Genomic DNA, 136,099 nt, shown 5'->3' with positions numbered 1-136,099 from the left:
AATCCACAAACCAAAACATTGTTCCCAGCAAGCATGTCAGCGTTGAAACAACGTTGAAAACAAGGTCTCAAAAGATGATGCGGAAACCTTAACAAAGTAATCAATTTTGCAAAGATATATAATATTTTAAAGAGACGTTGATTAAACCTTGTTGGGTAATGTTGAAAAAACGCTTATAAAAGATGTTACAAAAATGTTGCAACTAAACGATAAATAAACCTTATTTAAAAAGCGTTGCATAAGCGTCGCAACTTAACGTTGAAAAAACGTTACTTAATAAGTGTTTGTTACTTTACTTTAACGTTACTTTAATAAATAATTAAACGTTGTTAAAGCAGTCAATTTTGCACGGATTTGTAAGGTTGGTAGTAAAACGTCGATTTAACGTGACTCAAAGACGCCGAGTAAAGGTTGAACTATAACGTTGAATCAACGCTTAAATGCGCTGTAGAAAACATCGCAAAATATTTTTAAACGTATTTAAATGTGACTAAAATATATATTGATTTGGCAAATAAAACTAAATTGAATGTTGAACTCTGTACTTGCAATATTTCCAAAATCGATTTTTAATGCAAATAGTAATATACAATGATAAATATAAAGAAGCTTAAAATATATAATTTACAGATATATATAAAAGTATAAATATATATATATATATATATATATATATATATATATATATATATATATATATATATATGTATGTATGTTTATATACATATATTAATATATATATATATATATATATATATATATATATATATATATATATATATATATATATATATATATATTTATATATATATGTATATATATATATATATATATATATATATATATATATATATATATATATATATATTTATATATATATATTTATATATATTTTATATTTATAAATATTTATATAAATATATATATGTATGATATATATATATATATATATATATATATATATATATATATTCATAAGTTTACCCATATTTAAATGCATAAATACATATTATTAAAATAAATAAAAATATATATCAATAAATATATATGATGAAGAAAAAATGTTAGAATTTAATATACAATACCAACTCTATAACTATGACTTGATACTTTTCCTGATAAAATTTTAAGGTCTTTTAAAAAATGGAAATAAAGTGTTCAAAGTTTTTCAAATAAATTAAAAAGTTTAGTCTGTTAACAGATTAAATTTAGTCTGATTTATTTTAAAAAGTTGAGCGTTTTATTAAAATGTTCAGATTAAAATAAATAAAACATCGACAAAAATAACCTAAATAAATCGAATTTACCCTGAGATTTATGTATATTATATATAATTTATTGCAACTAGTTTAAAACTAAAAGTTTTAAATTAGTTGCAATAAAAATAGGTTATAAAATATAACTTAAATAAAATATTTTTCATACCATCTCCATGCATTCTATTAAGTTTTACTTGCCTTTCCTTTATGGTAAATTATTTTTACAATGGCTATTTAATGAGACAATAATTGTCAATGTGCCACTTTCTCAACGTTGTCAAAGCAACGTTTTATTAACTTTGGCAAAGTTACACTTTTTCAACGTTTTTTAATAACCACATTTTCAACGTTGGTATATGAAACGTTGAATAAACGTTGTTTTATAAATAGCTTAAATACGTTGAAAAAACACCTTTTGTCTAACATTGATAAACCATAAACTTTGCGAAGTTTTCACAGTGACTTTTGTGAACTTTTATTTAACGTTGAATATTTTGAGAATACGTTGAAATTCATACGCTTTATCAAAGTTGAAAATGTAACTTTTAAAAAGCAGTTTATTTTTAACACGGGTAAAGCATAAACTTTAAAATATTTTTAGAGTGGCTTTTTGCGTAAGTTGATTCCACGTTGAATAAACGTTTTATTTTGAAAAGCTAAATTACGTTACCATTTCATATTATTCGACGTTTCAGTTTAACGCGATTTGGTATGCAAAAACAAACATTGAATCAACATTGAAAGCACGTTGTTTTTGCAACTGTAACGCTTTTTCTACGTTACGACCGGTTTTCAACGTTAGTTCATTGCTGACATGTTTTCTGGGTTAGTTTGATTGAAAATTTACCTGACTTAATTGACGGCCTCCATTCGTGCTTAAAGTTTATTAGCAAGATTAGACATAATAAGATTAAGAAAAGAAATAAATAACTTTCATTTATAAATGAAATCTTTCATTTATAAATGAAATATGTCTTTAATGAAATATGTTTTTCATTTATAAATGAAATATGGCTACGTGGTCTTTCAAATTGGGACTTCAATCAATCAATGAATTAATTAAACATTGTATAAACAAAACGTCCAGTCAAATTGAACCTTAGTAGCAAAAAAATTGATAAATAATAATATTACCTTTGACCTTAAATTTATATATTAACTTAAATAACTTTGTGTGCAATTATACTTAATAAATGAATCTTATGAACCTCAATTCATAATAATATCTTTAATTAATTTCTTAAATAATAATTATGAAACAAATACTTTAAAACAACAATAAAATGCAATTATAACATCAACAACTAAAATAAGGAATAACTATTTGTAGTTTACGATCGACAAATAATCCAAAAATAAATTTAGTTTTAATTAAATTCTAACGTATATCTTTAAACAAAATTCTCATCAACAAATAATAAACTCACTTAGCTGAATAATTGTTCACAGCTCTTTCTTTATATATCACTCCATTAGTTTTGTCTTTTAGCCTCTACCGTGGACTTCATATTCTTTCCGTATTCGTGGACTCCATGTTGTTTTACAAAAGAGTCGTATAGTAAAACAAGTTCAATTTTATATAATTAATAAGTATATACAAATATGAGATAAACACATAGAAGATATTGTTGATCTCAGCTAGTAGTAGAAGAGTTGCTCGAGTCCGTTATTGTTTGATAGGTTTCTCCAAGAGAGTGAGGCTTCAATAAACACGCTATTTATACATATTCCGAAGTCTCAAAACAGGTGGAGTTTTAAGCGATGGGAAAATTGGGGTTGTTTTATAATAACATATAGCATAAATTATTCTTGGACTTGGAATATTCTTATTCTTAACTTAAAACTCATTATTTAAACAGCTTTATTAGTTTAGGGATGGTCTCTTCACCAATATTGGCTTCATTGCCATCATCACTCTCAATTGTTCTCTCTACAAAATAATCTTTACCATAAAATCTTCTATAACGCTTTTCAAATATAAAACCTCATTAACTTCTTTCCTTCTGACCTTTTCATCTTCCTCGGCTAAATTCCACTATAAATGTTTTTACCAGGAACAAAATTGTAATAATCAATGGATAATGTTACATTAAGAATTGAATACTACATAAGTTTAAGGGGTGCAGCCCGCCATATTTATTTCAAGTAATCATAATAACTGTGTAATATGCCGAACTCGAATATTACATCATCCTTCAATAATTTTTTTTTTATGAAGATGTGTATATATATATATATATATATATATATATATATCTATATATATATATATATATATATCATAATCAAATAAGGTCCTTATAATATATAAAGTCCTTCAATTAGGCAGGCCTATTTTTAGTTCTTGACAATCTTTACACGTCAAGTTGCTTGAACTTGACGTGTAAAGAACTTGTCACTTCTATTATTTCATTGTTTGCTGTTGCCTCATTCGATGTAAGAGGTGTGATAATTGCCGGTGATTCGTATGATAAATTATGTTTTTCATGCTGATATACAAGTGTTTCGTATTGTGTTGATATATTCTTCCGTACTTATCTACTACGTTGTATGATCTGGGTAATGTTAGTTTTTCTTTAAATGTCACTTTCTTCCGTGTTCCATCTTTTTTCGTACGGGTAGTGTTGTTTTCTACAAAGTTAGGGAGTTCAAATGAGTTCCAATCATAGTATTGTTTTTGACAATTTCTAGACTTGGTGATCTGGCTATAGGCATTTAAAGGAATTGCTGATATAAGTAAGTCATGGCAGACAGGTAACGTTGTTCGCGTTTCTTTGTTTATAAATATTTGGGATAGAGAGTATGGGGTAACCCTAAGCTTAGTCTTCTAGAATACCTTAACATGCCTTTCACAGGTCCATACCTGTGAAAGGCATGTTAAGGTATTCTAGAAGACTAAGCTCAGGGTTACCCCATTTTTTTTGTATTTTTTTCATAATTTTCACGCCCATTTCGCTGAGATCATTTGATTGGGTGTAGTTAGGGCTTAATGAAGTGAAGTTGAGCCCATATTTTTTTAAGAAGTTAAGGAACTCTACACTGTTGTAGGGGTTGTAATCAGCATTGAGATTTGAAGGTATTTCGTGACGAGTAAAAATGATTTTCATGAATTTGATTACAGAGAATGCCGTTTTGTCAGGAATAACTCTGTTCTCTATAAATTTAGAAAAGTATTCTATAACAATTACATAGGTCTTTCCATGCAACTCATGGAAATCAGTTTATCAATGTCACTTGTAAGTCCTGGCCAGTAAACAGTGTTTCTAGCTCTAGCTTTCGTCTTTTCAGTTCCAAGGTGTGGTAAGTGAAGTTGTCTTTATATAAGGGGTCTCATAGCAGTTGGTATGACTATTTAATTCTATTTTAAAATTATTTCCTCTGCTATGTGTAAGTTGTTTCTGATTGTCCAATATTTCTTTTCTTCACAGCGAAGCATTTGTCGGTTTTGGGGTCAACCATGAGTTATGTAGTTTATTTTATGATAGAGCACAGGATCAAGTTTAGTACCGCGCTGCAATGGCTTTAGTCTATCTGGTGATATTGGCACATTTTAAATAAATTGTGGACCATAATGCTGCAGTCCTCATTTAGGCTATTACCATTACTCAAAAATGTTGAGGTAGGCACGTGATAAAGTATCAGCAATGTGTAGATCTTTTCCTGGAATATATTTTACAGCAACTTAATATTTTTGGAGTCTTATCAGAAGTCTTTGTATGCAGGGTGGTGCTTCTGACAGCAACATTTGCAAGATATATTAATGAGATTTGTGACACTTTCTATTTAGACCTGTCGCCCATAGGTAAATTGATTGAAACGTTCTCAAGAAAAAACTGTTGCGAAAAGTTCTTCCTCTTTCTGGGCATATCACTGTTTTGCTATGATTAGGCTACGAGAAGTATAGCTGATTGGCCTTCTTACATAATACAGGCTTCTAACCTATGTGAAAATGCTTCTATCTGAATTTGGATATGTTTTGATGTGTCGAAGTTTGAGAGTTCAGGACCGGATAGAAGAACCTTTTTAATTTTTTCCATAGCAATGGTATGTTCATGGTTCCATGACTAGTGTATATTTTTTAAGCAGCTGGCGGACAGGAGCTAATTCACATGTTTGGGATTTGTTGTCGCAGATAGTTGTCCATTTCCTAGAGCCATTGAAAATCTGCTTGACATGCAGGCAACAGGTATACAGGTATGGTTTTAGTTTTTTTCAGGATCAACTCTTATGCCTTCATGGCTGATTATTTTGCTAAGATACTTGACCTCAGATACTCGTTTTAGAATTTGTTAGAAAATTGTATCATGCTCTGCATCTGTTTTAGATAATCAAATTATCACGGATAGCTAGAAAATTAGGGGTATCACCGCATTAATTAAATCATCACGGATAGCAAGAACATTAGGGATATTCAAGTTCGATCATCTCTTGTGCAGCATCCGATGCGCATGATATGTTGAATGGCGTGCGGTTGAATTTGTATTGGACATAAAGAGTGTTAAGTGTGTATAGCTTTCAGGAAGGTTCATCTAGTTTTATATGCTAATAGCAATTAGCCATGTCTATGACAGTGAAAACTTTGCTGTCGTAAAGTTTGATAAAAATTTCTTCTGTAGATGGAGTGGTCTTGCATTGTATTAAAACAGATTTGCTTAGTTCTTTCGGATCAATACATAATCTTTAGGACACATCCTTTTTTTCTATGATGACCATTGAGTGTACCCAAGATGTTGGTTTAGAACTTTTTAAGATTTAAGTTTAAGTAGGACAGTCATTGGTACTTTCCTTGGTGCGTGAATGACTGGAACTGCATTTTTAGCAACTGCGATATTATTGTTTCCTTTAACTAAGCCAAGGTCAATAAAAGCGTCACCATAATGTTTTAAAATGTAAATTTATCAATTTTAACATCGTTAATTTTTAGTATTTCAAGTGGTTTGCAGACCTTAGACCAAGAAGTAGTTTTAACAGAAAGATTGGCATACTTGTAAAATGTTATTCTTTTTAACAGTCACAACAGTACTGAACTCAGTGACTTCGCCAGTTTTTTAAAGTTTACTTTTCATAACTAGATTTATTTTCATATAGATGTTTGAAACTTAGTACTTCTTACCTGGCTCACCATTAATGATATAGTGCTCCTTCACCAAAGTTAAACTCTGATATTTCCTTATAAAGCTTATTTTTTTGACTTCGAATAGAATTTTATTTCTGTGCTTTTGCTTGCAATGTTTCTGTAGAAATATGACGTTATTAACTTCTTTTTATTTTTTTTTTATAGTGCTATTGTTTAAATTTATTGTTTTCTCTTTACAGAAACTAACATTGTTTATGATATATATTATGATCTGGAGCAATATCTAACTTTTATTTATGATAATTTTTATTTCTTATTAACACAAATAGAACCGATTTTTTTTTTTTTTTGTGAGTGTTTTGTTTCTTTCTGTTTTTTGTATATGCTACTTTCCTATGCAGCCTATGGATTTTTATGGAAACACTAGTATTACAAATATAAAAAATTGTTGTTAGTGGTTAAAATCGTAATTCACTTATATTGTGTCGTTTGAAGTTGTTAATGTATGCATAAAAAGGTAGGATTTTGCTCATCTTTTTCTATTCTACAATATTTTCTTAATAAACTTACCTTGCCAGTTCCCAGGATGCAATGTAATTATTGAAAGTCCTAGCAAAGTAATTGTAATTGCACCATTCAATAGCCAGCACTTCACCATCCTCCATACGTGATTAACATTCATTTAGCCTTCTCAGAGCACAAGTCATCAAAAATGGATTGTTTCAAAATCGGTAAGAGTATCGCATCAGAGAAAAAAGATGACAGCACAGTTGTTTCAGTACTGTAAAGACATCATCGAAAATCAACTCCTGAGAGAAAATCTTAAGATAATTAACAAAAGCGATGAGGCATTTCTAAATGCAATGAAAAAACTGGCTGTTTTCCCAGTGGCCATTAGCGTCAAAAGAGCAGAACTACTTCAATTCTGCTCTTCTGACGTTATTGAGACAGGGACACAACAAAAATATTTTGTCATTCTATGCAAAAATGAAGGGCGTTGCAGCTACTTTCAACTATGCTGTAAAATGCCGCAGCCACCAACAATTTACAAATGTTATGTAAAACATTGTTGTTGCTAGACTATAAGGCATTGACATCTGTAAAGATGTGCTTGGATGGGTCTTTCTTAACGCATCCTTAAGATACCATGGGTTTTATAGAGGGTTAGGAAATGCCACGAAATGCACTAAACTGTAGTTCAACAACACCAAGTGTATCAACTTACAGGATACAAAACAACAGCAATAAGCATGGTATTAAAGAGACCAATATTACAGCCAAATGTGATTGCTCAAAATATTATAGTTTATTTAGAGTATCATCTAGAGGATGGTACACAAAACCCCAAAAGCTGTCTAAATTTTTAAAAAAGCTTAGATTTCTCTTTTTTGAAAACAATAGAATCATAAATGGTATAAAATTAAATGCAACAAAAGATGCTGAGGTAAGCCGAATTGTGTTAATTTTGAGTTCAATTGAGCATTCAAGTTGAAAAAAAAAGTCACAATTGATGACCAATATGAAGCAACGTTGTACAGAAATGAACCATTACATATTTAGCCATAATAAATATACCACCGCTCAATTGCTTTTTCACTCTACAATTCAGCTACTTATGACTACCTATTAATCAGATTACAAAGCATTTGGTATCCCATTCTCTTCCATTATACCGAAACATTTACAAGTTAATACAGATATTAGTGTTTATGGTCTACGAAAGGGTTTGACAGTACAGATTTAAATATAAAGAGAGATACCTGCGAAATATAGCATGTCAGCTGCCAAAAAACCAAACTTTGTATCAAAGGTGCAGTTCTATTACGTCTTGAATGATAACGACGTAGTGGCAACACATTTAAATATGCGTTGATGGTTTTTTTTTTTTTAATTATTCATAACTCCAAAGCCGAGAAGGCTACCACAGTCAAGGAGGCTACTTTCTCATGCTAAAATCCGCTTTCAACTATTTAACTCCGAAACACAAACCTCGACAAACAAAACCGCTGCGGGGAAAAACAAGTTGATGGTTTATGTAAGTCCAGATGTAATCGGATTTTACTTATTTAAAGAAGTAATGACACAATCTCTGAAGACTTGCCAGAGACAGTGCCCTCTATAAAGCTGTTAACCTAGGCACCCAGACTAAAGAGAGCAAAACAAGTAGTGATATTATACCATACATGTGGCACACATGTATGGTATTATATCACTATCTTTTGTGACACATAATACCATTATGTGTCACAAAAGAAGTCTCCCAGAGGATGCGCCCACCAAACTTTAATATGATTTCTCTCCAAACAAAAAATGAATAAAAAGTATGGCTTCTTAAAGTACCCTCTGCCTCAATATGCAACACATGTCCACACCAAGTTTTACCTGATATGGAGGAGTCTCCAATTCGTTTTTTAATCCACAACAATGTCAAACCAGTTGCAGCACTTACTCCAGCTACCATACTAATTTATTGGCAAAGTCAGGTAGATCAATTCCTAGGAGTTATGAAATCCTAGGAGTTATTAAAAAGGTACATCAAGTAGAACCTACAATATGGTGTCACAGAGTGGTCATCACACGTAAACATGATTGTGGGCCTCTTTGCACTGTCAATCTACCTCCATTGAACAAATACTCCTACAGAAAAACTCCTGCAATGAAATTGCTATTCCAAGTAGCTTGTATTGTCCCAAGAAAGTCATCGAAAATTTTAACCGATGCATGGAATTGTTATCATAGCATTTCGATACGGATTGAAGAAAAGCATTTTACCAATTTTATTACGCCTTTTGAACAAGTTTCTTTAGGTTTTGTATCCAGCGGGGATGGCTACACCAGACGTTTTAACAAAATTTTAGCAGATTTTAGCGACAAACTAAAATGTGTAGATCACAACCTCCACTACAATAACAAACTAGTCAAACATTAGTGGCAGACAATTGAATTCCTTGAGCTTGTTGGTAAAGCTGGAATCATTTTAAACCAACAAAAAATTCCAACTTGCTAAAAGTATAGTGGATTTTGCAGGTTTTAGAATATCTGAAACTGAAGTTTAACCACTGCCTTAATATAATGATAATAGATCATTTCCTACACCATCTGATCTTGTATCTGCTTAGTGATCCAAATATCACATTACAACTAACTGGGAAAATATGGTGATCTTTTCTTTTGACACTTCATTCAATGTGTCAAAAGAAAAGATCATCAACGCAATTAAAGATGGGGTTCAAATATTTTACATAACAATGAAGGCCTTTTTAAGATGCGACTGATTGAAATTTAGGATAGTGTATTACCGAAGCCAAAAATATCGTGAATGTAAATGGGACTCCCCAGATTGCTGTATAGACAGATGAAAGATAACTTAATAAATTGTAGGGTCCAGATTTTTTAGGCTCTTGATTCATATAGCCTGGAGCAGACTGAATATTTCACATAAGGATTGATAACCTTTTGTAATAAATGACCATTAACAGATTGCTAAACTTTTAGGAGAGAGGACCCTTGATGAAATTGCTTACACAACTTTTCTTAAAAACAGGAAACCTTGCTATAAAAATTTATTATTCAACATTACCTAGAAAAAGCAAATCTGGCAGTGAATGCTACTTCTTATTACCCTGCAAAAAACATGAAGAAATCCGTTAATTCAGCTACCTGCAATCAAAGTACCGATTTCAACAACATGGAATCACAAGTAATAGCCTCAATACAAAACAACATAGATAAAATGATTGCAGTGATATCGAAAAGTGTCAGAGCAAAGAAAGAAAAAGATACTCATTTTAAAGCATTAGTATTAATTATAGAAAGCGGTTTCCCACAAGAAAAGAAGAACTTCATGTCAATTCTTTTACCGTTATAGGAATACCGCAAGGACATGATATATGTCTTTGCGGTATTTAGTTTCAGAAACAACAGTCAGAGGTCAAACTACTGTGTTTTGGCCAAGTATCACTTACAGCATACAAGGTAAGTGCAATATTTGTTGCAACTGTAATTGAAACGCATCTTCTAATGCACTATTACCACCCATCTAACCTCATATCCCTGTGACGTCATTTGAACGCATGCTTGCTGACTATTTTGAGTTCAGTGGCTGAAATTCATTGTAGTATAAATATAATACTATAAATAACATTCATTCAGATTCTTTTTTAATTAGTTTCTAAAACATAATGATTACTAAATAAACAATATATTAATAATAAATGAAAAATAAATAATAAACTAAATCGTTGAAGATAGGTATTTAGTAGTAATTTGTATGATAGAAGTATTTGTCAAAAAGTGTGCTGCATTTTTGTCTCAGATGACAAAGAAAATTTTATTTATAAGAAAAATAGCTTTTAATATAAATAAGTAATAAATATATCTCAATGTTTAATGAATAATTAATTTGTAAAATTTTATTTATTTTTCATTTTTGTAAACTTTGACAAAACTATATATATTACCTCTCACATATTTAAGAAAGTAGTCGCACCCGTTTAAGCAGTTTTATCGTTAGATTTTTCTCAGAATTTGAAATTTTTTCTTTATAATCAAAACTGAATCATTCCTAATTGAATATGAATAAATAAAAGTCAGGTAGCTTAGCACTTGATTTCTTTATTTCTTCAGATACTTGATGACTTTTTCAATTCCTTGAAAAGAGCAGCTTGTTTTTAACTCAAAAAAAAACGGTTATCTAGCTTTCACAGACATGAGGGGATGGAGTTTCCCAAAAGCATATGAATGTGTACAAGGGAAGGGGAAGGGGGTAAAAAGCAATACATATGCAGTTTAACTATCTCTTGTTGTCTGAAATTTGATTTCCTCCTCTTTTTTTTTTACAAAAACATAGAAATTCATGAGTTTAAACAATCAATATTATATTATGGAACATAGATATGTCAAATATACGAAAATGAAATATTATTATCTTTACCTATTAAATTTTAATTATAATTTTAAATTTGAATTGATGATTTGAGTAAATGCTTAAAAAGCTTTTTATGTTCTGCTCGCCTTAAAAAACTTGTTATTCTCATCTGTAGTTTTTAAGAAAAACCGATTTTCAATATCTACTGGTTTCTTGTGGTCTTTTTGATAAATATTAAATAGTTGATTTACCTCATCTATAAAACCTGATGAATCTATTTTATATTTTTGTTTTTTATTCTTTTCGTCGTGGTATACAAATTTCCAAAAAATAAAATAAAAAAACTTTTACCTAAATATCACGAAAAGAACTATTATTTGCATATCTTTTGATTAAAGTTCAACCTGCCATTGAAAAATCGATTTTTAACTACGCAAACCGGTTTTTATTTTTGGTCATCATTGAAATTTATTTAAATTCAAATAAGTATTTTAATTAGTATATACTTTTTATAAATAAAAAATCTTTGAGACAGTTATTAAGATGCACATACATTGACTAAAGAGTATATACTCATTGAAATATTTAACTGAATTTAAATAAATTTCTATGATGACGACAATAAAAACCGGTTTGCGTAGTTAAAAATTATTTTTTCAATGGCGGGGTGAAATTTTTTCAAAAGATATGCAAATAATAGTTCATTTAGCAGTTTTTAGGTAAAAATTCATCAAACTACAGGAATATGAGGTCGAAAACAAGACATAACCCTAATATATGTATATATATATACATATATATATATATGTATATATATATATATATATATATATATATATATATATATATATATATATATATATATATATATATATATATATATATATGTATATATATATATATATATATATATATATATATATATATCTTTGTGTATGTGAATGTGAATACATTACATATATATATATATATATATATATATATATATATAATATATATATATATATATATATATATATATATATGTGTATGTGTCTTTGTGTATGTGAATGTGAATACATTACATATATATATATATATATATATATATATATATATATATATATATATATATATATATATATATATATATATATATATATATATATATATATTTGTAATTTACTTATAAGACATGATATAGATAATTATACTTACATAAGTATAATTATTCTTACCATAACTCTGAGTGTAAACTTTAGTCCCGATTAGCTCCTTGTTTAAATTTCTTAACGAAATATTTGCCTTGGTCTTAAGATGGAAGTTCTAAAAATTTCTTTGCATTAAGTTAAAAATTTGTATTTAAGATCTTTAGCATACATATTAAAGTATATATTTTGCCTGAAAAGTTGAAATAAATTATTTCCTAATATTTCTCTATAATATTGAGCCTATAATACTAACAACACTTTACTATTTTTTTTTTTTTTGAACAACTTTTTTAACCAATTTAAACTGAAACCATTGCATTAATTATGAAATGCCCTCCATATTTTTAATGTGATAACCTTTCTGTCTATATTTTCCTTGTGATAACCTATTAGATTGGCTAATAGTCAATCTAAAAGGTTAAGTGGTTTTTTTGTTTGTTTTTTTATTTCTTGTTTTTTTTTAATCTCTGTTTATTTTATTGTCCTTGTTCTTTTTTGAGTTGTATATTGTTTACAAGGTCGCTTTTTTTTAACCTGGTTATGTAAAAGTGAGCTTCTTAGTTGATATTATAATTTTTAAGAAGCATTTTATGACATTTACCCGCTAATATATTGTTGTTGTTGTTCTTGTTGACTATTATTTGTAATTAAATTAGATCTTAATATCTGACTATAGAAAAAAAAAATTAGCATTATCAAAGGTTCAATTATAGGTAGTATATCTTTCTTTAAGTTAAATAAATAAAATAATATGTTTTAACTTTCTAGATAAAACGTAAAATTTATTAGTATTATTAATGTATAAGTTAGTAGTATTTAGTAGTATAATATGTATTAAAATTATATACCTATTAAATATTTATCTAACTTATATACATCTAAATTATTTACACAATTTATTGTAGATAACTTATATACATATTATATTATAAACATGTCAACTAATCGTACTTGATGACTAGTAGAATCTAATAATTAATAATAAATTGTTAATTATACTTCTCAGATACGGCTAGTTGACTATAACAAATATGAATAATATTCATGTTTATATATAGGTACACAAATGTTTTACATGAAGAAGTTACACTTGTTTAATGCATTGTTGTGTTAAAATACTTTATAACAGTTTTAGATGAAATATATTATATTATCATACTTGAATATAGTTATGCATTATGCATTGTCAGATATACAATACGGATGGCTGCTAAGTTTTACATTATGCATTGTCAGATATACAATACGGATGGCATCTTTAGCAACAACCGAATCAACGCAACAAGCAAAACAACAACGACACTGAAAAAATTTGTTTTCAAAAAACAACTTTATATTGTACCAAGGAAGGTGTAAGTTTCAAGCAACAGTTGTTTTCAAGTTAGTGCAACACAGAAAAAATGGTTTCCGTTTAATCCAATACAGATTCATATGCTTCTGATAAAAACAGTATATCATTCAGAGATTGATTACAAATCTGGCATGAAATATGTTTATCTGGAATAAATAAAAAATTGTAACAAATACTTGGTCATCTTTATGAGGGAAAACTAGACAATTTATTTGAATTGCAAATTGCTCTGAATATAAGTGGGCTATATATTTATTGGAAACCGTTTCGTGTTTTAACTACTTAAAGCGGCGTTTTATGAATCATTCCAGAGTATTAATTATTATTATGCTTATTAATTTTAGTTTGTATAAGCTTTTGTGGATGTCTATTTTGGCGGTATGTGTATAAAACTGTATTTATATAGAATTGTCAGTTGATAACAGTTTAAGTTTTTATAAATTGTACATTTAAACTATTGATAAATAAAACTAGCTTGTTTATCAAACTCATAAAGAACTTTTGTTTTTTAATAAAAAATTTATTTTTTTAATAATAAAATTTTTAATAAAAAAAAAGAGTACTTTTTATGAAGTATTGTAAATTGTGCTATTTTAAAAAAGATAAGTGCATAGTTTTATGTTTTTAGTATTTTAAAAGCTTTACTTTTTCCACCAAAACAACACGTATTTATTTTTCATGCTGTTGATGTTATTTTGTTAGCATACTTAACTAGTAATAATAAATGACTATATATATATATATATATATATATATATATATATATATATATATATATATATATATATATATATATATGTTATAAAAATTGACTCGTAATAATAAATGAACTTTTTCATTTCAAGAAGTATTATTTTTTACTATGAATTTTTGTTAATTGTAATTAGCTTAGCCATTTTTGTGCTTTATGGTAGAAATGCAATAGTTAAACCATAGCCTCTCAAATAAGCTTAATATGGTATAATTCAGTTGTAAAATATGGTCAAGACATTGCGAAGTTAATGGATAAATAGGTTTCCAATAGGAGAACTATAGAACAAAGTACCATTGGAATTCATTTGATGCCTACGTTACCTCGGACAACTAGAACTATTTTTGTATGGTCATGATGGAAATGACATCATGGTCATTTTACTCAGCTATTGCTTGTTACAAACAACATAAACATTATAGATCATCTTGATGGATAAACTGGTTACAAGTACACATATAACAACGTGCAAAATAAGGTTTTGGGTATATAAGCTACTCTAACATTACAAGAAAAGTTAAAAGCCTTCTGAGAATGCAAGTTTTTTTCCAATATTGCTGATAAAGGTACTGACGTTAGCTATAAAGAACCGCTATAGTTTTGTCTTCGAACGGTAGATAAAGGTTTAAACCCTTTTGTAGACTTTATAGGATTTTACCTCTTAATTAAAATCGATATTACTTGTTGTTAAAGATATTCTCATTAGAATAAACTTTAGTTTCAATAATTGCAGGGCTTAAACCTATATATGTTAACTATAACCTAATTATAATAGTTATGGAAGAAATCTGAAATATCAGCTCAAATTTTTGCCAAACATTCAAAAGCTGTTGCTATACACTGTCAAGTGCATTCTCCTAGTTTATCTGTGGAATTGCTGACTACGAAATGTGATACTTTGTAAGATACCTTAAGTGCTGTTGAAGAAATATGCGTGCTGGTAAAGTTTTCGCCGAAACGAGAACATTTGCTTGGAAACATAAAAGAGAACATCAAAATTAGAATGGTTCAGAACAAGGCTGTAAACTATTCAAAATGCTGAATAAATTCTACAAGAAGATAGACCGTTCAAGAAGAATGTTTTAAGAGAGTCATCGATAAATATGAAATACTCTTGCAACTTCGGAACGCACGTGTGTAATTAAAACTTGATCACTAGACTAAGGCAAGAATTGCTGGTTAAAAGAACCAGATGAAATCCCTTTACTAATTTTTTGGCATCAATCTTTTGTATAAGCTTTATGTCATCACTGATAACTTGTCAAAATCTCTTTAATTGACAAAGTTGAAGGCAACCAGTAGAAAACATCTGCAGACTTGGTGATTGATACAACAAAAAATATGAGATATGGTGACAACTTCCATTTGTTTGTTGCGGTGGTTAAGAAAACAACAAATTTTATCAGATTATTTAAAAATTCTAACTTGCCGAGGAAGCGAAAAAAGTAAAATTATTCCATTTTTCAATACGCCATTGGTTACAAAAAATAAACATAAGCCGGCCTTGGCGTCAAGTGCCGCTAAGAATTATTATATATTTGTATTTTAAATATTGTAATGAAATGCATTTTTAAAATGTAAAATGTATATATATATATATATATATATATATATATATATATATATATATATATATATATATATATATATATATATATATATATATATATATATATATATATATATATGTATATATATGTATATATATATATACATATATATGTATATATATATACATATATATATATATATATATATATATATATATATATATATATATATATAATATATATATATATTCATATTCAAATAAAAAAAAGGCCCTGTGATATATTTAATTTATTTTTCACATTTTATTCTTAAAAATTTTTCTTTTAGTTACATTTTTGCCTTGGAGCTAAAAACGTTGGTTTTGTTTTTATTTTCATGAATTAGATTGTATTTGTTTTATGTCCACACTTGTTAAACGTTACAATGTTAATTAGGCATACCGTATTACTTGGCAATCTATTTAATGTATTTCAATTTAAGTCTTTATTATTACTTATAATTAAAGGTTTGTTATACGTTTTTGTCGTAACCTAGTATATTTTTTTTTTATACTTTAAGGAAATACAAAACAAAAGTTTAAAATGTTTTTCTAAGAAAATAATTTAACAGCTAATCAAGAACATGTTTGTTCACAGGAAAACTATGGGTCAATTAAATCCATAGTTTTCATGTCAACAAACATGTTTTTGATTAGAAAACTATGAATCAATTAGAGCACAATCAATCAATAAGTTATATGACAAATTACAACATGGTTTAAACTGCTCATGAATCTGTGCATGAATACAAAGTTGAGCATTTCGTTTAACTTATTTATTGATCAGCATAAATTGATAAGTATTTTCTATAAAATCAAAGATATTTATACAAACAGTTGTAAGTTCTACAAATCGGAGTATGATCGGATTTATTTACATTGCATGAAGTGAAAAAATTAAGTATTATTAAGTGTAAGAAAAGTAAATTTTATGCTGGGATAAAGACGCTGAAATCGTATGTTAAGTACAGCTGGTAAGGTAGTAAAATCAATTCATCTTGAGCTTTGTACAGTCATAGAATAAAAATGATGCAACTAACAATAATATTGCTGAAACTAATAATACTGATAAAACACACTTACATAAATACGTTTAAAAAAGTTTTTTAAAAATTCATTTAATTTTTTTTTATTTTTTTAATTTATAACTAATTTTAACAGTTTATTACTTAATTTTAATAGTACGTTGAATAAATTGTTAATTTCTTTATCTATTTAAATATTTAATTATTTTTTAATAAATCAAGAAAAAAATTAAAAAATAAAATAATGTAAAAAGTTTTAAATTTTATCTTAATATAGTATGTTGAAAAAGTAAAGTTATAAATTTATGTTCATTTAGACATTTGTTGGATGCACCTTCATTATTGCTTGTATGGCTGCATTATTACCATGCTCAGCATTGCCTCAAAATAGGTAAACTTTTGACCATACATTTTATATTTTAAATTGCATTTCGAATTATATTTAGCTAATTAAAAAAAAAATTAATTAGCTTTTAATTTAAAAAGTAGTTCGACAATATTTTTGTGAAAATTTGTTCATTTTTTTAATATTTTTTATTTTTAACAAAGTTATCAAACAGAAAGAATGATCATCAGTGTCAGTGTTTAAGTATGATAATTCAAAACATTTTAGTTAGTTCACTGTTTTATTAATTTTTGTTTTTTATAGTTTTTACATACTGGTCGGTGAGTAAGTTGATAAGGAAGGTTTCTAATAACTTTTAGAACTTTTTTTGTCTTAATTTAGTCTACGTAAAACTTCTATACCAACATTTCGTGTAATTTAATCTAAAGAACTCAGAGCGTCAAATAAATTTGTTGTACATGACCTGTTTTTAACAAACCCATGCTGATGATTAGTTTAATACAATATTTATGAAGATATTTTTCTAATTTTTTTTTTAGTATCTCTTAAAGTATTTTAAAAGTAACACAAACAAGTGATATAGGTTTATAATATCCAGAATCAGTCTTTTCACCTTTTTTATATAGTGCAGTTATAGTTGTTGAATTAAGTTAATGCGGTAGATGACATTTTCGATGAATTGATGTAACTTTACGTTTTGATCAAGTTTTGTCTTTCAAAAAAATCATCATAATAAATATCTGAAGGTGTTAAATTAAAGATGGTATCATTGATTCTTGTTTTAAAAAATGTAGTACTTTTTATTTTCTTTGACAAAAACATTTTGAAAATTTGCTTTCATTATATCAGCAATTATTTTTTGGATCTTGAATTATTTCACCACATGGTAGTTGCAAAGCCTTTATAGAGTCTTTTGCTTATTGTTGTGAATTCATATATTTGTATAAAATGTTTGGGTTTTTTTCAGATTTATCCACAACTATTATTTCATACTTTTGTCTTGCTATGGAATTTTCAATTGAAGCTCTTTTTGATAATTGTTTATACTGGCTGCTAAGATTTAAATTTTTTCATTTACTCAAACAATAACTGTACCTTAAATTCAGTTTATCTCTAATGATTGAGGTTAAGCATTTTTAGGCCAAAGTTTCTTTGATGATTTATGTACGATGTATTTATAAGTTACATGCTTCTTCAGTAAAAATAATTAACTCATTATTTTTGTTTGGAAACACTGAAGCCAGTCACTTGTAAGAAAATATTTAATTCTATTATAATTAGTTTTTCTTTACAAAAATCTCTTTTCTACTGTATTTATAATTATTGCTTTATTTTTAGGAATAAAATCAAAACATAATATTTAATATGAATAAATATAATATTACTTATCATTAGCAATTTGGATATCGGCCCAAACACGCTCTATTCGACTGAATGTAAATGCATTATCATTAAGTTTATATAAATTAATTTTGTTGTCAAAATAAATACATTTACCTCCACCTCTATGACCATTATATCTATCTTTTTTATATAAACAATAACCACTCAAATTGCAGAGAGAAGTAAGTTTGAACCATGTTTCAGTAATGCTATTTATTTTTGGACGATAAGCTGCAACTACTAGTTTAAATTTGTCAAATTTGTTGTCAAGAGATGTGGCATTGAGGTAGATGCAACTTATGTAACGACTATAGAATATTAAATAAAATCTATAAAACTGCTATAACTAAATGTATGGTTAAGTTAATTGAACTCATTTCTAGCAATCGAAATAAAAATGGAGTTATTGATAATGATGATCGTGTTTACGATGAAGCTAAAGTTATAGTTGTCAATGTACCTTCAGCCTTATTGCCACTCCAAAAATTAAATACTCTGATGAATATAACTTTAAAATAAAAGCTTCAAATAGAAATTAAAAAATTAACTAGTATTCTGGAAAAAGATACCAAAAAGAAATACAGGTAAGATGTTGCAAGTATTGTTAAGAAATAAATATTTTGTTTGTGAAGAGAAAATATTCGTAGCTATTATTTAAAAATTTTATACAATCTTCTCTTGACCGTTTGCATAAAAAGTTTTTTATCGCCATAAAAACAAGATCACAGTTAAGTGACAGGAATAGAGATAATTTATGCTTCTTGCAAGCATAATTTCGAAATTACAATGAAACTTTTACGTTATACAAAGAATATATATAAGACAGACAGGAGCTCAAAGAAGATACGGATGACTGGTGTCACCACAATCTTTTCATAGAGCCCCTTTACAATAACATTTAAAGCCCACATGGCTTTAGTAAATTTACAATAAAACATTTTTTCTGAAAAATACTACGTGAAGAATAAAACTCAATAACATAATTTACAATAACATTTAATAACATTTAAAGCCCACAAGCCTTTAGTAAATTTACAATAAAATATTTTTTCTGAAAAATACTAGGTGAAGAATAAAAACTCATATATACATCCTCATATATACACATACACATACACAAACACATATGCAAACATACTTACACACACATATATAAACATACACGCATAAATATCAGAAGTTAAGGAGATGCAATTTCATTTGTCGTTTAAAAGAGGAAGTGCTTTTTAAATCTTTTATATTGTTATTTTTTAACTGATTCCATAATGACGGACCTTGGTTAATAATTGAGAATTTTGATACTTGCGATTTTACTCTGCTCAATTGATAGTTATGGTTGCTATTTGATCGAAGATTGTATTTTTGTGAAAACGTCAATGTAAAAATATCAGAAAATACTTTTGTCAGCAGGTTATTCTTATATTTATACATAAATATTAATATTTGAAGCGAATTAAGTTTTGATATATTTAACACATTCATGTATTTCATTACAGGGGAAGGGTTTTCTAATCTTTTTAAATAGTTAACCGCTTTACATGCGTGGTTTTGTAGCCTCTGTAATCTTATTAATTTAGTTTTTATTACTTATACATTTTTATTATATATGTGTTTATTTTCAGTATATTGTTATTACTTGTATATTTTTAGTAGTGTAAACTAAAAATATTAAAATATGTTTTCAGTTTAAAAATATTTTAAACTCTTTAACACAATTCTGAATTTCAGCAATTCCGTTATTTGATCTTTTTTTTACTAAATTACTGGTAATTAAGAAGATCACTAGTTATGCAATGTATATATACATACATATATATATATATATATATATATATATATATATATATATATATATATATATATATATATATATATATATATATATATATTTATATATATATATTGCATAATTAGATATCTTTTTAATTACCGGTAATTTGGTAAAAACAGTTCAAGTAACGATATTCAAACTAAGAAGCCAAACAATCAACCTATAGCAAATTCTACTAAAAATGAATTAAACGAACGTAAAAAGAAAGCTAAAATACCCTTACTTTTGGAAGTACAGAATACTATAAAGTGTCTTAAGACATAAAATGGCTGAAAATAAAGCGGAAATGTTTATCGTCCGAAAATAAATAGCATTACTGAAACATGGTTCAAACTTACTTCTCTCTGCAATTTGAGTGGTTATTGTTTATATAAAAAAGATAGATATAATGGTCATAGAGGTGGAGGTAAATGTATTTATTTTGACAACAAAATTAATTTATATAAACTTAATGATAATGCATTTACATTCAGTCGAATAGAGCGTGTTTGGGCCGATATCCAAATTGCTAATGATAAGTAATATTATATTTATTCATATTAAATATTATGTTTTGATTTTATTCCTAAAAATAAAGCAATAATTATAAATACAGTAGAAAAGAGATTTTTATAAAGAAAAACAAAATATAATAGAATTAAATATTTTCTTACAAGTGACTGGCTTCAGTGTTTCCATATCAAAAATAATGAGTTAATTATTTGTACTGAAGAAGCATGTAACTTATAAATACATCGTTCATAAATCATCAAAGAAACTATGGCTTAAAAATGCTTAACCTCAATCATTAGAGATAAACAGAATTTAAGATACAGTTATTGTTTGAGTAAATGAAAAAATTTAAATCTTTGCAGCCAGTATAAACAATTATCAAAAAGAGCTTCAATTGAAAATTCCATAGCAAGACAAAAGTAAATTCAACTTTTTGTAAATTTCATCATTTTGTTGGTGATTAGCAAAAATATTTTAACAATATTGTAAAACTTTACTATCAGCGGACCAATACTTGGTTGCCTTATATTTGCCTTATCTAGAACAAGGATACTTTTTGTTGTTCGAAAAATAATTTTGTTCTAAGTTGTTTTTTCTTATCTCCTAAACTTGCTGAGAAATAAAAATTAACTCCTGTGCACTAAACATAACTGATTATTAGCGCTATTTAACTTTCCCAATTTTTTCATTAAATTTACTTCATCTGTTTTAATTGAAACCAGATTGTCTAACGAAATACCAAATGTTTTATGTTTTTTCTCTAAAAAAGCAATACATTTCTCTGCTGCCATTGACCCGTGGCATCTAGCAAAACCGAGATTCCAAAATTTGTCAAATCCATGAACATTTATATTTTTATAAAAACGATTTTTCATAGAAGTTCAGTTATTTAATGTGATAATAAACCTTTCACCTTGATTAGTTCGCGTTTTAAGTTTGGCTAAGTTGCTTAAGGGTATATTGGTGTAACCCTTAGTACTCTAAACATATAAGATATTTAAAGTTTAATAAGTGGTATATCATCTTTGGCCGTTAATTGCACGACATGTGCATCAAAAGAATTATCATTTGATATTTTTGATGAACTACTAAAGTTCGCAGATATTTTTATGTTCATTGGCGTAGACCTCGTTTTATTTGATTCGTCTGCGTTATCACTCTTCAAAAGGTTAGTTTTGTGCTGTGTTCGAAAGTGTGCTGGCATACCATACTTACTGCCGCCAGAAGTTTGAAATTTTTTAAATATTTCATGCATTGACCTGCACTTCCATATGGTATCCGTATAATATAATTCTATGGTGAATTTTTATTGGTGACTGAAAATTATAAATACATGAATGTGAAAAACGATAAGGAAGTATCAGATACTAATTTCCAATATTAGACAAAAAGAAATCATAACTTTAGAATTAACGTCATGTTGAATTAAATTAATGTTATTCTCAATACTTTTATCGTTTATTACTAAAAAGAGAACAATATTGTCATATATAAATATATTACCATGAGATATACTAAATATTACACTTAAGAAATTTACCGGTTCTTAAAATACAACTTGCTTTTTTTTGTATCTCTTTCTCGAGTCAGCAAATTTTCCCAATGGAAAATTACTTTTGTTTCAATTACTTTTGTTTCAATCATTAATAGTTTTCAGAAAGAATTATACAAATAGCTAATCATAACCCAATAGAGTTATACCTATCCTAAACAATGTACATAGAAAATTAATTGTTTACCGATCATTATATTTTACTTTTTTTGTATTTTGTGAAGTGTCTACGATTTATTATAGTATTTTTTTAATAAATTTACTGGCAGGTACCTAAATATCAATTTTATTTACCGGTAACTAAATTATGCATTTTTTACTTTAACATACAGTGGTGGCTCAAAAAATTAGAGCCACCTCGAAATTTAGACAATATTTGAGTTTCGACTGTGAAATTAATTAAAATGCATACGGATGTCCAGTTTTTGTCATTTCGCATTGTTAATTACTTTGTTTTGAACATACTTTTACAATGACAACACTATTGAGCGGTTTAGAGTGAAGTTAGTTGCATTATTGCAGAAGATGTCACATTTTAGCACGTGTTGTACTGGGCGATAGTTGTGTTTCTGGCGGTTTTTATTGTTGATTTTTTATTTTTACACCAAAATTTGTTTATTTTACTATTCAACACTGATTATATATTCTATTTACAAGTAAGTTATCATTATTTTACAACTTTTTTATCATATTTAGGTAAATTTTGCTATTTTTTAAAATAATTGGTGTTTTTAAGATATGGGCAAAGAGAAAGATATTTCTCCCACAAAACTAGGGCTTATTCAAGGATATTTGTCGAGTGGAAATCATTCCAACTGGCAAATTGCCAAGTGTGTGAATGTTTCCAGAGCAACAGTCGATAGGATTAAAAGAAAACTGGACAATAATCAATCACTAAAATTGAATAAAAGAAAAAATTGTGGACGAAATCGAATTACAACGCCTCGCACCGAAAGAAAAATAAGGGATATTGTGATAGAAAATAAAAGAAAATCGAAAAAAGTGCTTAAGGAAATCATAAACAATGAAGGTATAACAATATCCCTTGCAACACTTCGGAGAAGAATGGCGGAGCAGGGGTTTAATGCCTGTAGACCAGCCAAAAAAACAAGGCTCACCCAGGCAATGAAGGATAAACGTCTCCAATGGGCTAAAAATCATCGCCATTTTACCACTGATGATTGGGAAAGAGTAAGTACTCAGTTTCTCTTCATAAACACATTAAAATTTAAACGAATACCATATTAAAAAAAAAGAATATAAGTATTTCATCAAAAATATTAACCCAATTTTGAAAACTTTAGGTTTGCTTCTTAGATGAATCCACATTGGAAATTCTAATGGATAAAACTAATTTCGTCCGAAGAAGGACAGGTGAAATGTTCAATGAAGATTGTCTTGTGGAGAGGGTGAAGCACCCGATAAAAATTATGGTCTGGTCAGTCATTAGTAGCCAGAAAAAAAAACAATGCGGCAGGACCAGTACATTCAAGTCTTGAAGGAAAGAATGATTCCTCAAGCGATGGAGTGGTATCCGAATGGGAACTTTACCTTCCAGCACGACTCTGCTCCATGCCATAAGGCAAAAACTGTAACAAAGTTTTTAGAGGCTGAAAAAGTAATTGCTGCAAAAGGTGGCCACTCTAAGTATTAGTGATTTTGTGTACAATATTTTGTATATCTTATTTATTTTTCCTAAATATACGTTACACTTCTATATTTTTGTCATTTACTATTATTTATATCCTATATTCCCAAAATAAATAGTTGTAAATTTAACTCATTACAAAATATAGGGAAAATCAGCTTCAGAAAATGAAAATTTGTAAAAATGTTGGGTGGCTCTAATTTTTTGAGCCACCAATAGTTTAATGTACACTTTGACATTTTAAAATAATGTGGCCTTGTATTTTTAATGCGCTGAACATTGTATCCATTTAATAACAACCTTATTTTTATAGTTTTTCTCATAACATTATGAATTTATATTTGGATGGTTAAGCGCCAAACCAACCTATCCAACAAAGTTGAAAAAATTAGTTTATATTAAAAAATGATTTATATAGTGTTTCTTTGCAAACACCAAAATACTATAGTTAAAATTTTTAAGTGCACTGAACTGCAATTACTTTTATTTTTTTTGGTTTGTGTGGCTTTTGTTAAAGACTTTTAAACTTTGCGTTAAATTATCTCATTTCAACATATTCGTTGTATAGGCTGGTTTGGCGCTAAGTGGCGGATCCAGCATTTTTTATCTTTGAGATAGCTAATTTCCAGACATGGAGCTAACTCCAAACATTTATATGTTTATACTTATGTCAAATAATGAGGGTTTGCAAAAAATTGCGATGATTGGAGGCTGGGAAATTATGACCATATAAAGTTTAAATCCCCCTCAATTTGATGGGGTTGTAATTTTTAAATGGTCATAATTTTTGAACGCTGAGAGATAATACTATGAAACTTAAAAATTATCGATGAATATAAGTCTAGTTGAGAATAGTACATAAAATATTTTGTCAACTTGTTGCTCTCACGTTTGGGGCAGGTGTAGCAAATATTTTGGGGCTTTTTTGTTCCCAGCCTCCAATCATCGCAACTTTTTGCAAACTCTCATTTTTTGACATAAGTATAAACATATAAATGTTTGGAGTTGGCTCCATGTTTAGAAGTTATCTATCTCAAAGATCAAAAAATGCTAGATCCGCCCTTGATATATATATATATAATGTTCGTCAAATAAATACCGCAAAGGTATTCATTTGACGAACGTTCTAAGTTTTGAATTTTAATTAATGCTTTTGAATTTTTAATAAAATTTTCATTGCAAATAGAATTTAATTGAACCGAATTGAAGATACCAGTGAAAATGTTTAGTTATGTTTAACTATATTTGGTCCAAAGGTATTTTGTTTTCGAGCATTTAAAGTTTGGAATTTTTAATGAAGTATTGAAAGTTTTGCTATTATATGCACTTGCATGCAATTCTAAACAAAATCCTAGTTTAAGCGAAGTTTTTTGCCAAAAGAACCCTAAAAAACAGTACGAGGTGGCGAATGATCTGACTTGACCAGGGTTCGATTAAAGGCTTTAGCCGTACCCTGGTAGTAAAGCGGTTGGTTTTATAGTAGATTGAAAAAGAAAGTAAAGAAAGAATTATTCACCTCTCGAAACTTAGGTCGGCATTGCCGACCTAATTGCCGACCTAATTGCCGATCTCAAAAGTGGCAAGACAGGCAACTCAGGCCCCCTTAAGACTACCTCTCCTCTATCTTTGTTATCGAGATTTGTGAAAAAGCATACAAAGAATAAATACTATTTATTATTATATTAAATTATTTTTTATATTATTAAAAGAGTAAATACTATGGATATTATTTCAGGTTTTTGTAAGAATTTTTTATTGAACTTTGTTAGTATTTATTTAAAAGATTTTACAGGACCTTAGAAAACAGTTTGTTAAAACAAAAGTTCAAGTTAGCTTTAAAACAAAAGTTCAAGTTTAACTGTATATTTTTATTGAACTTTTAAATTTATATAACAATATTTTTCTTTTTTAGTTTAGAGCAGTAAAACTTTAATTTTATGCAAGTATATTTTGCCTTAGTTATTTCATTTAATTTAAACATTAAAAGTTAGAATTTTCGTTACAAAACAAAAACTTCGCCTGAAAATATCAACTGTCAGCTTGTTCATATTTTTGTCTGAAACTGTATCCGTAAAGGTCGAATCACTATTTGAGGCTCTTTTTGTAGCATTGGAGCAAAAATATATTTATATATACACAATAATACAGAAATCATGAAAAACTTAAATTGCCAAGTTATGACAAATTTATGGCAAAGAATGGAAAAGAATTTAGGGCAAATTATGGCAAAGAAACTTAAATTGGCAAATTATGATAAAATTATGGCAAAGAATGACATCAAATTAAAATCGGACAATGAAATTAGAGTCTTCAGATAAATGAAGCCTGTTGCATTAAAATTCAGAAAAGGAAGAGGTTATATGTCCTATTACTCCTCAAAAAAACTGAAGATCTTTTTTTGATAATATACATTCAAAAAATATGATCATATAAAATTTGATGACTTATAAAATCGCCTCAATTTGAGGTTCAACTCGCCTCAATTTGAGGTTCAAACTTTGTATAGTCATAACAAAACTAAAAATTAATGTATAAAATTTAAAATTTTTCTATAAATAAAAAATTTAATTAAGAATAGTAAAAAAAAGATTTAAAAAAAGATTAACTTGTTGCTCTTTTGATTGGGACATTTTTGTCGAAAATTTTAGGGATATATTATATATAATAATATAAGGTTATACTTCCTGTATTAATATAACCTTATATTATTAACTTATATGTTTTTTTTTTGTCTTCGGTTTCAACAAGGCTGCAAGAAACCACTCTTAGAAAAGGAAGTTACTGGATGAGAAAAGAATGAAGATTATAGTGCAAGATAACGATTGAAAGAGATGAAGATAACAATTGAAAGAGATGAAGATAACTATTGAAAGAGATGAAGATTATAGTGCAAGATAACGATTGACGGACGACTTAAATGATTGCAAATTATATGAATTAGGAGAGTAAGATGATGGAAACGAATTCCAAAGAACTGATGTTTGAGTAAAAAAACTAGACAAATACGAGTTTTTGGAGCACTTAGGAACAGTCACAAAAAAAGGATGAGACTTAGTTGAATGACGAGCAATACAAGAATGATTTTTACTAGATGGCACAAGAGACGCTTGCTCTTTAGAGCAGTCCCCATTATAGTATTTGTAGTAAAGAGAAAGAGAAGCAACATTACGAGGATATGATAATGGTTGGAGGTTGGCTGCAAGAGCAGGTCTAACTATGCTTACAATGCGTTTGTACACCTCATTAGAAGATACGCTCTAGATATGGCAACAGTATTCAATACAAGGACGGATTTGAGATTTATAGAGAAAAAGAATAGAATCCGGATAAAGAAGGTGTCGAGCACGATAAAGAGATGCAACCTTAGTAGATGCTAATTTTGCAATGGATTCGATGTATGGTTTTCAAGAAATATTGGAAGTAAGAGTTAATCCTAGAAGATGAACTCGTCGAGTACATCACCGTTCATAAATATAGGAAGATCTAAATTATTGCGGTAACAATTGGCAAATTATTGCGGTAACAAATTGGCAGAAATAAATTGGGCTTTATCTGAATTAAAGTTCACTAGCCACTGTGAGCCCCATTCTTTGGCAGAAGTAAGATCCTTTTCAAGCTCAAATGCCGTCCCCAAGTAGTCAGAGAGTGTTGACTTCTTATCAAGACAAGAATAAATGGTAGTATTATCTGCGAACAATGCTACCACATAGATGGGAAAATATCTGGAAGATCGTTAATGTGAGTTAAAAAGTGTATAGGGCCAAAGATAGAACCTTGAGAAACTCTTCTAAAGTTACAGGATATGAAGAAGAGCGCTGTCCATCGAGGACAACTTTTATACTATGATTTATAATGAAGGATTCAATAATCTTAAAGATGTTACCTGATACACCATAAGAAGAAAGCTTATGGAAAAGACTAGCATGCCAAACTTTATCAAATGCTTTAGAAATTTCAAAAGCGACAGCCTTAACCTCTTCACATTTATCTGATGCACCATAAAACCTATTGGTTATTACTGTTAGCAAATCAGCTGTAGAACGAGAAGATCGAAATCCATATTGATGATCAGAAAGTAAGTTATTCGATTCAAGATGAGAGATTAAGTGTTTGTTAATTAAAGATTCAAAAACCTTGCTTATTATTGAAAGAAGACTAATGGGACGGTAGTTAGACAAGTCAGATTGCTCTCCAGAATTTTTGAAAATAAGGATAACAGATTCTGTTTTTCAGCATGCTAGAAAACTATATTCTGATAAGCACTTGTTAAATAGTTTTGAAAGGGTAGACGACAGTTGCGGAGAACACTTCTGGAAGACTACAACAGGTATGTTTTCCGGACCACAAGCTTTAAAAGATTCTAAGTAGGAAATCACTTTAGATACAGAATCTGGAGTAATACGAATGTCAAGCAATGAATTAACCTGCTTTTCGACAATACCAGGTAGAACGCAACTAGTGGAATCAAGAGATGATACTGATGAAAAGTTTTTAGCAAACAATTCAGCTTTGTCTTTAGGTTAGATGACAAAATCAGAACCGCACAAGAGAGGTTGAATAACAGATTTGCTCTTATAATTGATGTAAAAGATTCTCCAGAAATCAGAAGAGCCTAATTTTTGAAATGAAATACAAGATTTCAGGACCTGAGAATAGTGGGCTTTGGCTTTAATGTATACAGTTACGTTAATATAAACATAACCTTCTTACAATGGTTTCTAGCAATTTTAAACAGACGTTTGTTTTCTGGAGAATTATTTTGCTGATAGATATGGTTGTAATGATACCGATTGGAAATTGCAGCAGGACAATATGAGGTAAATTAAGGAGAAGCGTGAGGCTTGACTTGGAATTGTCGAGAGGGAATAAAAGATTCCATGTCAACCTGAATCCAAGAAATTTTGTGAGAAGCACATTTATCAGCCGGACGGCGAAATATTTTTACCAGAGGGCCATCACGAAGAAAATCTCAGAAGGAATCCCAGTCAGTTTTAAGATAGTTGTAACAGATACAATAATATATAGGGGATTCTGATGATGAAGAAGAATAAGATAATAGTTTTAGAGAGAATTAACGTAATCAGAAGCGCCTATGGGTGAATATGGAGAAACTGAGTACTGACTAAGATCAGTAACTAGACATAAGTCGAGTAGAGAAGGTAAATGATTCGGGTTGTCTGGAAAACGAGTTGGAAAGTTGACTATTTGATTTGGAGATTGAAAAAGGCAAAAGCTGTGGGCCTTAATGCCTGCAGAGTCACTGACACTAGAGCAAAGTCATTCAGTATGATGAGCATAAAAGTCACCAACAACCTTAATATTAGCTGATGGACAAAGATAGGGACTTGGTCAATATGATTAGAAATAACATCAAAAAGAGTACAGTCTTGAGATAAAGGAGAGCGAGATAGAACTAATAGAAAGTCAATATAGTGAAGTGGTACTAAACAAAAGCACATAAAAGAATAGTCGGTGGATTCAAACCTAGTTTTCCAACAAATTTTTACGAATGTAAATACCTAGTAGGGTACGTCAGTAAATCATACTTGTAAAATTTTGGATATAGAAGCGTGCGCAATACTTTTTTTTATGTATTAGGATATTAGAAGTGACGTGAAAAACTTTTTTTTTTTCTCAAAAAGTTTATTTAGCGGGTGCGTAGGGCGTTTGAAAATTATAAGTTTTACGAAAACTCATCAAAATGACACTTTTTTGTTTTTTTAAAAAGCTTATGCGAATGCAATCATAAAAAAACAATTAGACGTAATATAGAGATAAAAATAAAACATAACCTATGGTGCTACTGTATTTAAGGCCATAGAAACACGGTAGACGTAAAAAAAATTGTTTACCATTAAGGATTTTACAATAAATGTGATAAATGGTAGATTGCGTATTAATTTAATTATGTAATATGATATTGGAATAACTTTTTTCCTCTTTAAAAGTTTGTCTTGTGTGAGCGCAGAGCTTTTAAAAAATGTCAATTTTAATAAAATAACTCTAAAAAAGTTATAAAAAAAATGTTATTTGTTATTTTCAATGTACATAATGTAAATCATATATAAAATGAGGAGAGTCATAAAACATGATTATTAAAGTTTGTGGGCTTGGGGCTAATACCCCCCTCTCCATTATTATTAAAAACCATAAAAATTAGTCAACAACAGGAAATGGTGTATAATTTTTTATATGTTATAAAGTTAGTTCTACAGCTAATTTGTAGGGTAATTACTAAGATAATAGTTTCCTTAACGATTCGCTTTTAAAGATGTTTTATTTATTTATGATTACGTTGACATCCTAAATATTGTAATAAAGAAAATAAAGAAATGATGTAATTAATAAATTTGTAACATATATATAAAGATAGACTTAACTTCAAAAAGCTGCCAATACTTTTTTAGTACAAAATTAGCGATAAATTGCTACTCGAACTCAAACAGAATTAAAATGTCCTAAATTCCATGAGCTAATGGGTAATGGGCTCGAACTTTGTTTATCGGAGCTGCCTACTCTGAGAGATAGTTTACAATATAGAATTTTATTGCGTGAAAGATCAGTAACACAATTGAGTACAAGATGTTTGTGTATACAAATATTTATTAAAATAAAAAGTTTTCAACGGGAATGTAGAATTTGGATGTCAGCAAATTCTACAATCCCGTTGATCTCAGAAAAATATGCAGTGGATAAACTTGCTCTTAAACGGAACATTGCAAAAGACAAAAATGAAAGCTACTTCAAAAAGAAATATGTATACAGACAAACTTGATAAGTTATTTGACTTGACAAAATGTGAGTGCAAAATCTTATGCTGTAATGAAAGTGGATGCGGTGGTTGTCCTTTCAAAGTCCATGTGACTTGTATATGTCCAAAAGAAGCAAAGATTTCTTTGAAATAACTATTTTTCTTACAAGCTCAAAGAAATGAAATAAAAAAAGTACTTTACAAATACGATTAGTTAATGTATCAGAGACATATCGGTTAACAAGAAATTTGGATAGAAAAGAATCAGACTCTAAAATACCAGTTAAAAATAGTGAGGATATAGGTAAATGCTAAGTATCACAAATATTTTTTTCAATTTTTGTTGTAACTTGAATCAAATAATATAATATAACTGTTTCATTAAAATTGATTAACATAATTTGAGCATTTATTTTCTTCTTTAGCTGTAGAATTTCAAACAACAATAGACAATTCGGACATTGGCAACGAAAATGCAAATAATTTAGAAAAAGATTACTTCAGTTTGAAAAAACATTACTTAGATATTAACAGGGTTTTTTAAGCAGTTATTAGGCATAGAGTATCTAACATAGCTGCAGCAGTCATAGCTACTGCTGCTTTAGCTAATGCAAGAGATGCAAATTTTTTTTTCACAACAAAATAAAAAGAGGTAAGAATAAGTTAATGAAAGAAAACCGAGGTAGAGCTGAAAAAGCAACAATGAAAGATAATATTCATCTTCTTTTTTTTTTTTTGATGGACGAAAAGATTTGACAAAGTACATGAAAGGAGTAAATGATGGAAAATTACATTCATTGGAAAAAACATTATTGGGCCTCAATCGCATGCAAAATTGTTGAATTTTGCGAATAGAATGTTTACTTTGGTACTCAGAAATCTTAGTTTCAGTAGAAGAAACATATAATCTTTTACTTCTGATGGAGTTCATTGTTGGAGTTTATGCGCAACTTTGGTTTAAAATCAAAGTAAAATGGAAGTTGACCGAATGGTCTAACCAATTACTTAAGCAATTAAACCAAATACTCAAGCAATTAAAACTTTGCCATCAAAGACTTAAAGTTAAAGACATTGTAATGCCCTATGTTTTATCACCTTCATGTAATGCTCATAGTAAAAATGTTCTTCAAGCATTGTTTTGTAGTCTAGAAAAAACAGAAAGAGAATTTGCAGTTGAAACTGTTTTAAAATTAAGAGGAGATTCAGAATACGGAAACACTAATGTAAAAAGTAGAAAACATCATATACATAATGAAAATGCTGATTTACTTTTTAATTTAATTAATTGGAGTTTAGGCGTACCTTTACTTACATGTTTATTGTCAACTTTTAAAAATATAATGATCACCCGATGTATGTTCCTTGTTTTCCTGTTCATGGGCAAGCAATTTAAAGATGCATACAAGAAGTCACAAGACCTTCTCAATCGGTATTTGGAAAAGATAGAAGAGATCGGTTCATCATAGCAACATTAGCACATCGAGAAATCATGCCCGTGAACCAATAAAAAAATGATTTATTTAAATTAATTTTGGCTACATAAATTTTTAAAGTTGTTTTCTTTTGCTTTGGGATATTTTTATGATCATAGTAATCGAATTTAACGTTAAATATATTTTTTCTCTTTTATGACATTTTCTAAGGATCAATAAATTTTTAACCCTTCAGAAATTTCTGAACTTCAGTTTATGAATTATTGTAGGAACTATATTGTTGATTTATAAAGCAAGTTTTCGACTTCTTTTAATATCCTACAGCATACACGGTATACTTACGTATACGTTTTTGTATGACCTTATGAAGAGTAGCACCCAAAATTATGTTGTATTTTAATGTCTATATTATGTCTAATTGGTTTTTGATAATTGAATCCCCATAGGACTAAAAAAAAAAGGAAAAAAGGTGCCAATTTGATGAGTTTTTAGTAAAACTTTTAAACAAAAAACTATTCACGTTTCTTCCAATATCCTATTACATAGTTAAATTATTAGGCGCTCTACCATTTCTAACTTTTATAAATATTTTTTTCTTGTAAAATCCATAATGGTAAACTTATCTTACGTCTACCTTGTTTCTATGGCCTAAGTACAGTAGCACCATAGGTTATGTTTGTTTTTTATGTCTATATTATGTCTAATTATTTTTTGATGATTGCGTTTCCCATAAGCTTTTTAAAAAAACAGAAAAGTGCCATTTTGATGAGTTTTTAGTAAAACTTATAATTTTCAAACGCCCTACGCCCCCACTAAAAAAACTTTTTGAGAAAAAAAAAAGTTATTCACGTCTCTTTTAATATCCTAATACATAAAAAAATATTGCGCGCTCTCCCATATCCAAAATTTTAAAGTATGTCCCACCCTAATGCCCAGGCCAAGCATGTGGTTAATGGAATCTTTACGAATAAAAGGAACATAACCATCAACACTGAGATCACAGGATGAGACAGCCGAACTCAAATTAGTCTCACAAAAAGCAAATAGGTCTGGTGAATTTTGCAAAACTCAACAGGGAAAAAGTTGCTTCACGAAGACCACGAATGTTAGGGAATTATAGAACTTGGTGATGACGATTGTTTTTTGTGTTTTAGAGTTTTTGGCATTTTAGTCATTTTTAAATTTCTTAAATAACTTGACTCAAAGCATAGATAGTACTCAGTACGTGATGTTATAGCCCAGGTAATTGCCTTTTTACTATTAATAAATCCTAAGCCGTAACAAAGGGCTACAAATATGGCCTCGACAATGTACACCAAAAGTATGAACAGAGACATCATCCATGCGCAACATGGATGGTGTCCCTGTTCCCTGATTACACTTAGTTCTCTAATATTTTGCAGCTGTTGATGGAATCAGCTTCTCTGAGAGCTACTTCAGAGTTTGGGAAACCTGACTACCAGCCGGCCTCAGAACCATAAAACTGAGTATTAAAGCTATACTCTCATTAGGAGATAATAGAATGGTCTAGTCATAAAATAGAGACACAAGCAAAACCAATGCAATGAGTCAAAAAAATCCAGCATTCAACATCTTAAACTGGAAACAATGTATTATAAATTCATCTGCGCCAGCCTAATAAATGAAGAAGGAGTGTGAGGCTGATCAACAGATAAAATCTGTTTTACCCTTAAGTCTTTGCCTAGAAGGCCTTCTACAAGACAGTAGCCGGATGCGTTTAACATCTGTCCAAGATGAGTATTTTTATTGAGACACCATCTCTAGCCTTTACTCAACCAAGAGCCCCAAGGCAGGGGGTGTTTTAGGTCGTAGTCGGTTTCTCCTACCCTTTGCCTAAAAAGCGTATTCTACAAGGCAAAAGGACATGAAGCAGGTTGTACTAGGTTACATGTTACCAGAAGCAGGATAACCTGACCTGACGTAACCAGTGATAGCGTAAAAAAATTTAACTAGGAAGTTCAGGCCTTCTCCCTCACTAATGTCACTTAATGGGCTAGAGCTGACGTTGAACCTTCGATCTCTATATTCTGAGCCAGAACTCTAACCACTGCGCCATGGCTGCATTTCCAAATACAAACTACGCTTTAAACAATCAAAACGATCTCATTAGAACTTTAAACCAAAGTTTGCTTTAAAATTAAAAATGAGAGAACTGGGAGTTACGAGAAACGTTAACTTCAAAAGTAATAAAACAAATTACCCAAAACAAAAGTATAAATTTAAAGGTGGAATGCAAGAAGTGAACTTGAGTGAAGTTCACTTGAACTTTGAAATCTGACTTGGTCAACTCGATGCATCTAAGGCATAGAACAAACAAACTCGTAAAAGCCGATAATTTAAACAAATCCGATTGATTGATTGATCCGGTTGCAAACCGAACTACTTTTTATTTATTAGTATCTAATTTATGTAAACAAAGAATTCGTAAATGTTGGCAAAATATTAAGCGTCTGTTAATTCTGCAGGAGATACATCCATATAACAATAAAGATACCTTGAAGTGTTGTTTTTTTTTGACATAATTAATGAACCTAATTACAAATTAATACAATTGTGTTGGTATATTTATTAAAAAAATGCTACTTTTAAAAGCAGTTTGAATGAATTATATAATATATATTTCATTATGCGCTGTGCTAACAACAAAAAGTATTTATTATACATTATTGAAGCCATAATAGCTATTTGTATCGACTTAGTGTTCAAAGATATAGTTGTTTTTATAACAATGAATTAAAAGTAACAAATGTGACTTATGTTACTTTTAAATTATTGTTATAAAAATAAAAGAAACGAAATCTTAATTAAAGTTTACTACTGATATAAAAACGATATGCATTCTAAATGGAATAAATTAATTTTTTAAGATGGCTGAATAAGTCCCGAGTATTTCAAAAAATGATACTAAATATTAAAAAAAGTTTTTTGAATGGAGCTAAAAGTTATGATTATTTATGCAAAAGCGACTTTTGTAGAAAAATCAACACTATAATAGTTTATCTGAACCTAACGTGACATTATTGTTAAACATACTCATTTAGGTGTGGTATTGAAAATAATAACTTCAATTTTCATAAAAAAATAGTTTTTCATGGATAATTTTCTCAAATAATGTCTGATTATAAATGTCAAGTTACATTCATTGAAAACAAACACCAATACGTGCTTTGTTGAAAAAATCAAATCCATAGAACTATCTATAGCCAAGCCCCAAGGTTTTTATGTTGTAACTATAAATGTTGTAAATATAAACTGCATCTTTTCTAAATAAAACTACGCTCGACAATTCGATATTGTCGCATAACTTTTACCAGATTATAATAGTGGTTAAAATAATCTTTGCATACATCCAAAATATATCATACTTTTTGATAAAAAAAACTTACATATAATTTAATTAAAAAAACTTATATCTTTTTTTTGGAAAAACGTGTACCATGCCTCAGTTGCATTGAGAAGTTACTCTTCAAAAAAAAAAAGCTTAAGCAAATGCGTAAACAAAACTTGAAAACTTTAAGATCTCGTGTGAGAAAGTCAAACTTGAAAAACTTAAATGGGGTTGATTTGAAGACGAAATCGGAAAAAAAACTTTTAGCTACCAATAGCGGCAGAGTATATGTGAAGCGAAAACCTTTTGAATAAAGCAAATTAACTATATATTTTGAATATTATATCTTATATCTATACTTTGAAATATTATTTTACAAAAATATATTAAAAGGTTTTATATAAGCACAACTTTTACTTGTATATATATACTTTTTAATTAAAACTTGGTAATTTAATAAAAACTCTGGGTTTAATTGAACATGCTCGTGTTACCTTTTATTTAATCCAAGGCTCTAACTATGACGTAACAGCTGCTTAACATTCAAATGGTGTATATGCTATGCCGTTATCAGAAAAGTATAAATGTTGAACACGTAGTGTTTGTTACTTATTTTTCTTGTTGTTTTTATTTGAAGTAAGGTCTTCTGAAATTACCAGATTACTTGATGTACCAGAAAAGTCAAATATATAACAAAAGAAACATGATATTAAAGAGAAAATTAAAAAAAAATCTTATTTAACACAATTTTAACAAAGTTTTAATTAACACAATTTTAAGGCTTATTTTATTAGAGCATTACTATGTTTTTGAATGTTATTTTTATTTCACAAGATAATACTTTTGTTTTTCAGATTGATTTCTTTATTTACTCTATCGATAAAAAAGATTTTCTTTGTTTATACTTTTCGGTTTTTTATGTTTTTATTCTTTGATAATTTAAATATTTAGAAAAAGAATTTAGAGCAGCCGTAGCGCCGTACCTTTCATCGTATGCATAAAAATCAATTTGTAGTTTTATTTGTAGAGGGATAATGCAAACATATCTTTTTTTAAAATTCCAAAACAACATTACACTGTTGCACTTGTGCAGATAAAATAGGACGTTGTCCCATTTAACATTGACGTGCTGATGAACTTCTAAAACCTGTTTAACGGTTAAGTTGGTAAAAAGGTTGTGATCCTTGAACACATCTAGCCCATTGAACACAAGCAGGTAAAATTTCTTTTGAAGGACTTTTAATTACCTTGCAGTTCAAAGAAAAAAACCCTTTTCGTTTTTGATTTAGTTATGCATTATATCCCACAAGACTAGTATAAAATATGTTCCATCTATTGTTCGAATATATCCAAAAAATCTTCTAAGTTCGTAAAATATAAAAAAATATAAAAATACTGTTTACATATAAATAAAACTTCAACTTTAATAAAAAGAAGCATATATATATAAAACTTTAAGTTTCAAGTTTGCTTTTTGCATTCCACCCTTAAACTCTAATTACTCATGTTTTTGAGCAGTGGAAAGAAATAAGATATCGAGCGTAAGTTTTAAATGCGGTGCATTAGAAAGGGAGTTTATCTAAGGCTTATTATTTACTAGAAATTCTTTCTTATTCTTACCTTTGCACAGTGGGCTAGAATTGTCTAAAAATAACAAAAATGTTTATAAGTTAAATATAGACGTATCATACATGTTTATAAAGGCTTTTCAGACCAAGGATGTCATTTTTGGGCCTCATTTTAATTTTGGAATGGTCATGACCACACAAGGCATATTCGATCTTGTCAAGTGATCGATGTTTTTCAATTAGATGGGCATATTTTATGTTTAAATATAGGTAAGTGTGGTCAGGGAATTTGAAAATAGGCATATTTGGTCTTCGGAGTAGATATTAGGATGCGTCATTTTTGAACAATTTTTTCGAAATAAAAATTTTGAAACCCATTTTTAAGGTTTCCGCATTTAAAACTTGCGCCACAAAACCCCCGCGTTTTTAACCAAAATGTGGGGACCTTAAACGTTGAAATAAAACACCAATTTTTTTCTATGAACTCTTAAAGGCCTAAGTATTAAATTAAATTTGGTTGGGAATTTTACATTAAAAAATATATACAAATTCAGACCAAAAAAAATGGTTTAAAAAGCACTAACTTAGTATAATTTTTAAGTGTATTTAAAAAGAATGACGCTTGAGACCTGTAGTTTTCTGGCAGATATGTAACATTAAGCCAAGATGTTTTCTTTTCTTTACTCAAAAGGAACCTGCCTCTTACAAAATTATAATCACAATTTATACTAAATCATATACCTCAAATATTACCATTACAACCCACATAAACATACTTACAATTTCACATTAACCATATAAACACATTAGCATTACCAATAACCAACATTAACAATTATCAAATATAAACGCACTTTAATTACAAACAACTTGACGTCACGGAATACTGTAACATTTAACTTCATATAATTACTAAACCGAATATCACTCACGTCTGCCGCAATCAAAAACAACTTTTAACTTTCGAACTATTTATTCTAAAAAAATTTGGAAAGAAAAAAAACGAAACCGTGCTATACTTTTACTCAGGCTAAAAATATTTTTTTATTTTTATTTTAAACTGCTATTTATAACTTTTATTTTATTTCATGACAAGCACATCAGGTTTGCAAAATAATATATAGCTTTTTTATTTTTACTGAATTTTAATTTTGTTTATATTATTTTTTTAACTTGACTCTTTTCTCTCTGCCTCTGATATGAGGCTACATAAGAAAGTTTTCAAGCAATTAGGAAAAAATTCAATAAAAATTATGTTTTAGAAAACTACCAAATGCTCTAGTTGAAAAATGGGCAACCTTTACAAAAAAAAATAATAATAAAAAAGGAAACGCATCAGAATTAGGGTTTCTCAAACGGGATCCCGGGGATAAAAAAGGCAACGGGATTTCCCGGGATATCACTGTTATATCCCGGAACAAAATTTTTTTATTTTACATATGATAACTGTTTGAACTAATTCGACCAAAAATAAGAAAAATATTATTGCATTTAGTTACATTTTTATGTGTTCATACCTTATATTAAAACCAAGCACAACAAGAAATGTTATTGAAACTATCTTAAACTATCTAACTCAAGAAATCCATGGCAATTTGCAATGCGATGTTTTTTTTTTTCTCGTTATTATAAAATATAAAAAAGATTTCTTGCGACGAAAACAGTAAGTTTGATTTTTAAACTTCTAAATTATTGAAAAGTTAAACTTTTTCTGTATTGAAATATTTAATAATTTTTGTATTTATATTTAAGTAAGATAACATTCATATGTAAGAAATATTTATAACTTTACCTTTAGTTGTTTTACGATTCAATTTAGTTATACCATTGTAAATGGATTGAAAGCATGGCAGTATTTTTGTAAAGAAAAATCTGGCGAATCTGCAATTTGCAAAATGTGCAATGTAAAGATAATGTGCAAAGGATTTTCGACAAGTGGGCTCCTTCGTCATTTAAAAAACGTACTTAAAGATTTGGATTTAAATATGAAGCGTCAACATGAAGATACTGGTTCGGAAATTAAAATTGTGCAAAAGAAAATCACATTGTTTGTTAAACAGCAGACTATCGAGGAAATTGTGTCAAAGCTAGCAACGATGGATGGCTTCTCAATAAATGCCATAACAAAAAGTGAATTTATTAGAAAACCATTGTTTGAAAAAGGCATGTTATTACCAAAAAATCCATCCCATACCATAAGTATGTTTAAAAAACAATATGATTTAGCTTTTTTTTTTTCAATATAGGGTCGCGATTTTTTTTATCGTTAGACGAATATACGTCTTTAAAAAATCGACGCTATTTAAATGTAAATTTACACTTATTAACAAAGTTTTGGAGCCTGGGATTGACTCCAATAGATTGATCACTTCCTGCAGAAAAAATTGTCGATCTTGTTGAAAATAAACTGTCAGATTTCAATTTATCAAAATATTTTGCTGAAGAGTCTGACTTTTTTTCAAAAAGTCAGACTCTTCAGCAAAATATATTGAATCGCAGTTGCAAGATTCCGATGAAAATTTGAGTGATTACGATGAGTTTGATGATGTCTTTGACTGTGATGATGAGTCATACAGCTCAACAGGCGTTACGTTTATTGATGATTTACAAAATAGTGTAAATATAGCCTTAACAACTCAGAAGGTTCGAAAAGTGGTTCGAATGTTCCGCAAATTATCTCTTAAAAATGACGTTTTACAAATCTACGTAAAATCTATATTTCCTAAAGAACTGAAGCTGATATTAGATGTCAAAACAAGGTGGAATAGTTTTGTTGCAATGCTAGAAAGATTCCTTAAAGTAAAGAAATGTATACTAAAAGCAATGATCGATTTAAAAGAAGTTCTGAATATCTCCAAAGATGAATATGCGATTATGAACGCCAAAACAATTTGTCTGCAACCGATAAAAGTTGAAATAAAAAGACTTGGCACAGTTAATGCTGCTTTACTTGACTCAAAAGGTGTTTTGATATTCATCTTGGATGATTTAGCGGAGAAAAAAAATTCATCGCTAATAAATTTATGGAAAAAATTCGTTCACGACTAAGTGGCAAATCAATTTATTGCTTATGTTTTTTAAAACAATATTTTATTTTAAATAATAATATAGATTAGCGTGCTAAGATAAACTTGTCAGAAACCGCTTGTTTTTATATTAAAAATAATGCCAGGAAATCCCGGGATAAATAAGTTGTACACCGGGAATCCCGGGATGCTAAATTTACGGGAAATGAGAAACCCTAATCAGAATTAGCTAAAAACATCTTTAAAAAAAATGAAAGTTTTTTGGATCGGATAACCTAACATTTGCTCTACTTTAAAGAAGAAACATTAAAATAAACTAAATTCATACAATTCAGAAAAGCATATTTTAAAATATCAAATGACAAAAACAACTTTCGAACTATTTATTCTAAAAAAAATTTGATAAGAATAAAAAACGAAACCGTGCTATACTTTTACTCAGGCTAAAAATATTTATTTATTTTTATTTTAAACTGCTATTTATAACTTTTATAATTTTATTTTATTTCATGACAAGCACATCAGGTTTGCAAAATAATATATAATTATAGCTTTTTTATTTTTACTGATTTTTAATTTTGCTTATATTATTTTTTTAACTTGACTTTTTTCTCTCTGCCTCTGATATGAAGCTACATTAGAAAGTTTTCAAGCAGTTAGGAAAAAATTCAATAAAAATTATGTTCTAGGAAACTATCATATGATCTAGTTGAAAAATGTGCAACTTTAAAAAAAAATAAAAATAAAAAAGGTAATGCATCAGAATTAGCTAAAAACATCTATAAAAAAAATGAAAGTTTTTTGGATCGGATAACCTAACATTTGCTCTACTTTAAAGAAGAAACATTAAAATAAACTAAATTCATACAATTCAGAAAAGCATATTTTAAAATATCAAATGACAAAAACAACTTTCGAACTATTTATTCTAAAAAAAATTTGATAAGAATAAAAAACGAAACCGTGCTATACTTTTACTCAAGCTAAAAATATTTATTTATTTTTATTTTAAACTGCTATTTATAACTTTTATAATTTTATTTTATTTCATGACAAGCACATCAGGTTTGCAAAATAATATATAATTATAGCTTTTTTATTTTTACTGATTTTTAATTTTGCTTATATTATTTTTTTAACTTGACTTTTTTCTCTCTGCCTCTGATATGAAGCTACATTAGAAAGTTTTCAAGCAGTTAGGAAAAAATGCAATAAAAATTATGTTCTAGGAAACTATCATATGATCTAGTTGAAAAATGGGCAACTTTAAAAAAAAATAAAAATAAAAAAGGTAATGCATCAGAATTAGCTAAAAACATCTATAAAAAAAATGAAAGTTTTTCGGAGCGGATAACCTAATATTTGCTCTACTTTAAAGAAGAAACATGAAAATAAACTAGATTCATACAATTCAGATAAGCAAATTTTAAAATATCAAATGACGAAACATAAAATGACACATGGTTCAAAGGATTTAGCATATAGCCGAAAGTTAAAAAAGATAGAAGAAAGAAGATTGCGATATTTAACATTTGTTGAGCGACAAGAGGATCAAACTGAGAAAACTGAGTTTTTTTCATCAGAAAAAAGTGAGGTCTCTTCCTGTCAGGATTCTGGCTATTCAGCAAAGGAAATTAAATCAGACATTAGTGCTTTAACAGTATTACCTAAATAATTTGCAAATGAAGTTGCAATTACAGGTGTTTCTAAAAACATTTCATCTAGAAATATGATGAACTTGCTCTCTGGCATTGTAGTTACTTCTTTTAGGCAGTTTGACAGATTTCTCGCTTTCTGAATCCACCATCATACGTGCATAAAAGAACGCATTAAGTACAAGTGTAGCTAAATATCAAAAAGATATAATAAAAGCTGCAAAGCAAAGAAAACTTCCAATAATCGCACACATTGATGAAAAATTTTTGCAGGATATTGCTAACGGTACAAAACAAAAAAAAGATCGTTTTGTTGTTCTGTAAATATCGATAGTGGTTTAAAGCTTCTTGGCATTCCGCTAATAGAACTGCAAAATCTAATCATTATACATTAGTAAAGATTTTGGATCAAAATAAGCTGAGAACTTACATAAAGGTCTGTGCTTTGACACAACTGCAACTACTAATGGAAAATATTCCGACACAAACATTAGGTTCTGTCAAACACAGGGTTCAAATATATTACAGTTTGCCTGTCGAAGACATGTTTACGAGTTTCACTGTAAATATGTTTTGTAGTAAAAAATATGCTCCAGAAAATCTGATGTTCAAAGTTTTCCAAGCTAATTGGAACACAACAAATAAAACTATGGATAAATCAAAGTTCAAAAAGTTTTACAGAATTGCAGTTAAAGGAGTGTATGTATAATAACAGATTAAAGAAACTGTTCATTTTTGCAAATATGCACATGCCAATTTACTATTTTGAAGAGGTGGTTAAAAGAAACTAGTAGAACTTAGACTTATCTACTTATGTTCGAATGTAAGCTTTAATGTTTATGCTCCGTGATTAGTTTCCCATGTATACTTTATGGTAAAGTCTTTATATTAACTAAAAATTTAAGTTTTAAGTAGTAAGTTGCCCTACCAATTGACAGCTAGTTTACAAAAAGAAATCAGTCAAATGGCAAAGTTTATTTTTATATTTTATACTGTGTGATTTGTGCGTTCCTCTTTAGTTTCCACTGTACCTTTTCAATTGTAAAAGCACACTGGCAGATATTCCAGTATAAAAATTGGGTAAAATCTTATGATCCAGGAGCTAACTGTGTACTAGAGGGAGTTAAAGAAATATTGAAATCAATGGAGGGACAAACGTAGTATTTGGATCAAACCTTTATTTTATGTCTCACAGATAAATAACTCGAAGATGATGAGAAAGAAAAAGTAGCAAAATTTTTTTTCTCACAACCTGTTCCTACACACAGAAAAGTCTGAAAATCCAATCCTAACAAAAGGTCTAGACTTTACCTAGAAGAAACCACCTAGCTTGTTACAGTTTGTTGTTTGGAAATTGTGGTTTATTTTCAGTTTGTTAAATTTAAGTAAAAACGATGATAAACCTTGGCTGAACTTGAGTCAACAATCATAAATTAGTAAATAATCAAAACAAAATTATTTTCAAACAATGTTGACCTTAACAATGTTAAGGTCAAGTTTTTTTATCTATCCCATTTTGCCTATCCCATTCTACCTACCTATCCTAGCTACATGAGATTAAGGGGGAAGTACCCTTTAAATTAAGTAAAAATTGCAAAAAAAATTTTGTTTGTTTTGGAAACAAAAATTATTGAAGAACACAATGAAATTAAGAGATATTGTAAACAATGTCAGGAAAGTGGAGTAATTTCAATTTTTTGAACCATACTCATCAAGTTTAACCATAGCAACGATAAAGCTTCTGCTTATCTGCTTGTTTCAGAGGCTCACATAAAGTTATAAATCTGCTTATAATAAAGGCTTTTTTCTACTTTGTTTTTACTTTAATTATCTACTTTGCTTAAATTAAATTTGACTCGATCGCCTCTAATTATTTCAGTTTTTAAACATTCTTAAAATGCAAATATTTACTTTTTTATGAGTTGTTAATTGTAATAAGAACATATTTTATAAAATTTTAATAAAAATTAGTCTTAATTATGGGAAGAAAAGATAGAATCAAGCAAAGAACTAGAGTTACTGGAAAAAAAAGAGTTTTTTGTGGTAACCAACACACTTTATCATCACCAACATCAATGACAAACTCAAAAAAATATTCAGACATTGATACTAGTTCTTCAAGATCAGCCAACAAGAATGAATATATTAAAAAAGATATTCCGAATAAAAAAGATGAATAAATAAATAGAGTAGTTATAGAGTAATTAATGTTGAAATTTTAAACAATATATTTGAATATTTATGTTGTCCACAGTGTAATAACGACAATAGCTTGGTATTGAAAGAAAACTTTGTGAAAAAAAAAGGATATGCTTCGAATTTTATATATTGCTGCAGTGTTTGTGGATATAGAAAAGATTTCTAAAGACATCTAAAGTTTGTAACCGCACTCATGATATTAATCTACGTATTGTATATAGCATGAGATCAATTGGGCAAGGGTATTCAGGACTTGAAAAGTTTTCTGTATTAATGAACCTCCCAAGTGCGATGAGTAAAAAAAATTACAATGGTTCTGTAAAGGTTATTACTGACGGTGTTACTACAGTTGCTAAAGAAGCAATGCTTCAGGCTGCAAAAGAAATAAAAGGTAATAGCAACAACATTGTTGATACTGGAGTATCAACTGTTGGAACTTGGCAATGTAGAGGATACAGTTCACTGAACGGAGTTGTGACAACATTGTCGATGGATAATGGAAAAGTGTTAGATATTGAGCCAATGAGTAGACTTTGTAAGCAATGTCAACTACGCAAAGATATAAAGTCTAAGAATTTACAGAGCTACAAAAATTGGTACAAATCTCATAGTTGTAACGTAAACTGTATTGGCTCAGCAGGAAGTATGAAAGTGACTGGTGCCAAACGCATATTTAGTAGATTTGTCAACGAATACGGATTGCATTATATTAAATTTTATGGAGATGGTGACAGTAAAAGTTATCCAGCTGTAAAATTTACTTATCCTGGTGTTGAAATTGAAAAGTTAGAATGTGTTGGGCATGTTCAGAAACGAGTTGGGACACGTCTAAGAACATTAAAAAAAATATGAAAAACCTCTGTGGCCGTGGAAAGTTAAAAAACAGTCTTATTGATAAGCTTCAGAATTATTATGGGATTGCGGTAAGAAGTAATAAAAACAATCTACAAGGCATGAAGAAATCCATTCATGCTACACTTTTTCATGTTGCCTCATCAAAAGAAAATAACTGGCACACTCACTGTCCAATTGGTGAAAACAGTTGGTGCAGATATCAGAAAGATAAAGCAACTGGCAAATCAACGTACAAACCAGGTGGAGGACTTCCACTATCAATTATAAAACATTTAAAACTAATATATGCAGATTTAAGTGAGGATTACGTAAATGTTTGCATGGGCAGACACAAAATCAAAACGAAAGTCTAAATGCAATGATTTGGTATCGAATCCCGAAAACAAAGTCAGCCTAACATAGTTAAAATTTGGAACATATGATGCTGTAGCAAACTTTAATAATGGGAGAAAAAGTTCTCTTTTAATTTATAAACAGTTAAACATGACTCCTGGGAAATATACATCAAGTTTGTGCGATAATCGAAAACGTATTTATTTACCTGGATATAAAAATCTAGAGTCATCCAAGAAGCGGCGAAAGGTTCTACGAGGGTTGTCAAAAGCATCAAAGGACAAATATGAAAACTTTGAAGGAGATCAGTATGCCCCTGGGTCATTCTGAAACTTTATTTTAAACATAATTTAGTTCTATTTCATATTTTTTGTGAAATTTTAAATTTTTTTTTCTGTTTTTGCGTTTTTCTCAAAACAAGGTTTTTAAATGCCCCGGCTGTGATAACTTTGGAACCGCTTGGTGTTTAATTATGAAATTTTCAGTAATTGTCCTATTTTATACCTTCTGTGATTTGAACCTCCACTTTTATGAAATACTTGACAGAACACGTTCTACGCTATTTCAGTTGCCTAATTTTGACCAAAATTCATTAAACGACAATATATTTGCCTCCTAAAGAACTAACCCAGTCGGCAAATTTAGTTGTAAATGCGCATTAGAAACTTGTTTAAATACGTATCGTTGTGGTATGTATGTTAGCCATTTTCTCGTGTCGAACACGCATTAAAAATACGCATTAGATGCGTATAAAGACAGGTATACAATACGACGCCTACCGATTATCAATCTCGCATTTGAAACTCTTGTAAACACGTATAAAACACGATAACTAGAGAATATTCAATACGAAATTTTCCTGGTATTACATGTGCACTTAAAACTTTCCAGAATACGCGGTATTTACGCATATATGTTAGCCATTTTATCGTGTCGAACGCGCATTAAAAATAGACATCAGATGCGAATAAAGACAGGTATACAATACGACGCCTAATGAGTATCAAACTCGGATTTAAACACGTATAAAACGCGATAACCAGAGAATATTCAATACAATTTTATTAACTATTATGAATTCATAACATAATGATAATGACTAGCAGTAAGCAACCCGTAATACGGGTTATGAGTTATTAAATCATTAATAACAAAAAAAACACATTAGTAACTTTGATATATTATCTAAAAAATTAAATACAAATTTATCTATAAATTTTTCAACTTTGAGTCCCTATCAGCAACGTCATTGCTTATAGTTAACGACATAAAGACCGCATTAACATTAGTTGAGTTCTTTTTAAAATCTGTCGCAACACAGGTACCAGAAAAGGAAAGTCAAGTAAAGCCTGCAAATACCTAAAAAGAGAAACGAAAAAAAAATTACAATTTTTAGTTACAAAATTACTATTTGCATTTTATTAATAGAATTAGGATAATAATAACAGAAAATATATATTTGTATCTACAGAATAATTCAAAAAGATTATAAAAAAGCTAGACAACACAATGTAGTAACACTGGCAAATAACACTACAACTTAATAAGATATTTTATTAACTTAAATACTTGAACTAAAAAGATTTCATTTATTACAATATTTGAACAATTAAGGAACAATTATACACTGAGGCATATTCGTTTAGACGCATCAATTTTTTTCTCTTTATCTTAATTTTTTTCTATGAATTGTCAACTGATATGCATGCAAGTTACTATCAAAATAATTGTTGTGTTGTGGGCTAATAAAAATCACACAAAAAATTTTTCTATGTGTCTTTATTAACATGAGAGTATGTTTGATATACAAAAGTACATTTTTTAATTGGAATATATCTATAGACGCAGTCATATTTTTGACATTAAAAGATGGAAATTAGTAATGCGCATGTCCTCCATTACACTGGATCACCTCAAAAATTCTGCCTTTCATTGACTCCACTAGTCGTTGAAGTGTAGTTTGATCCAACTCGGACCATGCTTCAAGGATTTTACACTTTAACTCAGTATCAGTTTTAAATTGGTGTCCGGCTGCTTTAGCGTCATAAACTTTTCTTGATAGCATTCCCCACACGTTCTCGATTGGATTTAAGTCCGGGCTACAAGTTGGCCATTCGAGAACCGGGATATTGTGGTCTTTAAACCATTTTATAGAATGCCTAGATGTGTGAACTGCAGCATTATCTTGCTGAAATATGGCATTATTGTCCATGTTTTTATCCATATAAGTTATGAGAACATCATCCAAAATTTCTGTATACTTTATCGAGTTCATTTTAGGTAAACCACAACACAGAGTCAATTTTCCTGAATAAGAAAATCCACCCCAAACCATTAAACTTCCTCCTCCATAATTTCGTTTTGTTTGTGGGTCATTTATTCCTCTTAGATCATGCCAATAACAACTGTAAGAGTTCGGACCATCTAAATTGAACTTTTTTTCATCTGAAAATATTACGTTTTGCCACTCATGAGTCCAATGCATATGGTTTTTAGCAAACTGTAATCTAGCAATTTTAAGGCGTTTTTTTAACATTGGTTTTTGGTGTTATTAAAGACTTATTAAATATTAGTGTATTATTTTTATATGTTTTACAAATATAGTAATACCAGAGTTTTTCCTAGTTTAAATTTCTATTTAGGCAAAGGAATTTCTCACTTTTGGTGTAAGATTGAAGCGTAAAAAACCTAATTATGCTGGCTGAAGGTCTTGGAAATGTATCCAGTGAGCAAGTTGCTTCTGGGATTATCAAAATAAAAATGAAAAGAGACAAAATTAAATCTGGAGACAAGTTTCCTTTAAAAACCTTTGAAAACAATCTCCTTGTTGTTGTTGGCACACCTGTTAATAAATGCAGCAGAGCATTCGTTAAAAAGTTATCTCTAAAAAATATAATGGAAATCTCTAATACTCTAAACCTGAGTAAAAGAAAGACTAAGCTACCTTGTAAACATATGCGACAAAATTTAGGAAAGAAAATGTTAGAACCTAATATATCAACTCAGATAGAGGAGCTGCATAATGTATTTTCAGACTTTTAAGATGTCAAAACTGAATCATTCATTTCAGGGGATGAAGAGATAAGTCGCAGTTTGGTATTTGTAAAAGATACTTCTGATTTAATTCTTCGTATGATTAATGAAAGAGGTTTGAATCCTTATTGCACTATTGCTAGGATTTCCATTGATGGTGGACAGGGTTTTCTTAAATGCGTTATAAATGTTTTTGATCCACAACATAAACATACAACTTCAGAAAGTCTTGATGATTGTGTTGTAAAAAGATCATTGATTTTAGCTTTAGTTGAAGATGTTTCAAGCATAATGGTAACCTTAGTAAACTATTGAAACTACTAGCTCTGAGTGATGTAAAATATTCAATAGCATTTGATCTAAATCTTTTTATTTGGTTTAAGCAGTCACAGCGGCAAGTATGCATGTCTCTGGTGTGAAGGGGAAAGTACTCTTGAGAGCGGAAAAAAAAAAGAACCTTAGGTTCAATTGATATCAACTACAACAAGTTCGTTGAAGATGGATGCAAAAAAAATCACATGATGGAATTTAAAAACTGTATTTCTCCTTTGTTGTGTACCTTGTGTTTGTTGTGTACCTTGAGTTGTGTACCTTTATGAACCTCTAGAAACTTTAGTGGAACATCTCATTCCTCCACCAGAGTTGCACATTCTTATTGGTATTACTTCTATGTTTGTAAAAATATTAATTACACTGATTTTGATTCGTGGCTAAAGTTGAATTATATAATCCTTAGAGGTTACCACGGAACTGGTTTGGATGGTAACAATTCACAGAGACTTTTAGATAAATTAGATATTTTAGAAGTTAACTTTTTAAGTGCAGCCTCTATATTACCAAATATAATATTTCTCCAACCTGTAGTTAGCTGTATTAGAAAGTTTTCAATTATTAAAACAAAAGCTTTTAGCATGTTTATTGGAGAATCTATTGCTGAATCAGTTTTAGATTTTAAAAAAGCTTTCAAAAATCTGCAGCTTCATCTTTTGAAAAAGTTTAACTACCAATTTAATATTAGATGGAAAGTTAATATTTTATGTCATCATTTTCCTTTTCTTCAGCATAGTCAGTTTAAGCTTGGTGTATATGCCGAGCAGGCAGGAGAAGGTGCTCACTACTATCACTGTCAAGTATAGAAGCGATAAAAGCGTCGTTTGGAACACAATGATTATGCAAAACAGCTTAAAAAAAGTGTAATTGAGTTAGGTATAAACAGTTTCAAGTAGTCCTTTTCTCTGCTTTTTTAAAATTTTTAATTATTGTGAACTTTGAAGTGATTGAATTATTTTATAAGGAATTTCAATAATTCATGTTAAATTGGTACATTTATTGCATTGATGTTATATTGTTAACTCTGGAATTTATATCAATTTTATCATAAAAGATCTCATTTTTTCATTTCAAAGTTGTATTCTTTTAACAAAAATTGTTTTAGATTGTTTTTTAATTGTTTTAGGTGTAATACCCTATAAACTTTGAAAAAAAATTTCCGCCCTCCCCATATTATCCCCTCCCCTCCATATGTTATTTTAGGTAAAAACTATTTTTACAAAAAAAATATGTTTAAAAGTTAGTTTAGATTTTAAAAATCATTTTAAAACACTTACCTAAACCCAATATTAATAATTAAACAAAAAAAATTAGAGTAAACCAAAATTTACCCTGGCGGTCTCAGGAGAGCACAGTGTTACCAGTAAACAAAGTTATTTTTACCTTGATTAAAAGCTAATTTCCAGTATTTCATAATTAAGCTCCGGCTTCTCTCTAACTGTTGACTAATGAATAATAGAGTATATTTCATATCATACTAAATTTACAAAAATTAAAACCATGTTTCAACAGTAAGCTAACTAATCAAAAGTTGACAAAGAAGACACACTGAAAAAAATGAAAAAAAGAACATAATTATGATAGAAATTATAAAAATTGAAAAATTAAAATTATTTAAATTTAAAAGTGTTAATTATTACTATAAATAGTTAAACTCATACTCTGGTTTGTTCTAAAGTGTCTAATGTAAAATCAAATTTACAGACATTAACACTGCTTGACACTGAATTCTGTCAAGTAAGTTTTCTGCTTGCCGAGCAGCATTTCAACAACGATTAATTTCATCCTGCCTAGATCTATTTTTTTCATTTGACAACTATTTTCAAGTTGCCTATTAGCATTTACATTATTAACTTTGTTGAGCCTAATACTATCTATTTCAATTTCACTATTATCATTAAACATATTACCAGTTATCTTACCATTGTTACAACTGAATAAATGAACATAAAAGAATCTTACAAATTGTGATCTTTTCTAATCAAAGACTTTATTTAAACTTAAGATTTATTGAAATCCATATCTTTTTATATGTTCATATACATAAATCGTTTTTAAAAAATATTAAACAATATTTATTTACATCAATTATTTTTAATTTAACAAAGAATCTAGACTACAATGCACAAAAATTATTTTTACCTTAATGCACAAAAATAATAAATGCAAAATCTTGTATAAAATATTAAAGCAATGTCAGTCAGCATATTTACTCTAAAGTATATATATATATATATATATATATATATATATATATATATATATATATATATATATATATATATATATATATATATATATATTCACATACCTTTAAAAAATGGTATAACACTTTACACAATGAAATATGGGAAAACATCATCATTTTTTTTCAACTACGTTCAAAAGGAATTTATTTATTTTTTCTATTCTGTTATTTTTTCTAAGAAAGAATATTTATATAGACGCAGAAAAATATGAAATATAGGTATAGATTTATGTTTATAAACTTTCCTGTCAACAAATTAGTCAGTTTTCCATGTTAAATACATAAAATATATATCTAATATAATATATATCAAATATAAAATAAATCTAATATAAAATAAAACAAAATAGTAAATTTACTCAAATCAGTATCAGTTATACCGTATGAAGTAACTAAAAAATACTTCAGTTCTTTTCAATTGCTCTAAAAAATAACTTTCAGCTCTTTCCAATTGCACTAAAATATAAAAAAAAACATGGTTAGCTGAGTTGCCTAATTTATAAGAATCTGAAAATAGATAAGTAAAAAACCAAGCAAAAACAAACATTTATTTATTAGAACTACTATATTTAAATAAATTAAATTAAACAAAGAATAACGCCAATTCTCCTTAAAGGCTAAAAAAAAATTTCAGCTCAAATTTGCTTGCAGACCTTGCTTGTTAAACCATGTGAATAAGAAACACATTTAGAAAAGCCGGAAACTACTTAAAAATGACATATGCAACATTGAAGTTTGAACATTGACTGGACTAATTATTAGCAGATGTTTTTAAAATTTTCATCAAAATTTACATATATTCATTCTTTTATATCGCATAAATCCATCACATGATAAATCTGAAATGAAAAAATGTAAGGGATAATTAAATACAAAGAAAAAAATTCATGTCATGATAAGAGAGTAGTAGTTGTTAAATATTGTTATTTCATTTTAGCTTTTAGAAAACAATTTGTTGGTACGTCATGGTTCTAAAAATTCAAATTAAGATATAAACAAAATGTATATGCGGCGAAATGATTTTTCTTGAGTGGCTTTTAGTGAATGATTAAAAGCAGCGAGTTTCAATAATAAAACCACTTATAGTTTTTAACAATAGACACCAGCATAAAGGTAAGCCAAATGTAACAACATTAGTAACATAAATAAAAACTTTACGCAAAATCTTGCTCAACATGTTTGCCAAAGTCACACACTTTGAAAACATGAAAACAACATAATATAAACATATATAATAACTATAATACACAATGCATTTATTTAATATTTTATTTATATATTTAACTTTATATAACATATATAAACACCTCATATAATATTTATATACACAATAGATATATTTTATACTATTTAAATGACACATTTATAAAACAATTATATTAACACATATTACCACATACATATATTTATCAAAAACCTTTTAACTTTGAACATAATATAAACATATATGCAAACTATAAACATATGTAACTTATTATTATATAAAAATAATTGCCGAACAAAAAATTTAAAAATGATATGAAAAAATCTAAAAAGATTCATATATATATATTTATATATAAAGACATATATCTCGTAATAAAATATCAAATTATAATCATATTTAGCTTAAATCAAATACTTATTGAATAAAGAGCAAAATACAGATAGAAGAACTGCAATACTTATAACAAAATTTAACGTTTAGCAACAATGAAATGTTAGTGTTGGCTCGAAATTTTAATTTATTTTTCTAAATTTTCTAAAACAGAACAAAAAAAAGGTAATAGCATAACAGAAATGTCAATAAAATAATAATTAACATAATAAAATAAGCAAGGTATAAAATGATAGGATTTAACGTATATTTGAATTATATTAATTTAGGACTTCATAAAACTGAATAAATAAATTTAAAGGTAGTAATAAATATTTTTATGATAAAGTTTTAGTAACACTTTTAGTGCAAAAAAGTACTGTAAATGATTTGGAGATATGTGATACTGCTAAGCAGAACGATATTTCTTCATATATTTTTTCATGTATTTTTGACGACTCCTTTTCATTTCAGACAAATTTTATACTATATTTCTATAGAAATATAGTACAAAATAAAATATGTATATAATAAATAAAATAGTATAAAAAAAAAAGATTTTTCTTTAGATCTGAAGAGAAATCTTTTTATTTAAAATTTTGCTTTCGCAATTTCAGTTTAAGCATGCGCTTTAAAGCAAAGATTTTCGTTTTTCCATTATAAGTTGATATTTGATCAAAATAGGGTACGATATCGTATCCGATTTTGATCAAATATTAAATAATACGTATTTTCGATTAATAAGTGGTGTTGAACTCGAATTCAAAACTTAAAACTAAATGCGAATTTTTCTGGTATCAACGGCGGTATGTTATATGTGGTCAATACTCCGAGTATTTACAATACTAGATATGCCGACTGGGAACTGTCATATTTTTCATAAAATTTTAGGTTCAGATCACAGTTCAAAGTATTAGTTAAAGGGAATTGCAGTATGACAATTTGAATATATGTAGTTCTTCGGGTAAGTTACCCGGGGCATTAACTGTTTTTTGGTTATTTTTTCAATATTTTCTTGGTTACCATGGCAACAATGCACAATTTAAAAAAAATTTTATTCTGAAATATAAAATTTTGACATTATATATTGTTCAAAATTAATTTTACTGTTTGAACATGAGTTTTAACATTTTTGGGGTACTTCCCCCAATTTATTTAAGGTATAATGTTTAATGTGTCTTTTGCTAAGTAACAAAATAAATTTATATTATTTCACAAAATAAATAAATTATTTTGCAAAATAAATTTTTTTCATTAAAACGCATATTTTGCAGCGTCCATATGAAAATCCATTCAAAATAAATCTTTAAGGCAGATGGTACATTCATATTCTGAAAAAAAGAGAAAGGGATGAAGAAGTAAAGGGGAGGGGGTAAACGAACCTTCCACCGCTCTCCTATTGGGAGACCCTATACTAGAAATTATTCCTAAAATTGAATTTTGGCTTAAATTAATCTTCGTAAACAAGAATTTGATAAAATTTGTCACGTTAAGTTTGAGAGATAAAAAAATAGTCAATTGATATATCCATAAAATTACCTAAAAATAGAACGTTTTGCCCATTTTTCCAGGGTCAAACCAACGCACTTTTTTAAAAAATTAACTTTCCAACCAATTTCAAATTATATTTATGGCTTTTAGAGTTCATTAAAAAAAAAGTGGTGCTTTATTTCAATGTTTAAAGTCTCCGGTTGTTAGTTAAAAAAGTGGAGGTTTCGGGGCACAAATTGTAAAAGCGGGGAACTTAAAAATAGGTTTCAAAAAATTTTCATCTTTAAAACATTTTTATCCTAACGGTCAACTAACGCAGGTGGTTAGGACTTAATTTGAAAAAATTGTTAAAAAATGACGCACCCTAGTGGTCATGACCGCTAAGGTGATAATTTTAGGGGTGGTCAAGGGTGATCCTAAAATATCCAGACGGTTTTCAATTAGATGGTACACATTGTATGTCTAAATATAGGTAATTGATATCAGGAAAAATAAATCAGGTCATGTTTGGTCTCCAGGAGTGGTTTTGACCGCACAGGTAGGTGTGGTCATGGGTTGTCAAGACATTTTTGTGATTTTTATTTATTTTATGTACTTAATTTCTTGAAGTCTGATATTTATATATATATATATATATATATATATATATATATATATATATATATATATATATATATATATATATATATATATATATATATATATAAATCAGACTTCAAAGACTCCATTAAACCTGAGAAGGCCAAAGGGGTCTTGATCGACTAATGTATGATGTTTGTCACCACCTTGACTCTTATATATATAAGAATCTAGGTGGTGACATACATTATACATTAGTAGATCAAGACTCCCTCGGCCTCTTCAGGTTGAATGGAGTCTTTGACTTTTCTCTGACTCCTCCTTTTTCTGGCCACCCTAGTAACATAGCTGCAAAGCATTTTCATCATAATATCGTAATTTGTTTGAGGTTTGGAGAATTTGATTGTGAAATGCTCTCTTTTGTTTCAGTCTAAAACATTAATATTAGGGTGAATGAAATGAATTTTTTTTTTTCACAATTAAGTTACTCTTTTTCCATTTTATGGGCGTTATTTAAATGAACAACACACATTTGACACATTTAAAATACAATTTTCTAGAAAAAAAAAAGCGCTATTTTAGAAAAGTTATTAAGACGACATTAAAACTAAAAGTACTAGATGATGTACTACTCGCTTTCAACACAACTAGAAATTAAAAAATCTTTTTTCTCATAAACAAACTAACTTTAACTCTTTACTAAACTAAACTCTTCTTTTTACATGAATAAAAACTTATAGCATATAAACTTTTTGTATACATAAATACGAATAATAAATATTCTTTTCAGCGACGAATAAAGCATTTTTTGGTGCTTGAAATAGCTTACAGACATGGAGCAAACTTCAAACATTTGCATGTTTATACTTGTGTCAAAAAATGTTTTGCTAAAAATTGCGATGATTGGAGGCTGGAAATAAATAAGCCCAAAAATTTCGTAAAAAATTTCAGGATATATTTATAGTGGAAAATGTAAAGCTCTAAGGCAAAAATTTTAAAAATTTTTTAGGCGATATTAGTGAACTTTCATTCTTTTTTTATATTATTTGTAATAACTTTTGTAAAAAACATAGGAAATTTATGAAACTACTTCAACTCCTTCAATCACAGTTTTAAGTTTTGTCTTTTTAAGAATAAAAGTGCGAATAAGCATAACAAAAAATTTTTTGCTATTATTTTTATTTTACTTTAAATTGTTTGTTGATTTATTCATGTTCACAAAAGTAAGCACGTAAAATAGTTAGTATTTTTTCAAATTTTTTTTTGAGAATGAATCACCTAAATAATATTTGTATGTTAAACGACGTTCTTTTAAGTCGTGTAGCTAATAGGCAAAGTTTATTTTACAAAATTAAAGTGTAAATGTTTTTTATTTACTGCAACAAAGTTTTTTTCAAAAAAATATATTTTTGTTACATTATTTGTTTTTATTTTTTCATATTAAATGAGCTACTTGCTTTTATGAATGAAAGTGTTTTTTACTATGGTGGTTATCACCATAGCTTTTATAGAGCATATTTTATTAGTTTTAACTGCTTAAAATTGGTTTTTCAAAACTTGTGTTTTGAAAAACCAATTTTAAAGTTAATGTAATTAAGACATATATTTGATTGTGTTAGTTATAAGCAGCTTGTGTTAAAAACACGATTTAGCTTTAGTTCAGTTTAAAACGTATTGTTACATTTTTGAATGAATAATTGGGCGTCAGGCTTTATAATGCTCATTAAATTTCTGCTAAAGTTTAAATGTTAATTGGTGAAAGTTAATTGCAAAACTCCTTTCATATTTCATTATAGCTTTATTTTGATAAAGACTAAACCTAATCTGAATTTTAAAGTTTAATTATTTAAAAAAAAGTTTATTTAAATTTATTTTAATTGATTATTGCAAACAATAAGTTTCTAAAGCATGAGTTTTGCCTAAAGTTGTAGTAGATAAACATTGGTGCTAGAATTAATCCAATGACAATTTAAGTCGCAGCGCACAGTGGGACAAAATCAAGTTTTTGGTGCCAAAGTTATTTTCGTAGTTGTTTTTTTTTAAATAGCTGCATTTATATATAAAATACATAAATAAAGAAATAAACATGTAATTATATAATATAAAAAAAATCAAAAAAATTAAATTTTGGTGAAAAATACAAAATATTTTTAATGGACAAAACAACTTTTATCAGTGTAAACATTAAAAATATTGCTTTTCAATGCACGTATTTGTCATAAAATAACTTTTTTAGATTTATATTTACAGAACTTATATATTATAACAGTAATGAACGATATTGTGGGTATTCTTTGTGTACAAAACTTTTTTACATGTTAAGTATTTTTCATCAACTGACCATTAACCGAAGACCAATGTTTTGTTATATCTTTTTTTATTGCAAAAAGTTGCAAAATATTTATGATGCATGGCTATTTACATACATTTAGCATGAGAGTTACATAAGCAAATGTTTGGAGGATATTGGAGAATTGTTTATCTGATACCTAATAGCAAAGGTTAGTAACAAAAAAAAATATCGAAAACTGCCTGTTTTCGATGCATAAAAACTAATGAATACACTTACGTTAAATTGTTTTTAAAAAATCTGAACGAAAAAAACATTGTTATTTAAAATAATATATTTTAAAATGGAAGTCAATAAAATTAATTTAAAACAATAGTAGCGTAAGAAAGTTGATAAACAAAAAATGCAAAACAGCATTTTGGAACACATGTCAAATTAATGTGTAAATAACCACATAAAATAACGCTCAAATTAATATTAATGTTTTTTTAACTAGATATTTCCTCTAATCAACATGTCTTCACCATTATGACAATTTTTCACCGTGCAATGCCGACATTGATTTTTAGGTATTTTGGCACACTCTGTCCCACTGTGCAGCGGCATAAAATGTTTAAAAAAAAATTAGTTAATAGTTGCATACCGCTACAACCATTTATTAATGTTTTGCAGTTAATTGGGTTGTTATTAGACATGCATATATATGATGAACAATATAATTAATGTGGTGTGCAATAGTTTTCTAAAAATTTTTCACTTGTTTTCTGTCTGGATTTATGCAAGTATATAGTTTTAGCAAAGCTTACTTTACTTTCAAGGGTACTCATATATTTTTGCACAAGGCGCCGTCTTACAAATCTGCACCTAATAATAAAATACATTATATGAAGTAATTGTTATATAACCTAACAAAAAAATCTTGTGAAAAATTGTTGAAGATTAATATAAAAGGTTTTAAAAAGCATAAAATAAGGTTAATTTAATGTCAACACGCTACTGTAAAAAAAAATTTACTAAAGTATTTTAAAAAGGTTTAATTTTTAATGTTTTAAAATTACTTTAGGAAAGTTTTTAAAATTGCAATATGAATTTCAAGTTAGTTTTACGGCGTATGTTTTACAGTGAAGGAATGAATCCACTCAAGCACTCTGTTATTTTTGCACTTACATTTTTATTTGTAAGTTATTTTTTTGTTTATTTCCATTTTTGTTTGAAAACTTAAAATTATTCCAGTAAACACAAGATGTATTTTTGTCGTATCAAAAAAGTTTTAAAGATGTATACTTTTTATCATTTTGAAAACACCTACTTGTATAAAAAGTGTAGTAAGGCATTCATTGACGCTAAAACTATAATGAAATTAATTGCTGCTGATTCAAGGGTGATAATGATAAGAAAATTATTTCTCTGAACATAAGTGAACCTTAGTGACCATTTGCTGAAAAATCAATTTCGGTGACTTCTTTTCATTTAGGAATGATAATTTGAAAAACTTTGTTGACAAAATTTTCCAAATTTCGACGTTGTTTTTTGGATCAAAAGTATTTGAAAAGTAATTTTGTTTTAGTAACATTCTAAAGTAATTTTTTACGACCACTATGCCAAGGCAAGGTTAGGTAAACTGAATTAAAAAAAAAGGTGTTAAAAGGGTTTATATTTTACAAAAAGGCTCGAAGATAAAATTCTTACTTATCACGACAAAATAATATATATACGACAAATTAGTAAAAAAAATTTATATTTTTATTGCAAATTTTCGGAAAAAATGCTAACTGGATTTTGTCATAAACCTGATAAAGCTTGTTTTTTTACGAAAATCAAAAACTCGCTTCTGCTTCTCATTTGGTAGCAGTCACCAAATTGGAACAGAGTTTTTTCCCCCAGAAGAAATAAAAATATTTGCCAACATTTATTTCTTTAACGTAGAGTTGCGGTGATAAAAATAGAATTAATTTATGTTGCGCAAGTCATTATTGGATTGATATGCAGATAAAATTTAACTGAAGCTATGGAATTTCTTTATATAGCAAGTCATTATGGGATAGATATCCTTATAAAATGACGCCACCGAAACCCAACGCAACCAGCAAGGTAAGTAAAAATTAGTTAAGTGTGAATATTAAAAATTTGACATCAAAGTATACCTCTCAAAGTATAACTTTTAAAAGTTATTGATATTGAGAATTTAAAACGTTTTAAATATTGTTAGACAATAAAATGACGTCGAAAGATCCATATTGTCTTTTTGTTTTGCTTATTAATTTAATTTAGTGTTGCGTAATTTATGGACGATCCCTTAAGGTCTTTGATTAGGCTTTTATAATGATCTTTTTAATATAAAGTAGATTTAAAGAAATCTTTATTTAAATTAAATTATGACTAAAGAATAATCTTATAACAGAAAAATTCTCATAACGGCACTAAAAACTTAATAATTTTTACTGGTGAATAAAAATTTAATATGATTTTTTTTTTATGAATATTTTTTGCTTACATCAAGTTATTCATGTGAATATGAACTTAAGAAGCAAAAAAAAAAAAAAAATTCAAATTTAAGTAGTTCAAATCAAACAGTAGTTCGTTAAATTTTCGTTGGAAATGAAAGTTTCAGTTGCTTATATTTTGGTTGAATAATCTGCGTTTTAAATTGTGTTGCAAAAAATTAGTTTTTGATTAAGGAAAAAAAATCCAATATTCATAACAATTTTGGTTATTCGATAAAATTCAAATTCAAAAACCAATATTTTGGTTTTTCGATAAAATTCAAATTCAAAAGTATAAACTAATTTTCTTAAGTTTTAAATGAAAAATGAAGAATATTGCAAAATTTTACGAAAACAATTTTACAAAAGTTTAATGATTAAAATTTATAATTTAATGTCTTGGTTAAAACATTAACTTTGATCCCAACAAAAACTGTTTAACTACTTATATGTTTTGTTGTCTATGACAAAAAAAGTCTTAGGTAATAAAATACCACCTTAGGTAATAATGTAGAAAATACCACCCTAGGTAATAAAGTAGAATTTACAATTTTTATCTTTTGTTTTAAACTTAAAACTAAGGTTTGTGATAGTTAAAAAAAAACGCTGTGAAAAAAGACGAAAATAACTAAGAGGCGAAATCAACTAAAAACAATAACAAAAACATTCTACTGCATATAAATTTCTGAAAGGCGACCGCCAATGACTTTTGTATACCGAAAAAGTTGGCCTTTAATGGCTTTTCGTGTACACAATAATTTATTACTTGCATATTACTTGATTTTATGCCAGGTCAAGTGTCGAGCAATATTTTACAATTTATAGTTTGACGTTTTTTTAAATATCTTGATCTTATATCATTATTGATAAAACAAAAAATTTATAACTAGAATAAGTCTTTTTATAAATAGTATTTTATTCAAATATTTTATAGTTTTTTAAAAAAAAAGAAAAGTTAAACATTTTATTATTGATTATAAGTTATTTTTGTGCTTTAAATCAACTTAAACAAGTTTTGAGTAGCGGATATACTTTGGATTTCAAAGAAAAAAGGCGGCAGTTTTGAACTGCCGCCTTTTTTCTTTAAAATCTAAAGAGGAATTATAATTTTTTCAAGTTATTTGCTTACTCAAGTCCATAAGATTTTTTTTTAGTCATAATTTAGCTTAAATAAAGATTTTTTCAAATCTAGTTTCTATTAAAAAGATCATAAAAATAACCTAATCAAAAGACCTTTAGGGATCGTCCATAAATTACGCAACGCTAAATTTAATTGATAAGCAAAACGAAAAGGTCACAAGTTTTCTTTGGAGAGGCTTAACAAAAAATTAAAATATTTCAACAAAATCATCGTGTAAATGAGCAAATCATTTACTCCTATTGCAAATCATTTACAATATTACTAAATATTGAGTACTTTAATCTACTCAACGGTTTACGTATATAAATAACTACAGGTTTTAGTTACTATCAGATATTATAAAGTAAGTAAGAAGAAGATGAGAAGATAACATGAAGCTAAACTAACATGAACTATAAAAACTATATAAAGAGCATGGCTAAACATGCAAGACATCGCGGGAAATAGTTATAACCAATAGGTTATTCGCGGAAAGCCGAATAGGCTTCAACACTCCCGCCACCATAGACGAGTAAAGGAATATTCTTCTCGTTAACAAAGGTAACAGTTAACGTCTTTTCTTTACCAGAATATTCCATAGGATACAGCTTATTAATGGGTTGAGAGACTAAACAGGATTTACCATTTTCTTGTATGTATCGAACTTTAGCGACTCGAATAAGTCCATCGTTTGAATATATTAACTCGTCGACACGTCCTAACTTCCATAATTGTCTTTTATAGTTATCACTTTCAATTAAAACTATGTCATTAACACTAACACTATAACAACCATTACTCCGGTTCGATCGATGATACTCACGTAATTCTGTTAAGTACTCATTTTTAAATCTTTTTCTAAAACGATCCAATATATTACTTAAGTTATTGTTTCGTATATGCAGATCTTGTTCTATTTCATCACAAGTACCAAGACTCGACTCAAACTTTAGTTTATGTCCAAAAACCAAATGATTTGGTGTGAGTGCCTCGTCACCTTGATTATTATATAAATATGTTAAAGGTCGGTTGTTTAGAACCATTTCAATTTCAGTAAGTAAAGTTCGCAACTCTTCATATGAAGCTTTCGAGGTCTTTAAGGCTTTCTTTAAACATCTTTTCGTCATTCGTACTAGTCGCTCAAACATCCCTCCCCACCAAGGTGCCGAAGGAGCATTAAATTTCCATCTTATAGAATGGTTTGCAGCAAATGATTGAGTTTCAAATGAAACGAATTGAGAGCCATTGTCAGAATAAATAGTTTCAGGAACACACCGCCTTCCAATAAATCGACGAATACCCAAAATACATGCACTTGATGAGCAGTTAGCTACTAAGTCTAATATAATCGAACGACTGCTGCAGCATGTAAACAAAAAAATCCAAGCTTTATTTAATGTACTTTTATCATAAACATCTCTAATGTATACTGGACCAGCATAATCCAACGCTATACACTTGAAAGCAAAATCAGAGTTTAAACGACTTTCAGGTAAAGGAGGAGCAGGTGGATAAGAATAAGGTTTACCCTCCATACGTCGACAAGTTGTACATTCTCGTATCACACTGTTTGCTAAACGCCTGCAACAATGTATCCAATACTGAGATCTTAAAGCATTGATCGTTTCTTTTACACCATTGTGCTTTACAAGCTTATGAAAATGTAAAATTAACAATTTAGAAATATATTAGTTATTAAAAATAAAAATAGGAAACTTAATGTCGTATTCTAAATCAGCATTCTCAATTCTGCAACGACATCGAAATATTCCATCATCAACGAATAAACGTAGATCTTTTCGTAACTGTTTAAAATTATTCTCATCAATTAGATTTATCTGTGAAAATTTAATCCACAAACGTTTCGAGTTATTTATTTCATCAGAAGTAATTGGACCCGACTTTAAAGTGGTTGTCTTTTGCATTATTTATGAATCGAAGAATCCACGATGTCACTCGTAGTAAGTACCTAAAATCACTAAATTTAGCAATATTAATAAAGTCAAGATTAATATTAAATTTAACATGTGCCACATTACATAAAACTTCAAGTGTTTCATTTGCATAATTAACATGCTCATAATATGGAAACCAGAAAACCAAAGTTCATTATTATTTAATTTCTTGAGAGAAGATCCTCGAGAAATTATATCTGCAGGATTTCATCGCCGATTTCAACACGATTCAACATATTTCCAATTACAAATTAAAGTCAATTCTCTTATTTTAGTTAATCTGTTTTGTATAAATTGCTCATAGGTATTATTAGTCTTGGAAATCCAATGCAAGCAAATTGTCGAATCAGTCCAATACACTATATTTGAAATGTTATATACGGATATTAATTGATCATAAATAGATGTTATTAATTTTGCTAAAAGTAAAGTTGCAGAAAGTTCCAATCGAGGGATCGTGCTCTTGCCTAATGGGGCAATCCTAGACTTCGAGGCTATCAAAGAGGCACGACCAAAATTAGCATTAAAAAATCTAAGATAGACACAACACCCAAAGGATGTTCTTCAAATTTTGATTTTTTCCATGTAATTCAAATTTTACATCATTCATTTTACCCAACCCAGGGCTCATATACCATCGAGGTACTGCTATTTGAAAAACAGATTTGAAATCATCTAAAATAACGTTCCAAGCAGACAATAAGTCGCCAAATAGTTTTTCATTCCACCCTAATTTAGCAATGCAAATTTTTTGAAATAAAATTTTGCATGTAACAACTACTGGATTTATAAGACCTATTGGATCATAAATACTGGCGATGAAACTCATTATTTTTCTTTTTGTGGGAGTTATCGAGGCAAATTTACCAACTCCTCAAACGAATAAATTATCAAATCTTCTGTCTTAATCCAATTAAGACCTAAAACTTTTGAATTTGATTTCCTCTCAGCGTTGTCACCATTAATTTGTTTCTCGAAATCTAAAGAGTTAGAATCAAATTTTCTTAAGTTAAACCCTCCTTCTTTTAATAAATCTTTACATTTATTAAAAAATAAAACCCCTTCTTCAATGGAACTACCACTAGAATTCAAATCATCTATATACAAAGATAGTAAAAACTTAGACAAAAATTTACTATCAGAGAGACAATACCTCTCTGCATGATATATCAACGTGGCATTAAGGAGAAATGGAGATGAAGTAACGCCAAAAGGAACACGACATAAACGATAAGTGGCTAGTTGAGATGAAAACAAATTACTATTGTTAATATTATAGATATCATCGAACCATATTAGACGTAAATAATTTCTGTCATTTTTATCAAGAGCAATTTGTAAAAATGCTTTCTCTATATCTGCAATAAAGGCATATTTATTTGCACGAAACCGTCATAATATAAAAAATAAAGGTGTTGCTAAACTTGGTCCAGCATTTATACATTCATTTAATGATGGACCCGATAATGTGGAACTTGCATCAAAAACAATTCTTACTTTAGTTGTAGTCTTATCTTTACGACACACTGGGCGATGTGGCAAGTAATGTACCTCCCCAATACTCGAACCATAACTATCTACTTTCTCTATTACACCAGACTTTAATTGATCGATGATTATTTCATTATATTCATTCAAAAGGTCAGAATCATTCTTTAACTTTTTTAGAACTGTGTTCAAACGTTTCATACATAAGCTATAATTATCACTCAATAGTGGGTGGTTCTCTTTCAGTGGCAATTTAACTATATACTTACACTTAACTTAGTAGTTACAAACATAACTTAGTTGAGAACAACTGTCAAATAAAAAGCGACATCTAAGTGTTTTATCCTTATTTTTCACGGTAACCATAGCAGTTTGCAACAACACATTTTTAGATTTTAATGCTTCAGTACTAGCAACAGACGTCAATTTACTGTTTGATTTTTTATTATCGTCAATATGAGAAGGAAACCTTTTAAAACACATAGACACATGATGCTTACCTGAGCACTCAAAACAGCTAATTCTGGAACGACAATCATTAGACATATGACCTGATTTCAGGCAATTAAAGCAACGCCTTTTTTCTCTTAAAATATTTCTTCTAGATATTATATTTGTTACAATTTTACAATTTTCACTTTTATGATTTTTACTACAAAAAATGCACTTTAACTCATTATGTGGCTTAAAGGAAGTACTAGAATGTAGTACTTCTGCTGTTGATGGATTAAAATTACCTTTTCTGCCTGACTGCGCCTTCTCCCTAGCTTGTAATTCAGATTTTAAAGATTTTAAAACATATTTTATATCCCAATTATCACAGCAATCGAAGTTTCTAGCAATAATTAAATTTAACTCCTCTGGACTTTTTTGCATTACAATAGGAATTAATAAAGGTCCATACATAGTTGAATCTATACCTAGGTTTTCTAAGCTTCTAATTTGAACTTCGATATTATCATGTATACGTCGTAATAATGAAATATTGCTTATATTCTGCACTCTCTCTAAAGATAGGAGTGACTTCATATGTGTTGAAATTAAAGGTTGCTTATCACTAAATCTTTCTTTAAGTAATTCTAAAGATGTATGGTAGTTGTCATTTGTTAAAGCTAAACCCGAAATTGTTTTTAAAGCTTTCCCTTCGAGTAAATTTCGTAAGTAATTAAGCTTTTGAATTGGGGAAAGGTCATTATTATTATGGATGGCACATTCAAAATTTTCAAAAAACGTCTGCCATTCCTCAGGCTTCCCATTAAAGGTACTTAATTTCAAAGGTGGAAGCTTAATATTAGTATGATTTGCAAAACTTTTCACAGTACTAGATTGTGATTCGTTACTTTTATAAATATTATCATTGAATTTTTCGATTACCTTTATGTTCTTCTTAAAATATAAAGAAAATTCATTAACTAAATTCTCTTCATTCTGTAACTCTTCTTCGTCCTCAATTAAATTGATCAAATCATCATCCATTAATTTGATTTTGTTATATTTTTCAACTAAAACTTCTTTAAAACTAGATAGTTCTTCTATAGAGCTATTATCTTGGCTAAAATTAGTCATAAAATCATTAGCCTTTTCAAATATGTTTTTAATAGCAGTTACCGTAATGGTACGAACACGTCGTTTGCCAGGTATACTTGACATTATATAAACCCAGGAATGTCAAGAAATGATGTTCACTTAAAACACTATGGTCAATTCACAAACACAAATAACAAACAAATATATATATAAATAACTTTTTTAATGCTAATAAAAATACGTGCATTAAACAACCCCAAATTATGGATTAACCCAAAAAACAATCACAATATCAATAAGTACTTAACTCAACTCTATTTTCTAACAAACTTTTTCGAACTCGAGAATCAGCGACAAACTTTAACGACAGCTAATAACATTAGGATCAGCAACAAATTAAACGACAGCTTCGAGGGCTGAAAAATAACGCTCTCTCCTTGGGCTCCAAATATTGAGTACTTTAATCTACTCAACGGTTTACGTATATAAATAACTACAGGTTTTAGTTACTATCCTACATTATAAAGTAAGTAAGAAGAAGATGAGAAGATAACATGAAGCTTAACTAACATGAACTATAAAGATTGCGTAATTTAAGGACGATCCCTTAAAAGAATAAATTTTTTCGTGTTTTATTAAAAAATTATAACGTTTCATATATATCGATTACTATTTTTTGACATTATATATATACATATATATGTATATATATATATATATATATATATATATATATATATATATATATATATATATATATATATATATATATATATATATATATATATATATATATATATATATATATATATATATATATATATGTATATATATATATATAATTTTTAACAAAAGTGGCAAATTAGTTTACCAATTAAAATAAACTTCATCCAAAGATTCTTTTGTAATAAAGAGAACTTTATAATATATACAAACATTATTTTATTTTGAAACAGCAGATGTTTTTTTTTTTAAAAGAACCCGTAAATAGTACATAAAACCTTAAAGTCAGGGGCGGAGCTAGACCATCTAGAGAGAGGGTAATTTTACTTTATTTTTTAAAATTTTTTTGATTTGGTGGATCCAGACCATCTAGTTAAGTAAAGCGGCGGTTTTTAAATTTAATTATTTGTGAGCAGTCAAGTCCACAATCATGAAATTTTTTAAATTACTTTTATTAAAATATTAGTCTTAATCTATGAAACTATGAAATAGAATATATACTCTGATATCCTAATTTTATATAAACTTTTAAAGCCTCCCTAATTTACTTCCATTTTTTTACAATATCCTGAGTTAAATAAGCAAATTTACAAAAAAAAAATTTTTTTAAATATCTAAGAGTGGTTGGGGGGATGATGGCATTGCTACGCCTTCTTTTTTTGGAGCCGCCTTTGATAAAAGCATGGGCAGATCTAGAATTTTTTATGTGTAGATAAAATTTTTCAAACGAGTCATTTGTCTGCGTCAAAAAGACATCCGATAATTACAACAAAAACGTATTCACATACAGTTTTTTTTTTTTTTTCAGTTTTTAAATGAAAAGTTAAAGAGCTATTCAGTTGCTGCAGATTACACCTAGTTTAATATTTATTTATTTTACACCTATATTTTTTCATTTATTTCTAATAGTTTTCAGTAAATTACCAAATACTAAATTTGATACAAATTTTGCCTTGGCTATTTAGTTTATAAGTTAAACATAAAACATGCCTAACGTACTGCCTAAGGTAAATTAGACATGTTGGTACACCTCCATTAAAATATACAACCCCATCAATTCTGACTTAGTTTCAAGTTTGATAATAATTTTTTATGTTATAAAGCTTTATTAAAAACTTTTAATTTTTAAAAGAAAATGAAAATTTGTATTTTTTGATGCTGAATCAGCATAATTTGTCTAAAATCTTAACTTAACTAAAACATGGGTATCTCGAGTAAAAGTTTCACTAATACATGTATATTTTGCTATATGGTAGATAAATAGTTACTTCAGAGCCTGAACTATAAGATTATTTAAATGTTTGGTAAATCTAAAATGGCACCAATAAATGTAACAAAATCGATTTTACGTCTGTGTCAATCTGACAAACTAAGTTCAAACTAACTTATTTAATGTTTAAATTTTACAACTCTAGCTCCAGTCCTCATAAATAAGTTAATAAACTTACAAAAGCTTCAACAAAACTGAAGATATTAATATTTTCAAATGTAAAGCATATTTAAGTCCTAAAAATTGCATTAAAAAAAAAAGTTTAAAAACAAAATCTTTTTCATATAAAAAGTTGCTCAAAACTACCTCTAGCATAAGAGTTTACATCATTAGTTTGCTTCTTATTGTCTATGTAACCATTTTTAGTGGATCTTTTAAGTTTTCTTTGTTTTTTGTTAATAACTGTTAATTTTGTTAACGTATTGAATAATCGCTTATAACTTCTTTTGTAACTTCCTTTTTCAAAATAAACACCTGAACGAAACCCAAACTTTTTAAAAAATGCAACTTAAAGAAAAGAATTAATCATTTTAATTTTAAATCAAAGAAAAAATAGTTGTTTTGATAATTTTTTTTTTGTCGCATAAGGTGCGCTTAGGGTATCGCTCCCATATCAAACCATTTAATGGCTCATTGCAATTTTGTGTCATTTTATGTAAGCACTTTCTAAGCATTTCAGAGTTAGACAAGTCTTGAAAAAAAAATTTTCTCCTCTTATAACTGCCATAGGTAATTTAGGCCATTTTATTAATAGGTTAATTTTCATTTGCATCAGCTGCTTTTATCTTTCAAATAAAATTGATCACGATTGATATTATATGATTAAATTGCGCAATGGTAAGTAGATTATTTATATTTTGTGTTCTACAAACTTTTGCATTTTGTTTATTGACATATCGTTCAGTTTCCCTTTCCCAAATATTTTCAAATCATCGCTTGACAAATTCCCCTTTAAATCTTTCATTTTTTGACGTAAACGTAAAATTTTTGCTGATAATAGCCATTCTAGCTTTTTGGAGATCATCATATGGTTTATTTCTAAGAACAGTTGAAAATAAATTTATCTAAGGTACTTGAAATATCTTAAATTCTACTTTTAAATGGACGAATGGAATATTTCTTGACCTCAAGATGCTTCCATTGATCATGCTGATCAAAATGATCCAAATTGTTGATCCAATATTTTTAAATACAAATCAAAATTTTTTTATTCTTTTATATACTTCATACTTCAAACTTAGATAAAATAAAAACATCTATCACCGTTTTATATTTATGTGAAAGACCAGCATCAGTTCCATTTAAAAAACAGTACCCATAGCATTGCCATGTTTCATCTGTTGAAATGCCAGAATCAATAATTTGGTATGGTAACATAAAATTTTTAAATTGATTAAATATTTGATTGTTACACATTGTTGGAAAGAGCACCAATACAGTATTTCAAAGGTGAAAAATTTATCAAAAGGTATCAAATTTTTGATAAATGGACTTGTTGAAGAATCTGTGGTCTAAACTAGTTAAGTTTTTCTATAACTTTGTTTACTCTCATCTAAATGCGTGTAACTTGGTATTAAAAGATAGTTGTAAGAAAGACATTGCAAATTGTTTTCTGACTGCCAGGCGTATCAATGTATTAGCTTAAATATCAATGTATTAGCTTAAATATTAATGTATTAGCTTAAATATCAATGTATTAGCTCATGAAACAAACTAGCTCCTGATCTAAAATCTCTTAATTTTAAATCTCTGATTTTAAAATCAAGCTTTTTAATTGTTTGTTAAAAAAATACAATAAAATATTTCTACTAATTAATATTGGAATTCTTTATTATATATATCAATTCGTGATCCTTCAGTTTTTTATTTGATATTTTTAACATTTTGAAATTTTGGTTTTCTATCAGCCATTTTTAAACTTTTTATTAAATTTTTCATTTAATATTATTAATTTTAGTACCAATATTTTGGCATTCTTTATTTATCTATCTATTTATTTATCTCTTTTCATTCTGCCATTCTCTACTTCGTGCTAAATCTTTGTTATTGGCGTCATTATTTAATAAATTTTTGTTGCTGCTGTTATTGTCTTTATTTATGAAGTTCTCCTTTTGTTATAATTGTTATCATTTTGTTACTATTATTATTATTATTTTTATTATTATAATTCCTATTATTATTGTTATTATTGTTATTACCATTGTTGTTGCTGTTATTAGTGTTCTTATTACAATTAGTATTATTATTGATATTATTGTTGTTATTGTTATTATTATTATAATTATCATTATTATTAATCTCATTATTATTATAATTAGTATTATTGATATCAGTTATTGTTACTATTTTCATCATTGACTATAAGGTTATGTTGTATATTCATGTATTTACTTTATATTAGTACTTGTACTATTGTAAATTTCCTTGAAATGTTATAACTTATTTAGAAATATATTTGATTTGATTTGATTTGTATCCAAGGGATTAGAGTGCCACCAAACCATCATCGTTTCTATTAAAAAAAGCAAAGTTTTAAATAAAAAAAAATTTTTATTTATGTTTTAGTTTTTCTATACAAAATATTGTTGTTATTGTATTTCAGAACTAAAGCAAGCATAAGAGTTCTTAGAGTTAAAGGTGGTGGTGTATGTGGTGGTGGATGTAGTGGTGATAGTTTAACACAACGGAGTACCAAAATCTTTAGTTCTTATAAATACTTTTAGGTTTATTAAAACGGTTGAAAAGTAAAAACTAAATTTTACTACTTTATAACATATATTAGAAAATAGTGCATACTTAGTGGGTGAAGTTTTTAATCCCCTCCTCTCGAACTCTCTGTAAAAAAAAAAAAATTAGTAGAAAGTTTTATTAATGTATAAATTACCAAAACAAACTTTAAATGAGGCCAGTAATTACCAGAAGTACCAGAGACAAGAGGAGAAGCTGCACCACTGCCCAAAAATGCATACTTCTTTACAATGATATATAAAAAATATTTCAATAATATCAATACTTGCACTATAATCTATAATGAGTGAAATTAGAATGACCGCATTTTATTGTATTGCAAGATATTTCAGATATAAATAAAATTTTAGGGGACTTATTCGGAAATTTAGGGGCCCTTTTGCAAACTTGATGAGCTTTTTAATTATTTTTTAAAGTTGTTCCTTGTGGAAAAATTTTAAGATTTTGGGGCCTAAATAGCAGGTTTTATGGAGGGGACCTCCAACCACTAGCCACGGTATTGTATATATATATATATATATATATATATATATATATAAATATATATATATATATATATATATATATATATATATATATATATATATATATATATATATATATATATAATGGGTTGAATAATGGGATATTTATATAGCTGTTGACACTGAAATAAAAATATAAATAATCAAAAATTTTCTTTATTTAGTTTATTGATGCCATGACAATGACAACCGTTTTTTCGTACTTGCCAAAACTTGTTAAGGTATTGTTTTTTTATTCGCAGTTAGATTTATATTTTAAAGTCTAAATTAATTGTAAAATGGTATAATCAGTTTTTCATTTTTAACAAACGTTATATAAGTTTGGAAACAATAGTGTGAAATAAAGTGAAAAAGAGAGTTAATAGAAAGTAATGAAAAAAGTTAATAGAAAGTGAAAAAGAGAGTGATTATAGAGAGTGAAGAAAAGAGTTGAAAGAAGCAGCGGCGTCTATCCCCCCCCCCCCAAGCCTCATCAAGCAACTCCTCCCCCCCCCTTCCATCCCCAGTTTTGAATTAAACATATTTTGGTTCGGCATTTGCATCCAGCGGTTTTTTACATATCCGGCTGGATACAGATATGCCGTATATATATTTTAATATCCGGATACGCCGGATATGCCAGATATATTGAATATTGTAGGGAAAAGCCTCCTTAGAGATAAGCCGTTACCGTGACCGATATTCTTAAATATTACTTATGTTTAAGTTTACCCAGTTAAGTTTTATCTGAACTTAAGAAGATGTTTTAAAATGGCGTCTTTTTGCAATAGATGTTTTTAAAATACATAAATTTCAATATGAGTGTAACTAAAGTAGCATACGCTACATTATTTAAGCATAAAAAGCTTTTTTATTTAAAACAATTTTATTTAAGATCTTAACAAACTTTAGGTTGCAATTTTATTTTTCTTTACAAAGTTTTAGTTACCGGTAATGTACTGTTGATAAACTCAAATTAAATTCTCTTCCCTTTAGATAATTAACAACCTTTGCAGTTTGGTCGAACACATAGCAAATTGATCAATAATGTCTTTTGATTGCAAAGACTCCAGTATGTCTCTCTCGCTCGCTAAAACTGTTAGAGATAAAAACCAATCATCAATCATTGTGCTTCGTAATCAATTTTTTATAATTTTCACCCGACTCATTGCACGCTCAGCATTACAACTTGTTACCGCTAAAGTTGTCAATATTTTTACAAAACAAAGTAAATTAGTAAACAACTACAGTACTTTTAGAGCTCGCCGTGGCTTAACGAAACTATAGTCAATCCATTTATTAGAAGTTTGATCATCTTCAGAAACATCACATTTGTCATCATTTTCACAATCCTTGTTATTACTTAGTTCTCCAGATTCGTTTGTAAATAGTGTTTCAGGCCGCTGTTGCTCTGATTTTTCCTTTTTGTCGGAATATATATCCTTTATACTAACAAAGTCAACCACTGACTGAAAAACTGGCAAAAATAATTTCTTTCATTTGCAATATCTTTTGCATTCAAATCATAAAAGCTACAAATGTTTTGCATTTGAGACACTCTAATTATTTCAGATGATAACAAACTTTTAGTTGTGAAATAATGCGTTTCTTCTCGAAAAGAAGTATCGCTATCACTGAATCTTTCATTCATCTCTTGCAACATGACATACAATCCACGAATTAAAACCCTCACTTTAAATTATTGTTCAGGATCATTGATACGTTCATCAGCAGCCGTCTCCCCTGGCATGAGTTTTGTCTTTCTGTTTCTTTTTGGTTTGAAGTTGGTGTCAATATTGCGGAAGATACAAGATTCTATTGTGGATTTTTTAATGTCATTACAGAGATCATCAACATTTTTCCCCATATTTGCCAGCTTTTTTTATATAAATATTAATTAGTGAAACTATAATTGAGAGATCTGCTGCCTTGGCCTGCAAAATACGAGAAACTGGCTCAGTTACACCAAATATTGATTTCAAAAAATACACACACATTATACAGCTTTTATCGTCTACTTTGCATAACAGCCCATTTCTTGAATTTGTTGTCTCTGAGTCATGACTATTTGTTGACGAAAATTCCTAAGCATCAAACAATGCAGTCATAACGATCTAGCACAGTTTTAATGCCGTCTTCTGCTGATCTCCACTTGTATCAGAAACTCTTTTTAACAATTTCGTATATCTGGCATTCTACTCCATTTCGACAAAACAGAATGTCGCTTTTGTCCTGAGAAAAAACTATACAGTTCTTGAATAATTCCTAAAATATTGGTTATTTTGGAACAACATTTTAAAACGGACTTCATAACTATATTTAATCGATGTGCACTACACCAAACATACATGGCTTGTGGAGCCTTTTCAAGGATTAATGTTTTTAGACCATTTAATTTGCCTCTGCAGTTACTTGCGCCATTGTAACTTTGGCCAATAATCCAATTTATTTCGACTTTGATACTTGATAAATTTGAAAAAATTCTCTCACTCAGAATTTTTCCAGATGTTTAACCTGTTGTAAACTTTTCAATTACTCTCTCAACTGGACGTGTTTCCAGCAGGTGTATTTTACTTTAGAGCTTACATTTTAGATTTAGTTTGGGTTCCATCACTAATAATGGAACACACCTTTTGGTTCCTCGCAATTTTTTCAACAACTAAATTTTTCATTTTATTAGCACGTCAAGTGGACTTAATAGATTTATTTCCGGTTTCTTACGAAAATCATCTGAAGAATAGTATTCAACATTTCTAAATAATTGGCCGATGAAGCATCAAAATCGAAAACTCAAAAAAGATGCAAAAATTTACCCAACTTGGAACCACGATTAGCTTTCATTTCAGTAAACAAAAATTTCAAACATTCGATAGACACATATACGATTTGCCTATTCTTTTCTGATGATGTAATGTGTAAATTTGAAAACATCTCATCTAGTCAATTCTTACTACACCATCTAATTCTTGCTAGCTCAGTGTCGTGATGTTCTCGATTGTATTCGTGATTTACGATATCTCTTGATACATTGCTCCAATTTTTTATTAAGTTGTCGACCCAATTCAATGATGCTGGTGGTCCACCAAATAGAAACTATCTTTCGAAAAACTATAACTAAGACATTTTTTGATTTTTTTCTAACCGTCAGGTAATTTTTTTAAAAACAAGGATTGCAAACAAGCTCGGTCACTTTTTCGTGGAAATACAAACATTTTTTTGGGCAAATGGTTTGTAAATAACAATTGTTTTATAACAGATTCAGTTATGCGAGAATTTAAAAACATTGCAATATTAATATCGCCCTGAGATTCGACAGATGTTATTTCAACGCTATTTTCAATTTCACATGAATTGACTATTATATTTTCAGATTTTATCCGAGATGCAGGCATTGGAATCATAAGGCTTTTAGTTTTAAATGCTTCGCAAACATTATCTTCGGTTGTTATTACAGACTCATAAACTTGTTCGATAGAATTTGGAGATAATAATTCTGAAACTGCAGGAAGGAAAACTTGGTCGGGTATGATGGATTCCATAATTACATCAGTTAAATTTTCTGACACTAGTTTACTAACAACGACGTCATCAAGCAAAGGATTTTTGACAGCATCTTTATATTTAACCCATTCTCCGTCATTTTGTCTAGATCCAATTACTTTGAATTTGACTTCCAAGTTTCTGTATTTAAAAAAAATAAAATTTTCTGATTCTAATTTTGCTAACTTGGGTAACTTTATTTAGCATTTAACCCAGTAATAACAATATGTTTATAACGTTGAAAAAATTATTAAAATAAATACATCCTTACTTTAACATATTCTATGGAATATATTAAAAATATTAACTAATACTAACCTTCCAAATTAGTATCTTTTTGCAGTGATCTTTTCATTTATCGGAACGAACTAAGGCATAACACATAATCTCCTGACATTGGTACTTGAATCGTGTTTTTTCTCTCGGCATTATTTTCAAAACTTATAACCCAAAATTTATAATATATTTATTTTTTTAGGTCCGATGGTAAATGTACACTATATAATAAGATATCATATTATAAGAAAACGTGCAGTCAATTCACTAAGTGTGTAGCTGGACAAACATTCCCCCGTAAAGTATATTTTTGAACAAACATTCCGGTGGGACAAAACATTTCTTCACCTCCCATAATAAATGTTCCCCCTATAAAAAATTTACTAAAATTATTGTTTTTCAAAGAAGGTAAAGAAATCAAAAAAACTCTTTTTTGAGAAAACGCTATTTTAATAATTAAATAACAAGCATAAACGGTATTTATGACCTATACCAGGGGTTGGCAACTTATTCTAAGAAGAGAGCCATTTTCCTAAAACTATTTTGAAAATCTTCTAAAGAATCAAAAGGATAATAAATTAATGTGTTTTAATGACATTTCTGGATTATAATATATAATTAGGACAGCATGGAGAGCCGCACAGTTTAGATAAAAGAGCCGCGGGTTGCGGAACCATGACCTATACCAAGGAAAGTGATATGCATGACAGACCATGATGCAGAGTTATATATTTTAAATAAATTAATAAAAAGTGGAACAAAATAAATAAAAAACCTAATTTAGAAAAAAAAAATGCACTTGAAAATAATAAATAACAAAGCTACTTTTTTTTTCCTGGCATATATAACCAAAACGTCGCTTTCTTCTTTTTTTCCATATTCTTTTTTTAAATAGTTAAACCAAATAAAAACAATTTAAATTTGCATATTTGTACTTCTATATAACAAGTTGAATAATAAATATTCGCAAATATTCTTGTCGTTACAGAAAGCAAACAACTATAATAAATACAAAATGCACGTCATTTCATAAAAATGATTCGCAATTTTGTCAAATTATTTTACTAAGCTTAAAGGCGGCTTTCCACGGAGCGAATTAATTCGCGCAAAGCGAATATTTTCGCCAAAAATAATTCTGCGCATGCGCACAAAGATTTTTTTTTATTGCTAGACGAAAAATTTCTCTTCGCAAAATAGTTGAATCGACTTCTACTTTTTTTGAAGCAAATTTTTTCGCTACAAAAAAAGTAGAAGTCGGGGCCAATCAGAACTTTTGAAATAAGCAAATATGGCACATTCGGCATGTAAAAAAACAAACACAACAAAATTATAATGGCCGACAATAGTAACACGTTTATTCAGTGGTTTAAAGAAAGAAATGTTAACGTTGATTTATTGGAAACTTTATTAAATGCTTCTCAAAATGAAGTTGCAATCACGAATGAAGAAGTAGTTGGTGAAGTAGACGAAAATAAAGAGAATGAAAGCGATAATTGTATGCCTGTTGAATTCGATATAGATAATTTTCTAGAAGCTGTTCGTGAGCTTCCAAGCTTATGGGATGTTAATCATCGCACATACAAAGACAGATTAGTGAAATTAAATGCGTGGAAAAAACTTGCATTGAAATTTTGTAAAGAAGAGGATTTCCTTCAGAAAAATTTAAAAAATCTGAAAGACACACTAAAAAAATGTTTAGATAAACGTAACCGTATGACTAGATCAGGAGCAGCAGCCTCAAACTTACCAAAATGAAAGTTTTTTGATCAAATGGCATTTTTACATGAAAAAAGTGCGAACAAACCAACGGATTTTAATGTAGATTTTGCTTTACCGTCATTTCACTCACAGTGTAGTATTTTACCATTAAGTCCAAGTGTCAGTAGTTGTAGCAGTGAATTAATTATAACTGAAAATCGAAAAAGATTAGGCTGTACAAGACCATCCATTCCAAAAAAAGCACGGATCAAAAATCAAAATGATGAGTCATTGTCACAATCATTAGTAGAGTGTGACAAGATGATAAAAAAGTCAATGGAAGATGTCGAGGAAGATGAAACAACCCTATTTTGTCGAAGCCTTATTCCAATTGTGAAAGAACTCCCAATAAAAGAAAACAGACAGGCCATGATAAAGATAAGAACACTTCTTTTCAACATGAAGTATGGCGAGCTTGAAGAAATTTAGAGTAAATTATAATATAAGTTATATATATATATACATATATATATATATATATATATATATATATATATATATATATATATATATATATATATATATATATATATTTATATATATACATGTATGTATATATATACACACTTACAATAGAGTGTTTAGGTATATATTATTATATATATATATATATTTAAATAGGGAAATATTATTATTATTATATATATATATATAATAAATATATACAAAAATATATACATATATATATATATATTATATATATATATATATATATATATATATATATATATATATATATATATATATATATATATATATATATATACTTACGATAAAGTGTTTAGGTATATATTATTATATATATATATAGGTTTATATTAGGTATATATTATTATATATATATATATATATATAATAAATATATACATAAATATATAGATATAAATATATATTATATATATATATATTATATTATATTATACTATAACTTACTCTAAAAATCTTCTTATCATATCAGTTGTTAACATTACTAACTTTGTCTTAATAAAATATCAGAATATAAAGTGTCGTAATGTTTTGACAAATAGTTGATAGCAACTACTCTTAAACTACATGGTTTACTATAGTAACTTTTTACCTTAAATTTATTTTTTTAAATCTACTTATGTATTTTATATTTGCTTTTCACCTAAATGTTTTTTAAAATCTACTTTTATTTATTTTATATTTGCTAATGCCTAATTTTTATCTGTGTTACAGATACAAATAAAATAAATTCTGCGTAATAACATTCAAATGAATTTCTAAATGTTTATCAAGAGTATTAACATATATATTTAAATCCAGAAACTTTATGGAAATTATAGAAATTTACAGAAATTCTAGAACGCTTTAGAACTTTTTAAAAAAAATAAGAATTGACGTGTTAACAGTTTTTTAAAGCGATTTCTTTATGATTTTCTATTTACTAAGTCTAATTGCCATTCGAGTTCACCTTCTGGTGAATTGAAGTATTCTTTAAAGTCATCTCTAACTTGCTTTGCATCTTTTGAGTAGTTGTTAGAACCTGATGACAGTGGTTGCAGTGCAGCAGAACATTATCTTGCCTCCAATCACCTGGTCTAAACCCAGCAGGACCGTCGATATCAGTGTAATTTGTGGGGCAGTAGAGATAATTGTTTGCTGACCTTTTTTTCATTAGAAAGTTGTGTAAGGCTACAATTGCTTGTGTAATTAAAATTACTTTTTCGAGATTAGCAATAATTGGTCTGCGAAATATTCGAAAACGTGATGTAGCAATACCAAATGTATTTTCTATAACCCTTCTGGCTCTTGAAAGTCTGTAATTAAATATTTTTTGTTTTAAAAGAATGTTTTGATTGGGATTTGTTTCATCATGTGCCTTTTTAAACCAAAAGCATCGTCAGCAACTAAAACGTACGGTAGTATTTTATCTGAGTTACCATTTTTTTCTGGATCAGGAATATTCAATTTATTATTTTCAATTGCATAACCAAGACTGCAGTTATTAAAAACACTACCATCACTCTGCCTTCCAGAGTCACCAATGTCTACCATAGTAAATTCGTATTTAGCATTACAAACAGCTAGAAGAACTATGCTATGCGTTTTCTTATAGTTAAAATACTCTGATCCGCTATTATGAGGAGCTTGCACAACAATGTGCTTGCCATCTATTGCACCTATAGCATGCGGAAAATTCCACATATTTTCAAATTCTTTTGCAATTGTTTTCCATTCTTATTTTTCTGATGGAACGTGTAGATAGTTTCTCTCTTTCAATGAACTCCAAATAGCAGCACACGTTTCACTAATAATCCTACTGATAGTAGAAGCGCTGATTCTGTAACTTGCAGCAATAGTACACTGAGCATCACCTGTTACAAGGAATCTAAGTGTTACGGCCAACCTTTCACTAGGACTAACAGGGTCTCTCATGGTAGTTCTCTGTTTTACAATGACAGGTGCTACGAACGAAAGCAACTCTTCGTAAGTTGTTGGAGACATGCGAAAATACTTAAAAAAATATCCCTGGTCGTGTAAACGTAAATCCTTTACTAACAAATGAAACTCTCCTTTCTGTAGGCGTTCGGCATAAACTTTTCTCACCCAAAATCGTTTTTTATTCTTTTCTTTTTCTCTTTTCATTTGCATCATATTTAAAATAATTAATTTTCTTCGAACTAACAACAATCTTCTTTTCACCAACATGTTTTCCAAAAAGCGCGCTAAAAGTTACTCTAAATTTACGTGGAAATTAAAACTCTGGTTCAGCGAAAAATTAGACACGAATTAATTCGCTTCGCGCGAATTAATTCGCTCCGTGGAAAGCCGCCTTAACACAAGATTTGAATATCTAGCTCTTAAAACGTCCTTAAAAACATTTAAAAACATTCTAAACTTGCACGTAGTTATTTTGTTAACAATTAAAAGTATAGTTTTAGCAACTTTTTAAAGAAACCGAATAAAGAACATTAAACGTTTGATTTTTTTATGATTTATTTTCGACATTGACTGCCATTCGATTTTTTTATGATTGATACATTTTTATAAAGCAGCTGCCTCTTGATTAAACAGTAGTAGACGCCTCTGGATAGAAGTAAAGAAAAGAGTTAATAGAAAGTGAAGAAGAGAGTTAATACTGTTAGCTGTAGACTGTTAATCTGTTTTCTGCGATGTTTCGGAGAGGATAATCATCAGATTCAATAGATGAATTAGAAAAATCAGTACTACATTTTTTTGGATGAAGTAATAAAATCAGAGCATAAAAGAAAAAAAATGTTAAAATTTATTTACTTAATGGACGCAAGACGTGATTTAGATTTAAAATGAGAATTTGTAGTTTAATAATAATCGATATACCCGCTATGTAATTATGCAAAATTTTTCGCAATAATAAAAAGAAAATTATAAGAGTTGTTCTGATTTTTCTTAGATATAACAGCTAAATAAAAAAGAGAAAACCACAGATAAAAGTGTGACTAACTTAAAGTTAACGAAATTTACAAAAGACGTCTACCAAATCGATCTTGCAGTAGGCATACTACTTAACAAACTAAAAAAAGACATCATACATCATTAATGAAATCACAAAAAAAAACATGTTGGTAATGTTAAAATTTACCCGCAATTGCGGGTCTTAGTCCAAGGGTCAACACGAAGAAAATGATAAATCCTAGTTTTACTGAAGATCTGCTACCTTCAAGAAGTGAAAGTACGGAGTGCTCAAGAAATACCATTAGTATGACAACCAACCAGAAAAACTACCAAAAGAAGAACATGAAGATACTGAACACAATTTTTTGTCGGAGAAAAGACACATATCAAAATTAATTTTGCATGTATCACGTGACATTTTATTATATGACATTGTATCATGTGACATTTTCAAACCTTACTTTTGCTTTTTTTCTATGGACTTTGCGCTATTTAAAAATAAATGTTTTTACAATTTAAAATAAGTAAGTGCAAGCAGAATAAGCAACGTATTGGTTGCTCTTTTCTTACCAGATCAAGATTATTAAACTTATCTGACATGTCTTGTTATTAAAATTAAATTGTTATAAACTATGAATAATTCTAATTTTGTTATAACACGTTCTCATAGTGATTTATATTTTATTTGTCAGCTGATACAAAAGTTTAGTGGACTTATTTTACTTACAACAGGAGATGTACTTCAGGTATATTTTTATTAAAAAAATGTTGTCAAAAAGCTCTATAATCAAAGCAGTAATGAGCGATGTTTTTAATATTCGGTCAAAAAAACAGAAATAAAGTTTTAGATGCAGTGGATAAGGATAAACTGATAGCAATAGGAACAAGATTGCATAGAAAACAGCTGTGATTGCAGGCAGAGGCTAAATAAAGATAAAAAGAAAAAATGATGAAAAAATAAACGCAAAAATTAATAAAAAGTCGAGAAACATTAAAAAATTTTGTAGTTCTACTGAAAATTCAGAAGTTGAATATGACGATAATAAATACAAAAATGAAACTGCAACAACTTCTTCTTAAAAGGCTGCAAAACTCAAAATGGTTAAAGTTTTACCTTTATGTCTATCAACTGCACTTGATCAAACTAGTTTTAGTAACCAACAGGATGCATTTATTTTTGCTAGTGTTATAATGACTTGTAGTACACATGAAACAACAATTAAGCTATTATATGATTTAACCATTTATGGTTGTATTGTGGGTTAGTTATTTGATGCAATTGCTGAAAATACTGGCCATAAAAATGGTTCATGTGTTAAGCAGAAACAAAAATCTTGGAAGAAAATGACTACGCTAGCTAGTTATAATATTCACAAAACTATATGTTTACAAAGGTTTATTTTGGGGCAACGTTAGGTCCTAATTTATTGTTATTTTGTTGCTTAAAAGCTGCTTGGTCTAAAATTGACGTTTCTGTCTAAACGGTCAAATAGCTTCTTTGAAAGTTGATGCACTTAATTTTGTCATTTTTATCCTTCAACACGGTGTACATATTCCACGTGAAGACTATAGAAAACCGTTGTAAGTTAATTCCAACATTTTGGGACTAATTTTTTATTGTCTTTTTCCATTACCAGAAGCAGATTATTACGCACGATAATTACCCAAAGTCATTTCTGTGTTAAAAATTTACTTATTTAGAAGTCAGTTCAAACTCACAACGCAAAAATTACTTGTAGTATAGAATTTTTGATGTTCGCTGCGTCCAAAGTCATCAATGTGTTTAAACCATACTTAATTAATAGTCAGTTCAAAATCACAAAGTGACAAATTATTTCTTGTTTATTTTCTCTTTTCAATAACCTGTCCTAATTCGTGAGATTTCACAACCAATAATCTCAATTTTGCTCATTTGATAACGAAGTACAGATTAATATCGACAACCATATTTAAGTTGGCTAACCTGCAAATGGTCGTTATCTGTGGTATTTAAGTGAAAAACTATCCCGTTTGTCTTGTTCTCTGAAGATGATTTTATGACACCAAGGAAATCATGATTCAAATTTCACTCAATCCAGGACAACAAAAAAGCACAAAAAAACCATCAAAGCTTCTCTTCCTTTAAATTATTTTATCAACAGTGGTAATTTAGGTCTGATTTATAAACCGAGAATCGACTGATTTATAAACCGAGAATCGCGTTTTATGGTTAAAACTCTGAGAATAGACACGTCATTCATTGAACGCGCGATGAATCAATGGACTTGCATCTTATCAATTTACAAAACCCATTCTTGGTGTCATCAAAGCAGTTAACCATTCTTCAAAAAAAAGGAATTTCAATGGCAAAATTGTAATTCTACAATTACAAAGCAAGAAGCAACTTTTAGGCGAAATGTATTAACAAAAGTTGTTATATATATTTATAAATCAAGTCATTATATATATATATATATATATATATTTATATATATATATATATATATATATATATATATATATATATATATATATATATATATATATATATATATATATATACATATATATATATGTATATATATATATATATATATATATATATATATATATATATATATATATATATATATATATATATATATATATATATATATATATATATATATATATATATATATACATATATCTATATGGGTAGAATTCAATAAATGCGGCTTACGTATAAAGTTTTTTTTATATACATATATATATATATATATATATATATATATATATATATATAACTATATATAAACAATATATATATAAACAATAACCTACTCTGGTTTAAAAATTACCTGTCTAACAGGAAACAATACATAGTGTATAAAGAAAATGAAACAGGAAACAAAGTTATAACTTGTGGTGTTCCCCAGGGATCCATCCTAGGACCACTATTATTCTTGTTGTACATTAACGATTTATATTTAGCTTCAAAGACTTTAAATCTTATTTTGTTTGCTGACGACTCTAATCTTTTTTACTCAAATAAAAATATAAAAGATCTTTTTAAAATATTTAATGAAGAACTAATAAAAGTTAATGATTGGATTATTTGTAATAAACTTTCATTAAATGTACTGAAAACTAAATTTTTGTTGTTTCATAAACCTAGTAAGAGTGATCACCTCCCTCTAAAATTACCCAATCTTATTATGAATAATTCGGTTATTAAAAGAGAATCAAATGTAAACTTCCTGGGAATAATATTAGATGAAAATATATCATGGAAATCTCTTGAATCTATCATGGAAATCTCTTAAATCTATTGAAAATAAAATTTCCAAAAATATTTCAGTTCTATATAGAGTTAAACCATTTCTTAATATCAAGTCTTTAAAAATTATATATTTTTCATTTATCCATAGTTATCTATCCTATTGCAATATTGCATGGGGAAGTAGCAACTATGGAAAGCTTAAAAAAATTTATAGTAATCAAAAAATTGCATGCAAAATTATTTTTGGCGTTAAGAGAACTGCTCATGGAGAGCCTTTCTTAATGGAACTTAATGCACTCAATGTTTATAAACTTAACATATATCAAGTAATGCTGTTCACGTTTAAATCTAAACATGGTTTGTCGCCTAATATATTTCACTCTTACTTTACTAAAATTTCTCATAAGTACCCCACAAATTTTTCAAATGATAATTTTGTAGTTCCAAGATTCTATTTCAAACTCTATGGAAAATTTCTATGGAATGAATTTTTTCAAAAAATTAATAAAAATAACATTCTTCAAAACATATCTTTTGAACAATTCAAAATAGTATGTAAACGTTTCTTATTAGGAAAAAATTTCGATCTAAAATATTTATTTTAAAATTTGATTATAAAATAATAAAAAAAATACATAAACTGAATAGGTTTTCATCTACTTTTTTTTGTTTGTTTTTTTTTGTGAAAAAGTCATAACTTATTTATTTATTTATTTTTTGGATCTTCTGACTTTTATTTTTCATTTAAATATGTTGTTATTGAAAACTTATGCTATTTTAATATCTTATTATAAGTTTTATAATATCTTTGTAGAAATATATATATATAAATATATATATATATATATATATATATATATAAATTTATATATATATATATATATAGATATATATACTTTTATGTTTAAAGTTTTTAAATTGTAATATTAACTGACGTCTTCAATTTTAACGTGGATCTGTTATAAGACTGTATGTCTTCTTCTTGCTCCGGCCATTTATTTTATTTGTAAACGTTTTTTCTCTTTGTAAATAGTATTATACGGCAAAATAAAATTAAAAAAAAAAAAAAAAAAAAAAAAAAAAATATATATATATATATATATATATATATATATATATATATATATATATATATATATATATATATATATATATATATATATATATATATATATATATATATATATATATATATATATATATGTATATATATACACATATATACATATATATATATATATATAATATATATATGTATATATACATTTATGTATATATATATATACACAAATATATGTGTATTATATATATATGCATGTATATACATATAAATATAAATATATATATATATATATATATATATATATATATATATATATATATATATATATATATATATATATATATATATATGTATATACATATGTGTATATATATATATATATATATATAAATATATATTTATGTATATATATGTATATATCGTACACCCAGATCAAGGGTGTCACAAGTCAAAAAGTATCAAACCGAGAAAATTAGGGTTGAAGTTTTAAGTTTTTAATATTTTTTCCAACTAAGAGTGCCATTTGTATCTGTCATTTTGCAAGCATTCGTTTTAGACTCACAAATCATTGAACAAAAAATTGAGCAGTCGTGGCGCAGTGGTTAGAGTTCTGGCTCAAAACCCAGAGGTCCGGTGGTTCGATGCCAGCTCTAGCCCAACAAGCGACATTGGAACGGAAGGAGGCGTAAACTTCTTGTTAAATGCTCATCCCGCGGTACTCTGTGGTAAGACCGTAAGGACTTATGGGAGCACCTAAAATAACTACAAAAAAAAAAAAAAAAAAAATTCTCCCTCTTTTCGTTAGTAGATCTGGGTTGACTGACTCGAAAAACCTAAAAATAGTCTGAACCCTGACTGCTTCATTGTGCTATTTTATATACTTGTTAACAAAAAAAGTAGGTAAGTTTTTCAGTAAACCAGTTTTCAAAATTTTTTTAATCAAAATTTGTTTCATTAGAACTTATGAATTTAACTTGAGCTGAAGATTCCGGTATTGATTAAACAGTAAATTCGATAAAATAGTCGTTTTGTTAAACAGATTAAACAGTAAATTAATTTAACAGCCAATTTGTTTAACAGATTATAAAGTGAAACAATTTGTTAAGATATTAAACAGTAAATTGATTAGTTTAGTCTATTTGTTCAAAAAAAGGTTGAGAGTTAAGCTTATTTGTCGATGTTTTTCGAAAAGAAACATTGATCCATAAGTATACAATTGACTATTAAACCCAATAAATTTAGTTCGTTAATAATAAGTTAATAATAAGTTAATTCGTGGATTGCTTTTCCATATAACGTACTTCACCATAGTAACATATTTCAACTTAAACTTTATGAATTTAATGTAAGGCAAGAAAAAAAAAAGAAATGTAGGAGAAGTAAACTTGAGTCCGGTTTATCGACAAGAATCAGTTGGTAAACCTGACTCCGAGCTAGAAGAGGACTTTTTCAAAACAATAGGAAATGACCAAAGCGTTGTTACCTTTTTCCCAGATACGCAAAACAAATCAACCAAAGCAGCTAAGCAAAACAAAAAACCTTTCTCCAGTCAAATAGGATTCATTAAGCAAACATTTAACTCAAAAAAAAATAAAAAAATTGTCAACTCCAAGCAGCAGGTTAAAACTAGCTCATTCGTTGGGTCATCTACAAACGCACTTTGACCGTGCAATGCATTGATACAACGCAAGCAAGTATCCAAAGAACTTCAGTCTAGATCATTAAACAACAAAAAGACCAAACTATCAGAGCCATTAATCAACTTCAATGTGCTGCAGGGGTTAGAGCACTTGCTTTAAGGCAAAAGATTCAGGGTTCAAAGCGAACGCTTGACATACATTTTGCAAACTGTAAAGAAGGAAGCTTGAACATCTTCGTTAAATGATGTTCCGTGGTGCTCTATGAAAAGACCGTTAGGTTTTTAGGTGCACCTAAAAAAAAAAAAAAAAAAAATTAAAAAATAATCTCGACAACAACTACTTCCACACTATTACCAATAACCACAACAAGCTCCCATTAACTCGAACGCAAATCCCGAACTCGAACGCAAACCCAAAAACATAATTAATCTTAAGTTTCTCAACGAAGTTTAGGGCAAAACCTCAGCAGGTTCGTTGTCAATCTCATCAAACCACTTCCCGCTGACTTTTACTTTATAACAATGACAACAGCAACAAAAAAAACTCAACACGTGTTCTTTCAACAGCAATAAAAAAGACGACTAATATTAAACAGCTAAACTCCAAAACATTGAGCAAGTATGGAGAATCACAAAATGCGGTTTTAAATCAATTCTTTTTGGCTGCATATACAATTATCAAGACAATGATTATACGATGCTAAACAAAATAATCAAGTCCCTCACGTGCTAGCGTTTGAAAAAAGAAATGATTTAACTTGGAATCTTTATAAAATAGTTTATAGATTAATTGTAAAAAGGAAAATTCTTTAATGCATTTTTTCTTCATATGATTAAAAAAGATTCTTTAAGAGTAAATGAAACATTCATTTTACAATCAAAGAAAACGACAAATTTGCACCTTCAGTTCAAAAATTCGAATTCAATACCTGTATACAAATCAGACTGTTTACTGACTTCTTGATTGATATAAAAAACATAGCAAAAACATGTCAGTTTAGAACCATTTAAGAAGCCTAACACGCGACAGTATGGTCTGCGGTATTAACTCTAAAACTAATTAAATGTAAAAGCGTACTCGTTCGAACATCTAAATCTTATAGCAGAGCCAGGATGAAAAAATCTCAACCTGGATGAAGTTCAAGAAACATCGAATTTAAAAAAAAGTTACAATTCAAGTTAACATTACTTAGGTCAAAGTTGTAGATAAAAATAGGAGGTTATATAAACACAATTGTAAAAATCTAATTAAGACTAATGAACAACCAATTGTGTATTTACCTTACGAAATTAAATTTGGCACATATAAACGTGATTTCATTACCTGTGGTCAAAATTTTCAAAATCTTTTAAGGATCACTCTTAACTTTTAATCAGTTTTTTTTTCTATCAAAAGCAAAGATATCTCATCTTGAGTTCAACAATCTCTCTGATAATCAAATTTTCTGTGACAGTTGGGTGCGCGAAGAGGCTGGTAAAACTCAGTTGTTTACAATAAAATCCATCTAAATATGCTGATATTCTTATATTTATGATCCAGGAGTCCGCTATCTACATAAGCTAGCAACAACGCGTAACGATAAAGACAATTTTGACCAGGAGGATTGCTAACTAAAGAAACAATCGAAAAGAAAAATTATACCATATTCTATTAATAATAATGGAATATGGTATAGATATAAAATAATAGTATACAAAAATAAAATCGCATTTTATTTTTATATACTATTTATTTATATTTATACCATATTCTATTATTATTATTATCATTTTACATACTAGTTTTTTTTTTTTTTTTTTGTTATTTATTTCGCCGAATGTTTACATTGCATATACATTTATTGAAATAAATGGCTGGAGCAAGAAAAAGGCACAGTTTGCCTATTCGCCGAGCCCCATATAAAAAAATTCTACATCACCGTAACATACAAATAAATATGAAAACATAAATCAGAATTAAAACTGAAAATAACTAAGAAAAAAAAAAGAAATTCAAATTAGCAAATATTTAAGGTGTCCTATACCATTAAAAATAGAAAAATTCAATTTTTTTTTTTCACTTAATTTTATGCATCATGGTTAATGTTATAAGTTTAGGATTTTTTAATAATTTTAACGAAATTTAGAGTATAAATTGGTTTATTTTTAATTCTTAATAAAGAGCTGAGAATGTTTTCCATAGTTACGCCCCAGGCAACGGCATTTTTAAAAATTGAAAAAGTTTTCTCTGATCTTTTTTACCCCTGCTAAAATGAATGTTTGAAAATGTTACCACTGCATTTTTAAAGTATAGTTTGCCAACTTTCAAACTCATTTTTTGGCTATACTTTGCAAGAACAAAACAATATTCACCTCGTGCTTCATTTAATTTGTTTGAATTCAGTAAATTGTACAGTTAAAATTTTGTTATGGGTCGAAGAAAAAAGTATATTATGAAAATCGATTTGTAGTTGCTCCTCCAGAAACAATAATGAATCCAATTTCTACTTCAGAAATCATTATAAATGAAACTCCATGTTCAGCAAGTGGTTCAAAATTAAAAAATAATAATGTGAAGGAAGCAGATTTGAATATATCTTATTTGCCAATAGACTTAGATATTTTGGCAGAAACAATATGTTTGTATTCAGTTTACCCAGAATATAATCAAATGGGATTATGTACTCAAAATTTAACAATAGAAAAGGATGGGCAAATAAACTGAGACTTTCCCGTACTTATTGTCAATGGAGTAAAAATTTTTTTACCTCTAAAGAAATTATTTTACGAAATAAAAGTGGTCAAAAATGTTTTGACATTAATACTAGATGTGTAATAGCATTTGGATACCTTTTCACATAGACTAAGTTTAACAGATCCTATAAATCTTTAGGCTTGTAACGAAATTAACAACAAAATGTTAGATTCATATATGCTAATGAAAGTATAATCTACAGGTTAAATTATGAACTTAAATTGTTACTGCCTGCTGCTATTATGTTTTAAAACTAATTTTTATGAAGCTAAGTGCTGGTAGTTTATTGATTAAATGTTTACATGGAATGACCCAGAATGTCAATGAGTCACTTAATGCAATGATTTGGTCTTGATGCTCTAAAAGTCAATATAGAAGTCAAAAAATAATTTAAATTATTGTTTGTTCAGCAATTATTTATTTTAATGATGGTTTTAATGGGCTTCATAATGTATTTAAATTTTTAAACATTACTCTTGGAGCTTTATTTTGCATAAATTGTCCAAAACGAGATTTATGTAGAATAAAAAAAGCTAACAATTAGTCAAGTAGTTCCAAAGAAAAGTTTTAAAGCTAAAAGCAAAAGTTTTATTGATGAACAGACAAACACAAATGGATGTGAGTCTTATATGACTAGAGTATATTAGTATTTTTGTGTGTGATGTTATTTTGATGCTTGTTTTTTTCTATTTAGTTATTTTTTTCTATTTAGTTATTTTTTTCTATTTACTTATTTTTTTCTATTTACTTATTTTTTTCTATTTACTTATTTTTGTTTTTCTCAGTTTTTGATTTTTGTCTATTTTTATTCACCGTTTCCAGAATAAAATTTCATAGACTTTTCAATTTGACCTAAAAATTTCCCAAGTTATTTGTTTAGGTTTGATCTATAACATGAACTAAAATGGAAGTTTTTTACTTTGTATTTTTAAATTTTGGTCTTAGAAATAACGTAACTATAGTCAATTTTTGATATAAATGGTCTTTTATCTATAGGGTATATACTACTCAATTACTTTTATTGATTTTTTGTTGAATTTTTGTTTCGTTGACAATCTCTAGAAATTTTTTCCACAGTTAAGGTCCGCTGTATTTAATTGAATAGGTTAATTTTAAATTATATTTAAAAAGAGCATAGTTGTTATCTGAAAACTTTGTTAAATATTTATTATTAGTTTTATTAAAATAAGTTAAAAATTTTTTGAGGACAATCCGTTTTTGTTTGAAACATAAACAATAAAACTTGCTGTAAATTGAGTTGATACACATTTAAAGCACCGAGCGCATGTAAAAGTGATTCGGAAAGAGTATTTCTGTAGGCTCCAAAAACTATTCTGCTCGTATGTTTTTGTTTGTAAATTTTCTTAGGTTTTGTATAGCCAGTACTAGCCCACTCAATATTACAAATGTTACAGTAAGACAAATAACTTTGAATAAAGGCAAAATACAATTTTTTTAGGGATGTTTTAGAAAAGGTTTAGACTTAAACATCATTTTGGTAATTTTTGAGAGTGTTGTTTCAATACTATTTATATGTGAATACCACAGTAAATTTTCATCCAGTTTTACTCCTAAAAAGTTTACGTATGTTTCCTTTTTAATATAAAAATATGCCGGTTGAATGAAATGATGGGTAAATACCTATAAATGTTCCTTTAAATCATTAAAGGAACATTTATAGGTAAATGTGATTTTTTATAGATTTTGTATGTTTTTGTTAAAATAGAACCATTTTAGGGTTCTTGTTCATAATGTTTGGTTCCTATTTGAGGCTCAAACGTACCAACTGGAAAGCAAAATTTTATACTCCTTTTTAGGCACTGTCTCATTCTATCAAAATAATGCAAATTACATCACAATTTTTCAAAGTGTATAAGGTTATTGAGTATTCAAAGGGCTTTCAGTAGAAAGAGAAATCGAGCAATTTCCTTTTCGTTTGGCTGATTTATGAGACTTCAAAATGAGGCTGCTAGAGAAAGTGTTTGTACTGTGTTTGATAAAAATTTTCTTTATTTTCTTCAACCTGATAATTTTTGTACCTGTAATTGTACTTTTTCCTTAATAAAGTCATAAGGAGATAAAATAAGAGCAACAAAGTTTATAAGTTCTAATTAAAATACATTTTCACTGAAACTTTTTTAATAAAATAGGTGTTTTTGGTATATACTTAGTATATACCTAAAATAAGTTTAAAGTTTCTCAAATCAAATTGTTCGCAAAACTCCTAACTTTAGGGAAGCAAGATTTCCACAACAAACAAAGCAGAATTTTAGACCTTCTTACCTTGGTGTTCTTGATGATAAAGTTTGGCAAAATGGTAACCCATTTAATACTCACCATTACTTAAAATTACTTTGAATGACTTTTTGGCGTAACTTTAGCAAAATCAATCAATTTTAAAAAATTCAATACATTAACATTAACTACAATACTAATTGTCCAATTAAGTAACTTGATAAAAGTTACTTGTCGAGCTCTTCAGGCTATACAACTTTCATAGCATCAGAATCACAAGAGAGTCCTCTGACTGTCATGATTTATTTGTTAAGTTAGCAAATCAAAGCATAGTTATGCTCTCCTTGTTGTATCATGTGCACCTAGCAGCAGTCCACAAAGTTCTTACCAGACAAAAGAAAAGCTGTGTTCGTTGTTTGCCTAACAACGCTCAAAAAAGCCTCACCACTGCACTGAAGGTTCAAAATTTAAAAATTTGATAACGATTGTGTAGACTGACTCTAAAGTGGGAGGAAAATATCATTGAGCGAAAAGTTGCCTTGCTTAAAGGAGCTAAAAGACTGGTCAGAACACAGGGTGGAAGACCAATGCTCCTCACTCCTGGACCTTCCTTTTAAAACTCATAAAAGAAACCCATTTTCACCTCATCAACTATTTAAGATGCTTTAAGAAATGATATCTCTACCATCAAGGTTGCATTGCATAAGTCTGTCTGAGTTTGTTGCCTTGGTGTTTGGAAAATATAAAACCAAAACTATAGAAGAATTTCCAAATCAAGCAGCATCACTAAAATTGGGATTAATGGTGGTGGAAACTACTTGAAGTTTAGTTTGAGCATCATTGACACAAGGAGATCCCACACACAGGCTGCATATCAAAAGACGACAACCATCACTATTTCCACAACTCTGGGTTCTGGTGTCAAGCAGAAAATAATTGCAGCCATAACTAAAAACCTTCCAGAAAACTATAAGAACGTCAAATCAATCTTTTTTTTTTTTTTAGAGGGAGGGGGGAATTGTCTTTACTCCATTCTTCATTGAGTGTGACATGAAAGTTGCTAACATTCTATGTGGAATCCAGTCTCACTTCAGTTCACACCTCTGCTGCTGGTGTGACATCACTTCAGACAATTTGCCTTGTTATAGAACTTATTCCTACTATAAAACTCCACCTTTTGCTTGGGGTGGTGGTTCATCTTTACAAAGGTCTTCAGAAAATCTGGGAAAAAGCCAGTGAATGGCCTTCAAAGTTGCATTTGAACATTCAACCCTGCCATAGTGGAGAGCTTGCTGAAAATGACTGCATAAAGCTTCTCAACAATAATAGTTGATCCTGCCATGAATTTCGTCAAGGCTTTTAAACAGCTTTGAAATGTTGTTTGTTCTTGCTTTGGAAACAATCTGTCCCTAGATTTTGAAGTTTACATCAATGCATTTCAAGAATGCTATATGACTCTGCCGGTCACTGCGACTCCTAAAGTTAACATTGTTTTCCATCACATCAAAGAGTACATCAAAATTTACAACACTGGGGTTGTAAATTTTAATGAACTCTTGAAAATTTTTACTTAAAATAACAATAAATAAAGCAGTAGGCGATCCAAGTTTTTATTTTCCCTTATTTTTAATTTTTTATAACTTAATTAAGCAAAAAATACAATTACGGGTACAAAAATTACCAAAAGCTGAAAAAATTAATAAAAAAGTTCTTCAAAACCAGTAAAAATGCTTGCTCTAGTAGCCTCTATTTGAAGTCTCATAAATCAGTCATATTAAAAGATAACTGCTCCATTTCTTTTTCTACTGACAGCTGTTTGTTCTTATACAGTTTTTAAGGTTGTGATGCTATTTGCATCATTTGGATAAAAACTGATTGTGCTTAAAATGGCATATAAAACATAGCTTTTTAGTTGGTACGTTTGAGCCTCAATTAGGAGCTAAATATTTTAAACAAAAACCCCCAAAATGGTTCTATTTTAACAAAAATATTTAAAATCTATAAAAAAATTACATTTATATCATTAAATGGAGGATCGGTAGGTATTTATCCATCATTTTATTCAACCAGCATATTTTTATGTTGAAAATGTTGTTGAGACCATCTAACTTCAAACTCAATTTTCTCTCTCAGACTAATAATTTTTTTATTAATTTTTATGCCAAATGAACCTTAAGTTTCTCTAGATTACTGGACATTTTGCTGGTCCTCAATTTTAGGGTTAGAGCAAAAATTGGCAAACTATGCCCTTACTAGGAAAAACAGTTTTATAGAATTTCTGTAATCTTTTAAAACATATAACAAAAAAAAATTTTAATATTTTTTAATGTGTGTTTTGGAATTTTAGTTCAAAACATTTTGTTTCCTCTGTTTTCCTTTTGTTTGTCTAAAAAATGTCTGTAAAAATATTTTTATACGATAATCATAGAGTAAAAAATATATTAGTAATTATAATTTTACAATGCTGCTTTTTAATGCTTCAGTAAGCATTATCAAATTTATGAAAAATTGATTTGTTGTATAAAATAAAAGTAAACAATATTTAAAAGTAAAGTAATTTTATTTTAAAGTTTAAATATCTTTGTATTTTATTTTGAATTTTGTTTTTTAGACATTTGGAGCTTCAGAAGTTCAAGCAGGTAACAATATTTTTAGTTACAGCTCCATAATTTTAAAAAGCATTAAATTTATACATAGAAAAAAATTTATATATACGTATAAAAAAAAAACAAGTTATCACCTTTATATGTTAAAATAAGGAATTTTTCGTATAAACAAAGATTGCAAATTTTTGACGAAGTTTTATAAGGATTGCAACGTTTTACAATTTTCCACTTAATTAAGGGTGAAAACATTTTGTCTTTTTTGTTCCAAATTTCTTTAAACAATTTGGTAACATTTTTATATTTATTCTTAAAAGATTTTAGATGGTTAGCATACCAATATATATATATATATATATATATATATATATATATATATATATATATATATATATATATATATATATATATATATATATATATATATATAGTATATATATATATATATATGTATATATATGTATATACATATATATATATATATATATATATATATATATATATATATATATATATATATATATATATATATATAACTACTAAAACTCTAATAATCTCTTTAATACGAAGAAGATATTTATGTTAACAACAACAGATGAAATAAAACATAATTGCATTCAATAAGAGAGAAAAAAATTTTTAAGAAATATGATTACTTTATTTAAATAAAAATTTTAAACTTTTGAAAACTGTTATTGTAAGGATTAAGATATGCATAATTTGCAACAAAAACAGGTTAGTCCACAATATAAATTTGAAAAAAAACTCTAAAAAACATTGTGTAAACTTTTGTAAATAGGAATGTAAGAAAAGAAAAATTGTTTGAAATAAACATAAGTGTTGCTACTTCAAGAAAGATTGGTTTAGAATTTGATACCATGAGCATTTCTTTTTTTTCTTAAAATTTTTCAAATATGTGCTAGGTATGCTAAAATTTCAATAAACTTTCCAGTCAAACTTTAGTTCTCCGGCACATAAACTGTTACCGTTGATGGAATTCGACAAGTCTCAGGGTATTTCTATTTTAATCGAATAACAACAATCGTTAATAAAAAGTGTGTTGATGTTGAAGCATTTTTTACCTAATTCTGAAATTGATTTTTTCAGGGAACTATAAAATCAATTCAAAAATATATAGAATGGTTTGCAAATCATCTATGAAATATCAATTTAGGTTGATATTTTAGGTGCAATGGAATCTGCTGGGCAATATTGGTTAATATTGCAATATTAACCAATATTAACCAATATTAACAAATATTTAACCGTTAATTTGAAAAATCAATTTAGATTAAAATAAATATTTTAGAGGTGGTAATAATGCCTTCTTTAAAGATGTAGTTTGTTGGAATTTTTAAAAAAGTTCGAACATTAAGGTCACAAAATTGGAATGTGTTAGGCGTGTACAAAAATTAATGGTCTCTTGACTTTTTGGGCTTGTAAAGGCATGCAATGAAAAAAAATATTAAAAACTGCTATGAGAAAAACATATGAGTTTTGATGACATGCAATTCTGATGCCATATATACTCAAAAGACACAGACAGTCTGACTGAGAAGTTTATTCAAATTTTAACATACCTTGTGCAAACATCATTCAGAGATGGTTCTTGGTATTATTACTTTTTTTATAGTTATAACTTATACTTTTGGAATTATGAAAAACATGTGAATCTTTCTTGTAATATTTTATAACCAACTTTAACTAATTTATTGTTAGATGATTTAATCTAAAAATGATTTTATAGTAAAACACACATTGCGAACAAAGCACTTTAATCAGATTATTTGGAATAAAACACAATCGTACTTGGAAACGCTACCCAAAAAATGTTTTTGTTATAAGAGGGGTTTGAGAAATTTGAGCAAAATTTGTTTGTTATTAAATTTAATGAAAATCGAAATGGAGCCTCTTTGTGTTAGACAAAATTCAAAAATCATGATAAGTTACGCTTATTTAAAAACAACAAAAAGAAAAAAGAAACCACATAGCAGCCCCTTCAAAATTGGTACCAGCAATCAAAAACTATTATGTAGACAAAGAAAATGAAAAAATAAAATTATGAATGTTTTTCTAGAACGTCTTATTCTAGTCAAACTATTTTTTTTTTTATTTACTGTAATTTTTATTTTGGTTTTATTTTTTATTTTTATTTTTAGTAAAAATATTTAAAACATGATAACTTTGGGGTCTTGCAAATCTTTGATCTCAAGTTTTTTTAAATTTTAAACATAATTAAAAAAAACTTTTTCTTGAGACCAAAACTTGAGACCTTTTTCTTGAGACCAAAAACTTTTTCTTGAGACCAAAGCTTCACTAATTTTTTAGTGTTTGTTTTAAACATTATAACTTGTAAAGATGAAAAGAAAAATTTGTAAATGAACAAAGAACTTGGTGGAATAAACTTTTTTTATTATTGTCAAATTAACACCTATCAAGCGTTTAAAAATAACGGGTAAGATTAGCTCAGTATAAAATTCTTTATTGAATTATTACAATTTATATATTGTTTATACAAGTATAATTTAATGATTATGCTATTATTTTTTATACTTTAGGGTTTATATTAGATTATTATATTAATAATATAATAATATAATGTAATACTATATTATAAATATAATATTGTTACAGTGAATTTACAGACAGGTTGTCGCCCTAGTGTAAATTTTTCTTAAAGAAGATTTAATTAGATAAATAAACAACTAGATTTTAATTATATTTGTGTGGTTGTTTTTTTGTTTTTTTTTACAAGTTTTTACTTACTTTATTTAAAAAATAACTCATAGTATTCATTAAGATAGAAAAAAAAGATTGGTTTAGCTAAAAATCAAGATTTTTTAATTTTGTTTTGTTTTGTTTTTTCTATTGTTTTATTATATTTTATAGTAAAATTACTAATATTGAAGTCAATAAGTTTTAGCAATTTAATCATGTAGCTCTAGAGATACATTAGTTTTTTATAATTAACCACTATAGTGTTGAAATCTGGTCATTTATCCGCAATATGAACAGAACAAAGTTTGTTGTGCCGAAACAAAACTTTACATAGGTGCAAGGGGAACCATTATAAATCAAATTTGTGCAGAAATCTATTCTATTTTGGAATAAGAATGGTCTACTGTATCAGAAAATGTTCCTTCACGGCATAACTTTTAAATTTGACAAAACTTGGTTATGATATTGATTTCGGTCTTGATCTTAATTTATAATTTAATAATCTAATTATTTGCAACAACCAATCTAAATTGTACCTAGTACAGAATAAAGTTGTTGGTTCTTAATTGTTGGGCCTTCATACTGAGAAATATATACTTAAAAGTATTATTACATCTTTGTCAAAATTGATAACAAATATTTGACACAACTGTATGATCCAAGTGTGAACTGATTACTTATTGAATTTCTTGATCTGGCTGAAAAATAAAGTAAGCTTAAAAGGCTTGGTTGAAAGTCAATAAGAAGCAATCATGTGAAAGTTAAGCAAATGTTAAAAAATCATATAAAAAAAGTCTGCAGTCAATCCTTTTGAACCAAAAAACTGATCTTCAACAGATGAAATCTGTACTGCTAATTTTATCATCTAATATGTTTATTTAATTTTTTCCTGCTTACATTTCAGTTGAAATGAATGGGGTTTTGCTAATACACAGTTTTGAATTTATATTTATATATACGATTATATTTGTTTTATATTTATATATACTATTTTAGGAAAGTTTATCTACTCTTAACATTTAAACTAACATTTAAAAATTTTATGGTGAAAAATGTATAAACCTTTTTTTTAAGCATAATTAAATAAAGTAATTATTAATCATAACTCTCGTATTTAGGTGTAACTTACAAAGATCTGTCAAAGGTTGTGACTCATTTTTACATTTAGTCACAGCAAAGCATACTATGATAAGAGATTTAACAGTAATATTCTCAGTGAAAAAAAGTTACTTGTCTGTCATCAATATAAAATGGGAAAGTTCCAATCAAAGAAAAAAGAAAAAAACTTTATGTTAAATGTAATAAATATTATAACAATAATATTTATTACATTTAACCATATATAAAAATGTTTATGCTAGTTATTATAAAGTATGTCTATTTATTTATATTTAGGTACAGATGCTGGATTGATTGCTTCATCTTTGTTTTTTTCAAGAATTTTCAGCAGGTTTTTGAATAGTTTTTTAATATATTTTTTGTTTGACTAACCTTTATTTTTCTATATAAATAAATAACACTCAACAAAAAAGTGGCTGATTGGTATTTACACTAATAACTGCAGTTTTATGTTTTGTTTTCCTCATAGTTGTATTTTTTTATGATGCAACATTTTAGAGGAGCCAAAAAAGCAATGAAAATTTGAAATCAAACTTTTTTTAAAAATTTGCATTAGTTAGAAAAAACTAAAGTTTGATTGTATAATGTATAGGAGACATATTTAAAGATATGTATAGACATAATTATGTAACATTTGATGATAAAGTACTGATAATTAAATAATAGTTAAAAGTATCAAAGACAAAGTAATTTCATTGGTTAAAAAGCTAAAGTATTTTTCTATTGTTCTTGATTGCATTTCTGATATTAGCCACCAATTACAACATGATAATACAATAAAGTTTTTAAAATCAAGACGATTGGCATTGTGTGATTTGAAGAGTTAACTTAAGAAATCATACTGACAAATTACAAAACCAATTCATTGTTAAAGTTTAAAGTTTGGATATTTTACTGCTCTCACAAAACAGTCCTAATTATGTTCTTAATCTTAAATGAAATAAATTTGGTATTGCAAAAATAATTTTTACTTTGCCTGCTGATTTTTATTGAAGTTAAATAGCTATTTTAATTTTTTGTAAAGTTAATGACTCCACAAAGGAAAACTTTTTTTTTTTTTGCTGGCAAATAATTTAAATTGGCGCAATTAATGAATGGTCTATAATAACTTGTAATAAAAAAAAAATGATTCGATAAGATTTTAAGAAAATTAACATTTTTTTATTTGGGATAGCTAACATTCCGTTTGAGATTAAATTTAGGCTAATATGCAGACATGGAGAAAACTCCAAGCAGTTATATGTTTATACTTATGCAAAATAATGACACTTTGCAAAAAATTGTGATGATTAGAGCCTGGGAACAAAAAAATCCCTAAAATTTGAAACATCTCTGCTCCAAACGTGAGAGCAACAAGTTGATATAATTATTTTTTACTATTCTTAACTTAATATTCATCAATAAATAAATTTCCTAAATAATTTCATAAACATAGTTATTTCTTGTTTATATTATTTCTTTTCTGTTTAAACACTAGAATATAGTTCATTTCAAAAGTTTTTCGCCAGTATAACCATTTATTTTAAGCATTTGAATAAGCAAATAATTGTGAACAGAAGCAGTGGTGGATTCAGCATAGGGAGTGGGGGAGCTAAATCCACCACCACCCTCCTCCCCAGTAACCTCAGAAGCTAAAGATCTGTGGTTCAATGCCTCATCTGGGCAAGTCTTATAACATCGAGAAGAAAGGAGTTGTAAACTTCCTTTCAAATTCTCTTCCGCGATGCTCTATGATAAGATCGTAACAACTTCTTGGGGCACCTAAAATAAGATTAAAAAAATATTTTAACGCTTTGTGTATCAAAACTACTGTGACTGTTCAGTGATAGTAAGTGACCGGGGCCCCAGCTAAAAAAGAAACTTTTTGCAAACCTGGCCCCAGCAAAATTATAAGATTTAGCAGGGGGTTGATAGTCGGGGCTAGAAAAAAGTTTATAATACTTAATATATTATAAATTTATGCTTACATTTACTATTTATTAAATACTGGCATACATTTATATATTTTTAAACTCTAATTTATTTGCAACATTTATTTGCAAGCAACCACTATTTAGTTATGAGTTACTTTAAAATAAAGAATAAGTTAAAATACTAGGAAATGTATAACTGAAGACTTAAAAAATTATAAGTTGTATAAAAAAGGAAAACATGAAGGTGGGTAAGAGTTATAAAGTTTTTTTGATGTTCAAGGAAAAAAACTGGATTAATAAAAGTTTTTTTTAGTAAATAGTAAACCTAAAGTAATAGTAATTATTAACCTAATTTTGATTTTGAATAACTTTGATTTCTATTTTTTTGGATTAAACTATGATGACATCAAGTAACACTTATTCTTCATGATAAAAGAATAATACTATTTAATAACGGAATATAAAATGGATTTAAAGTTATTATTCCTAAAAGAGGTCTATTTATTCCTATTTCTACAGAAGGAGAAATACTGGAATGAAAAAATGCTCAGAAAAACGAAAAGAAAAATAATATTTCTGAAATTATAAATAATACAAAACCTAATTTTAAACCTGTTAAAAATAATTTAGTATAGGCCCCTTCTAAACTAGATTCTATAAATGTATCTGTAAATCACAAGACCATAAATAAAATTATTAAATAAAACTTAACAATAAAGGATAATAAAACCCCTTATTAAATTATGCAACCATTGATATACAATACACCCATTGATATACAAAATGGTCAAAGATTAGAATTTACTAAATGTAAAAGATGATAGTATTTTTCCATTAATCAAGGTTAAACTATCTTTTAAATAAAAATAAGGAAGGAATGGTTGTAATAATTAATACAAGGTATTAATGTTCATACAATTTCAATGAAATTATTTTCTAATAAAAATTTGTTATAATTTTTATTGGTAATCTCATAAAATAATAATCATCCTACCAATACAAGAATAATTATCATGTAAAACATTGTATCATCATGAAAGAATATTAAATTATTATTACAAGATGAAACACTTTCCTGAAAAGAAAGTTGGTTTATTTCAGGAATATCTCTATAAACAAAATTATTAAATAATAAACAAGTGAAAAAACTTATTAAAAATATTAAATTTTTCATAAACAGAGGGTATTGGATTTGAACCAATACTAATAATTTTGAAGACTATTTGATCTACTTAATCAACTCTCTTTATTAAATAGTTATTTTAAATTTTTAGATTGTTTCAAAAAAATTTTATTAGTTTTTTTAATTAACTAAATGAAACTTAATTCATATTGTACTAAAAGTCTAAAGTAATTTTATAATTGAAGATAGAAACCTTCCTGTCTTGCAGCGGAATGAACTCAAATCATATGAGATTTTAAAGGTCGAACAGACCTAACCTCAGTAACTACTGCATTATTAGGATATCTTAATTCAACATAGAGGTGACAAACTTTATTTTTGATAAGGACTCTAAAACAAAATTTGCCTGTTATCCCCAAGGTAGCTTTTATTGATTAATCGTTATCTATTGTTTATTATGATAACGGGTCATTATAGCCTACTATAGTAGTGGTTAAATTGTTTAATTATACAATAAATAAATTTATTATATTGCTTTTTTTTTTGTTATTTCTAAAAAACAGTCGCCCCAACTTAACTACCAAGCTTTTTAATTTTAATGATTTTTTATTATTTAAAAAAAAAAAAGTTTTTAATAAAGCTCTATAGGGTCTCTTCGTCTTACAATTTTAAATAGCATCTTAACTATTATTTCAATTTAAAAATTTTTTTCTTAAGACAGTGAAAAATTTGTGTAACCATTCATTCTCTCCATCAATTAAATGACAACTAATTATGCTACTTTATTACAGTCAGAGTTACTGCATCCATTTAATATTATTAAAATTAGGTTGTAACTATCTTTATATCATTGGGCAGGTTTCACCTTCAATACATTAGAGGGCTATGTTTTTGGTAAACAGTCAATTTTTTTTTTCAATTTTTTTTTTTTTTTTTGTTAATTCACCTCCCCAAGGCCCAGAAGGCCACTACAGACAAGGAGGCTACTTAATTGTGGTTATAACCCTCTCTCAACTCTATAACTCCGAAATATAAAACTTGACAAACAAGATCGCTGCGCAGAGAAACAAGTTGAGCGCGGTACTACCAGGACATGGTGGGGATCGAACTCGGAACCTCTCGCATATGCTATTATAGCTAGCACTACCCTATTTTGCCAAGTTCCTTAAGAAAAATATAATTTGTTATTTATTGCAACTTGATTTAGATATTTACAAAACATAAATTGAAATTTTCTTGAAAAATATTTTAGTATATTCCTTATAAATTTATTTATTAAATTAAGAAAAAAGAAGGATAAATTTCATTTTACTAATGCTTATATCATTACTCTTTTAAAATTTTCATAACGTGTTAAAAGAAATTTCATTACTATTTTCCACAAAAATGATAATAATTGACTATATTGTAAAGTTATAATTTTTCTAAAGTAAAGTTTTACGTAATTTTTAAAGTATAGCTGATTCTAATTTTTAAAGTATAGCTGATTCTAAGCTTATTTACTTTTTATCTAAATCATAAATTTATTCCTAAATGTTTATAGGGTTCATTGATGTTGGATATGAATTGTTTTTTAACTCATTGAATAATCTTTGCATTAAATAACTGCTTTTTTGAAAAAAAAGTTACTTATATAAATTTTATGAAAAACCATCTCTTAACTCGTTTTTCTAGTTTTTCACTGCCAATTGCAAATTATCCAAAATTTTTATCATTTATTGGTTCATTCTGTAAATTATTCAGATGATGATGATAGTTATTCGGATGATGATGGATAATGATGATGATGATAACAATGATGATGATAATGATAATGATGATGATGATAATGATCATCATCATCAACATCATGATGATTATAATAATGATGATTATGATGATCAAGTTGATAATAATGATGCATATATATACAAAATATAAAATGAATTTTGAATTAAAAAAATATGCTTTAGGATGTATAAATGTTTATGCAGCCTCGGTCAGAAACCCGGCCCTGGCCCTGGGTATATTTTATCAAACCTGGCCCCGGTCAGATATCAACCCCGGTCACTTAGTATTCAGTGACAGATGTTCATTAAACTACAATAATTTGCAAATGGTAAACAACTTTTTTTTTTGAAGGAGAAAAACAAAAAATTAGAAGTTAACTGATTTCAACATTGTGGAAACCCATATGGCTCTTCCGCCCGACTTGAAACCTAGTTACGTCTTCCCTACTTTCAAAGTGTATGTATCATTATCTCCAGAAAGACCTACATCCATCCTTAAAAGAAAATTGGATGACATCGTGTTTCTCTAACTTGTCTATACTCTATAAAATCGACTTGACTTTTTTCTTTTACATCTGCCTATGATTAGAGGAGTTTCAGTAGACTAAAGATTATCAAAAATTATCTGTGATCAACAATGAAAAAAAAGTGTCTTTAACATTAATTTTTATTGAATGTGAGCTTGCTGAGAGTATTTTTTAGCAGACTTTAAAGGTATTCAGTAGGGTGGAGTGAATTTTAGTTTTTTTTACAATTCGTTTAGTCTGGGTGTGCAAAAGTTGTCTATTTATTTCAGAAATACTCTGGAAAAATATCATTGCTCTAGGAAATTATCTTGAGGTGCCTCAAGATCTTTAAAATTTTAATGGGTCCCTAATATTATGTAAAAAAATTTTATAAAAATTTCAAAAATAACAATTATTTCATAAAAAAATTATTATTTAAGATTTTTTTGAAATTATAATTAAAAAAAATAAACTTTTTTTCATTTTTAGTTTAAAAGGTCATTTTTTCTGCAATAAACTATAAAATAACAGTTTTTTTTTTTAAATAATTGTTATGTTTGAAATTTATATATATATATATATATATATATATATATATATATATATATATATATATATATATATATATATATATATAGTATAGTATAGTATAGTATAATATGTAATTTTTAAATAACAAAAAATTAAAAAAAATTTGAGCATGCAAAGCCATTAATGAGGGAAATGAAGATGATGAATGTATACGAGATAAATATATTTCAACACATAATCATTATGTATTATCATTTAAAAAATCTCACACCGAAAAACTTTGAAACAAAATTTAAGATAAATCAAAACAATAACTATTCTCTAAGATCAAATGAGAGGCTCACATACACACTACCTCGTAAACTACTTAAATACAAAGAATATAGTATAACATATTGACGGCCTAAGATATCAAACAGTTTTAAAAATAACCACATCAATATGGTGAAAACAGTAAATTCATTTAAGTTTTATATAAAAAAAAAAATTTGAAATCCAATGACAGCTTTTAAAATTAACATATACACTATCATTTTTTAACCTAATTTTTTTGATATATTCAAAGGAATTTATTCCTCTTATTGTCTTTTTATCTTTTTTTTTTTTTTTTTTTGTTTTTTCAACGAAGTTTTGTAATTTTTTTTTTGAAGAGTTTTTTTAAGGGAGTTTTTTTTTTTTTTTTTGATTTTTTTTTTCTTAAATTTTATCACAATAAATTTATTTTCTTTGCACTTGTTAAAGCTCACATAGGGGCTCTATGAAAAAATTGTGGTGACTCTGGTCATTCGTATCTTCTATGAGTCCCTGTCTGTTTATATAAATATATATATATTTTTTCTTTTTTTTTATGGAATTATTTTTTTATATTATTGTATGAACAGCAAAATATATGAAAGAAAAAAATAAATGAATGAATAAAATAACTCAAGACTTGAAGAAATCATTTTATACTGATAAGTTATAATACAATTTATTACCTATTATATGTGTAATAAAGGACCAATTGTTTTTTCAATATGTGGGCGTTAAGTGTTTCTAATTTTGTTGCAGTCAGTTGTATTTAATATTTAAAAGCATAAAACAAATTTAAAAGCATTGTTGAATTATTGTAGTTTTCCAAATTGTTTTCAAATGAAAAACTTGGGTAAGATAAATCTGCTAAATGAATGAAGGTTTCATCTAAAGTTTTAATGACTAAGTTATGTAATATTTTATAACTTTACTATGTCACAAAATAATTGTCCAGAAATGTTTATTTAATTTTATACTATAATTGTTAATAGAAATTGTTCAGTTTCTTTTATATTTTTTTTATTATTTTAACTTTTATTTTTCTATTAAATTCTTTTTAATTTTTTTGAAGCCTTGTGTGGGGTTACTTAGCTGATAAGTTTGGCAAGAAGAAGTTGTTGCTGTTCTCATCTTCTGGCATTGCTGTTTTCACACTTTTGTTTGCTTTCAGTCGTTCATTTACTTGGGCTTTAGTAACAAGATTGTTACAAGGTGCAGCAATGGGTGAGTAGATTATAATATTTCTTGTTCTTATTAAACTAAATCTATTTAATTATTTTTTATATTCTTATAAAATTATTTTTTATATTATTATTTAATTATTTTTTATATTTTTATTTAGTTATTTTTTCTTAGTAAATTATAATATTTTTTATTGTTATTCTTAAATAAAATAAAAAAGGAATAATATATTGAGGTAATTTTTTGTTTGCATAATGTTAACATTATAATTATTTTTTTTTTAATTTTATTTTATCAATCCAATTAAATATTTGAATTATTAGATTTCATGCAATGATTGATAAAAACCAATGATTGATCCAAATGAATTTTGGGTTGAGTTAAACGGTCTTTCACTTCCTGTCGATAATTTTATTTTGTTTTCTCTAAAGAGGAACACCTATGTAGGGGAGGAGTCTGAGTATTCAATCAGCTTTCTTTTTTAGTTAAATATACATACTTTTGGGGAAAAAACTTAAGCTATATATTAAACAAACTTGATATTGAATACAGAGACCATTATATGTTTTTCACCAATTACCTTTAAATGTTTAAATATAAAAGTAGTTTCTGGAAAGTTTGGTAAGTAATGATAGATTTATTTCTTGGCCTCTAAAAATGAAAACCTCAGCATTACGAGATGCAAACTTTGTTTAAAGTCATTTTTAGTAGCAGCTATGGGTATCAAAGCTTTTGATGCACATGCAAGAGGAGCAAGGTACATTTAACGATTGCATAAAGAGGGTTGCATTGTGCAGTTAGACTCACATCAAACCATTAAAGCAATGTAACATTTAATTCTTATATCTAAAGCAGATTTAATTTGGTGTTTAGAAATTGTTTAAAGAAAGTATTCTTTTAGATCAAATGAGAATAAGTCTAAACAATATGCATCCATATTTCCAGATAGCAAAATTGCCAATAACTTTTCCTGTGACTGAACAAAATCTAGTAACTCAAGGTCTTGCCTCTTATTTTATAAATTTATCCATGAATGTTTATGCATATTAAAATTATAAAAACATTTTCTGTTCTTCAAGCTATGTCAGGCAATATGTTTTCAAACTTAGCATACTTTCAAATATATTTTTTTTAGTTTTTTGCTTAAATTTGTGTTTACACTTTAAAGCAATGACAAAACTTTATGCGTTAAGCTCTTAAGCTATTATCTATTGAATTTTATTAAAATAACTGTTTCGGCAAGACAAGTTTTTTATTAAAATAACTGTTTGGTGAGACAAGTTTAGAAGTAATAAGTAAACAAAGTTATGCTGAATTTTTATCTATGGACAGTCAGACTAATATCAGATAAGCTAATAAATTTTCTTTTATCTAGTGAATCTATTTGCCAATAAATATAATTTTATTTGTTTGTAATAGATTATTATTAGGTTGTCAATTTTTATGTTTATAACTAATTTTTGTGTTTCCATCCAATGTATAATTTTAAAATTATACATTGGATGGAAGATAACTGGGAAGATAAATATAACTTTCCTTTTGTGATTAATTTCCAAGTGATTAATTTCCATTTTCCATTTTAATGAAAGTATTTAGATTAAGAAAAGATTTAGGTATGAACTTTATTTTGCCAATTGATTTTAGTTTGCCTAGTATTGTAGAGTTTGATAAAATGTGCCTAAAGTTAACACGCCTAAAAAAACATAATTTACAAAATTTTGAAGCTTTAAAAAAACGAATCATTTTTTAAAATGCAACTATCTCAAGCTCCACAAAAAAACACACAATAAAAACAGCAGGTGCAGATGGTTTTTTTTACATTAAATAGGAATCAGGAGCTAAGTAGTCAAGTTGACCAATTAACTCCTGTGGAGCAAAAAGATAAATTAAAATTGTAGGTGTTACAGTCGGAAATTGAAATTAAAGATTTAATTTCTAAAAACGAGAATTTTCAAAACTCAATGTTACTTATTTAAGTTCTCATTTAAAAAAAGTAAATAGTAGGCTAAAACAGAAGGAGCAACTTTTTTAAAAAAAATAATTAAAAACAGTACAATGTAAATTTGGATTTGCTCGTGCCAAAAATGCAAAATTGCTTAAAAATAAGAAAGAAAAAAATTATATGGCAAAAATTCATGATTTAAAAAAGCCAAGTTTGCAAATGTTTTGTTAGCAGTTATAATGATTTAATTGTTGTTGATTCTTATTTAGACTATGACAATATTGGTTCTTCTAAATTGTTTTGCTGATTTAAGTATAGTAAACCTGATTCTACATGAGTTGATAGACAATTAATTGTAATAAACCTTATTCTAAGTTAAATAGAAGTAGTACAGCTAGATGATCTAAAGTTGCTTTTATATTCCTTCAATTGTTAGCTGGTTCAGATTTTGAAAGTGAGTTGTCTATATTGTTTTGTGATGTTCTGTCTTGTGAAAAGTCAATATTTCCTTGTGTTGCAAATAGGTTTTGTTATGCAGTTAAGTGTTTCTGATGCTGTAGAGCTTCAGAATCAATTAATGATGACCACAGCTGAATTCACAAGGCTGAATTCACAAGGCGTAATTTGTGTAATCAAAATAACTTAGGTTTTGTTGTGCAGTTACGTGTTTCTGATGCTGTAGTGCTTCAGAGTCAATTATGGATACCCACTGCTAATTTCAGAAGGCTAAGACATTATTTTTGTAATCTTGGGGAAAAGATTCTCCCATCTGAACCCAAGATGAGACAAGAACAAGAAATGCGGACAATGCATGTTGGTAAAGAACATTTTACTGTCGAGTTCATGTTACATCCATCTGTGAATGAAACACCTTGTTCAGTCACTGTATGAATGGTTAAGAACTTGACAACTTATATTGAAGAAGTTTTTAGTAATCTTTGAATTCGGGATCATCTCAACTCTGAAGTTGGTTTTGGTGAAGAGGTATAGCTCCTTTTTGCTGGGGATAAGGGTGGCAAATATATGAAATGCCATTTTGAAATTGTTAATATTAAATCATCTGGATCTGTGTATGATATTCATTTATTTTGTATGTATCAAGGTTCAGATTGTCTTGAGAATATTGTCTTTATTCTTGGGCATTATGATAACAACATTAAAAGAATTTAGTTGTCAGATTTTAAATTAAAAGGCAAAAAAATTATGTTATTCTTAGGAGGAGATTTTTATTTCATCGATGATGTTCTGGGACATTAGGGTTTAGCTGCTAGCTTTGTTAGTTCTACAGTCCTAATTGAGTTAAAATCTCTAAGAAGCCATGCATCTATGCCTCACACACCTGCTAACTGTAATCCAAAAGAGAACACTACAATCTCTGGAAGAGCTTACAATGCTAACTTGTGTGAAGATAGACATGGTGGAAACCTAAGAACTCTAAGTCTTATCATTCACTTATTGCTCCTGTGATTTTTCCATTAATAACTTTAGAAAATATTGTGCCTCCTGTTTTGCATATTATGTTAGGAATAGTGTTAAAACTGTATAAATTGTTGTTAAAAGATTGTAAGACTTTAGATTGTCAGGCTGGTTTATTGTTGTCTAAAAGTAAAGATGTGAGCGTGAGTGAAAAGTAGGCTGCTAAAAGCGTTGAATATTCTTATACAGCAGAAGTCTTGCACTTATTAAGCAATTTGTAGACATAACAAATCCACAGCAATGGGTAGCTAGTAAAAAAAATTTCTGAATTTGAACACATTTGAACAAGAAAATGTAAAAAACAAGAAACCTGTGCAAGTATTAGATGCTTAATTATCAAATACAACTGTAATACTGATTGGGTGCAGTGTGGTATGTGCCTAGGGTAGTTTGATCAATACTGTAAAATTATTAGGAATTCTGAAAAGAGTGTAATGTGGAATAGAGAGAGCTATAAGTATTTAGGATGTCAGGATAAAAATATAGAAAGTCTTGATATTTATACTTCTTAAAAAATTAGGTTTATAAAAGTGCAATGTGAAGTTTTAGAGGTTGACTATAATCGATTGCAGATATAGTGTGAAGATCATGAAAAAAAATATACAAAACTAACATAGGGCCTCATAAGAGGGCTCTACTTCAAGCCCTTGATGATATTAAGGTTGAGCCACAAGTTTACATGGTAATGCATTTGTATGTATTTATTGCAAGTTAGTCTTAAGAAACCACTTTGTAGTGAAATTGATGGTGTAGTGACTAGAAATAGGTTTTTACGCGTGTTTAGTATTTTTAATAAGGTGCAGCCAATTCTTTTTAAGAGAAAACTTCTTTCTGATGCTGAAATAGTTTTAATAAGGTTTTTAGTTATATAAATTTGTTTGCTAATGAGTTTCATTTTCGCTTTCCATGTGAAAGTATCACTCAAAAGATGTATGAGCTCATTTTTAATGTACCACTTTCTGTTAAACAACATAAAACAATAAGTTTGTTGAGTGAAGAGGAGGGAAAGTGTTTGCATAACTGTGTAAATAAAGAATTATGACAGTTGCTTTTGGTTAGAAATCAGAAGCAGAAGCTGTGTCTTGTATTGAAATGCTTTGAATAGCAATAGATGATAGGAAACTTTAAGTTGCTGCTTTAAGCAGAAAGTGTGTTGAAATTGTAAGAATATGCGTTGTGTGATCTGAACAAGGTGAAAATTTGTTTTATAGAAAATGCCTATGTCTTGTTTGTGGTCATTAAATTTGATTTAAATATAAATAGATTATAAAACAGAATTTTTAAATATCAATAAAATAAAAATTTTTATAAGTTTCAAACTGATATTATTGTTTGTGTAAGATTCTTTTTTCAAAAGTTTTATATTACATATTCGTTATGCGTATTTTTTAATTTTAGATTTTAAATTTTTTTTTTTTTAACATCTTCACTTCCAACAAGGCTGCAAGCAACCATTAATTAAAGTTGGAAGTTACTGGAAGAGAAAAGATGAAGATTGTAGAGCAAGATAACGATTGATGGATGACTTAAAGGATTGCAAATTATATGAATCAGGAATGCAAGATGAAGGAAGTGAATTCCAAAGAGCTGATGTTCGAGGAAAAAAACTAGACGAATAAGAGTTTTGGAGCACTTAGGAACAGTCACAGAAAAAGGATGAAACTTAATTGAATGACAAGTAAAACAAGAATGAATTTTAGTAGATGGCACAAAATATCTGCAATCGATTAGCTCTTTAAAGCAGTGTCCGTTATAGTATTTGTAGATAAGAGAAGCAACATTACAACGATGTGATAATGGTTGGATGTTGGTTGCAAGAGCAGGTGTAACTATGTTTTCAATGTGTTTTTGTACCTTGTCTAAAAGGGAAAGGGCATCATTAGAAGATCCGCCCCAGATATGGCAACAGTATTCCATACAAGGCGGGATTTGAGATTTATAGAGATAGAGAACCGTTCATAAATATACATAATTATTGTTACATAATGTATACATAAAAATTGTTGTTACATAATGTATACATAAATATACATAATTATTGTTACACAATGTATACATAAAAATTACATAAGTATTGCAGTGTGTTGCTGTTAAATCTGAATAAATGAATGTGTTGCAGCAAACAAACATTTTTCTTATAAAAGAACTTGTAATTATAAAATCAACTGGATGTACAACAATTTTTTTTTTGTTTAATTAGATAACTAATAATTAAACGGTTTTTTTAGTTATGTATTTATTCAAAACATCTCGAATATATATATTTTTTGGCATTTTTGTCTGGCTATTACTCGCTGAATCTGTTCACATTAAATTTAAGTAGAGTTTTTATGGCTTTTAAATTAATAATTCTAAATTTTAAAATGTTATTATGTTAATAAATATCGAAAATATAGGTTTTATTTTTGATAAAAAGTAGCATGAATTTAATGAAATTCTCCTTAATTTGTCAAATCTGCTCCTTTATTTAAAATTTTGGAAAGGTTAAATTATTTTGTTAAAAGTCAAAAGCTGAGAAGTCTTCTTTATCATTTCGAATCTTTTTACAGAACAAAATTATCTCAAATATTTTTAAAATTACATGAGTTTTAATGACACCCACTTAGTAAAACTTTATAAAAAAAACAAGAAGTCATATGTCCACCTTAAAACATCCGTGGCCTGTGGTTTAGATACTATCTATAGATCTTAACAAATGGGTGCTAAAGCTACAGATTGGAACATAAGGAAGTTATTGTCTTCAATGTACCAAATATTTCATGTCAATTAAGAGTCAATTAAGAGCAGTTGATTATGAAAGAATAGCTGAGGCAACAAGTTTAGATTTCCATTACATGTTTTATTGTTCTTGGTAGGCTGATCAACAAAGTGCTGCCAAGAGAGCAATAGTGGTTTGGTCAAAAGTTGTCTTAGTTGTTGACTACTAGAAGTTTTTGCCAAACAATAAGGAACTTGGATATGGTAAATCACAGCAAAACACCAGCATTGAACATTTAAATGCTCGAACAAACATAGTTTGGTTCCTTTAAAGTTAAATTTTTTTGCAGAAATTAGTTCCATTCTAAATGCATTCCTTGGTACACAATATTCAGTCCTGATGCAATTGTATTGCTCTTTATTTAATATTTTTTTTGCTTTATTACGAAAGTATAGAAATATTCTGATAAAATTTTATTTAAAAAAATGCAAATACTATTTTTGATCTTGCTAATTTTTCTTTTAGTTTCTTTTCAAGCTGATAAATCAATGACTCCTTTTCTTGTGCTGAAACTTAAACAACTGCTATACAACATCTTTGCAAAGATTATAATTCGATTATATTGTCAGTATGCAAGGGAAATGCAATAAGTTCATTTTTGGCAGTATGGAGTTATTTATACCACTATTTAATATTTTAAATTCTCTATCGTTTGATATACCACAGAAGTTTAATAAATCAATTATTAATGAGTTATTAAGATTTTTTCTTACACAAAATATATTATTTTAACTATTACGCAATAACTTATTTGTTCATCTCAAAATGATGTTTTTGGACTTTGTGCGTTTCCCTTGTGTTCTTGCAAACACCAAAACTACAAGTTCTTCATTAAAAATAGATTTATCTAATTGTGCAAACTGGCTTTCAACCAGTAAGATTGATATTGGCTTTTCATAGAAGTATGATTTCTAGTAACATAAGGGTAAAGGAAAGTTCAAAAGCGAAATATGTCATTTCCTCATCTCAATGTGTACTCATATAATTGAGAAAAGCTCTTTATTTTCACTGTTTGCTCACTGTCTGATGCGTGTTTCCCCATCATTTTTGGTCGAATTTCCAGAAAAGTGTGAATATTTCTTCGACAACTGTTGGTGAGCTTTTTATTTAAAAGAAAGTTAGCTTCTGTTAGTGATCTAGCTAAGAAACTATATTCTAGGTTATGTAAAACTGTTGTTGTTGATAATAAAGGTTTTTTTGACTTTTGGTAAAAATATGTATCAATTGAACTTTTTTTTTGTAGAACTTTAATGATACATGGAAATCTACAGCACATTTTCAAAATTGTTCTCATTTTATTGCATAGACAAAAGTCTGATCGATGACATGTCCACAGACATCATCATCTCTTTATTTTCTATCCAAAATTACATCAAGTTTCATGGGTTCATGGCACATGAAGTTAAAATAAAATTAAGTTATTTCAACTTCATTTGCAGTTATCTATGAAATAACTATTTTATAGATAACTGCAGTTATCTATGAAATAAGTATTTTATAGATAACTGCAGTTATCTATGAATTAAGTATTTTATAGGTAACTAAGATAGAAATAAGTATTTTATAGATAACGAAGTAAAAACGAAGTATTTTGATTATCACTGATCAAAAGCACTGATTGAAAAAGTCAATACTGAAATTCCCCAAACATTATCTGTGATTGAGAATTTGAAAAGTTAAAGAAAATAAAGTTGCATGGCCTGGTTGTTTTGACACTTTTATATAAAATTTATAAAGTTTTATATGATTTTATTTAGGTGTGGTCGTTCTTACAAAAAGTATCTTGGTAGACATTTGTGATGACACAAATATATCATTGGCTTTTTCATTTTTATTTTCTGGCTATCACCTTGGTCAAGTTATTGGACCAAGTCTATCAGGTAAAAAGTGTTTATTTAAATTTATTCAACAGAATTGGTGCACATAAAACATAAAAAAGATAACTAAAATTTAAAAAATTAATTTCTTCAAGTAATAAAACCTTAAAATATTTAAACATTTTCTATAATCCTCAACAGTTAAAAAAACTTGAAATTTAATGATGAAACATATATAATTTCAAACTCCGGTTTTGCAAAATAATCACAAAATTTAATAAATTTTAATAAAATAAGATTTAAAAAATGAACTGGTTTGAATTACCAAAATATTTTTTTATCGACTTTATCAAAATAGTTAATTAATAAACACTTAACATTAAACACTTAACATAAAGCTTTAACATAAAGAAATCAGTAATATTTCTTCAATTAAAAATTTCTTTTGTTTTGTAATATAAAAAAATAATTTTAACATAAATAAATATTTTTAGCATAAATAATTTTAACATAAATAAATAATTTTAATATAAATAAATAATTTTTTTTTATATAGTTTAATGCTTCATGGTTATTATTATTATTTTTTAAATAAACTATTTAACATTAAGAAATACCAAAAATAAATGTTAGCAATTTACATAAAAGTTTGTAGCACAACACAATTTGCATAACAATTTAAAGCATAAATCAACAGAATTTTTATAAAAACTTATAGCATAAACTAACATAATTTGCATAACAATTATAGCATAAATTGTTATTCAAATTGCTAACATTCCTCACACTTTGAAATATAAGGTCGAGCTTTTACCAAATTTTAAATTTACAGGTAACTTGGTAAAAAAAGCATTGTTTACTGTAAATATCTGTAAAATCGGTAAAAAATAAAAAAATCATAGAAACTCATAAAATTTTATTTTGTTTTAAAAGTCTTTTTAAGATTCAGATCTAATGTAAATTTATAATTGTTATATAGATAAAAATGAGCTTTGAGGAAACAAAAGTAAATTAAGTAAGTTGTCATTTATTCTGGATTGAATTTTGATTGATTGATTTTTGTCATAAATAGTCCAGCAGCAGAATAGACTGGCTCAGACTCAACACTTGTTGGAGGGATAGTCTCCAGTGCATTGAATAAAAGTTTTTATTCAATGCGAACATTTCTTTTGAAATGAATTTGAACTCATTGTTTGAGTAGTGGTGTTGTTTTTTAGTTAAATGCTAAATTGCTTCCTTGAGTTCATCTTTAAGTGAAAGTGGATTTTTGTTGAATTTTTCTGAGCCATACACTTAAAATGGATTTTAAGTCATCTTGATTTTTTGGGAAATATCTAAACAGCAAATTTCAGAAGTCTTTTAAAGTACAGACGTCAAAGGCAATATGAAAATTTTATGTTCTTCAAAGTTGGATAAACATTCTGGATTAGAGAGACATCAGAAGCCTATCTCATCATAACAGTGTTATATCTCAGATATGTTAGAATTAGTTATATAATAAGCAGAATTAATTTGGTGTTTAGATATTGTTCAAAGCAATTATCCTTTTAGATTAAGTTCAAGCTTACAAAGTTCCTCTGCCTTCTCTCTTCAAAACCTCCTTAAATTGCACTCTTCATTGCAATGCAAAAATTGAAATCTTGTTGTTTCAGTTCATTGACACGAAACCTGAAAGTTTTTCAGCAGTAAGAAGAGTTGCATCCTGTTGGCAAAGGGCTTTTGCTGTGAATTTGACTAGTTTAAGAGCAGAATTAATTTTGTATAAAATGTTTACTTCATCATCGCTGCAAATTAAATGTGGAGAAAAATCTTTAAATTCTTTTCTGATTGAATCCTGAACTTTAAGAATCAAGGGTAAGGGAAACCTATTTTCAGTGCTGCTTCTTGGTTTCTTCTTAGAGGACATCATTTTTAAATAGAGATTTTCAAATTTACTTGATGAACTTTCTGACTTTAGTAATAATAGATTGCAATTGCCCTTTCAATTTTAGATTGGGGATGTTTTCATCCATGGCTGCGTAAGGAAAACTGACTTTAGTGACAGATTTAGAATTGTCACTGCTGACTTCGTCTTTTTTACTTGTTACTTGCAATGTGTTATTATCAGTTATTCGGGAAGGCTTTCTAATGGTCGCTAAAGATTTTAGTGTTTTTAAGGTCATACCTCATGCCAACTGCAAACTATTTAACTGAGATCACAGATAGAATGAAAGAGCATGGTTCTTAATTCTATTTAGTGATGTAAGTCTTAAAATCACTTCTTCAATTAGTTGCTTTGAAAAAAAAGTTGAAGTTTTAGACTTTTTTTGATTCTGTTGCAGCTTTTGTTATCAACTTTTCTGTCTCTTTTGATTCCATCTTTTTTCATAGGTACCACATCCTAGTTGTGAAACTTAAATATTTACTGATATTTTCCAGATATAAGTCAATGTTTTCCCCTTAATTAAGATGTAATGTTTCCAAACGTCTAAAATTTTGATCGAAAGCAACTCAAATTGATTGATAAATTTCACAATAAATATATCACAAGAAAGTAGTAATGTTTTTCTTAAAATGTTCAGATAAAACTTTGCCATCAAAATCATTTTCCAAACAAAACAAACAACAGCTTAGTTGATAGGAAAATGATTATTAAATTTTGAATTAAATTTTAAATTATTGGTTAAGCTATTTCAAACCTTTTAAATATTATAAAACATTTTTGAGCACAATAATTCTCTTTACTAAATTTGTTTTTAGATTTTTGTTATAAATGATGGTATGATGGTGGAGGAAGATGGAGGAGTTCTGATTCATTTAAAAGAAAACAATATACATAACATCAGGAATGATATGTGCATTTCTGATGGTGATAAAGAAATAATAACAAAATTTTAAAAAAAAAGAAAAAAAATCCTTTGCTCTTTATAGCAATATTCTTTGTTTTCTAGTCTCAACTTAATAGTGGGATAGCTTGCAAAAAATTAATTAAAATAGTTTTTGTTTGAAAAATTATTACCATTACAGTTGAATAATAGTTTTTTTACTTTTTCTGAAAAACAAGCATACATCTTTTGGAAGTGAAATTTGCTATTAGTGAACTGAAAACGTATCTTTGTATAACTATTTATGACAGTCATAAATTTTGCCGGCATAAAAATCTTTAAAAAAAGCCGTTGATTTACGAAACTACACCAATAACGTTTTTCATTAGCATACATTGTATAGCATTAGCTCTACAGTCAACTCTTCTGCAGTTTAATATTGTACCTTCAATATTGTAGTAACTCTAACTATTTAAAGTGATCCCCAGAAAATAAATTTGAAAGTTAATTAAACTTTCCAAAACAAATTATTTATCAAGATGTTAACAAAAACTTTATTACTTTTAACGCCACTTTGTTTCTTGCAAGGGAAAGTGTTTCTGCTCTTTAAATATTATTTTTTTTAAGTATCTGGACTGAGCCAAGACAAGTTGTGTTCATCCCAGCCTAGACAAGTTTCATTTATCTTTTAAAATCATCTTAGAAAATAATTTTTAGAGTTAATCATTAAGAGTTAATAATGTTTTCAGAGTTGAAAAAGAATTATACTTTCCAAAGCAAAGTATTTATCAAGTTAACACTATTTTGTTTCTTGTGAAAGAAAGCTCCTGCTCTTTGATTAATACCTTTTTTTTTAATATTTGTTTATATTATATTGATATTTTAAATATTTGTTTATATTGATTGTTGCACTTTTTTTAGTTGATATTTTTCTTTTTATAGTAAATATTTTATTTTATTTATGTTTTGAATATTTCATATAAATGACAAATAATTTTTTTTAAGTTAAATAAAGTTTCTTAAAAAAATTAAAAGTTTTTTAGTTTGCTATTTTTTTGTTTAGATACAGATCAAAATTTTCTATAATTTAAAAAAACTTAAAAAATCTTTTTCGTGTTAAAAAAACAAATTAAACACTTAACAATTTCATTTGACCACCTTTCACACTGTTTTACACACTTTTTAGTTTGTTATAAAAAAAATCATTACTTGAAAACTATTAACTTGTTACTATTGTTATCATTTTAAAAAATTTAAAAACTTAAATTAACAAAAAAAAATTAAACAAAATAATTTGTTTTTTATTTTAACTAGTAATTTTTTTAAACTTAAAAATTTTTTTTAGCCGTGTTAGTTTTCCTTGGTGATCAATATCCTAAGACTTTTAGTAAAGGTAACATTCATTTATTTTTAGTTAAATTTGTTTTAAATTATGCATTTTTTTATTTTTATAGTAAATTATTAATTAGTAATTGTAAATTGATAATTTGTGCAAATATTTAAAAACTTGTTAAAATATTAAAAATGCTTATCAAAATAAATGAGAAAACTTTTGTTTTAAAGAATCTTGGCTATTATTTGTTTTTGAAAAAAATTCTTTTAACTTTATTTTAGAATCATTTTTTGCTGAGTATGCAATATTTTTACCTAACCTGCTTATTACCATTGGTTTTGTGTTTGGAATAGTTTGGGGATATTTTACTATTCCTTCAGATAATCAGTAAACAGTTGTTGTTTTTTTCACTTTTAGTATAATATTTCTGTAATTATTGTGAATATTTATTTCTATAATTATTGCATAAGTTTGTTGTTTGTTTTTTTCTTTAGAATTTTAAAACCTGAGAAGATTTGTTTAATAAATGAAGACACATACAATGGTACAAAAAGTTGTCAAGATCATTTTATGAATCTTTCTCTAGATCCTAGTAACAACAATAATAGTAATTCTAATAGCAACAATAATAACATGTCAGAAAAATCCCCATTACTTGTTGAAAGTAAAAAATCTTTATTTAGTAGGTTTATTTATATGTTAAAGTATTCAGCCATTGGTAGGATATTAAGGTTAGTGATATCAAACATTTTTTTAAGTTATTTAATATATAAAGAAAAAATAGTTATAACTTAGGCATTTATTGAAAACATTATTGAAAATTTTAAATTAATATTATGTTCAACTATATAAAAATAAATATTTTAAATGTTGATGTCTTTATTAAAGTTTATATAATAGTTATTAAATAAAAACTTGTTTTTAATGTTATAACTCTTAGTAAAGCAAAGTAATTTTTTTAAATATTGTATATATATAATATAATATTGCATTGAATTATATTATATATAATATATATCTATATAATATAATATATTATTGTATATAATTGTCAGGTCAGGTTATCCTGGTACTGGCAACATGTAACCCAGTACAACCTGTTTCATGTCTTGCTGCCTTGTAGGATACGCTTTTTTAGGCAAGGGCTAGGAGATGCCAATTCTGACTTCCTACCCCCTTACCCCTGCCAGGGGTAAAAAGATTTTATCTGACCAGCTTCGCACTCCTTCTTTATTTATTAGGCTAGCATAGATTTATTTATAATACATTGTTTGCAGTTTAGCAGTTAATACATCTTCTTGACTCGTTTTTGCTTGTGTCTCTGTTTTTATGACTAGGCATTCTATTATCTCCTAATGAGTACAGCTTTAAAATTCAGTTTTATAGTTCTGAGGCCAGCTGGTAGGTAGGTTTCCTAAACTCTGTGGTAGCTCTCAGAGAGGCTGATTTCATCAACAGCTGTAAAATATTAGAGTGCCATGTTGCACATGGATAGTGTCCCTGTTTATGCTTTTGTTGCGCATTGTTAAGGCCACATTGGTAGCCCTTTGTTACAGCTTAGAATTTATTATTAGTAATGAGGCAATGGCTTGGACTGTTAGATAGTGTACTGAGTACTATCTGTGCTTTGATTCAAGTTCTTTAACTAATTTAAAAAATGACTAAAGTATCAAAAACTATAAAACACAAAAAACCATTTTCATCACCAAGTTCTCTAAATCTATTAATCACTAATATTTGTGGTCTTCAAAGTAACTTTTATTACCTCTTGCAAAGTTCACCTGACTTTCTTGCTATTTATGAGATTAATTTGAGTTCAGTTTTCTCATATTGTGATTTTGATGTTGATGGTTATCTTTCTTTAATTCGCAAAGACTCCAATAGTCACATGCTTGACCTGGGCATTTACATTAGTTAGAATTTACCCATTTGTCAGGAAACTAGGTTTGAATTGACAGATTATTCTTTTTTGTCCTTTTGTTTAGCACAACTTCTCTTTGCTTTATATCGCTCTCATTGCAAAACTGCACTCTTTTTAATGTTATTTCTGATCAAATTGACCAAGCCCTTTCGCTTTATTCGCCAGCCAATATTGTTGTTGTTGGTGACTTTAATGCTTATCTCACTGAATTAATGGGCTCTAGTGTCAGTGACTCTGTAGATTTTAAGGCCCACAACTTTTGCCTTACTCAATCTCTTACACAAGTAGTTATCTCTCCAACTTGCTTTCCAGACAATCTAAATATATTACCTTTTCTACTTGAGTTATGTCTTGTTTCTGATCTTAGTCAGTGCTCAGTTTCTCCACATTCACCCTTAGGTGCTTCTGATCCTGGTTTGATCTCTCTAAAACTATTATCTCATTCTTCTTCATCATCAGAATACCCCTATCATTGTACCTCTTACAACTACTTCAAAGCTGACTGGGACTCATTTTATGATTGTCTTTGTAATGGCCCTTGGGTAGAAATTTTTCGCTTTCCTGCTGACAAATGTGCTTCTTATATAACTTCTTGGATTCAGGCTGGCATGGAAACTTTTTTTTCCTCTCAACAATTCCAAGACAAGCCTCTATAAATACTTTAATTAGTGCTGCTCTAAAGAGCTAGCATTTTTTGTGCCATCTACTAAAGTTCATTCTCTTGGTACTCGTCATTCAATCAAGTATCATCTTTTTATTGTGACTGTTTCTAACTGCTAAGAAAATTCTTGTTCTTCTAGTTTTTTTCCTCAAACATTAATTCTTTAGAATTTGCCCCCTTCATCTTTTTTATTCTGATTCATATAATTTGCAATCTTTCAAGTCATCTGTTAATTTGTTATCTTGCTCAATACACTTCATCTTTTAATTTATAAATTTTCTAAACTTTCAACTCTAATAGTGGTTGCTTGCAGCCTTGTTGGAAGTAAAGATCTTTAAAAAAAATAAAATAAAGATATATATATATGTATATATATATATATATATACAGATATATGTGCATATATATATACATACATACATATATATATATATATATATATATATATATATATATATATATATATATATATATATATATTATATATATATATATACATATGTATACATATATATATATATATATATATATATATATATATATATATATATATATATATATATATATATATATATATATATATATATATATGTATATATATATATATATATATATATATATATATATATATATATATATATATATATATACACACATACAATATTTATATAGCTCTAATATAAGGATTAAATAGCTCTAAATATATAATATATAGATAAAAATGGTCTTGAATGATCTTGGTAAAGGAAGAATTATTGAAGTATCATTTGGAATGACTCAAAGAGGTATTGCAGGCAAGATTGGGTGTGCTAAAGGCACCATTACTGATTTTCTGAAAAAGTGAGGACACAAGAGAAACTGTCCATTGATCTTTATCTGGAAGAAATAGAAAAACTACAAAAAGAGGAATTGACGTATTTCTACAGATGAGATAAAAAAAAAAAACTGCTTTTCTCATCTGCTTTTATTTATTTATGTTTAAAGCTATTTAATCATTATAATGACATAAGTCTAAATACGAAGTTGTTGAGAAAAGAAGAATTAAACAAACTTAGAATTAATATGAAACTCATTTTTAATGTAATCAATCGGGTAAAAAAAACTAGAATGAGCAATAAATATTCAAACAATACATATATAGTTTTAAACTTCAGTGAAATCCTTTCAAAACCCATTAAAAGTAAATTTTTCTTAAAAAATATCTTATCTGGTTTTTTATTTACCCATCCTGTATGTATGAAAGCATTTAATATTTTATGGCTTGGTTTATCTTTTCAGTTCTATCTGATGCTTATTCATATATGTCAAATGCTCATCCCTTAAGCTATAAATTTAATCCCTATCCCATAATAAAAGATAAATCAACATAGTTTATATTTATAATTTATTTTATGCTTAAATTTGCCCCTTGAGCTGCTAGTATGTGTGAAGACTTCATTAAACTTTTTTTACAAAATAGTTTGTCTTTTTTGAGCATTTTTTCTTAGTTAACATTATATTCAATATTTTGCAAGAATTAATAAACAAAATTTTCATGATTTAGATCCAAAGAAAGTCTTTTATGTGTAATTCTTTACGGTTTGTATGGAATAGTTACAACTGGATTTTATGAAATTCTACCTGTATTTTTAGCAACTTCTGAGGAATATGGTAAAAAAATTGTTCTCTTCAAATCTATTTATTTATATAATAAGCATTTTTTTAAAAAAAACATTTTTTAATCTGGAGTGCAGAGTCCCAGAGTTCCATAAAATCAATAAGAGTTTTTTATTAAGTACAAATCTGTTTGAATGAACATATTATCCAATGTCTATTACTATTATTACTATCCATTTTATCACTTTTATAAATAATTTTAATCTGTGATCAATAACACTAATTGTATATTAAATTATTATTACTATTATTATTTTTATTGAGGTTTTAAAAAATTACTTCTTTATTAATATTTTTTTATTAGGCGTCATTACTAGTGTGCTTTGTAACTATTGTTTTTCAATAAAAATTCTTAATTTCAAAAAAATATATGTGTAAACAAATGATTGGTTAAAAACAATTTACAAGTTTGCAAATAAGAAAAACGCAATTATAACTTGAAATGGTCTTAATTCAAGTCCTGACAGTACATAGATGAAGGAACATAGACAGTTGCACATATATTCATGAAGTAACAACATTCATATAATCTGTTTTGTATTACTATGAGTTGCACTGCAATTTTCAATTTGCTTTTTAATTGATTGATTTGTAATGCTTTATTTATTTTAATTACAAATTAACATTTATGTCAAAATTTTATAACAATTTTTTTGTAATTTTAGGAGGAAATGCAATGACAGTATTTGAAATTGGCAGTTTCATATTAATCTCTAGTATTTTTATTATAATAACACAGCTTGGTACTTCAAAGGTTTGTTAAGTTTACAATTTTAATTAAAAATTTTTATTTTGTGCTACAAGCTGTGAAAGCGAATGTAGGGTGAAGTTTTATAAAAGGTTTTCTGAAAACTTACCTTACAAAAAAATATAATGACTAAATTAAGGCTATTAATAGACAGAATTATTATAAAGTGAGTACAAAAAGCAAAATATAAAAGTAAACTAAAAGCTTACAAAACAGCAGTACAATCTTTAGTACAGAATTTATTTACAAATCAAATACAAGTATTAAACTTAAAAAAAAAATTGAACAACGTACTTTTCAAAATCTTTCATCAGATGAACAAATTTTTCTAGATGTATCTCAAACTATTTTCATGAAGCTTTTTGACAGAGTTAAAAATTAAACTACAAAAGCTCTCTCACAGTTGTTGTTGGAGGACTTTTAATATGTATATTTATAGTTTTATAAATATATTTTTAAATATACTTATTAAGCTAAAACTAGATCTATAAATAAAAATTTTTGATATGGACCTTGTAGTAATTTTAAAAAATTAGTAAATTTTAAAGTAAAAATTTTTAAAATAGTAAAAATACTTTGACTTAACAATGATAAAAACTATATATAGAATACATAACTACTGTTAGACATCCAAATCACTTTTGCTTCTATTAAAGTTATTCTGACTAAATTTCTCTACAGCTTGTGGTCTGGACAACTTTCCTGTCACAGATTATTTAAGTATTCACAAGTATTCTCTAGATTACTCTATAAACTGTTTAAAAACTGTTTAACTGAATCTTTTTCTGCTATCTGTAAAAATGGCCTCTGTAGTTTCTAAATTCAAAAATAAGTAGTATGTTCTGACCCCTCTAACTGCCCAATTTGTTAGAAGAGCCATTAGATCTAATCTTCTTCTTATTACTAGCAAGAATGACTACATTGCTAGTGTTCTTACTATTACTAGCAAATATTTGAAATTTTAGTTAACAAATTTTATATATCTTTAGTCCAACAACTCTTGCACAATTTCTAGTTTTCTTACTATTACTAGTGTGTAGCAAGTGTGTCCAACAACTCTTACATCATTTTTAATATTACTATAGTTACTACTCATACCTTTCGTCATTTGTTCTATTAGCAAAACTCAATCTCACATGCAAAGTTCAGCAAAGTTGATTTCCTTTAGTTTAGCAAATTTAATTTCTTTTAATTCAACTGTTCCTTAATCCTCAACTCCTAAAGTCTTTTAGGAGTTGACCATTAAGGAACTTTTTTAGTCCTAAAATCTTTTCTTCATTATCTGTTAACTCCCAACTTAAATATTGGTTGTTTGATTGTTTTTGCTTGTTAGGAGTGAATTTATTTTTAAAAAAATTTTCTTTAATGTTATCTTTGCATATTATTATCTTTAATTAATCTTTATTTTTAATTAATTTTTTTTTATTATTATTCAAATTTCTTTTTTTAGATTCAATTTTGGTTTGGAGCCAAAAAGGTTTGTCTTGTTAACTGTTGTTGTTATTCTGATACTAACAACTTTACCATGTTGGGTGATTTTATATTTAGAAGAGAAGTTTTTTCATATTAGTTATATAATTAGTCCATATTAGTTTTTTTAGCCCTGGTGAAGATAAAAACAAACTAGACTCTAAAAAATACTTTTATTTTCATTTAGGCATTTATTGGAGGAATCTTTATATTTATTTGTGTAGTCCCATTACTACCTATTTCTGGACTAATTAAAAAAGGGTATATATAGTTTTAAGTATATAAGTTTTGAGAACATATAGATAAATGATTTTAAGAAGAACAGAGCATATTGAGCACTCTATTTGTAGAATAAAAGTTACATTGCACGCACACACACACACACACACACACACACACACACACACACACACACACACACACACACACATATATATATATATAATTATATATATATATATATAAAATATATGTATATATATATTACATATATATATACATATTATATATATATACATATATATATACATATATATATATATATATATATATATATATATATTTATATTTATATTTATATATATATGTGCTTTATCTCTACACTACTATAATGCGGTAGTGGTGTAGTGGTAAAGTGTTCGCTTCCTAAGTAAAGAATCTTTGTGTGTGTATTTTTTTTAATGCTTTTAAAAATTTAAACAAATATTTTTTTTGAAATAGTACATCTCGATGGATCTTTCTGATGTTTGTCCAAGTTTCTACAAATGCAGTAATTAGTGTATGTTTCATTTGCCTTAATGTGTTTTTGGGTAACAGTGTTGAACCTGACCTTTTGGGTACAATCAATGGCTTGGGAATGTCTGTGTCATGTATTGGAAGGTAGTTAATTTTTTGTAAAGCTTCTAAATATTTTTTAAACAATTTTTAATGTAGGAAGAAAAGGTAGTTAGCATAGGTAAGAAGTTTTATTAAACAATATGTTGTTTAAAGTTGTTTTTTTTTTAAATAAAAATCTTTTCTAAACTAAAAATATCTATAAAATTATAATTGGGTAATTCCAAATTAGTTCGTCAATTTTCATTATATTTTTTTCTTGTTTTTTTTTTTTTTTTTTTTTTTTGTATTTACAAGCTGGAAAAGAAAACGATATAAATACAAGTCATTTTTATTTAAATAACAATGCAAATTCAATTGTTACATATACATATAATATTTACATATACATGTTTATATACACATATATTATATGTATATAATTATACATACATATATGTATATATATATATATATATGCATATATATATATATATATATATATATATATATATATATATATATATATATATATATATATATATATACATGCATCTATATATATATATGTATATATATATGCATATATATATATATTTATATTTAAGTATATTATATATATTATAACAGCTACTTATATTTGATGACTGCATTTTTGACATTTGCATTAAAAAAATGCTGAATATAAATTGATATGATAGTTTGTTCATTTTAAATACTCATAAGCAACTTATTCCGTTATATAAACAACAACATGAGTTAGACAGATTTGCAACTACCATTCATGGCTTATTTTTCAATCTGCATGTAAGGAATTGTTATGACTATGACATAAAGACCAATCTTGTAACTTTATATTAACAAGACTGCATTATATCGTTATCTTTACTAATGTATCAAATGTTAGTTTTTTAATTTAACTCAGATTTAGAAATCTTAAATATGTCATCAAATCTAATTGAAAATCTGAAATAAAATCTTGCACATTTATAAAGCAAATCCATTATGGAACTACAAATGAGTCTCAAAAGCTACTGGAATTCCATACCTACTGATGGAAGAGTTTTAAATTTTATCAATTTAATGAGCTAAAGAATTTGGAAAAAAAAAATTAAATGATATATATATTAAATAAGATTTGCTGTTCTTTTGAAAGAAACCTTGTCTAATAAAGTGCTAAAAAGTATAAAGTTTCTGAATTTTTGAAAATAAATTTTTTTTTATTCTGACTCACTTCCAACAAGGCTGCAAGCAACCACTTTTAAATTGGGAGTTACTAGAAAAAAAGAATAGAGTTATAGAGTAAGGAAGTGGTTGACAGAAAACTTCAAAAATTATAGGTTGTTTGAGTCAGATGAATGACAAGGCAAACAAAAAAGAACGAGAAAGTTTTAGTTGATGGAACTAGAAATGGTAACTCGTTTAAGCCACAATCATGATAGTATTTGTAAAAAAGAGAAAGAGTTTACTCATTTTCTACAAATACAATCATGGTCACTTTTTCTCTTTTCTACAAATTCTATCATACTATGTTATACTATAGACCTTGTCTAGAAACGAAAGAGCATCATTAGAAAAACGAGCCCAAATATGATTAAAATATTCCATATAAGAGATTTGTAGAGATAAAGAATGGAATCAGGAGTAAGAAAATGGCAAGCATGATAAAGAGAGTCAACCTTATTGCTAATTTAGCAATCAATTGTATATATGGTTTCCATGAAAGGTCAATACTAAATGATAATCCAAGAAGACATAAAGAAGAGGTCTCAGTAAGAGGTTGCCATTCATTAATAGAGGAATGTGGACCATATTGTAATATTTGTTTGAAAAAAAGGATCAAAAAAAAAGGATCAAAAAAAAAAGAGTCGATAGAAATCGAGAAAAAAACTGTTAAAGTTAAGAAAAATCAGAGTTTTGATAATGTTTTGTTATAAAATAAAAAATTAAGTTATCAAATTGATAATTAAACATTGTTCTTGTATTTTTTTTAAAGTTATATATTCTAGTTTATGATTCATTATAAATTTTAAAATATATATATATTTTTCTATTTCTTAGCACTCAAGTGTTTTTTAAATTCTTTCACGAACAGGTTTATCTAATAAATGGTTTGAATTCTGTAGAGGATTAGTTCAAATTTTAAAATTGCTTCAGATTTCACACCAGTTACTTCTTATTCTTTAAACTGATTGATGAAGGTCTTGATTTTTTTTGGCTTTTTAGCTGTTGATTGATTTTGATTCAGAGCTTCTTAAATTTTCCCAAAAAAAATGGATGTTGATTGTGATGGTTCTCCTTGTTTGCTTTTAGCGCAATTATCTAATTTTGCTCAGAAACTATATTTTTTTTGTTACAAATATTTGATCAAATAATTTTGCAGAAGAAACTTGATATCTTCTTTCGAAGCGTGAAAAAGTTTGTAGTTTTTATTTTAAAAAAATCGGATATCAACATGTTTTACGATTTTCGTAACTGGAGATTAATGCCACTGCAAATTTATAATTGATGACAGTTTCTACAATTTTCAATTTGCTAACTAACATTTCCATAACATAACAATATCGTACTCCAAAACTGTTGTATTTTGTTTTTTCAAGCGAACTGCAGTAGTAATGACTTCCAATAAATCAGACAGCAATTTTAATTTATCCAAGTCAATGTCATTTAACATGTAAGGCAGTTTAGTTCCTCTGATGTCTTTTTTTACAACTTCTAAACTGTAAAAAAAAACATTCAAAAATCTTTATATCATCTCAAAAACACTTTTTTATTTAGTGCAGTTGTCAAGCAGCAGTCCTTTGTCATGCAAAAATCCATAGATTCGTGTTTCTTTTGAACTTCATATCAAAACAATGAAATTTGAAGAACTTAATTAGTATTCAAAGTCTCTTTAGAATTTTTTCAATATTTTCTTCATATTCAATCTTTTCTACCGAATAATTAATAACCAATTCTCTTTCAGACTCTTTATCAGTTTCCGTTTCTGCTTTAATATCCAATTCAGTTTCTTTGCGGCCCACAATTTTGTGACAATCTTTTTTAGCTTATATCAAATAAGTAAAAAAATAAAATGAAATAAATAATTTTGGCAGATCTGATGTGGAAAAATAATTATGGTACCCAATTTCAGTATCCGCCTACAGCTTTCTGTTGTTTCATTTGCAATATCTTCACTATCTAAGCCAAAGTCTTTTTAACTTTTCCATAATAAAAAATATTCAAATGTCTCAGCAGAGGAAATTACATATTGCTCAAATTTACGTATTAATAAAGGTAAAACTTTCATCTCTGTGATGGCAATTTCACCTTTCTTAAGCCATGCGTGAAGTCGTGGTGAACATTTAAATATAATTTAAATGTTCACTGCGACTTTACACATTACTTAAGAATGGTGAAATTCTACCTATTCTACGTATCTTTCACCTCTACTACTACACCATTTGTCACCTGTTAATCCTCTGATATTTGTTTTTAATTCATTTAAATTAAATAATTTGGCTCTGAATTAATATTTAACAACAATTACCTTTCAGATAAATTAACTTAATATTTTTTTTTTTTTATTTTGTTTGTTTTTAAAATTAAATTTTAATATTATTCAATTTTAAGTTCATTGCCAACCGTAATGTCACAGGTTGTTATTGAAAAAAAAAATCGTCTAAAGAGAACACTTTCATTTTCAGAACAACTTAGAATTATTGTTAAAGCAACATATAATAAAAAAGAATTTTATTATTTTAACAGTAAAAAAATGATGTTTTTCAAAAACTTTTTCGGAATTCCACCAAGGTTTCTTGATTTCTCTCGAACTCTAAAACACTGAAAAATCGAGAAAAATCTGTTGAGATGGAGTTCCGAATGGATCCTTTGGGTAAATAACTGAGTTTTCTTGGAGTTAAAATTCAAAAACCACTGCAAGCTCCAATCTGTTACAGAAGTGAGTTCGGATTGGCTACCTGTTCTAAGTGATGAAAAAGAGAGGACTCTTTGTCAAGGCAGGAGTATAAAGTTAAGCCATCACCAAATAGAGCCACTTAGATGAAATGTTGTCAGGATGATCATTAATGTAGATAATAGGCAACACAGGACCAAGCATAAAACCCTAAGTTACCCCAGAAATTACTGAAAATAAAGAAGAGTATTGCCCTTTGAGAATGACTTTTATAAAGCGGTTAGAAAAAAATAATTTGATATCTCAAAAACTTTCCCAGATACACCATATCTGGTGTATCTGGGAAATAAGCTTATGGAGAAGTCAAGCATCTTAAACTTTGTAAAAAGTTTTAGATTGTTAAGAACAATAGCCTTAGGCTCGCTGCCTCCATCTTATGCGTGATAAAATCTTTCAGTCACAGCAGTTAGCAAGTCAGCCATAGAGCAAGAGGATCAAAAATCTTATTGATTATCTGACAGTTATTTGACTCAAGATTCGATGTTAGAAATTTCTTGATCAAAGACTCAAAGACCTTGCTAATAACAGATAGAAGATTGATCAGATGATAGTTGGAGAGGTCAGAATGATCTCCAGAGTTTTTAAAAATTGGAACCACAGATGCAATTTTCAAGCAGGTAGGAAAACGATTCAGTCAAGCAGTTATTAAATAGTTTAAAGAAAATTGAAGAAAGATCTGGAGAACACTTTTGTAAGACTATGGCAGAAATATCATCTGGGCCACAAGCCATAGTAGATTATGATTGAGATATGACTTTAGCAATGGAAGCTGGAGTGATTTGAATATTTAACAATGGGTTAACCTGTTTAGTTGGAATGGAATGAAGAGTATGGCCATAAGATTCAAGAGTTGAATTAAAAGAAAAATTCTTTATAAATAGTTCTGCCTTATCCTTGGGATAGGCAATTAGATCAGTTCCATGAATGAGAGATGGAATGTTAAACCTACCTTTATTAATAAGGCTGTTGAAGATTTTTCAAAAGTCTCTAGAGCCTAACTTCTGAGATAAAGTATAAGACTTAGTGAACTGAGAATAATAAAGCTTAGCATCAGACAGTACCTTATTACATCAATTTCTTGCAATAAAAACTATATGTTTGTTATTAAGAAAGATGTTCTTTTGAAAAATATGATCAGGAATAAATATAGCAGCTGGACAAGAAGGTAAAAACCATGGAGTAGAATAAGTCTCGACTTGTTATTGAAGAAATACTACAACTATAAGTCTTTTTAAGCAATTAAAAACCCAAATCATTCTGAAAAAATTGCAATGGCAAAACATGAGCATAAAAACTTTACACCAAATTTTTGACAAAATTAAATGGCTGCATTATGATGGCCAACAAGGCTTGATGGGTAACAGAAAGTTTATGAAAATCACATAAAACAAGACTTTCATCAACTTCCTAGTGACATATATTATACTTCAATTTTTTGTGGCGGTGTAATCAACAAGTATAAATACAAATTTGTGTCAAACTCTTACAATTTCATCAGCAATTTGTAGTTGTGGAAAAAAGAGTAGAGTCTTTGTGACTTATAAATGCTCAATCCACCAAATTGCCCACAATTGCAACCCATCAAAAAATATTGGGGTATTGGCTAAGGATGTTTGTGTAAAACAGACAAGACTGTTTATACAGTGCAAGATTTGCTGAAGGCATGGTCAACAATAAGTAAGAAAATGGCAATAACAGTGTGTCGAAGTTAATCGGCACCATCACAACTACTGTAAGATTGTTTTTTAGAAGTAAATAAAAGTTTTGAAATGAAAAGAATTTTATGTGCTTTAATTTCTTAACATGTTTTAAAGTATTATAAAAGAATTTTAAAAATATAAAAAAATAAAAGAACTAATTAAAACGTAAAAACAAATTGCTACCAATTTTTCAATTTATTTTTTTTCGGCAAAAATAACAAAAGATTATTATTTTTTATTTTGTAAGTTTTTTAAGCATTTTCGTTTTGTAGTTTTTTGTGTTTGCCTTTTTGTTTGCGTAAAGTTTGTTATTATTTGAGCATTTGTTGCTAATTATTTTTATTGTTGTTTCCTGTTGTTATTGAGTGTTCATATTTTTTGTCTTTATTTAACTTATTGTTTTTTTAATTAATTTAGTTTGTGCATGCTTTTATTTATTATTATTGCTGTTAATTTTTTTTGTTTGTTTGGTCATTTCATTTAGGTATCAACTAGTTTTTAACTATATGAGTGACACCTAACCTAATTTTGTTAAATTATAAAAAACTTGTAATTTTTCAATTTTTGGTTGAATAAATGAATAAAAAAAAAATTAAAAAAATATTGTAAGAATTTAAAGTTACTAGTAGTAGACCAGTGGTAAAACATTTAGCTCACAGTCATAAGGGTCCAGGTTCAAATCCATCCTACACTTCTGGAAGTAATTTGCTCAACATTGGTTTTTACACAACAGCCTTGTTTAAGAAAGTTTATATTTCAAAGTATAGGGTTAAGGGAGAGTTTCAAATAAAACCAAAATTAGTAAAGTCCGACTTGCCTGTAGTGGCTTTGGAGACTTTGAGTGGTAAATTTTTTTTTCAGCTGTTTTTCGCTGTTAAAAGGGATATCTTAACCATTCTCATCTGAAAAAATAAGAATGGTTAGTGTTTTCAGATGTAAAAAGAAAAACTATACTATAAAAGAAAAAATACTGAATTTTTTTTTTAAGTTTCTTTTAGTTTTCTGAAAACATGAAAAAATGACTTAGGTGATTGTGAAATGACCATGGCGATATGTAAATGGTTGCTAAAAATAGGTGCCATGAGTGCCCCTGAAATTGATGTTGATTAGTATGCGTAATGTGTATATATATATATATATATATATATATATATATATATATATATATATATATATATATATATATATATATATATATGTATATATATATATATATATATATATATATATATATATATATATATATATATATATATATATATATATATATACCCACAGTACCAGGAATTAGCATATAGCTAATGTTATAATAATATAGATAATATAGTTTTGCAACTCAGAGCTTCATGTGTTTTCACCATTATCAGGCAAGTAGCAAAATAATTAATTTTGCTACAAAATTAATTTTTCTGCTATTTGCCTGGTGATTGTGGAAACACATGAAACTCCGAGTTGAAAAACTATATTATCTATTTTATTATAAACATTAGCTATATGCTAATACCTGGTACTGCGAGTAACAGTAACATATTTATTTATATATAAATAGCTCTTGTGTAACTATCGAGCACTCTTAATATATACAATAGTTATACAGGAATTATCTTTTTCTGGATATTTGAGGAATTCCAGATATTTTTTTCAACATTAAGTTTATCCAGATATCCAAAATATTTAACATATTTATTTATATATAAATAGCTCTTGTGTAACTATCGAGCACTCTTAATATATACTATAGTTATACAGGAATTATCTTTTTCCGGATATTTCCGGAATTCCAGATATTTTTTTTAAGATTTTTCTTTTACATTCATATATACACATACATATATATATGAATATATATATATATATATATATATATATATATATATATATATATATATATATATATATATATATATGTATATATATATATATATATATATATATATATATATATATATATATATATATATATATATATATATAGGGTAAGACGGGGCAAATTGAGACAGATCGCATTTATAATGATCCTAACCACGCAATTTATGGTTTTAATGATTTTTAAAAGTTTATTTATGTTCTTAAATTATTTAGTGTTACAAAAAATATTTGAGTCACTTTGAAATGAAGAAGATGAAGTGAACGACAGCCATTTCATCTCTCGGCTATATAAAAATTACAAATTTCAATGCATTCTTGTTTTAATTTTTCTTAGAGTTTTTTTATCTTACGGAGTGGAAAAAAATTTATATCCTAAGTTAGTGTTTTATTATCATCTTTAGGCATTGCTTTATCATTTCCATATATCAATATTTTATTTCTATAACAAAATTGCGAGGAAATTACACAATTTCGATGCCAACATGTTGCGGGGCAAAACGAGACGTTTTGGTTTTTTTTTTATATGCCGATATCAGCTACGTTTATTTAGAAAGTTAAATGTGGTTATTATTCTTTTTTTTCTCATATAGAAACTATAAGAGAAAAACTAAATGTGGCAATTTTTCTGAGCAGAGCTTGTTATGTTAAAATTAAAAGAAATCTCATTGAGAAAAGCAGCTTTGACATTTAATGTAAATAAAGATGCTTTACACAGAAGGATTTAAAGAAAATTAAAGAGTTTAGACTATTATTATACATATAAAATCATTTGGTTCATTTAAAAAAGTATTGCCAGATGATACTGAAAGTCAATTAGTTAACTACATACAGATTGTCTATAAGTAACATTCAACGAATTACCTTCTAGTATGTTGAAAAGTACAAAATAGTTCATCCATTAAATAAATATAATGGCATTGAAGGAAGAGATTTTGTAAGTGAATTTTTAAAGAGACATCCAGACCTTTCAATCAGAAAGTCTTTGACGATTTAAAAGGTAGTCTTTAAATCATGTTTATGGTTTAAACAGCAATTATGTGAACATTTATTTCAATAATATAGAAGTTGTTTTGAAAAAGTACAAGTTTAAACCTAATCAAATTTTTAACTGTGATAAATCAGGCATTACAACTGTTCATAAATCTGTTAAAGTTACAATAATAAAAGAAAAACATTGTGTTTCTTCTGTAACTAGTGGTGAGTGAGGTGTAATGATAACTGTTGTTTTGAACCGTTTAAAGCTTTATATAATATAGAATGTGGATCATAATTACATGAGCATTCTGGACTATATAACAAATGATCTGGATAAATAATAAATGATCAACTTAGAGATTCTCCAAAGCCTATCATGAAGCTCTGTAGAAGTTCTTTCGTACAATCTGACTTTCGTACAATCTTTTGTGTCGGGATCCAATTAGAATTCAAATCCAGACATTAGGTTAAATAATGGCAAAAGCTCTAATGCCAACTTACATAAATCTGATAAAATTAATTCACAAGTTAATTCAAGCACTTTATTACCAATGTCGTGAGGATGTTCAGAAAATACTGATTTTAATATAGTAATACCGTGCTTTTCTAATATTGTAACTTTTTCAAAGATCACTTGATTATCAAGAAAAGGAGAAGAATCACAGATAATAACAACATCACATTTTAGAAAATCGCTATTTGAATCCTCTGAAAAATCGAAAAAGTTAAAAGAACAAAAATTAGAAAATAAATGTGCATTAGAAAAGGGTAAAGAAAGAGTTGAAAGCTTAAGTGTTGAAAACTGGGAATGTTATTTTTGTAATGGATTATGGAGTATGGCTGCAAAAGTATTGAAGTAGAGTCAATGTTTAAAATGTACAACTTGGGCTCATTCTGACTGTTGTTAATTTCAAAATACTAGTGAAGCATTATATAATTTATGTGACTAGTGACAATGTGTTTGATTATATGATTAACTCGTGACAGTTTGTTTATATATTTTATTTATTTGATTATATATTATACATTATTACTAGCTGTATTATATTATAAAACGTTTGTTTTGCTAAACCTCTTAAAAATCTGTTTTGTTTATCATTATATATTTGAATTACTTAATAAAAAAATCTGTCTCATTTTGCCCCACATAGCGGGGCAAAATTAGACAGGATAGGTGTTGTCAATAAATGATCTCTGGTGACCAAACCACTGCAATTTTGCAACTCATATTTATAACTCATAATGTTATAGTTGGATGATAGAAGATACGAAAAATATGAAGTTCTTTTTTCAAAAGTTCTTGGGCGGCTTTAGTATTAGTGCTTAAGTGTCTCATTTTGCCCCTCATTACCCTATATATATATATATATATATATATATATATATATATATATATATATATATATATATATATATATATATATATATATATATATATATATATATATATATATGTATGTATGTATGTATGTATGTATGTATGTATATATATATATATATATATATATATATATATATGTATGTATATATATATATATATATATATATATATATATATATATATATATATGTATATGTATATATAAAGATTATATGTATATTTATATATATAGATAAATATATATATATATATATTTATATATATATATATTTATATTTATATATAGAGAGAGATAGATAGATATGTCTAATTTTTTATGTTAAAACGCACAAAATAAATACTTTTCGGATATCGCGAATTGTCAAAGATTTATTGCATAATTATTTTTTATTTGTTGCATAAATGATAACATAAGTATTATTTTTTGTTTAGGGCACTGGGACCGACAATATTTGGAGTTTCTTACAGCTGGTCATTATCAAATGTTGAGCTTCACAGACTTGGATTTCCATTCAATCAATACTTTGTGTTTTTCTTAATTTCTTTCTGCTGTTTTTTAAACCTTATTTACGTTTACTGGTTAATTCCAACTTCGTTGAATAAAAGAAAAGTGCTTCTAGATAAAAGTGAAGTTGTTATTAGACTTAAGGAATATGTTTATTGCTGATAGATTTTTTTTAAAATTAGGTTTGCTAAATAATTATTAACGCTTTTTTTTATCTTTGTAGAAATTTTATATGCTTAAAATAGCAAATGTTAAATTAAAAAAACAACAAGGGACCGTCCATAAATTACGCAACGCAAAATTTATTTAAAAAGTGGAAATAGGAGATCATTTGCTCTTTTGCCTAGCGATTTTCAATGAACTTGAAGGGCTATTTTTATATTTAGTTTAACTAAAAAGTCTGCAAGAGAACAATTTTTTGTTTTGTCTATTACTTAAATTTAGCGTTGCGTAGTTTATGGACGATTCCCAACAGAATTGTAGTAGTTGAAAAATGTATTAAAAAATAAATGGTTTTATCGAATACTCAAAAATGTTGTTTATTAAAATATTTACACGTTTGTGCTAAAAAAAACTTTAAATACAGAAATACGTGCGCGTATATTTCTATATTCGTACCGATGCATCGGCCTGCCGATCCATCAACCATTTAGCCGATGCATCAACATCGTTCTTAGTAACCATCAGCCGATACTTTGAGCATGTTCAGTTTTTAATTTGTATGTTTCTATAAAGACAAGATTAATCTAAAAAGACTTTATGTCTATATTAATAGCAAACGAACTGTCAATAATCATATCAACATATTGCGTTAACCGGTGAACTTTGTATTTATAATGTTTATCTATATCTTGTAAAATAATGGAAAAAATGGTTAAAGATAAGGTTATGCACCACTTAATATCTAACAATCTTCTCTCCCAATGTCAATACTGTATTTGTCAGCAAACTATCCTGCGTTACGGTTTTAATTGAAAATATGAATTTTTTAATATACTGCCCCACAAAAGTAACCTTATGATGTCCTATTTCTTGGTCCAACCCCATTTAAAGTCTATGCTAATTATTTACCAAAACACATTAGCAGTAAAAATATTTGTGTATAAATAAATAATGTATGAAGATGACACAAAGATCCTCAGTGTAGTTAACACTTAAGAAAGCAAACTTTGTCTGCAACCTGATATTAACAACATTGTCAATTCGACCCAAATAAGGCTCATCCAACCTAACATCAAAATGTTAAGTTATGCATGTCAACCAATCCAGATCTTTCCCACACATCTATTTCGTCAATGATAAAAAAAAAAGATTTTTTTGACTCCAATAGTGGATTCAAAAAAGTCCGATTACAACATTGGAAAAAGTCCTTGATGTTCAACTCTCTGATGAATTAAAGTACATTAATCAAGAGTTCACTGCTGCTCCTATAGCTAATAAAATCTTAGATACTTTAAAGCACACCTTTGTTAGTTAAGATATAATAAGTCTGGAAAAATCTTTATACTACTTATGCCATATCTAGAATATGCCGTAATAGTTTGGTGCCCTCATTTAAAAAAGACATTACTGAAGTTGAAAAAATACAAGATCATACCACAAAAGTACCTCATGAATTAAAGCACCTTGATTACAAGTCAAGATGTACTAAACTTGGACTAACTTCTTTAATTGACAGAAGAAAATTTGGTGACCTAATCCAAAAATTCAAAATTGAAAACAAAACTGATTTAACTTACTGACCCTATATTCATTGTTCTTATCTATGGTCGTTGCGAACGC

The 136,099-nt window shown here is 27.6% G+C and overlaps 1 protein-coding gene across 2 annotated transcripts; it reads left to right on the top strand.

Annotated features, from left to right (window-relative positions):
* Nucleotides 1-58,117: 58,117 nt before the first annotated feature.
* On the top strand, nt 58,118-134,527 carry LOC101241008 (uncharacterized). 2 transcript variants are annotated; one of them, XM_065815316.1, is made up of 15 exons: nt 58,118-58,253; nt 71,079-71,135; nt 93,390-93,417; nt 97,495-97,549; nt 104,424-104,575; nt 112,467-112,589; nt 116,676-116,723; nt 116,945-117,050; nt 117,158-117,394; nt 120,789-120,895; nt 121,567-121,655; nt 123,100-123,126; nt 123,307-123,380; nt 123,840-123,998; nt 134,245-134,527. In XM_065815316.1, the coding sequence occupies exons 1-15, from the start codon at nt 58,161-58,163 to the stop codon at nt 134,477-134,479; spliced, it is 1,590 nt and encodes a 529-aa protein (XP_065671388.1). In that variant the 5' UTR covers nt 58,118-58,160; the 3' UTR covers nt 134,480-134,527. The 2 variants fall into 2 exon arrangements, with proteins under 2 accessions (XP_065671388.1, XP_065671389.1); XM_065815317.1 differs by lacking the exons at nt 58,118-58,253; nt 71,079-71,135 and adding an exon at nt 88,194-89,161 and having other exon boundaries at nt 134,245-134,525.
* Nucleotides 134,528-136,099: the final 1,572 nt, after the last annotated feature.

This window comes from Hydra vulgaris, chromosome 13 (genome assembly GCF_038396675.1).
Source record: "Hydra vulgaris chromosome 13, alternate assembly HydraT2T_AEP".
Lineage (NCBI taxonomy): Eukaryota > Metazoa > Cnidaria > Hydrozoa > Anthoathecata > Hydridae > Hydra > Hydra vulgaris.
Note: the sequence above shows the minus strand (reverse complement) of the source record. Positions and strands in the feature narration are given on the sequence as shown.

Coding starts and splice junctions, on each gene's coding strand:
- LOC101241008 (XM_065815316.1), top strand. CDS start 58,161: ATGAATTTCAAGTTAGTTTTACGGCGTATGTTTTACAGTGAAGGAATG. Junction 117,395..120,788: donor GCCATTGGTAGGATATTAAG/GTTAGTGATATC, acceptor TTCATGATTTAG/ATCCAAAGAAAGTCTTTTAT. Junction 121,656..123,099: donor CACAGCTTGGTACTTCAAAG/GTTTGTTAAGTT, acceptor TTCTTTTTTTAG/ATTCAATTTTGGTTTGGAGC.